The sequence below is a fragment of the Crassostrea angulata genome, chromosome 9, assembly GCF_025612915.1.
Source record: "Crassostrea angulata isolate pt1a10 chromosome 9, ASM2561291v2, whole genome shotgun sequence".
Lineage (NCBI taxonomy): Eukaryota > Metazoa > Mollusca > Bivalvia > Ostreida > Ostreidae > Magallana > Magallana angulata.
The window spans coordinates 30,770,614-30,907,076 of NC_069119.1; the positions used below are offsets into that span (position 1 = coordinate 30,770,614).

Here is a 136,463-nt window from a genome sequence, read left to right on the forward strand (position 1 = left end):
AATAAATAAATTATAACAAATCTTATAAACTATGAATAATGAAAATTTACTGAAAAATAGGTATGTTTTATTTTTTGGCATTCAAATTTTACGTTGTTAATTTTATTTTATTAATTTATTATAATTCATTGTTTGATCACATGCTGTGCTCGCCCCAACGGTCGCACCGTAAAACATATTATGACGTTTTAACAATTTTTATATTATTAACCTCAGTATCACTAGTAAAACAGACTGCATCTATGTAAAGGATATAACCAGTTTCAATCATTTTAGTGCGGCATCGTTAGAAGTGTTCGATTAGATTTGAGTCTCGTGATCTAAATGTGTAAATAGTAGGGTAGAAGGGTCGCTCTATAGTAAAGTGTAAAAAGAATTGACTTAAGTGATTACGACCCAAATGAAAAAACAAATAAATACATATTAAAACGAAATCAACTCAGTGTTCCTCCAGAAAATGAAATTGATTGATTAAAACTTCTTTGCTGAAGGAAGAATAAACTTTTGTGTTTATATTACAATATAATGAATATTATTTAATTAAAATTGCAGCTAATCATTAAGACCTGTATGTGAAATTTGAAATTGATAAGTAGTTGTTTACAATTGTTAGTATATCAGGGAGAGATTAAAGTCTATTTTTATTAACAATCAGGAAGATAAATACAGCTCTCGTTCAAATCTCTCTTACACACTTTGGCATAGACCTGCCATTTGTCCATTCTAGAGATATACCGGTATTAACGTGTGGATTATTTCACTTAAAAATACCGTAAGTATAATAAATAATCTTTTTATTTTCAAACAGAACAAATATTCTTAACTAAGGATAATACTAGATTTTGGTGATATTTTGATATCCGTCCACCGTTATTAATTTTCTGCTCCATGGTACTAAAAGATCGTATGTTATGTCAAAATCGAAAACTAATGAAAATTTAGTAAACCTTTGATGCATTTCAGCGATAACAAACACATTTTAATGAATTGGGTCAACGGATAAGGACAATATTTTTTTTCAGTATTATCAGGTGATCGTGGCGTGATTTTGATATAACTTGATCATGCACCTACCGTTATGAACACTTCAGAAGCACTATTAGTTATATTCATTATAAGTTTCAGCAACTCTACAATAAATCATTAAAGTACACTGTATTTGCATTTAAAGGTTATGGTTAAACAAACCTCACTTAGGTCTGAACAATCTACTTTTGATACAGGTGACTAAAAAGGACATGTATTCGTCATTGATAAAATTGTTGTACTTTACGTTAGAGATTTGATTTGTACTGTTACCACAAAGATGCTGAAAAAAGTGCATTAAGAACTACCAAAATGAATAAAACATAAAAAAGAAAATCAATAACTTCTTCCATTTATCAGAAACCACTGAACTGCTTAAATATAATAGCTTATAAGGTTTTAAAAGTAGTTCAAAAACAAAGAGATTTTTTTTCATAATACCTGTACATGTATATGTATATGATGATATAAAAAGTTTTTGTACGTCTTCTATCCATGAGCCCTGGGAAATTCTTTTATTGAGATTCCTTTATTGAATGCTTTACCAAACGTACATGTATATGTAAATCCAGATATTCTGTCTAAAAAGCTATTCAGAATACTGAGTAATCAGAATGCACCAAACACAGGGCACAAAACAGACAAAACCAACATGAAAAAGAAAAGTCAATTCCGAATTTCATATTGCATCCCCCTTAATTTAATTTCATATTGAGTATTTTTGACAAGAAACTGTAAATGATTCAAATAAAAACATTGTATATATAAATATCTCTTAGAATTGTTTGCACAAATTCGGTTTCCAGTGTTTGCTATATATTTAACTTTAACAGGTCACAAAACATGTCTACAGTCAACCAAATGACACAAAATCATTACCTTTTCTCTAAGCAGAGTTCTAAAGAGTCAGGCACATAGCATCAGGAGCCCCCCCCCCCTCCCAATTTTTCTCAAAGCAACTAAGTTTTTAAAATGAACATATAAAAAATAGAATTATCATGGAGTTGCCCCTCCCCCCCCCCCAATTTTATGGGAGTATGTAAAAAATTGGAATGAAAATATGAAATTGAAGAAATAGATATGCTATGCCAGCCCCCCCCCCCCCTCCCTGATAAGGATTTTGAAGATTTTGGAAAGTTGCTTTTATTTTTACTTGTGAAGATTAGTCTGCCCCCCTTTCACTACGTGCCTGAGAGTTGCAAACTATCCAGGTATGTCTTTTTCTAAACAGATCGAGACTGTAGTCGTGAACTTGTTTGGACTTGTTCGGAACACTGGAGGTTAAGTAGTGGTCTAGGGGACAATGACATAGTAACAACGGCCACGGATTCTCAAATGTAGTATTCCGGAATACTACATCCTAATTATATTTTTGATCCAAAAAATCTTAACACTTTTTTCAATAGTAATGCGAAAACATTTATATTATATTGGTACCACATATTGCTGCAAACCTGCTAAAATATAACTTTTAATTTCTTTTTATTTCGTTGGTATTGAACACTTTTTCGGAGAGTCTTATGGTAAAATAAAAAATTCGAATGTTACAGAAACATGTTCAAAAAGTCATTTTTAATAATTTGGATTTGCATTTACAAGTTGGTAGGAAGGAAAATCAGCAATGTAACTCTTAATAGCACAAGTGCCAAAGTGAACAAAATACCAATCAGCTTCAAAGAAGGTTCCGCTATACAAATACGCCACCCAAAGAACAATACTGTATCTTGTTAATAAAATATTTAAAAAGTTTTTGCTCGAGAATGAATGTAGCAGCAAAAGTATAATTTTGAATGTAAAACATACGAAATGAATATTTGTGTTAGGTTAAAAAAAATCCACATGTAAACTCAAATAAATGAGCATACATTCATAAACATATCAATTATCCAATAAAGACTACTGAAACTGTGTCAACAAGCAAACATGAGAATCCGAATCTCAGTAGTTCGATTATGATTAAGTTTCAAATTATGCCTGCGAAAAATTGAAAGTATACATGACTCCTTTTTATCACTTGCTACATGTATTTAAATTTGATTGACTGAGCATAATATTTTCAAAAGAGTCAAATAATTTCATTAAAACCTCACATATTAAAAATCATTACTTATAGATGGAACTTTCGGAATCACAAATACCCGACACAGCCGAGCACTTTTTGATGTGTGGCATCGAAGACTGTGGGAGGTACTGCCACTTCTACCGCAATCCTTGTCACCAACCTATGTGTGAACACTGCAGGGATGAACATCAGAAGAGTCCAGAAACCAAGAACCATGAAGTAGTCCCTTACCGAGAACGCAAACGACAGCTTCCAGTTGAGAAATGCAGAGATCACCCCACTAAGGATATAGACATTCTCTGTGATGAATGCAATGCGTCTTTATGCTCCAAGTGCTCTACAATGTCTGTCCACAAGGGGCATTCCTTTACCGACTTGGAGACAATTTATACGGAAAAATCTGCAGCATATCGTCAGGAATTCCAAAGAATTCAAGCGTACTTCATCCCCATGGCAAAAGATTTGCGTAATGAAATAAAAATAGATGCCACAAAAATAAAGACAATCATGGATGACATCAGATCATCCATGAGGGATGAAGCCAAATTTCTCAAAAAACTGGTGGATGAAGTGACATCAGATAATATAGAACAAGTCAACAAAATGGAAGAGTCACTAAAGGAGATGCTTCAGAGTCAAGACAAAACACACCAAGATTACATCTCTTATCTTGAGGACCTTGTCACAAAGTTCCATGGCTACCTGTCCTCTACTCAACTTCAAAATAATCCCATCATTTTCCCACTTTCTGAACACTTTACAATCCGACCCATACCAGAGACCATCAAACCAGTCCCTCCAGAATTTACAGCTGGTCAATATAGCAAGGAGGATGTTGCCAAACTGCTGGGTAGAATAGCAATTCCTGACACTAAACCAGAGATCAGAAAAATCAAACCCATGGAGACTGCCTCTACACAGTTGAAACCTACAAGCAAACAGACGAAACAGGAGAGAAGAAAATCTGGCGTGAAACAAACACTGTCTCTGTCTTCCTCTGTCACAAAAGTCAGGGAGTACACAGTACCAGGTTTTGATGAAGTATATCATATATCACTTGGTAAATCTGGCAGACTCTGGGTCAGTGATGGTAGTGGTAACCTTGTCCAAACAGATCTACAGGGGAATCGGCTACAGAAGATACAAACAAATGATAGAAGTGAAGGCAACCACACAGTCACACAGGACGGGGATCTGATCTATACAGACCATTCCAACAATATCATCAATAGGATAACACCGGACAATACAATCACCAAATTCATTAAAACGGGAGACTGGGTACCAATTAGCATACACTCCTCCCACATCAATGGGGACATTCTGGTGGGATTGATAAAGGAAGGAAAGGGTAGAGTCACCAGGTGCAACAAGATAGGGAAAGATATACGGAACATAGAAAGGGACAACCAAGGACAGAAATTGTATAGTTATCCACACTACATCACAGAAAACATTAATGGTGATATCTGTACATCAGATTCACTCAAAGATGCTGTAGTGGTGGTGAATAAATCAGGACAACACAGATTCTCCTATACAGGTCAGCGGTCAACGTTTTATCCCCAAGGAGTGTGTACTGATCGCCTCGGACACATTCTGGTGTGTGATTATTACAGTGACACAGTTGATCTTTTGGATCAGGACGGTCAGTTCTTGTGTCTACTACTCACAAAACAACAAGGGGTAGAGTATCCCTGCAGTGTGTGTGCGGATGATGAGAACAATCTTATTGTGGGACAAGGTCACTCCAACACTTTTACAGTGTACAAGTATCTTCAGTGATGATACAATGTTACACTAACAGTATCATGAGTTGAACATACTTTTAATCTTCACTTCAATACCTGAAGATGTTTCCAATTTGTTCTAAGAGATTTTTTTGAAAACTAAAAATATAACAATTATTGTTTATCATATTCCTCTTGTAGGGTTTGGCGCATTACTCACAAACTTGAATCCCTTCACCCAAGGATACTTTGTGCTTATTTAGTACAAATGAAATTGACCCAATGGTTCTTTTAAAAAAAGAAGCACAACATGTGAAAAGTTTACAGATTGAGGGACGAAAAGACAGATAGACACCTGGAAAGGGTGTTTTGAAAAGCTCACTTGAGCTTTCAGCTCATGCCTACCCATTTAATTCATCATCAACCTGACATTCATATTAAAATAAAGACATAAGTAACCCTTTTTAAAATATTGTTTAAAATCAAACTATATAGTGTAGGAAAAAGACATGGACTCATAAAATAAAAAAATCTTGAAACACAAAAAATAGTTTTGATTGTTTTAATGATGATATAGTACACATATAATGTAAAAAAAATCAAGCAACAACTGAAAAACAAAATAACAAGTCCAACAACTGTATACGAAATAACAAAATAACAAATTTGTGCACTCTTTCTCATAGAGGGAGCTGTTGTTGTCATACATTGAGCTCTGTGATCAAGCAAAATCAGAGGCACTTGGATGAGTTTTATATAAAACTTAAAATAAATTTGAAAAAATGCTTTTCTGCTCATTGAGTGATCTTCAAGACTAACAATTATTCCAAATGATTTGAAGTTTTTTTTACATTTGAACTTGTTTAACGAAGTAAATTATTTTGAAAGTGATGAATCACTACATTTTATTACTAGTAAATTGTTATTTTCTTTGTAAAACACAGTCCTGACTGCCACAAACTACCGCCACAACCACGATTCCCCCACAAAAAGGGGAGCTGTGGTCATAAAAAAGCCATGGCTATTGAATGGCCAAGTAGATCACAGCTCTCTTTCACTGAGGTCACTGCGGTTGTCATGCGAACTCTGAGGCCCCTGCTGCCACCATCTGCCGCGACAACCACTCGATGCCGTCCTGAAGCCCAAGCCCACTCTTGACATCACACGCCTGGATGTGCCAGCTCCTGTTACAGCACAACTTGAACAGACCGAAGTTCTCCGTGATTGACTCTATGCTGATACAGTTGTCTACATCCTGATTCAAAAGAATAACAGTTTTATTTAGTGAAAATTACCCACTTGCCAAATCGTCCTTGTTTTCAGTATATGAGCCAAAGCTCAAAGGTCAACGTCAAAGGTACCAGGTATTACATCAATTTCATAATGTTCTCTGACCTGTATTTCAAAATTAGTTTCGATATCTTAAGAATTTTGCTTTATCAATGATCCTGCAAAAAAAGAGACAATGAAAATGATATGATACCTGTTTGTTGGCAAAGATGAGCAGCGAGGCTTCCTTGAGCTCCTTCTCCTGGACGAGTTTGGCAAGCTCATTACAAGACTCAGCAAGACGGTCCCTGTTACTGCTGTCCACCACAAATATAACAGCTGTAACAGACAAAATAACTGGTCATAGGAAGATAACATTTTGTGCAAAATAACAAGTGTAACAAACAAAATAACAGGTAAGGAGAAAATTAACAACTGACATAAAAAAAACCTGGTTATAGCAATATATCAACTGTTATGCAAACAAAACCCTAGGTCAGAGCAAAATAACAGGTTGGTCAAAATTACAACTGTATCAGACAAAATAACAGGTAACAAGAGGCCCATGTGCCACATCGCTCACCTGAGAAACAATAGGTTTGATAAATATAACAGCTGTAACAAACAAAATAACTGGTCATAGAAAGATAACATTTTCGGCAAAATAACAAATGCAACAAACAAAACAACAGGTAAAAAGAAAAGTAACAGCTGACTCATACAAAAAGAAAAACAGGTCAGAGCAAAATATCAGGTTGGTCAAAATAACAGCTGTATCAGACAAAATAACAGGTAAAAAGGAATATTAACAGCCATCACATACAAAATAACAGGCCAGGTTGGAACTATTTAACAGCGGTACCAGACATGGTAACTGTCACAGCAAAATAACAGCCAAGATAATGCTTAACAGAGTGACAAAATAAGAGGTCAGAGCAAAATAAAAGCTAAAATAACTGGTTAGAGAAACAGTCAATTTTAATGGGAAATGTTTCATTTTTCAAGCTATCCTGTAATTGCACAGGATGATTTTCATATTCAACTAGACTTAATAGTTCATTTAACTTCATTTCACATAGGAACTTTATTTTGAGGAGAAGTGTACACTACACAATAATGCTTGGCCTGACAAAACAAAGTCTCTGTCTGGCAGTTGTATACTGTAGAATCATTAGAATTTGTGGTGACTCAATTTTTCGTGGTATTCGAGGGAAGCCCTCTGCAACGAATTTACATCCTGGATGGAATAAATTTTGAAACAGTTTGTTTCTTACCAAAACTAAAGACCGATACATCCACGAATTTATATCCCCACGAATAAGCAAAAACCCACAATCCACGAAAATTGGTCCCCCACTAATTTAAATGAATCCACATTGTCAATATTGGAGGAAAGTTGTGTATAGTGAGATAGCTGTAGTACAGTGGTTAAGTGGTTCCACAGTATGTACCTTGAGTATTGAAAAAGTAGTGTTTCCACAGTGGTCGGATTTTCTGCTGTCCGCCGACGTCCCAGATGGTGAACTTGACATTCTTGTATTCTACCGTTTCCACATTGAAGCCTGCAAGACATTTATATTTCATGCAGCTCACAAGTTATTTTTAAAAAATTCATTAAGAGCGCTCGATGGTTGTGGCCATTTTTAGACAGTATTAACCTCTTTAAAAGAAGAGCTCTATGTAAAAATATAGAAGAATAACCAAATTTAAAAAAGTAAAATACCGGTATATGGAATTTTCCTTTACTAAATAGTAGTTTACAGTTATAAAAACCATATCTTAAAATTTCATGTAAATCTGAATGCTAATTTGTTGAATATCCAGCCTCCTTAAATCCACATATTTAAAATTCATGGACAGGATTCTCATTCTAACAACTTAACCAAAACAATGATTTCTGATGACAGCTTCTGCAAATCTCCAGGACATGCTCATTAAAGAAACAACCAAGAACTATTTCTTGGTGAATTGATTGTGTATTTACCTATGGTAGGTATGGTTGTGATAAACTCATTCTCCTTCAACTTGAATAAAATACTGGTTTTTCCTGCTTCGTCCAATCCTAAGATAACCACTCGCATCTCGATTTTTGGTCCAATGTGTACTCTGTTGTCCTGCAAAAAATTAGAATAAAAAAAATTAATTATGAGCATTTTTGATGTGTCCATCACCAACATTTTCAAAATACTCTATTTAGTTCTTAGATAAGTGTGTCACTTGATGGGAAAATAATGACAGACCAGACCAGGATTTGAACCTGTATCCCCTGAATCTCTAGTCAGGTTCTCTACCAACTGAGACATGTGGTCCCAGTTTTGGAACCCATCTTACTGTCATAAGTGCATAAGTTAGAGGTAAGTAATCAGATTTGAGCTGAGATTTCTTGATAAGACAAATTTGTGAAGGCAGGGCCTGAAATTGATCTGAACCTTGATATGTGCTATATCATGCTGTGCACTATTTAGTGGGTTATATATAGCTTCAGTAAAATTTTAATTAGGACTTAAAAGAGATAAACACTCATCATTTAATTTCACTGTTGTAAATTTTTTTTTACATTTTTTGACACTGCAAAAAGTTCAATTCTAAATTGTTTGGCATTTCAAAAAATATTATTCAATATCCTGTTCTATTTGATTTTGTTATATTTGATAATTGTTGATAATCATAAATAATCTAAATCAATAAATTCTAAATATGCCTACCAATTATAGTTCAATGCAAATTTGACATAAAAGGTCAATTTAAGCCTAAAAACTATATGCTGAGTCCCATTTCTCTTAGGCGTTGATGAGTAAGAATCTATTATCTCAATGGCAAGTGGCCCTTGTTGATATTGACCACAAAAATTAGCAAAACAGACTCTGCTGTCACCTACTTCCTCAAGTCAATACTCAGCCTAAGGTCTGAGGTTTGACCTCAAACCTATGCCCTTTTCTGTTAAGGATTTGAGATGACGACCGAGTTCAATGATTCAAAATAATTGGTGACTGCAGAGCCAGGTTATACTGTATTTTGTACTTCCTTATCATATTTTCTATCTATTTAAGAAACAGGATCATATAGATGTATAAAATTTGACCTTGGTAAAGGTGATGGGGATGTTGGGATCTAGAGGAAGCTGGTCGGGTATGTCAGAGAACTGCTGCTGCTGTTTCTGGGTCGTCTCCAGCATCATCTGGACATCATGCTTCGCCATCAGAACTTTTGTGTCATCCTGTACCAAACAAGTATAATAAGACTTTTGTATCATCCTGTACCAAACAAGTATAATAAAACTTTCGTGTCAGCTTGTACCAAACAAGTAAAATAAAACTTTTGTGTCAGTCTGTACTAGATAAGTATGATTAAACTTTTGTGTCATCCTGTACCAAACAAGTGTAATGAAACTTTTGTGTCATCCTGTGAGATACCGTTCTGTATAATTTAACAAGATAAATTTCAAAAAAACTTTTGCATTGCCTAGAAAAAGGTTCACCAGAGGCCTGTTCAGCGAATGTGGCACTCATGAGTAATGCAAACAATTATATTGCAAGGGAAAGAAATAATGGCAATCACTTGTAAAAATTTGTTATGAAAGGAGAGGGATTTTAATAGTGAGCACTTGTAAGCACCCTATCTGCTGAAAAGGCTTTAGTTGTGGACCAACCTGCTGAAGCGTTCCCTCGCACTGATGACACACAGCTGACACCTGTGACAGAAGCGTCGCCATGTCCTCCTGTTGTTGCCTCAGCATACACAACTTCTCTCGGATGTGAGCATCCACCGTCGTCAAGGCAATAACTTCCTGTCGATTCAGTGTTGTGCGTAGCTCGTCGAAATGAGCCTTGATTTTTCCACGGGCAAGTTCTGCTGTTCCCTGAACCTTTGAATAAGAGAGATAGTGTTTAATGCTTTAAAAGATGAAAATAAACAAAAATCCCAAAGTCACCTTACAGTATCTGCAAAAGTTTAGCTTCAGCATTTTGTTCGAATTTTCATTTCTTCATTCAAAAATTAATTAAATTCAATCCCCCCCCCCAAAATTTTTATCTTTAACTTTTTCCAATATTTTCTTTTTAAAAAACCCAGATACAGTGTAAATGAATATGTTTGTGTGACAAAGCTGTGGGATAAATCTGTGGGAACTGTTGTATTAAAAATTAAAGACAAATCAAATTACTGATTTTCAATATCTAGCTTTAAGGTGGAATGTCCCTCTGATAAGAGAGATAACTTCTGTAGAAAATAATATCACTTTGTTTGTGTTAACTCACAATTATTGAGGCATGTAACAACAAGGGAAGTGTTGCAGGGTCCCAATTTATGTTGGAAGGCAATACACTTATTAAATTCAAATATAGAAAAAGAAAATTTGAACGGAACGAACTGAACCCCAGGGCTCTTTTAAAGCAAGGAGCAAAAAAATAAAGAAAAATTTTACAAAATATTACAAGAAATGTATCATAATGATAAAGTATTTATGAAGCAATATCTACATGACTATTCCTCCACCTCTCACCCCTCCCCCCCTCCCAATGGATTAATTCTTGTTTTTAAATATTACTAAATTTTATGTACTTGTTCAGTACATGTACAGTACATATTTGATGTTTTAGGCCAGAGAATATTTTGATGGAATATTTTTATTTCTCTATCTATAGCTCATTCACAGAGCTGAATGAATTATAATTGAGAAAAATGTGACCAAGACAATTACAAATTCTAGACTTGGTTATAATCGTTTAAAACTTATAACATTTCAAATGTTTAAAAATGGAATAAGGCTTTTCTATTCTGAGGGAGCAGATACGGGAAAACAAATTGAAAAAAACACTTAATTAATATCTCATTTGATTCAAGACAATATATCCCTATATATAATATATATATAATTGGTGTGGTTATTAATACATATAGAATTTTGTGCAGTATATTTATAGGACTCCAAAATGATGAGGCTTTAAAGTCTGATGATCGCACCAAAGTCCGATATGAACTCTGATGGTGTCTCACATGATGATTTTGAATTGCTAATAAGACATTACCTATGACGACTTCATGACATAACATCACTAACATTATTAAACCATCACCATTAATTTTTGGCATCTGATTCGTCAGCATTGCCAACAGACCACTGGACTTTGGCGTGACCATTGGACTTCGGAAATTCGTGTAAATAAAGCTCACCCCTTGAACTGCATTGGACCCTTCATCACTCTGAACAACCTGTGCTCCCCCTTCGATCTGCTGAATGGTCTGACCCAGTTTCCTTGCTGACTCAGCAACTTCTTCGCCGAATGAACGAATGTGAAGGACAGCACTGGTGATGGATCGTCTGACATTTTCTGCTTCTGTCTCTAGAAGGGTGTGCTGTAAAACAGAGTGATAGTTTGAGATATTCATGAAATTCCTTCTACCTTCATCTATAATGTCCAAACTGGTTACATATCTGTACTCAATTTCTAGTAGACATATCAATCAGAAGACATAGCTCATTTCACAACTAGCTAGATAAAGAACTTTTTGTGTGAATAATACTCATAATAGTTCACCTCTAAATCTACCAGTAAATCAGATTCTTTCCATCTTTCTCTTCCTATTACTTATCTCTTTCATTCCTTTTTTCTCTCTCTCCTACCCTCTCTCTCTCTCTCTCTCTCTCTCTCTTAAATTTCTCTTTCTTCCCTTTGTTTTGTTCACATTCTCTTTCCATTTCATGCATCTCCTCTCCTATTGCTCCTATCTTTCACTCTTCTTTCTCTCTTTCCTCTTTTATGTCTTCTTTTGTCTATACTCACTCTATCTTTTACCTCCTGCTCTATTACTCATATCTCTAAATCTCCCTCTCCTTTTTTTCTGTAACACTTTATCCTTATTGATTACTTAGTTCTCTAACTCTATCCTCTCAATCTCTCCCCTGAAGTCTCACCCTGTGTTTGACATGCCTCCCGTAGTCTTTACAGATGTAACACATCAGAGGTGAATTCTTACACTCCTCCTCAAGACAGGCAAACTCGACCAGATGCATCGGATGGAAGGAGCACTTTGGGTTCTCCCTGGGCTTTTCCGAGATTGGTACTCGCTTGTGTTTGGTGAGTGTTCTTGTTGAGTGAGTTTGCTCCGAGCACTCCACACACAAGTGGGTGCAACAGACAATGCAGAAAACAATGGCGGTATGGAGTTCATTCTCATCACAGGGAATACCAAACTGAAAGTAGTTGAAAGTTGAAGAAAACAGACTCTTTCATGGTAAATGATCATTCGCAAGACAAATTTGACATACCAGTAGTTTGTTGAAATATCAGTCACTTAACTTGTTTATACTATGTCATTTTATTATCTACCAACAAAAACTTTGTCAAAATTTATAAATCCACCTCGCAGGAGAGCAACACTGCAGTTATCCTGAAGGGGTCTAATTGTAAAGAATAATTACAATTAACTACACAATAAACTATTTAACTTTACTGAGCTTGTCCTATATACAAAAAACTTCCATGCTAGCTACAGAAATAAATAACAAAGAAATAAATTAAGTAAAAGCGCACTTTTGTGTGTGCAAAAAATACAATTTGTTTTCAGTGGATGGCACTGTAGCTCTCTGGTTTTCCATTAAAAAAATTTTCAGACCAGTGAGCATCTTCACAATGACAAGGCCTTTAGTTTCTTGATATTGTGAAGATGACCTGGTCATCTTCACAGACCAGTGAGCTACATATCTAGATCTGCAGCTACCTCCATCAGTTCCATACCTGTCTTTCTTTAGCCAAACTCTCCTCTGTAAAGCTTGTCTTGCTTGTATGACCTGGCACTGGGTACTGGAGTTTCTCCAAAAGTTCAAGGAGAGCGAAGTTTTTCTTCAGCCCCCAGACTCCCGAGTCTCCAATCTGTGTTGGTTGTCGGTCAAATGGACAGTTGAGCATGGTGCCATGGAGGGGAATGCGCGTCAGACACTGGTGGCAAACTGTGTGACCACAGACCAACAGTCCGGGGACCTTGTCGCCTTGGAAACGAAAGACTTCATTGCAAACTCTACATTCCAAGATTGTCTGAAAGGGAGATACATGTAATATTCAGATTAACTTTAAATTAATTAAAATAAACCAATGAGTGTATTTTTTATACAAACAGTTTATAGAAAAAAAAATGAAAAATTGGGTTTAAGAGGAACAATGTTAAAAGTATTTACAATAAACAGTTAATTCTAATATCATTGTTGTTGTTGTTTATAAAATGTAAATTAAATCCGAATTTCCTCAAACATTAAAATGACGATATCACACAATAGTGTATGTCAACGCACAAATCGTTGTGTACCTACAAAACAAATAATTTTCACTAATTACATTATCTGTATAATCATCGCTCGATCTTCCTGCATTCATATAAAACCCAATATTTGGCGACGTTCCACAAGCCATTTGACAACCGGAAGTCTCTCATTTCATTCCATTAAAAATCGCTACCCTGATAACAGGGATCGAGTTTTATTTCTTACTTTATTGATTAAAAATACTTTTTATGTATAAAACTGATAAAAGTATAAGTAAATAGGTATCCAGGTTTTCAAAATCTGATATCAAAATATTTTTATAAAAGTGATTGAAATATCTGTATCTGTTTCGATGATTCCAAAAAGCCAAGGGACTGAATAGTGTGTACACCTTAAAGAGCACAACAAAGCCATGTGTGCCTCCGAGAAAACAGTTGTGATTGACGGTTTTACTGGTAAGTTTTGTGTGTATTTAAATAACATATGGTTTATAATCCTAATTGAATGATATTTAACGACAGATTCAGCAGAAATGCGAATCCTTCTTCTTTAAAAGTGGTTAATCTGTAGAAATTGACCCAGCACTGTTCACATGTATTTGTAGCTGATGTATGTAAATCTTGTGTCACCCATAGTGAATTTGTAAAAGACCTCCTATTTTATACGTACCTAGTACATTGTAGTACCTTTATAATTAAAGAAGACCTTTGAATGAATTTGGATAAAACTATGTCAAGTTATAATTAAATTACATGTAAAGTAGATAGATCTATTAATATATAATCCTCAGAATCAGGATGCATAAAGCACTTTCAAACCTGAAATCATTCTTTGAAAAATTCTTTCTGTCCAATCTCTGTTGAGATTTGGCAATGCATGGGCACGACCCCATGGGCATGATGTTTAAGTTGTTCTCAGCGTCAAGACTTAGAAAATTTTGACTCGCATCTTTTCTCTTTGGAAGAGACTTCAGTAAAAAATTTCAGTCTCAACAAATATCGCTGCATGAGATTAATTTAAACTGAGATTCAATAAAGTTGTCAGTGAATGAGTTAAGCAAAGTCTAAGATAAAATTTGGTTAATATTTAATCCTGAACGCATGATTGGTATATCATTATATATTCTTCATTGACATTATTATTTCAGTCATACAAACAAAGTTTCAAGAGTCTGGCAAAATAGGGCACAGTCTCTATGTTAAGGAGGCACAAAGTAGGGGGAGCAGCCGACCTAAAGATAGGACCCTCTTTGTTGTAAATGTACCTCCATATTGCACACAGGTAAAGTGTATACAAACAATTTCATTCATATATAACACTGGGCCGCAGTGATTTTTCTACAGCCAATTTAGGTCCAAATTTTGACCCTTTACCCTTGCAAATATCACATACTGATTTTTTTACCAATTAAAGCTGTACTTTTTTCCCAATAATTTTGTTGTCGACCCCTAAAAAGGAGTGTTAATTATCTTAAAGAGGAAAAGAGCACACTAAAAATTGATAATTGTACAATGGACAAAAGATGTTGACTTTATCTATATATCTATATAAGGCCAGCATTTTTTTATTTTTAGGTTTACAAACCCGCCGCTCGGTTTTCTGAGTTTTTAGAAAAAAAATAAAATTACAAAAAAGATCTTTTTTTTCTCCCCGACAGCAAATTTTTTCAAGTAGGAAAAGTGTATCGTCATTGTTATCACAGAGGCATAAAATCTGCTCTTTTTGTGTGACGATAGCCTAAAAATTTCTTACGCATCTTTTTCTCGTGCTACATTCTTCAGAGAAGCTTCTACAAACACTCTGCTGTAAGTTTCATACTTTGAAGTTTTACCGACAGTGTTGACCAGTGGCTAGACGAGATAGTCACGCCTCACTAAACATGGCTTCGATAGTTACCTGTGCAGCTGTTTTCAAGTACATCACTGTAAAATGATTCCCTTTCTTTTTGTGTTGAATTGGCATATGTATTCATTGGCTTTTTAAAAAAAAAATTTTACAGAGAGAGAGAGAGAGAGATGTATTAGAGATATTCTGCAGTAACTATTCTCATGAACACATTTTAAAGTGACCTGCCTAGTGAATTAAAAAAAAAATCATATTATTGTTTGTGCATTTTCCGTTATTTTCAATTAAAATTTACCATTACATAATTAATTGCATAGTTGTACTTTGTACATGGAAATTCAACAGGATAAAATACATGCACACATATAGTTGCAGTGATTTTATAGAGTCTGTTCACATTCACAATGTTATGTTTGAGTTTTCTCACATATAAACACCAAAACCAATTTTGTAAAAAAAAAATGTGAGAGATCAATGAAGTTGAATATTTTTTAACTGCAGAAAACATGAAAGTAATAAATATTTTGTATATTAATAATTATATACTAGTATCATACAGGAGAAAACATTATTACTTTATGTACATAAAATTTAGGTTGTTTTTTTTAAAATGAAATGTTGACATGTTCGACAATAGTTTGACTCATGTGACTGGTAACTTTGAATCTTGGGCTAGTAACTTTGTGGCCAAATTTTGTAATTGCACACCCCTGACATTGCTATATGTACATGTAATATCAAAGCTGTATGTCTAATGTTCTATTGTACTATTTCAGAGATATGTTACACAGATGACATACTTTTCACATGCTACACTTGATGCAGTTACACACCACTATCATGAAGTTGTCATTCATTATATTAATATTAGAATAAAGATGATGTCATAAAAGTTTTTTTTTCTCCTACAGAACTTTACAATTTTGTGGTTCGTAAACCTAAAAGTAAAAAAATTGTAGGTCAAAAGAGATTTTTTTTTTTTTTAATTTCCTCCTCCTACGGAACTTTATCATTTTGTGGTTCGTAAACCTAAAAATAAAAAAATGCTGGCCTAATTGTGTGTGTGTGTGTGTGTGTGTGTGTGTGTGTGTGTGTGTGTGTGTGTGTATATATATATATATATATATATATATATATATATTTTTTTTTTTTTTCAATGAGTATATTGGTAAGAAAAAAGACACAGCCTTGTTGTAGCTAGGGCAATACTGTAAATATCCTTTTTGAGCAACCAACTTTATTAAAACAAGATGATATGCAAAAATATGCTGGGGAAAATTGAGATAAAAACTCAATAACAAATTCATGGAGGCTTAACAAAATGAATAAACCATATAATAAACAGTCCTATCTTTCTTCAGTATAATAATTAAAGTTGAAATTGGTTAAGTTAATGAAGGAATCTTAGCATGTTGGTCTACAATATGGCCACCAAAGGGAGGTTACTTCAGCAAAATTGCGTCTATTGAAAACTATCTAACATTGTATATTGTTTTGTGTGGCTTCCTTTGCAGGCTAGTTTAAGCAGTGTGTTTTCCACCTTTGGAGACGTGACAAAGGTTTACCTGTACGATAGGCCCCACAGTGAGGACCCCCAACCATCCCAGTCGACCTACTTCCCAGACAGACCCCAGCCAAAGGTAGGCTGACATAGAACAAGGAGGAATTTCTTCTTTTAGCTCACCTGAGCCAAAGGCATATGTGAGCTAGCTTTCGGATCATGATTTGTCTGTTGTCATTGTTGTTGTTGTCGTCGTATACAATTAATACCAAGGAATAACCTTGCGCATTCATCACAGTGGATTTTTTTATACAGATCATCACACTGGCGAAAGTCGGCCCGGGTTTCCAATATACCAAAAAAAAAACCAGTGTTAAAACTTTTTGTTGTGTAATGTTGATTAGATTGGCCATTGCTCAGGTGAACGATGTGGCTCCTGGACCTCTTGTTACCAATTTACTGGGGGCCATATTTTACGTCATCCTTTAAATCTTTTCCTCCTGAACCAAATAGCCGGATACCAAATTTTTACACCAGCTCTGTTGATATACTCTGGTTTTGAATTTGTTCAGATGATAATCATAATCACAGGCCCCAACAGGTTCAAAGTTCATAAAAGAAATAAGTAGAAAACAACATTTACTGTAAATTCCTTATTAAACGTGAGGAATTAATTTCTGCATAAAATCGCGAGATGCAGTCCTCGCTCCTATTTTTCAGACAGATTTCTGCTATATAAAATCATAACAAAAAGATGGTGCTCACCATTTTATATTCTTGTGATTTGATGCAAAACAGCGGAATTGCGAGATTAAGTACTTGCGTAAAATAAGGAGCTTACAGTAGTCTTCTAAAGAATCAAAAGTGTATTTTTGTTAAAATAGAGTAGAATAAAGCTATGATAACAAATCTAAGTTTATTGCTATTCCTTTAACCTCTTTGAGTTAAAATGAGGCGATTAGGGGTTTAATTATATTATTACATGTACATATATGAGAAGTATTCCTTTGAAACCACCAGCTGTTCTAAGATGGCAGGTGAGGAACCAAGACTTTAAATTTTCGTAAATTAGGTTTGTAATAATGAATTCTCAGTATTATTATTTACTGCAATTAAAAAAGTACAATTCTCAATAAAAACAGTGAAATGGAAAATATCCAAGTTATCTTGGTCAGGACTGTTCAAACTTGTGAATGAACATTGTTCAAATTCTGATATATTTATAAATATCAAGTAATTAAGCTAAATGTGAATTTAGGATGTCTTAATTTTGGGACAGAGAATAACATAAAGATATAGGCCTCTTGTTTCTTTACAAATAAGATTTAACATTTGAGAGACACTTATGTAATTTAAGTAGTAAGAAATGAATGAATAGAATGTTTAAATTATCTGTTTAATTTTTTTTGCTACATGGTATATAAAAATACATTCAATAGGGTCATATAGTTTAACAGTAAATTGATACATGTAAACAGTATCATCATGTTGTTAGTGTAACACTGCATCATCACTGTAGATACTGGTACACTGTCACTGTTTTGGTGTCACTTCGTCCCACGCAAAGATTGTTCTCATCATCCACACACACACTATAGGGATGCTTTTCCCCTTGTTGTTTTGTGAGTAGTAGGGACAAGAACTGGCCGTTCTGATCCAGAAGATGAACTGTGTTACTGAGATATTCACAGACCAGTATGTGTCCCAGGAGATCAGTACACACTCCTTGGGGAGAAAAGTTTGTCCGCTGACCTGTATAGGAGAACCTGTGTTGTCCTGATTTATTCACCACCACTACAGCATATTTCATCCAGTCTGATACACAGACATCACCATTGATGTTTTCTGTGATGTAGTGTGGTCCACTAAACATTGCCTGTCCTTTGTTGTCCCTCTCTATGTTCTGTATTTCTTTCCCTGTCTTGTTGTACCTGGTGACTTTAGCCTCTTTATTTGTTTCCATCCCCACCAGAATGTCCCCATTGATGTGGGAGGAGTGTATGCTGATCGGTGTCCAGTCTCCCGTTTTAATGAATTCAGTGATGGCATTATCCGATGTTAACCTGTTGATGACTTTGTTGACTTTGTCTGTATAGATCAGATCCCCGTCCTGTGTGACTGTGTGGTAGCCTTCATCTTCACCACTGGTTTGTATCTTCTGTAGCTGATTCCCTTGTAGATTTGTTTGGACAAGGTTATGATCTTTATCACTGGCCCACGGTCTGCCTGATCTACCAAGTGATATATGATATACCCGATCCACTCCTGGTACTGTGTACTCCCTGACCTTGGTAACAGACGAAGATAGAGACAGTGTTTGTTTCACGTCAGATTTCCTCTGTTTCCCTAAAGGTTTCAACTGTCTAGAAGCAGCCTCCATGGGTTTTATTTTTCTGTCTGTTGGTTTAGAGTCAGGAAAAATTATTCTACCCAGTAGTTTGACAACATCCTCTTTGCTATATTGACCAGCAGTAAATTCTGGAGGGACTGGTTTTGTGGTTTCTGGTATGGGTCGGATTATTAATTTTTCAGTAAGTGGGAAAATGATGGGATTATTTTGAAGTTGAGTAGAGGATAGGTAGCCATGAAACTTTTTGACAAGGTCCTCAAGATAAGAGATATAATCTTGGTATGTTTTGTCTTGACCTTGAAGCATCTGCCTTAGTGACTCTTCCATTTTGTTGACTTGTTCTATATTATCTGATGTCACTTCATCCACCAGCGTTTTGAGGCATTTGGCTTTCTCTGTCATTGATAATCTTATGCCATCCATGATTGTATTTATTTCTGAGGCATCTATTTTTATTTCTTTCTGCAAATATTTTGCCGTTGGAATAAAGTAAGCTTGAATTTTTTGGATTTCCTGATGACATGCTACACATTTTTCTGTATAAATTGTCTCCAAGTCGGTAAAGGAATGCCCCTTGTGGACAGGCATTGTAGAACACTTGGAGCATAAAGGCACATTGCATTCGTCACAGAGAATGTCTATATTCCTAGTGGGGTGATCCCTGCATTTCTCCACTGGAAGTTGACGCATGCGATCCCGATAAGGAGCAACTTCATGGTTCTTGGTTTCTGGACTCTTCTGATGTTTGTCCCTGCATTGTTCACACATGGGTTGGTGACAAGGATTGCAGTAAAACAGGCAGCTCTTCTCACAGTCTTCGATGCCACACACCAAATAGTGCTGGGCTGTGTCGGGAATTTGTGATTCCGAAAGTTCCATCTAAAAGTAATAATTTTGAATGTGATAAGTTTGAAAGAATTATTTGACTCCTTTGAGAATTACACCCAGCTAAATCGATCATAACATCATTTAAGTATCTATTTACATGTAACAACTGATGTATAGAAATCATGCATATCTTAATTTTTCTCATGCAGGTATAGTTTGATACTGATAATTTTATCATAATCAAGGTACGGTACTGATAGTCAGAATATTAAGGAGGCCTTAAGTTTGATGTTTGGCTATAAAGTATCATTTAATAAAGAAACAATCCAAGTATTATAGATTTAGAATTTTCATACAGAGCTCTTCAACCATAGAAGAACAATATAGTCTAGAAATGGCCAATATCATCCAGCCTTCTCCTATTAAATTCCCTTGTTGACACACAGTTTCAGTTATCTTAAAAATAATGATTGGTATTTATATTTAAGGCAAATATTTACATTGGTTAGAGCGTAGAAATTAATTAAATTATGTTAAATAGCAGTTACATTATAATAGCAGTGCATTTTTGATGGAAATATAAAAAACTGTAGATGATATTTGAATTGTATGCAAGTTCATTCATGTTAGTTGACGTGAATGTTTTTTCAGAACACAAATATACATTTAACAGATTAATAGATATAACCAAGTAATTTTGACTACAGAGTGTTTAATTGTTTGAAATTTTTTGGTTTTTTTTTCTGTTTTATACAAAAAACCATATTTGTTGATTCTACTTACTGTATAACTTTAGTGAAACAATCCACAAGTTGACCTTGATCCTAAATCTAGAATAGCCCAACGGAATGTCAATTCTAAAGCGAGGTTTTCAACGAGAATTGAACGAGAGCTGATATTTACCTTCCTGGTTGTGGATAAAAATAGATTTAAATCTCACCTTGTTGTACCTGTGCTACCTGTCATATCGGGACTAGCACTGAACTATAAACATTATGCAAAAAATTTGTATAAAAACTATGAAATGTTTTTCTGATTAGAAAGTTTTGCATGATGAAACAGGGTACAATTTTAAAAAATGTCCAAAAGTGTTTTATTTTCTGGAGAAAAAAAATCAGTAATTTACATGTATGTGATTTAATTTTGATGTGATGATAATGTAACAAATTGTATAAGATTGTGTCGGATACATGTATCATATATATTGTGTGATTTGTATATTGATAAACTGTTATATTAGCTAGCTAGACTAAGGATATAAATTAAAAAATATCATTCACCATGTTAGAAATAGCACACATCACAATGGCAAAATTTAACACCAATTTTAATTTTGCTGCTACATGTATTACTCTTTGTATGTTTAGAAAAAATTAAAAGTCAGCTGTGACAATGCAAATTGAAAAGGAAATCTTTTCAAAGAAATTAATAAAGTGGTTCTTATAATGATTTGTCACCAGCCCCTGCAGTCACCAACATTTTAGAAATTACTAAATTTAAGGTTGAAAATTTAGAGGACAAAAGTCGATGACAGTTAATTTATGTGCATGACAGATTTATGTGCTTGACAGCAGTGTTAATTAAGAGTTATCCCCCTTCACATAGGAGTAATCCATGTCAAACACTGTGTATAATTATATTGTTTTAACGCCATTTTTTTTTTCTGCAGGGCTTCAAAGTTGCATACATCATCTTTAAGAAGGCAGCTTGCCTGGGAAAGGTTACATCTCATCCATATGACAGAGTGCTGAGGCTTTCTCCCGAGGAAAACCCAATTCTCACCGGAATAAAAAGTATGCTTACCATAGTGATCAAAAAGAGATTGAATTAACACAGACTGAATAAACAGGTGGAGAAGAGAAACACATTCAAGTTCTTGCTTGCAAGTTGTTGCAAACTGCTTAAAACATAAACTTAAATTTATTCAAATAATTTTACATGCAGGAAACCTTAGTAAAATAATTCTTTTTTTTCTCCACAGAATGGCAGATGGAATATCAGCAAAATATCTGCAATCCAAAGGCACTGCAGGCGGAAATTGACAAGTATATGACGCATTATGATGAAGAACAGGAGAGAGAGAAGAGGCTGGCCCTGGAGCAGGAAGGAGTGCCGGATGAAGACGGCTGGGTCACGGTGACGCGACACGGCAAAAACAAGGGGGCGCCTCGAACAGAAACCATGGAGAAAAAGATCACCAGCAAAAACAAGAAGAAACAGGCTGAAAAGGTGAGTCTACCACACTTCATATGTTAATGATAGCTCACTATCAAAAGGAAAGAGGCAGAGAAGGCTAGTCATGGCATAGAAGATAGCAGCATATTTAAGAAGTAACAGTCTGAAAATGTGGTAAGTCCACCTCATGTCTTGTTAATGAGTCCACATACATCTTATTATTAAAAGGTTGAAAAGGTGAGTAACAAAGGTGATGAAAAGGGTAGTCTTTCACAATTCTCATCATTGAAACTTTGACCTCTTGTTTCTTGGATGTTGAATAGTGGTGTCCACCTCATGCCTATAGTTAATGAGACTGAAAAGGTTCGGTCATAAGTTACTTAGATAAAAAAGGTGAGTCAACCTCATGTCAGTTAATAGTTAAAATGTTACTTAGATGTTACCATGCATCTTAAAAGAAAGACGAAAAGGTCTGATCTCTAGTTTAAAAGATGTTGAGAAAGGTTAGTCCATCTTTCATTTTGTACATTAAATGTTTTGATAACTAATTACATGTACTAAATTGATGAAAAGATAAATCCACCTGAATCCATCTTAATCCACTTAAATTTGTTAATAAGTTCGTACTACATGGTTATAGGGATGTGTGGGCCATCAAGTTATATGTATTTTCAAATTTGTTTTTGTTTGTATTGAAAACTGACTTTTAGATTTAATACATTATTTTCTTTTTTGCAGGAACTGAAGAATTTTTATGCTTTCCAAATGAGGGAATCCAAAAGAGATAGTAAGCTCTTTGTATTTTGATTTCATTATCATATTGTATCACTTTTTTGGGAAAAAACTGCATTGTACTGTATCAGATTTATCTAGTATTTTTTTTCTATTTACATCAATTCTTTGTTTCTAGAAATTGCTGAATTGCGTAAGAAGTTTGAAGAGGATAAACAAAGAATTTCCTTAATGAAAGCGTCCAGGAAATTTAGACCTTATTAAAACTGATTTTCTTGATTTTGTTGTATGTAATTTCTCTTGAAATAAATAAAATTAGAAATAAATTAACATGATTAATGTTATTTTAGAATTTTCTAGTAAATGTTCAAGCTTTGTTAAAGTGATTAAGAACAGATCGTAGCCCCCCTATTTATAAACATCTCAAACTTGATGTGAAGATTTATTTCTTGACATCCAAGGATCCTGACAACTGAAAAAAAATATGCTTGTTGTGGTTGGGCCTTAAAATTCAAACTCACTGTATTTTAAGATATACTGTAAATGTTCTGTATACCAAGTTAAACTGTACATAGTAAATATTTTTACTGAGAGAAATTAAAATATATGTTCTACTGTACATGTATAAGAATGATCCTTTAAAAGGAAATCCGAAATGAAATAGAAATGTATGCCGCATCTTCAAACTTCTTAACTAAGAGAAATGACTTACAAAAATATATATTCTGCTGCAAATGTTTTTGAGAACAATTTCCTAAAGATAATAGATATTCATACAGCATCTGCAATCTTTGCAAAAATTGCAATTGTGCATGAATAGTAACTTATTTGTAACTCACATTTATGGAAAATTACATTGACAATCTATAGCAATGGTACTAAAAAGAGACACGAAATCATTTTGATTTGCTATCTTCTCGGGAAAGTTAAAATCTAAACATTGATTTTGTTTTTTTATTCTTAAATTCAGTGCATATTCCTGTCCAAGTTCCGTGCATTTTCAGAGGGCTGGAAGGTCAAGGCCATATCTATACTTTTCATATCTCCTTTAGATGAAGAGCTTTGTATCAAAATGCAGGAAAATATTCAAATCTTAAATCTAAAGTATCTTAATTTTACTTTTATTAAGTGGTGATAAAATATTGCTAAATGTATAATATTCAATATTGCAAGCATGATTTTATGGGAATATAATTTGATGACCATCCTGCCTCCTCAAGGAATGATAAAATATAATTCATCAACTAGCAGTAAAATAATGGAAACATTAGTTTAAGGGTAGTATTTATGGAACGAAAAGTTACGAACACAAAGGTCACAGTGATTTTGAAATAGAGAGCAGTTATCAAGGTCAAACCAATTAATTTAAAGCAGAACTGACATCCGGGGATCCAAAGGTGGGGAGGAGTCCTGATCCCGCTTAAAATTATCAAATTTACTAAATTACCGATGATATCCCTTGGAACCCCCCCCCCCCCCCCCCCCATGAAAATACAATTATTTATTGAACCCCTCTGATATAAAATCAACGTAAATTAAACAGTGTTCCAAAGTTCTCAATGGAAGGAATGAAATCTATCCATATTCCGTGTAAATATATACAATATTTCATGAGTGTGGCAAAACAATGCACAGTATGTATGTGAAGGAGGCACACAGTAGAGGAAGCAGTTGACGCAAAGACAGGGCCCTCTTTATTTTTATTGAGAATGAACCAAAGTTTTGTTATGAAATTAATGTAATTTGTTGTATTATTTGTTTGTTTTAATGAAGAATAGACAGAATTAAACTGACTTTGCTGTGTGCAAAACATATAGTTTTTCCCTGTGCAAGAGTTACATTATTATTTAGTTTCTTACACGTGTTATATATGTGTTTTAATCCATTAATTTGTTAATAAATATGTTTGTTTCATTATTTTTGGATTTCAGTATAATATGGAATTTTTAACTTTTGAGACTTGTCCTGAGTTTATACATGTATTTGGGTAGTGTTTGGCTTGTCTTGAAATTCTATTTTTGGATCAACCTGTTTGGGCAGTAATTCTGGTCAGGTGATTCTGTTGGAGGGACGTTTCTTATGTTGTAGTATTTTTTGTTTAGCCGTTGAAGAAGGAAGGTGGATTTATTTATTGATAAGTAATATTTGTGGAAGTTGGCTGCTCATAGGTTAGTTATTTAAGTACATCTCTTTTAAACCTTAAAGGCTAAACAAGTGTTTAATTTACTTTTAAAATAATTATTAAACTAAGTAAGTATAATCTTGAATTGTGTTAATTAATTGCTCAAGTATTGAGAGGCTTTAAATTATAATTCAACTAAGTAAAGTAATGTTTTATATTAATACATTTAAAATACATGTGTTATACTTTAAAATTATATTGTGTGCAAGATAAGTGTTTGTGTGTGTTTTGTGCATAGAAGAGGGTGTGGTCATCACCATTGAATCGCCATTAGTGCGTGTGTCTCTGTCCCATTCCCGACGCTTAAGGATCTAGGAGGCAAACTCCAGGTATATATATCTATTGAACAAGTATTATTTATGTAATAAGAGCATTTTGACAATTTTTTTGGAAAGTTATATTTTCTATTTATTTAATTGTCTGAACTATGAATTGGGCATTTAATTTATTTGCACCTCTTATAAAGGTAATTCCTGTAAATTTACAAAAATAGAATTACGTGAAATGTATTTATAAAGTGAAATATTCTGAGTTTAATGTATTAAATTCTGAGGAAAAGATTATATGAATTATGTCCCTTTGTATTTTATGTATTTTTGGTATTTGTATGTCAGATACTATTTTAAATATTATTTGTGTGACTGTGATAATATGTGTAAATGTGTTTTATTGAAATTACAGGATTCATAAGATTAAATACATGAGAACCTTACAAGCAGCGTTGTGATTCTTAACAACAAGTGCTACACATGTGCAAATGCATAGGGAATGCATTTATGAAACTCCAGTTTTGAAATATTTCTAAAAGATAATCTATCACAGATCTAATAACTGTGCACATGTAATTTAATTTTAATACTAAGGTTTTTAACGTAAACACCTTGTTGTAAGTGTGAATTCATTACAAGCATGTCGGCTAGAACCATGCCTTACATATGATTTTCGATAGACGTAATTGTGTAGGTGTTAGCTCTCATCGGCAGCCATGTTATAGGGAAAGACTATGAATTTTCCTCTTTGAGCAACCAACTTTACACAAAATACATAGAAATATACAGGGGAAAATCAGAACACCACATAAACAAATTTAAGGAGGCTTAAAATATGAGTTTAGACATCATTAAAAACAGTGCCATATGTGTCAAAATTCCTAGTATAACAAGTCGAAACTGGTAGAATAATATAGAATTCTAAGCATGATGACCTAATATGGCCACTAATGGAAGGTAACTCCTGCAAAATTGCGTCTTAAAAACCATCTAAAATTGTATATTGTTTTGTGTGGATCTTCCTTTTTTAAAGCCAGTAGAAGGAGTGTGTTTTCCGTGTTTGGAGACTTGACAAAGGTTTACCTGTACGATATGCTCTACAGTGAGGACTTCCCGCCCACCCAGTCGACCAACTTTCCGAATTGACTTAAGCCCAAAGTAGGCTGACCCAGAAAAAAAGAGAAATTTCTTCTTTTAGCTCACCTGAGTCAAAAGCTTATGTGAACTAGCTTTTTTATTATCAAAATTTGTCTGTTGTCGTTGTTATCATTGTATACAAATATTAATACCAAGGAATAATTTACCTTGCGCATTCATCACATTGGATTTTTAATCAGATCATCACACTGATAAAGTAAGGGTCGGCCCGGGTTTCCAACATACCAAAAACAGCATTAAAGATTTTTGTGCAAGATCTACAGCTAAACTTAAATGTCAAGATATTTTGAATTTGATAATGTAATGTTGATTTGATAGGCTATTGCTCATGTGAGCGATGTGGCCACTGGGCCTTTTGTTACCAATTTACTGGCGGGCATATTTCACATCATGCTCTAAAAATCTTTTTCTACAGAACCATATAGCTCGCTACCAAATTTTTACATGAGCTTTCTGGTGTTAAATTTATTCGAATTATATAATCATAATCCCAGACCCTATAAGGTTCAAATTTCATAAAAGAAATAAGTAAAAAAACAACACTTACTGTAAATTTCTTATTAAATGCAATGAATTAATTTTCCGCATAAATTCGCGAGATGCAGTCCTCGCTTCTATTTTTCAGAGAGTTTTCTGCTATATGAAATCATAACAAAAAATATGGTGCTTGCGATTTTATATTCTTGTGATTAGATGCAAAACAGCGGAATTGTGGGATTAAGTACTTGCGTGAAACAGTAGTCTTCTAAAGAATCAAATTTAAGTGTATTGTAGAAAACGCCGTGATACCAATTTGTAAGTTTATTGCTATTCCTTTTACCTCTTTGAGTTAAAATGGGGCGATTAGGGGATTAATTATAATATTATACCAGTATATATTAGAAGTATTCCTCTGACACCACTAGCTGTTCAAAGAAGGGATGTTAGGAAACAAGACTTTAAATTTTCGTAAATTAGGTTTGTAATAATGAATTCTCAGGATTATTATTTATTTCAATTAAAAAAGTACTATTGTCAATAAAAACAGTGAAATGGAAAATATCCAAGTTATCTTGGTCAGGACTGTTCAAACTTTTGAATGAACACTGAGGTATTTATAAATATCAAGTAATTAAGCCAAATGTAAATTGAGGATGTCTTAATTGAGACAGAGAATAACATAAAGACATGGGCCTCTTGTTTCTTTATAAATAAGATTTAACATTTGAGAGACACTTTTGTAATGTAAGTAGTAAGAAATGAATGAATAGTAGGTTTAAATTATCTGTTTAATTTTTTTTTTGCTACATGGTACATCGTATATAAAAATACATTGAATAGGGTCATGTAGTTTAACAGTAAATTGATACAAGTAAACAGTATCATCATGTTGTTAGTGTAACATTGCATCATCACTGTAGATACTTGTACACTGTCACTGTGTTAGTGTGATGTTGTCCCACATAAAGATTGTTCTCATCATCCACACACACACTACGGGGATGATTTACCCCTTGTTGTTGTGTGAGTAGTTGATACAAGAACTGACCGTCCTGATCCAGAAGATCAACTGTGTAACTGTTATAATCACACACCATGATGTGACCAAGGAGATCAGTACACACTCCCCGGGGATAAAACTTTGACCCCTGACCTGTGTAGGAGAACCTGTGCTGTCCTGATTTATCCACCACCACTATAGTCGTTTTAATTAAATCTGATGTACAGATATCACCATTGATGTTTTCTGTGATGTAGTGTGGATAACTATACAGTTCTTGTCGTTTGTTGTCCCTTTCTATGTTCTGTATTTCTTTCCCTATCTTGTTATACGTGGTGACTTTGGCCTTTTTACCTTTATTCATCCCCACCAGTATGTCCCCGTTGATGTGGGAGGAGTGTATGCTGATCGGTCTCCAGTCTCCCCTTTTATTAATTTCAGTGATGGTATTATCCGATGTTAACCTGTTAATAACTTTATTGACTTTGTCTGTATAGATCAGATCCCCGTCCTGTGTGACTGTGTGGTAGCCTTCATCTCCACCACTGGTTTGTATCTTCTGTAGCTGATTCCCGTGTAAATCTGTTTGGACAAGGTTACCACTAATATCACTGACCCAGAGTGTACCTGATTTACCTAGTGATATGTGAAATACTCTGTCAACACCTGGTACTGTGTACTTCCTGACCTTGGTGACTGAGGAAGACAGAGACAGTGTTGGTTTCACGTCAGATTTGTTCTGTGTCACTGTAGGTTTCAACTGTGTAGAGGCAGTGTCCATAGGTTTTATTTTTCTGTTCTCTGGTTTAGTGTCGGGAACTGTTATTCTTCCAAGTAGTTTGGCAATGTCCCCCTTGCTGTATCGACCAGCGGTAAAGACTGGAGGGACTGGTTTGGTGGTCTGTGGTATGGGTTGGATTTTTAATTGTTTAGTTAGTGGGAAAATGATGCGATTGTTTTTAAGTTGAGTAGAGGACAGGTATCCATGGAACTTTGTGACAAGGTCCTCAAGATAAGAGATGTAATCTTGGTATGTTTTGTCTTGACTCTGAAGCATCTCCCTTAGTGACTCTTCCATTTTGTTGACTTGTTCCATGTTTTCTGATGTCACTTCGTCCACTAGTGTTTTTAGAGACATGGCTTCATCCCTCATTGATGATCTTATGCCATCCATGATTGTATTTATTTCTGTGGCATCTATTTTTATTTCTTTCCGCAAATCTTTTGCCGTTGAAATGAAGTAAGCTTGAATTCTTTGAACTTCCTGACGACATGTTTCAGATTTTTCTGTATAAATTGTCTCCAGGTCGGTAAAGGAATGCCCCTTGTGGACAGGCATTGTAGAACACTTGGAGCATATAGGCACATTGCATTCGTCACAGAGAATGTCTATATCTTTAGTGGGATGATCCCTGCATTTCTTCACTGGAAGTTGTTGTTTGCGGTACCGATAAGGGACCACTTCATGGTTCTTGGTGTCTGGACTCTTCTCATGTTTGTCCCTGCATTGTTCACACATGGGTTGGTGACAAGGATTGCAGTAAAACAGGCAGTTTTTCTCACAGTCTTTGATGCCACACACCAAATAATGCTGGGCTGTGTCGGGTATTTGTGATTCCGAAAGTCCCATCTAAAAGTGATGATTTTTAATGTGTAAAGTTTGAGTGATTTATTTGATTTCCTTTAAGAAATATACTTAGCTCAGACGATCATAACATCATTAAAAGATATAATTAAATGTATCAACTGATGCATAGAAACATTCATGTCTTTATTTTTTCTCATGCAGGTATAGTTTGATAATATGTAGTTTGTTACTTATACATTGTAATTCAATTATAATTAAGGTATAGTACTGAAAGTCAGAATATTAGGAATCTTAATGGTCTACAAATTACCAGTAAGATCTGGCTAAGATTTTAAATATGATGTTTGGTCATAAAGTATTATTTGATAAATAAACAATCAAAGTATTATAGATTTAAAATTTTCCTTCAGAGCTCTTCAACTAAAGAAGATCAATATAGTCTAAAAATGGCCACTCCAGCCCCCCTAATAAGTTCCTTTAAACAAAATCATTTGCTGATTCTACTTACTGTATAACTTTAGTGAAACAATCCAGAAGTTGACCTTGATATTGTATTTAGAATGGGCAAACAGAATGTCAATTATCGTGAGATTTTAATAGAGAATTGAACGAGAGCGGTAATTTACCTTCCTGGTTGGGGATAAAAATAGATTTAAATCTCACCTTGTTGTACCTGTCCTAACAGGTTGTCAATTTCAAATGTAATGAATCGGTATTTGCACCGAACTGTTAACATAATGTACAAAATTTCTATAAAAAAACTATAAAATGTTTAGCTAATGAGAAAGTTTAACATGATGAAAAAGTGTACAATTTAAGAAATCATATCAAAAAATGTTCTGTTCTCAGGAGAAATGAAATATTGTGGAATTATTATTATTCGTGGGGGGGGGGGGGGGGGGGGGGGGGGGCAATATTGGTGGTTTTTGTGGGGAACACTTGCCCATGAATTGACATCCCCATGAATCTATACACAATTATTTGTTTAGGGTCAAGATCTAGTAAATGATTCCAGAGTGTCGTTTCTAAGCTAGAAACATTATGACGTCATAATTAATTTGAAGAATCTTTTTCCCGTACTTAACGGCTTTAAAGGAATTATGTAAAAAAGTAAACAATTTCTTGGCATTTTTTATGTTAAATCATGGGAAAAGTAATCCCGATACCTATATTCAATTTGACATCCTTTTAATGAGGAGGTCACAAGCAAGTTTGATTCCGTTTTTGGAGAGATTGTAGGCATTCTAGATATATTTTATTAATAAAAAATGAACAAAACTCCAAAATTTGTTCCTCATTTCATTTATATTTCATAGAAAATGACAGTCTTAAACATGATTTTTCATTGTGTTTACCAAATAGTTTAGGCCCGGTACACCCTATCAAACAAAACTATTGTTATGAAGCATTATTAAGAATTTATATCATAAACCTGTAGGCACATTTCATATACTAGATATTGACTTAACATTAATTAAAACTTTTTTGATTATACTACCAACCAAATTACGTCCCCTAGGAAATTTTGGCTACCCACGAATATTGACCCCCTCGAACAAAAATGATTTCAAAGTACAGTAACTTACGGTATGTGATTTAAATATTGAGGTGATGATAATGTAACAAAATGTATCAGATTGTGTCGGATATATGTATCATATATATTGTGTCATTTGTATATTTATCAACTGTTTTATAAGTTAGACTAAGTACTGTAGATTCCTTATTTTACCCGAGTATTTTATTCCGCGATTCAACCGTGTTGCATCAAATCGCGAGAATATAAAAATCGCGAACGCCGAAGTATTATTCTAGTTCCATTTAGTTTACATCTCTCCGAAAATTAAAGCGAGATGTTTGAATCCGAGAGATGCGCTATACGCGATTTTACGCAGATAATAATTCTTCGCATTTAATTTAGAATCTACAGTATATACATTAAACTATAGTATTTGCCATGTTAGAATGCGCGCACGTCACACTGGCAAATCTTCACCCCAAGTTTAATTAAATTTTGCTGCTAGTACTCTTTGTATTTAGAAAACATTGATTAAAAGTCAGCTGTGACAATGCAAATTTAAAAGGAAATTTTTTCAAAGAAATTACAAAAGTGATACTAAACAAATAATGATTTGACGCCAGCCCCTGCTGTCACCAACATTTTAGAAATTACTCAACTCAGTCCTCAATTCAAATTCTGTGAAGAACAGTTTATAACTTTGAGGTAAAAAGTAAGATTTCAGGTTGAAAATTTAGATGAAAAAAGTTGATGACAGTTGATTTTATTTCTTTATAATGTGCATGAAAGCAGTTATTCGCTTTTTAATAAGAATTACCCAGGTCAAACAGTCTGTTACATGTGCAATGTTTTATCACCTTTTTTTACAGGGCTCCAAAGTTGCATACATCATCTTTAAGAAGGCAGCATCACTGGGAAAAGTCAAATCACATCCATACGACAGAGTATTGAATTAAGCTCTCTCTTGAGGAAAATCTAATTACCACTGGAAAAAAAAAGTATGTTTCCCATGATATTTAGAAGGGCTTGACTTTTACATTTCGTTGCAAAACAAAAGGAATATGGGTCATATCGCTCACTTGAATTTCCTAATACATATTAAACTTTAATTGAGAGTTGCTTAAAACACTATCTTAAATTTATTCAAGTCTCCATCCACTCCATGTGAGATTATTCATTGAGCGTCTACATATACATGTATACTGTATACTGTATATACAGGGTTATTTTCGCCCTTTTTTACTTGCAAACGGCTTCGCCTTGTCTTGAATTCAAACCAATTAATTTAAAGCAGAACTGACATCTGCGGATCTATAGGATGGGGAGGAGTTCGGACCCCCCCCCCCCCCCCACACACACACCTGAAATTATTAAATTACCGAAGATGTGCAATGGCTCGATATCCTCTCCCCATGAAAACTCAATTATCTCTTGGACCCCGTCCCTCCCCAACCCCTGAAAAAAAAATTTGGATCGTGAAAATAACATCAAAGTAAATGAAACAATGTTCAAATGTTCCTAATAGAGGGAATGATATTTATACACATGTGCATCCATGGTGATTCATCATTCTCTTTACTTTATAATTGCATTGTAAATGGAAAATAGGCATCAATGACCCTCAGGTTTACCTTAAAGAAATGTGCAAGGTTTGTGACTTTTTTTTCGATATACATATTTTATAATTATAAATAAACCACAATGGGATAGAAAACACTGCACAGCGTGGTGTATTTCACGAACTCAGGAAATGATACGTCTAAAAAAAAAATCTCCACTTAGCATTATAATTTTTGACTATCGTCCGCAGCATGTTATCAAATAAACAGGCACGTAACATAAGGGGGGCTGGGCTGCCCCCCCCCCCGCCCCTTTTTTTGCACAGCAAAGATTTTTCTTAAATAATTTTAAAAATTGAATTGAATCGAAAGTAAGGAAATAAACAGTGAAATTGAAGTTAAAGGTATACTTGCCCCCCCCCCCCCCTCCCCCGGAATAGAATTTTGTTGAATAAGCATTTTTTCATTTCTCTTTCTTTCTTTCGTTTTTTTTTTCTTTTTTTTTTTTGCTTGTCAAGATTTGTCTGATGAGTCTGCCCCCCCCCCCTCACTTTTAAAAACGATTCTACGTGCCTTATAAATGCAGTGGTATGGCCACATTTTGTAAAATTGTGTGGCTTGCAATTCTTTTTCTCTCAAAAAGCCTGTACAACAAGCAAACAGACAAAAACAAACTTTCCACACATCTACTGTGATTCAGACACATAATAAATATGTCTCTGCTGTGATATTAAAACGCTCAGAAAAAAGTATAGCTAGGATACCCCTCCCTCCTCCTCCCTACCCCCCCCCCCCCCCCCGGTTGCTCTGAAAGTTACATGTACCAATCAAATTATGTACAAAATGATGCAATTTCAATAGTCATAATTTAAATAAGAAAAGGATTAATAACATACAAACTTCTTTTTGAGGCATTTTCAGTTGGTGCGCCAAAACTTCGGAAAAAATATTTCCGTCCTATTCATTTTTTAAATTTTAGTGCGAAGGAAGTTTCCAGTGTCAATCGGCAAAAAAGAATATGTTTTGTTCAGAGTGAAAATAAACCCATGTGAGTAAAATACAATAAAGTTATTGTTAAAATTTGGAAGAATTACACTTGTGTATGTTGTAATCATATTTCTACAGCTTGACCATGTTGTAATTTTATGGTAAGTAGCGGTAGCCTGGGTGGGGGGGGGGGGGGGGGGGGGGGCTATCATGTCTGTGTAGCGTTTTTAGATGAACTTATATTCTGATCCAAGTAATTGTTTCCATCAATTTTTGCTTTAATATCTAGATATTCATAAATACCTCTGTCAATTACAAGAATATAAAATTTCCCACATTTGTTTTGAATCGACTCCCTCTATTGGTTTGTATTTCATCTATAACAGCTGTTTTAAAAGTAAAAACAAGTATTCCTTTAGAAGGAATGATCAGAATGTATTATATCATTGGCCAGCTCTCTATGTGTAATGCGAAAGCACTATGGTTCATGCATTAAACAACAATAATAGCCTTAAAAGGATATATCCACTCCTATACATGTATTATAGGCAAATATTGTACCTCCAGTTAATATTCTTAATATGCATGTAAAGAAAAACATGATTTTTATCATCATGTAAAGATGTAAATGTTTTACTGTAGGCAAACACATTAGAAAACTCTTTTTTTAAAGAAGTTTACAAATAGTTAAAGATTTTTTTGAAGCTGTCACTTCATAGTAAATAATGTAGTACAATGCGCAAACGCATGCACAGGTACCGGTAGTTTAATTTGCCGGATGCCTCATGTGGACACAAATCTGATCAGTCAAAGCCGATCACAATTAGTCTAAAGCTTATGGGGATTTTCCATTGCATTCAACAAAAAAAGTAATTGGATAAAAATGTTGAAAAATTGTATGGTTTTTCAAGGACTTTAAAATGGATGAAAGATGTCAGATTTTCTCATAATACTGTTGTTTTACCGCTAACAAATCAGTATGCGGTTTCATTGTGCATGCTATTATTACATATCAACAAACTTTTGGTGAAGATTTTAAATTGTTTAAAAGACATAGGCACTTTGTTATGGATAATCAGAGAATTTTTGAGTTGCCCTCTCATGTATTGTACTTTTTTTTCAACCACAGAATAATGTCCAAAATCCTCAAGAAGCTGAGTTATCTTGATTTCCCAGAGAATTCTCGACAAGCTCTGCAGTATGTAGCGTCTTGTTACTCTGATGGGTCGACCCACCATGGCCTCTCTATTCCTGGTCTGGAATCTGCCTCAGAGAACTGGGCTTATGAAGTCTGCCACGAGTATATCTACTTCCATTCATCATCTCGCCGAGCTGCACAGGTGAAAAAGAATTTTTAAAATTGCTGAACATAGCTTATAGTTGCTAAGTTTTTTTACTGCACAGTAAAAGTTTTATAGTTATTTTGTCAATTTAATTCAATGATTACTAGTAAGGAGATGACAGTTTGAATGTGAAGAGGTTTTAGCGGGTCCAAAAATTATAATTTTAATCGGAATCATTACTTATAAAATCATTATATTTATACTGATGTGTATTGTATTCGGTCTACTGTAAAAATGGTTATTTACTCTGGTGGTAAAGTACACATTTTCTGAAGTCAAGCAATACGCATTGGTATTAAATCGGCAGGTGCATGATTTACCACACTCAAGTTTGAATTTTTTTCCATACCCGCAGGGGTATTCTAGGCGGTTTTAAGCTTACTGTGTAAATAGTGCAAATTTCCCGCATGGGTACATAACCACGTTTACAGTATTCCATGTAATGCAGAGATAAACTGTAAAATGAATATGCGTCATTTGACATAAAACAATTTTGATTTTAGAAACTGAATGCAGTTCAAGAGTTGCAGTTACTGGAGATGTTAAGCAGCTGTCTGAGTGAGGCCAACGAGGGGTCACGATACAGTATATTTAACGCCATCTTTGGAGGCTCCCCAGAGGGGTACAAAATCATATTACTGACAAAACTGGTGTCCATGGCTCTGTCCCTGGGGGTAGGACCAGTACTGGACTGTGCTGCTTTGTGGATGCAGGTAAATCCGATCTCCATTGTTAGGAGTTGAGAAAGTTTACCGCTTTTTCCCCTCTGTAGAAACAGTTACCAGTATGTTTAGTTTTTCAGACTTTGATATTTAAAACAGGAAATCATGCCAGGTAAAGCAATTAACTAATTATTTGATTCCCTGATAATAAAAACCCCAAATAATACTTACTGTAGTTTCACAGGCCAAAAATTGCAGAACATAGGGAAGGCAGGCATTTTATATTTTTTGCAATATTTACAAAGGGTAAAAATACATGAAATAATCTATGTTCTCTTTTTAACTTAAAATTGAAAGAATTAAACCCTAATTTTCCCCCTTTCAATTTGGCAAAAGAATTAAAAAATACTCCAGCATATAACTCAGTGCACGAGAAACAAAATACGACAGTAGAACTAATTTATCGTGAAATGCTAGAGACAAGTTATTTCAAATTGTATAACCATAATTTATTATATCAGAATCTGATACCATTTTAAGAAGACTGGATGGCCCTGGCCATTTTAAGACTGTATTGATCTCCTTTAGAAGAAAAGCTCTACATATTAAACATATACATGTAGCAAATTACACAAATTTAAATGGTGAAATATATTGATGTTTTCTTTACTAAATAATGGTTAAAGTTTATAGCGTAATTAACAAATCATACCTTAAAATTGTATGCAGATCTGATGGTTAATTTGTTAATCATCCAGCTTCTTAAGATTAGTGAAATGAAGCTGAATTTGATAAAAGTGTCTGTACTGAATATTTTTTCATTTTGCCTAAGTATGATTTTTTTTGTCTAAATAAGTTTTTTTTTCCATCTAAATATGATTAATATGTAATGTTTTGTCTGTACATGCATTAGCTTGGCCATTACAGTAAGACATCCTGTAATCTAACTCGATCACAGCCTAAATATGATTTTTTCAGCTTTTTTCTCTATAAATAATTTTTCTTTTGTCCTAAATGTTATTTCATTTCTAATTTGATTTTATTAATTTTTTATCTGTGTGCAGGAGCATGGCTGTCACAGTAAGGCGTCCTGCGACCTCGCCCACAGCCTGGTGGAGGACTACTGCCTGCTCTTCCCAGAGGTCAGCACGACCTTCCAGGGCCTGCCCAGAATCTCACCTCTCTTCACCTGTAACTTCATCACAGCCGTCGCCACCATCTATCCGTTTGACGGAAATGGTAAGAAGGGTATCATATTTTAATAAAAAGGGAATCGGTTAGATTATTGACCTTTTATAGATTTTTGGGGGGGATAGGGAAGATGAAAGGTGTTAGATAAAACTGTAATTAACACAATAATGTATTATTATTTATTAAAATGTTGCATGGAATGGATGATACATTGTGATCGATTTATCGGAAATAATAATTAAAGTATTGAAAGTACTGAATTGCACATATAAATACGAATAAAGTTAAGTTTTGATGACATTTTATGGTAAAACTGAATCTCAATTCTGCATATATTAGGTTATTAATGATAAAAGAAGACTGTTTATTATTGGATTATATTTTGGATTTCATGTTGGTTCAACAAACTTTACTACAAATTCGTATAAAATATTATGAAAATCAGTAAACAGTTACATTGTCAAATGTATTGTTGAATCAAAGTACTTCTCACTTTCATATGTTTTACGGTGCGACCGTTGGGGCAAGCGCAGCATGTGATCAAATAATGAATTATGATAAATCAATAAAAATAAAAGTATCAACGTAACGTAAATGAATTTGAATGCAAAATAAAATATAAACATGCCTATTTTTTCTAGTAAATTTTCATTATTCATAATTTATAAGATTGTTTATCTCAGATACAATGTTGTTGAATAATAAAGATTTTAACATTATGTTTATTGCAGTTTATTTCCTCTTTTCTTGCAGCAGACATTTTTCTTTAACCTACATATGAAAAATTGACTTATCATAGAGCCCCCCCCCCCTCCCCCCCCGGTTTAAAAAAAAATATAATTTACGTATAAAAAAAAAATTTGCTGATCATATAAGAAAAGCGGTTTGGCCCCCCCCCCCCCCCCCCCCCCCCCGGGAGGATGTAATAAATGTGAAAATTAAGATACCATTGAGCAGTTAAAGAGCTAAATGCATACTACGCACTCACCATTCCTCACCCGGATTAGAATTTCCCTGATTTTGAGAATTTCTTTTTCATTTTGCTCGTAAATATATTTTGAATGATGCTGCCGCGCCCCCTTTTAAAAAAAAACGTTCCTGGAAATTACTGTAAATATATAGTGAATAAAATAAATGTGCGCATTCATCCAAATTAGAGCAGGTTACAACTGTTTCCTATTAAAAAAAAAAGATGTCCCCATTCGTTAGCTTTGCAAGATTTTGAGAAGATTTTGGTATTTATATTTCAGCAGATTTACAATAACTACTTAGAGTAATTTCCCCTTATTGTGACGTCAAAGTTCACGTCGGTCAAGTGTCGTCTGTCTCTTAAAAAAAAAACTACGTGAAATATACTGTTTTGTTTACTTAAAAAGCATGATATTCTTGAAATTACACAATTTATCTGTTTCTCAAAAGTTTTACTTTGATTCTCGCGAGAAGGAATCAACTCTAGTGAGATCGTCCGACATTGATAAATTGCATTGTGGGTCGAAATTTACTGACGCCGAAAAATTCTGTGGGATCAATGTGCAAGAAATCCATTGTGACGTCACTCGAAGGAACGACAACTCTGTTAGTCTTATGTAATGGAATTATTTTATTTACAATGCATGATGTACATAGTCTTTATATTGTTCTCGTGAGAGTGTGAAATGGGAAACCATAATTACAGGGAATTACTGGGACGATTAAAACAAGGCATTACTGGTCCGATTTACTGACGCCAAAAAAATCCGTTGAATGAATGTGCAACTAGTCCGAATTTTCTTTTCACGCATGCCTTGCCGGTAGAGCTCGCTTCGCACCGGCGCTGTGCGCCGGCGTGCTGTGCTCGCTATAAAACGTAAACTGCTCCAGATTGTATTATATATCTTATAAAATAGGTGAAAAAATCAAATTCTTTGCTTTAAATTTATACATTGTATCTCTACTTCTAGCCTTCCAGAAACCCCCTCCATTATCATTGCTCCGATACATCACTACCTGGGTCTCCTCGGACCCCTGCCTGTGTTCCGAATCGGTGCGTCTCTCACGGATACAAGCAAACTTCTCCTGCCCCTTCATGGGCCTCGTCCAATGGTGCATTCTGGGACATTTATACACCCATTGTAAGGTGACAAATGAGGCTGAGAAGACAGAGATTCTTGGACTTCTTTCTAAACTCCATTTTGGAATTCTCCAGAGTCTGTTGGCCTATAAAAGCATGGAGCTGAACCAGGCTTTGTTTTACATGCCCCACTTTGTGTCCCTATCTCAGGCACTCATGCAGTTAAATAGTCAAGGCTGTAAAAGCGAGGACACCTTACACCTGTTGATTGAGAAAATAGGTCAAGTGATTCAGGTTGCCATGGTGACAGGAAGCCTGAAAGAGGAAAAAGGTAAAGACTTGAATAGCTTTATATCCAGTTGTTTTGCTTGGTCTATTAATCTTTGTTTTTTTAAATCATTTTCACATTGCAAATAGTACATTGCAGAAATGTCTAAAATTGCATGCTTTTTTAGTATTAGAATGGTTTTTTTTTAAGTCACTAAATGACTTGCACCATCTAAAAAATATTAAAGATCTGACCCATTCTTGCAACACTGATTTTTATGCCAATGGCTGTTTAATGATCCTCTAGGGCTAAAATATGCAGCGTTTGCTTTTGAATAGTATTCTTACTTTCTGACACCTTATAATTAGCCTTGTTACTATGTTTTTGTTCCTGTGATCCAGTTGACTGAAAACATTGTGAAATAAGTTTGTTGGGTATGAAAGTTAATGATCTCCAATCCTCAGCCATGTTCGATAACTCTGAATTATCCTGACTTTTTTTTATTCGTAATATAAATCCCTCTTTTATATAGACAAATTTAATAAGTCTTTTAATGTTAATATTATGATCAGTTATTTAATGAAATGCTCGGCATAGTGGCTCCACGGAGATCTACCAGGTATAGGTAAAGGTTTCGAGCCAGCGAGGCACCAGTACAGCCTTTGTTTTAATTTGATCTCAACTTGTATATTTATCCCATTATATCTATCGTGGGCAAATTTGCATAACTTTGTAAAATGCATGGATACGTACCATCAGTAAATTTCTTTTTATTTCATTCATTTATAAATTTTGAAGGACATATAACATTTTTATGATGAAAAAAATACTTCGAGGCCTAGAGTCGGATAACCTTAATTCAGGGTACATGTATGTCAGATTCTAATAATATTGTTAAAGGTTATATTTGTTTTTTTTAATTGTATTTCAGGATACTTTGGCTTAAAACAAATTTGCAGCATATTACCTCAAAACAGGTTTGTATTCATAAAACACTGCATTAAAAAATAACATCAAAGTTTAAATTATAGATTTAAAATTAAAGTGATAAATGAAATTGAATAAAATCATAATAAGGAATTTTAATCAAAGTTATAGAATTAGACATATGTATAACATATCATAAACATTGGTTTTAGATTTTTAATTAAAGTAATTTGATAATTAGTGGGTCATTTCATCTTTGCTAATAACAATTCCACTTAACAGGTTACTTGAAATAATTCAGCAACATCAGCTTCCTCAGAGTATGGATACATCCTAGTAATGGATACATCCTAGTAATGGATACATCCTAGTAATGGATACACCCTAGTAATGGATACAGCCTAGTAATGGATACAGCCTAGAAATGGATACAGCCTAGTAATTGATACTGCCTAGAAATGGATAGATCTGACATGGAAATGGATAGATTCTATTAATTGATACAGCCTAGTATTTGATATATTAAACAGAGTATTGGGTAGATCCAACCAAGTTATGGATACATACTTGTAATGGATACACCCTTGTAACACTAAATGTGGATACATCCTGGATACATCCTTGTAACATTAAATGTGGATACATCCTTGTAACATTAAATGTTGAACATCCATGTAACATTAAATGTTGATACATCCTTGTAACATTAAATGTTGATACATCCTTGTAACATTAAATGTTGATACATCCTTGTAACATTAACTTTGGATACATTCTTGTAACTTTAACTGCGTGTCCTCCTGGTGAGGGATACTGGAATATCCCAGATACTTTCTGGAAAGATTCTTGGAAAAGATTTCAATCTTAGTGCTATATGGTAAATTGCATTCTAGTATGTACATTGGTAAGTAATTCACATATACTGGTGGTGCACACATATATACCAGTATGTAATGTGTAAATTTTGAGTTCATTTAAAATATGGATGCATCCTTTCCTGACACTTTAAGTACATGTATCACCATAGTAATCAAACATTTTTGTAAAATATGCTTTCTTCAGATACATGTATCAACTTTTAGGTACTGTACCCGCATAAGTGTATAATTGTAGAAGATACTTTTTATGGCAATTTATATCCTTGTAAAGGACACTTTCTTGTGACACATTCATATGATTCATTGATATCTTTATAAAGGATACTTTCTAAGTGTACATATATCCCAAATGGTAGCTTCACTTCTAGAGATGATAAACATTAAAGTGCCAATGTTGCACGTGCTCATGTACATTAGAAACATACCATGTGCTAGAAGTATTGTCACGATTTGTATGAACATGTTTCGATAAAATGAAATAAAGTAATTCAGGTTTTGGTACATGTATATATATCTCTATACTTTAAAATTATCCCATATAAAGTAATCATTAAGCCAAATAAGTTTTGTAAATTTTATTTGCGGCAACAAGGTCTCTTCAATCGCCCCTATAACTAACAGTTCTAGTTATGTTGTTTCAGTCAATTTAAAAAATTTTTTTTTTACTTACCAACTTGTCCAAAGTCACTTTCCTCTCCTTTCATTGAACAGGAAGCAAAACGGAAAATTAGACATCAAGATAATATTTCTTTAATTATTATTCATATTGAACATCGTTTAGAGATCTAGAATGTGTATTGTTATATTGATCAACGTTATGATAAATCTCTCTTGCCTTTTGTACTGCATTTGCTTTGCTAAACAGGAACGTTACATAGTCGCATTGATATTTAACAGGGCTGGTCAGACCTACCGCGAATCCTAACAAGCAAAAGAAAAGAAAGCCAAGAAAATTAAAAAAAAAAAAAATCCAACCACACAAACACCTCCCCCCTTCTAACCCCCCCCCAAAAAAAACCAAAAAAAAACCCAAGAAAACATCACCAAACTGCGAATCTTCAAAATCTTTAGTGGGGGGTAGTAATATAGCCCCCCCCCACCCCTTGATGCTACGCCCTTGCTTGATTATGCGCGGAATGACAAAATAAAATGTACATACCATTACATTGCGGTAAACTAATGTGTACAAATTGACAAATTTTATTAAGTCACATTATGATATACGAATAGTCAATAATTAATAAAACAGACGTGTAGATAAGAAACAATACAGATTTCTACACGGACAAACGATACTAAACGGTTTATTTTAGGAATAAGTGTTGGTTACAAGCTTTTGTTAACAGATACATAAAAACCACGTATTTAATTTCATTGAGAAGGCAGATCTAAACCACGTTATACAAAATAACCAAAAAACCATCAAGCTAAGGGTTTTGCTGCATTCTCTTTAGAATAAGCGGACATCATTATGCAACCATTGCCAGAGGTCATACATTAAACATACATTACACCCCGTACCCCCGTCATCGCATCACGCAGACTAACAAAAGCTTTTATACGCCATATGATATTTTTTTTTAAAATGTTGCAGAATAAGACGATAGATATATTTAAAATCCAGGCAGAGGTTACTATAACCCCCCATGCAATTAATCAATCGGCCATGAATTAAATAAATCAATTGGCAATATGAAACCGGAATAAAATGGTTTTATTTTTTATTTTGCTGCGCCTTTTTAAAGCGCTACGCATAGCCCAGCGCTTTATTGTCGTTAGACTATTACTTCCGGTGCATAGAATAACCGTCCCCTATGAGCAGAAGTATACATCATTTAACTGATTAAGGAACCAGTTTCCGGGGTTTATGCACATAACTGCACGCGCCTTTTTCACTGTTGAGGTCGGTCATATTTCTGGTTGCTGGCACTTTACCAAGCTTATCGGCTATCTAGGTTGAGGTCAAATTTTATATATAACCAATTTTGCATTAACTCCTGACTTTATCTAGTTTGGTTTGTTGGATTGTTGTAAAGCAAAAATTCAAAGCGGGAGAATCTACAATCATATGACAAAAAATGGGAACTTTTGTGTTTTTCTCCCTGATATTTGCTACTGGACAAGCTGTTGTTCTTGAAGATGAAACGCTAAGAAACACACTGAATGAATTAAACACCTTAAAATGATTGTTGCTGAACAGCAATCAAAAATTCAATTACTGGAGAAGAAACTGGAATCGGTTTCCGAACAGAACCGGAAGACAGAGTTTAATTTCAACACAGATCCGGAAGTACTCAGAGAAAAGATGAACCCGTCACAGACAAATGTTCCGGAGACTTTTAACAAGGTAGGTAGTGTGTTTATTTCACAGTTTACCCTTAGGTTAATTAAGTACTGGACGAAAATAATTTTTTAAGTATCTGTTCTTTTATAACTTAAGGAGGATGTCCGGTTATGTTGTACATTTGAGGATAAAAAATGTAAACATTTCTTGAACTAGCTTGTTTATGCCAAGAACCACGTGTACTGCTATTAAAAGAAAAAAGTAATTGCGTGCTTTGTATGCAAATTGTAAACACCAATAAAAAAACAATGTTTTACAATGTTTTTGAATCACTTAAAACTCCGCAGCTGTTGACTTCAACTGAAGATTTTTAAAATCTTGTTAATGTAAAACCTTATATCTATTGATTTTGTTTAAATGTTATTACATCAATAATTATATAAGAAGATGAATAGGGCGTGTAAACTGCCCAAATGAGGATAGATAAGTTACTATATAATTAAAACAGTAACAAATCTCATAATTTCTCTCTAAATTACTGAAAACAATGTATATTTTCCATAACATCGATTTATAACTTTTAAATATGTTAAACATTTGGAATAGGTTGATTTAAACTGGAGTAAGTGTGTCAAAACCTCCTAATAGTGCCATTTTAAGAACTTCAATGCCTTTTCTTTTGTAGGATGGGTCTGGGCTCCATGTATTTGTCATAGTCTATATAAGGTTTAAAGGGAATCAAACCGATTTCAATCAACAAAAACGTGGAGAGATGACCCACTATACTTTAAAAATGTCATTTGTCATTTTACAATTGAACATTTTAGCGAAATACTACAAGTCCGTAAATTCGTGGTTGAAGTTGCATTTAGCTTTTAACAATGAAGTTTATTGTGACTGAAATGGCTCAGTGGTTAGAGCCCCAGGCATTAGGTAACATTATAGTGCTAGGGTTTTTAGGTTGTGGGTTCGATACCACCAAAACTTTCGAATTTTTAATTTTTTTCTTATCGTTTGTTAAAGTATTTAAAACTGAATATAGTTAGAAATTGTGCTTTTGTTAACTTGTAATATAACATCATATAGTATATTTACTTAGAAAAAAATTAATTTGATTTTTTTACGACAAATCAAAATGGGCATTTGCGCTATCTTGTTCCCCCATCTTCAAATCTTGTCAGTTTGGCAAACAAAGTGAGTTTAAAATATGTTTACAGTTTTGGTCCACATGTGTACAATATACTCAGTAACCAGGTATCTCCCGTATAAAGGATAGTTGAAGTTCTTGTCTAGGTAGGGTCATGTATATATCTTTGTGTTTCTGTATTCGACCTGCCCCGTAAAACATGATGAATGCGTATAAAAAGTGTAGATAAGGTAGAGTAATGTATAAATGACTTAAATAAATCATTTTTACTTTCATTTCAAGGTAACTTATTGTATTCTGAAATCGCGTTGGTTCAAAGCTTAGAATTTTGCCATATTATTAGTTGGAAAACCACGTCAAGTTTCAGCTTAAAGGCTTACTGACCTTCGGCCAGCTCATTGTATTTTTTTGTTCTCATGAATAAATCATGCTCTTTTCCGATTGACTACTTCCCACTTTCTTGTGTTTTGTTTTTACAGACTAATGCAATCTCAAATAGACATTTTGGAGGAAGAAGAAATGCTAGATTACGTAAGTTCAAGCATATTTTGCTGTCTGTTTCTTATAGCTTTATATTTGTAACGATAAATTGCATGGTTATAATCGCTCCTGATTTCGTCTTAAATGTGCATGTATAATGACATCGTCAAGTGAAACCCCCTCCCTCTCTCTTTCTCTCACTCTCTCTACAATGGCTGTATGTGCATACGTTCGCTTACTTACTCTATTTAACTCAAATTGTATACTATTACAGTTTCCTCATCTCCGTCAACGCAAAACATCGGATTCACGGCATCACGACAAGATGGTTCTACCGTTCACGAAAACGGAATTATCGTATTCGAAACAACAATAACGAATGCGGGATCGGCATACAACCCAACGACAGGGATCTTCCAGGCGCCTGTCAGTGGTTTGTACGTTTTTTTCTATGACATCGAGTGCTCGAAAACTAATGGAAACACATACGTAGAACTTGTCAGAGACGGAGCTCGAACAGGGGTCCAGGCGTATTGTCACGGACTCGGGGATTTCGATAACAGCGCCACCTTGGGAGTTTTGCATCTGGGTGCTGGAGACACGGTCTGGCTTAGATTGTACGATGTGGACAATAGAACATTTGGAGGAAAAACGCTCTTTTCTGGATTTTTACTTTGACGCTAGAATTCTAATAATGAATCGTTCGGATGATAAAAATTTATATTTAGTTCTGCTAAAAAATTTGCTGTCAGATTCGGGTTTTTTGGCTTTTAAAAATCTGACAGCAAATCACAAAATGGGGTGGGGTGTTTTTATTTGGTTTGTAACTTTGAGGATAGAATTCTGACAAGGCGTCGTTTGGACAAAAAACATTATATTTTGATTTCTTGCTTAGAAAATGTGATATATACTTAAAATGTGATTGCAATAAACGAATTGTCTCAATGAAAGTACGTTTGATCTTCTTCGTTTGATTAGAGATAAGGTACTGGTAGAGTTTTGTAAATCTGGAGTCCTGAAATGAAAGATCTGCAAAGAAATGCAGGTAACATACTTGAAAAAAAAATACATAAACGATTTAGAAAATCAGATTTTAATTTGCACCAGGGTCGTTATGTCTGATTATCTGACAACAGGACATCTGTACAGTTCTGAAAAAGAATGATTTAGAGGACAACACGAGTATTTTATGACTTCCATTCATAAATTATGATAAGCGAAATTATGTCAATGAATTACTTGGAGGAAAACACCCCCGGTATAAATTTTTTGGCTTCTTGAATTCAAAACACGAAATGACAGGAAATATTTGGAGGAAAACGGATTTTTTTTGTGTATCTGACTTTTAATCGCAAGCCTTTGACAGCAAATTATTCGGAGGATCTAATACCTATCTTTTATATTTTTTAGTTTCCTTACTTTGAAAGAGAACAACAGAAGTATGCGGCATATGTAGAAAGTGTGATATTATAATAAACGTAATTAACATTAATATTAATGGTATTGGAAATGGATGTACATTTGATCAATTTGTTTGATATCGATACCACACCAGAACTTTCACGTAAAGCAAGAATGTGGTAATAAGAGACATTCAAAGCAAATGTTTGCTTAAAGAAAACGAAACAACAAGAATACAAAGAATATCAGTTTTTATTTGCATTAAGATCGTTTGATCTGATTTTCTGTATAGTGTTAAGATTACTGGTTGTATCGATTATCAATTAGCAGAGTTCTTTAATGATATAATAAAGTGTATATTTTAAATTAGAATGCATTAATTGATTCAGAACTTATGGGAAAATATAAAAGTAGAGATACTTAGTAATAAAAATGATAAATTCTTCAATGTTTGAAAGATATCGCATGTTCAATAAGAAGCATAAGAATGACATTCTCCTTTGAAAATGAAAGGATACAGCTTATTCACACTTTGAGTTTTGTAGGCAAAATAATATATTTTCACATGCATACTCACAATAACGTTCTTGCATTGTCTGCTTCTATGGCTCTAAGAAATTAGTGTAATAGCGTCAATTATTGTTCAACTTGATGACAAACATTTTATCTAGGAGAAATTCAAGGAATATTAAGAGCTTCCAAAATTTCATTAAGTATGATTAGATCGACCGATGAGTATTGATGGAAACTAGAGTTAAAAAGAAGTGCACATATAGACAAAAATCCTATCGGAAATCTCAGACTACAAAAAAAAAAACATGTCCGCATCTTTTATAAAGGTATGATCAAATTCAACATTTTTTTTTCATTGCTCGCCAAGCTGTGGACGGTGCTCGAAGAGAAAAGAATCATTTAACACATTTTTTTTTAATTCTTTTGAATGAATAACAGTAGCAGGTCTACATCACTTGAAATGAACTTGAAATTATCAGCTTGAAATTTCACCCGCTATGTTATTTTTACAACCTCGTATCTTACAAACGTATCTAATGTAATTGGTATTATTCTAAGCATGACGTATAGACCAAGATAAAATTAAATAGCTTAAAATTAAAAGTAGTGGAACTATGTGTAAATATATTGATCAATTTTAAACAAAAGTCATTCTTAGATACAAGGAAACCATTGTATTTTTTTGTTAAATCCGCACTGGCGGGACATGAAATAACAAAACTACTAATAGATCTAATTTACTAATCTGTTGGAAGTTTACTACTTATAGACATAAAAAACATTATTGAGTAGATCCCTTCTGCCTTTGCCATTTTTTTTTAGAGAGAGAGATCATTTCACACGCTGCGAGCGTAAACATCAATAATCGCTCAAAAATCTTTTTAAAATACTGAGTATGTCTTAGTGTGATTTTTACAACAAATGACCTCTATTTTTCATCAAGAACATACTCTGCAAGTTTTTGTTTTCGATTTGATTATAAATAATGCAGACAATAACAACAAATTAAAATCCGGGTTTTTAATATGTCCCGACCCGGCTTTGCCGACCCATTTTACCAACATTTCTCAGGCGTAGTTTCTACTTTCGTTTTAAGAACTTGATTATGGCCGACTCATCTCCGTCGGAGAAAAACCTTGAGACAGACATAACAACGACATGTCCGATCTGCTTCGAATCTTTCAAGACGCCAAGGATTCTGCCATGCATGCACACGTTTTGTCACAACTGTTTGTCGTCATATATTCTATCCACGTGCAAGACTAAGGACAGTCCGGTGGGATTTCCCTGCCCACTCTGCAGACGTTTTGTCCCCGCTCCGTCTTTTTCAGTCGAGGTTGAAAAATGGACGGAACTTATTCCTGTCAACAAAATAATTCATACTTTGAGTGAGAAAGGAGATAAATTGTGCGACGCCTGTACGCGAGCAGACGAGGAGATAGAGGCCACTGAGTGGTGTGAATCTTGCTCTGAATTGCTCTGTGATTCGTGTGTTAAATATCACAAAAGCGCAGTTTCTAAAAATCATAGTCTCATTCCTATTGTAACGTTCAAACATGTGTCGGAACAAAACAAAAAAATTGAATCCCCGTATGCCCTCTGTCAGGAACACAACGATCGAGTAAAATATCTCTGTGTTGATCACGAGGAGTTATGCTGCACTAAGTGTGTGTGCACCAAGCACAGGAAATGCACACAGATTGATGGAATCGAAGAAGCTGCAGAAAACCTACGAAAGTCAGGGAAATTTGCAACTTTATCAAAGGAAATATCTAAATATGAAGATACACTCGTGAAAACTAAGTCTGAGGGAGAGGACACCATTAGATACATTGATGATACATCAGACCAAATAAGAAAAGAGTCAACAGAGTTCAGAGATAAAATAGTGAATCATGTTGATGCTTTATTAGAAGACCATTTATCAGAGCTGGCTCAAAATATCAAACAAAACAAGGACAGGGTTGCAAAAACTGTTGCTGCTGTATCCGACCGCCATCTTCTGATGGCTCAGTACTTACAAACTCTAAGAAATATCGATCAAACACCTCTGTCAATTCTTGTTCAAGACTACCTTAAGATAAGAAGACAGTTTGAACACGTTACAAGATCGAGTCCGTCCAAATTAAGATTGAACTTGCACTCACATTTTTCTGAAGACTTACCAAGAATCCTGCAGGTCACAAAGTTTTCAGATATAAAGGCAGAGATAGAGTATATTCCACTAAGGGGCATTGATTTTAGTTGTGCCTGCATGAAAATGATTTGTGATCTAACTGGCTCAAAAGGTGATATAACTGGTGGATGCTTTTTACAAAATGGGGACATAGTTCTAGCTTCTAATAGTTCTAAGGAATTATTACATTACAGGAATTATGAGCTAGTACGAAAAGTTACCACTGGCATGCAACCACGAGATGTAGTTCAACAAACCCCTCTTTCCATTCTAGTTTCGGAACATCAGGGTTTAAATGGAAATGTTGGAAAATTTGACTTCAATGCATTTAAAAATGTGGAAGAGATACTTCTTAGAGACAACATTGTGTACAGTTTGGCGGTATCTTCAGGATTTGTGTATGCTGCTTGTTTATATTCAATATTGAAACTTGATTCAAAAGGAAACGTTGTTCAACAATATAAGGTTGATGAATGCACATATTCTGTGGCAATAAATCACAAGAATGAAGTAATCAGCTCTAGCTGTGACAAACACAATGTCACAGTCATGGATAATTCTGGAAAGAAAATGTACTTGTATACTCATGAAAAACTAAAATATCCATATGGGCTGGATGTTAATTTTTCTGGGGAAATATTTGTAGCAGGCAAACACAGCAATACTATTCACGTGTCAACACCTACAGCTGAATTACTGAAGATTTACGAAATTGAGTCACCAAGGTGCATCAAATTTAAAGAAAATTCAAACATATGTTTTGTTGGGTCTAGGAAAACAAAAGTGTATGAATTTAGAGAAGATCTGCAATAGAAAATCGTTCTGTTCAGCTCATAGAATGTTAAAAATTCCAACATGTCCAAGTGAAATTCACTTATCTTGAAAAAAAATTTAAATGCAAGAAAATTATTGTATTTTTCAGATATAAATGTTTTTGTTGGTGTAATGTTAATTTGACATCATATACTAGATTAAACAAAATTTAGTGTATTTGGCTGCTCTTTTGCGAAGAATGTGAACCATATTAGAATTAAACGCCTTTCTAAAGTTATATTATCCGGAGTATGTAGTATGTACAACATTTTGAGAGGAACCATTACCAATATTCTATAAAATTTATTTTAAAAAAACAAAACAATTCATGTTTGTTTCCATATCTCTATTTTTAGTTTTAATTTCTTACGGTTTTGCTTTACTAACCAACTCAATCTTAATAAAATAACACCTTCAAGGTCTGTTTTCTCTTTTGGTCATTTTGATTTTATTGATTTTAGTTTAAAATTTGTTGCACTTATATGTACAATTTTGCAATTTAATAAATAGTTTTTTTTCTGGCTGGTTCATGTGGGTATGAAGGTAGCGACTGCTGAAAAAAAACCCAATCATTGGCAGCGTAACACAACGTGTTATACTTTTTCATGCAATGATTGGTAACACCTACGTTGAACTTGTCAGGAACGGGACTCAAACAGTGGTCCAGGCGTATTGTCACGGACTCGGGGCTTTTGATAGCAGCGCCACCTTAGGAGTTTTGCATCTAGGTGCTGGAAACACGGTCTGCTTAAATAGATTGTACGAAAATGACAGAATATTTGTAAGAAAAACAATTTTCTGGGTTCTTACTTTAAGGCTAGACTTATGACAGCCAGTTTTCTTACTGAGAAAAAATGATTATAATTACTTGGATATGTACGTTTAAAAAACGAATTTAACAACGAACCATAAGGGGGAGGGGGTTAACGTGGGAACCTGTTTGGCTTCTAAATAAAAGACTAGAATTCTGAAAACGAATCATTTGGAGATAACCTTTGTTTTTGGTTTCTTACTTTGAAGGTGTGATATTCGTTGACAGTGATCGTAATAAGCGTAATTTACAAAATGAATGTTTATAATGTTTATTTGATGAACTTCTTTGATAGAGATAATTTACCACTAGTTTCTTATAATGTCATGCGAAATTTTGAAATGAAATATGTCCAAAGAAATACCGATTACATACATAATTCAAAGTACTGAAGTACTGACGGGAGTTGATTTTATCGATTATTTTCAAGAACTAAGTGTTGTCAGCGGTATCATTGATTTGTGCTTAGGTCCAAACACTGTTTCACTTTCCTTTTGCCCGAGTAAGTGCATAGGAGAGTTGATTAAAATCAACTCTCAAAAAGAGCAGAAACGAACGTTTGGTGTCTTTTTTTAAGGGGGGGGGGGGGTACAATTCTGAAGACGAACTATTTGAACAACGACTTCCTATGTTAAACTGTTATAAACACTATTATTTCTATAAAATCTTTTGGTACCACACTGTTCGGACAAACTGTATCCTACCGGGTATTGATAGGATTCCAGGCATATTATAGCGCGTTACTCAATTTGTATGCACACACCGCTGCAGTTATGAGAGTGTATACTTCAAAAAATCATGATTCAATGCTTATGTTTACATTTTTTAACTTCTTGCCTTGTCTGCAAATATGATTCATACCTTAAAATTCCTCTCTTATCCTAAGGGTAAGTTAATATTAAAGGAAGAGCCACAGTAACAGACAGAAGCGTGAACTTTGATTTTCGCTTGTGACGTTGCAGTTTACAGCGTTCAACGTTTGTGACGTCATAATAAATTTGACCTTTGACTACTTGTTGCATTTAGAGGCATTTGAAGATCACAGAATTTAATGGAAAAACACAGTAGAATGTAAATATTGTTTAATGTATGTCCTGAAAATTGCAGTCCTAAGTAAACTAAAGCAATTTTTTCTGTAGAGATAAGGAAATGATTCTAATAATACCTTTAATTGGAATTTTTCTTTTCTTTTTTTATTTGCATTGGTGTTATGTATATTAAATTTATCAATTTATTGACTATGATTATTTTTAAGGATTCTCATAACAGAGAGTGTATTTTAGATCAAAATACATTAAATTTTATTGAACTTGAAGGGAAATTTAAATGTTCACATACTTTATGGAGAGAATGAAACACACTTTCAGGATTTGAAACATGAAATGTCAGAGATCAGCTCGCATATCCCATAAGAAACATCTTATTATCGAGCTATAAGAAGGACATTTACCTTTCAGAGAAATTGAAAGAACATAACTAATTAACATTTTGAATTTTTTTAGGCAAAAAATGTATTTTCACTTTTATACACACTATAACTTATCAGCATTGTGTGCTTATACGGCTCACAGAAATGGGTATAATAGCCTCATAAATAACTGTTCCACTTGGTGACAAAAAATCTATATAGCAAGAATTATGAATTATTAAAAGCTTCTTAAACCCATATAAGTATGATTAGGTTTACTAATGAATATTGATTAAAACCAGAGTTAAAAAGAATCGCACACAAAGACTAAAATCTAATCGGAGATCTGAGATTAAAATATATTTGGCAGCCTCTCTATAAAAGGAATTGTACTCAGATCAACTTGATTAATTTCAAACATTGCGAGCTACACTGTGCACAGTGATCGAGAAAAAAAAACATGTTTAAGAAAATTTAAAATCTTCATAATGAATGACAGTAGCGGGTCTCCATTACTTCCGGGTGATTACAGTTTATGACTTTTCCAATTCGTTCGGGAAGCTCCCGAAATAGCATTCACAAGCGTTATAATTCTAACAATAGCGGCCCTAGTTGGGACCTTCGAAAACCTTCTGATTCTGGTGTCCGTCTGTCATACTATTAAGGTTCCTCGACACACCAAAATTTTATTTTATGGATCGATAGAGAATCTTTTTTGAAACATGATTCCACAAAACAGAGATCAATATCGGCTTTCAGTTATTTTATACGAATTTTTTTGTATTTTTTCAGTGAAATAGGAAAAATTGTTTTGCAGACAAACAGAATATATTAGAGCTTAAAACTTGTTGTCAATTAATGTGTAATATAACTATAAATAAATTCATGCCAAAGATCGTTTGGTCAAGTGTATTTTTTAATTAAAAAAATATTTCTGAAAATCAAAATTGTAATTCTTTAATATCTTTTTAATCTATGGATAAAATTTTAAAAATAACATATAGTCACATAAACTATTTACTAAACAATGATATTTTACAAAGAAATTGAAATGAAAATGCGAAATTTTGGAAAAATTGCTATTTATCAAATTTGAACCGATCCCAATTGAAAAAAAATGATCCCGATCAGAATTATTTTAAAATTGAAATTTTACAAATAAACTGCAGTTTTTTTTCTAAGTAATTGATATGAATTATAAAGTTAGTAAATGACAAAACCATTTTACAGCTAAACAACCTGAAATTTTTGCAAAATTCTGATTCATTCTAACTTTATGTGATTTCGTTCGGGATCAGTTTAATTACAATCGGGATCGGTTCGATTTTAAAATTTTCCATTTATACTTTAATTTCACTATTTGGTTTCAATTTCTTGTTGAAATATGATTGTACAGCAATTGTTAAATGCGAGTAACAGTTTATCTGCAGTTTGTATCCATAGATTTAAAAAATATCTACAATCCTTTTTTTTCATTTTCATAAATATTTTTTTACAAAAATATTTCAAAGTTTATCTGGCCGTTTTTGATATGTATTTAAAGATAATTGTATTGTGCATTAATTGATAACAAATTTTTAGCTCTAATATATCTTGTTCACAGCTAAAACGATGTTTCCGGTTTCTATAAAAAGAATACAAAAAAATTCATATAAAATAATCAGAGGCCGATATAGGTGTCATTTTTGAATAATCATTTCTCAAAGAGAATTCTTCATTGATCCATCAAATAATGCATTGGTGTGTCGAGCCACCTTAAGAGAAACACTGATTTTTATGCCAATGGCTGTTTAATGATCCTCTAGGGCTAAAATATGCAGCGTTTGCTTTTGAATAGTATTTTTACTTTCTGACACCTTATAATTCGCCTTGTTACTATGTTTTTGTAAAAGATTAGTTTCTGTGATCCAGTTGAAAAATTGTGAAATAAGTTTGTTGAGTATGAAAGTTAACGATCTCCGATCCTCAGCCATGTTCGATAACTCTAAATTATAATGACTTTTTTTATTCGTAATATATATCTGTCTTTTATATAGACAAATTTAATTAGTCTTTTAGTGTTAATATTATGATAAGTTATTCAATGAAATGCTCTCGGCATAGTGGCTCCACGGAGATCTACTAGGTGCATGTATAGGTAAAGGTTTTCAGCCAGCGATGCACCAGTACAGCCTTTGTTTTAATTTGATCTCAATTTGTATATTTATCCCATTATATCTATCAAGGGCAAATTTGTAATAACTTTGTAAAATTTATGGATACCATCAGTAAATTTCTTTTTATTTCATTCATTTATAAAGTTTGAAGGACATATAACATTTTTATGATGAAAAAAATACTTCGAGGCCGAGAGTCGGATAACCTTAATTCAGGGTACATGTATGTCAGATTCTAATAATATTGTTAAAGGTTATATTTGTGTTTTTTAATTGTATTTCAGGATACTTTGGCTTAAAACAAATTTGCAGCATATTACCTCAAAACAGGTTTGTGTTCATAAAACACTGCATTAAAAAATAACATCAAAGTTTGAATTATAGAATTAAAATGAAAGTGATAAATGAAATTGAATAAAATCATAATAAGGAATTTTAATCAAAGTTATAGAAATAGATATATGTATTACATATCATAAACATTGGTTTTAGATTTTTAATTAAAGTAATTTAATAATTAGTGGGTCTTTTCATCTTTGCTAATAACAATTCCACTTAACAGGTTACTTGAAATAATTCAGCAACATCAGCTTCCTCAGAGTATGGATACATCCTAGTAATGGACACAGCCTAGTAATGGATACAGCCTAGTATTGAATACAGCCTAGAAATGGATACAGCTTAGAAATGGATACAGCCTAGTAATTAATACAGCCTAGAAATTGATAGATCTGACATGGAAATGGATAGATTCTATTAATTAATACAGCCTAGTATTTGATATATTCAACAGAGTATTGGGTAGATCCAACCAAGTTATGGATACATACTTGTAATGGATACACCCTTGTAACACCAAATGTGGATACATCCTGGATACATCCTTGTAAAATTAAATGTTGATACATCCTTGTAACATTAAATGTTGATACATCTTTGTAACATTAAATGTTGATATATTCTTGTAACATTAAATGTTTATACATCCTTGTAACATTAAATGTTTATACATCCTTGTAACATTAAATGTTTAAACATCCTTGTAACATTAAATGTTTATACATCCTTGTAACCTTAACAGCGTGTCCTCCTGGTGAGAGATACTGGAATATCTCAGATACTTTCTGGAAAGATTCTTGGAAAAGATATTCATCTAAGTGCTTTATGGTAAATTGCATTCTAGTAAGTACATTGGTAAGTAATACACATATACTGGTGGTATGTAATGTGTAAATGTTGTGATCATTTAAAATATGGATACACTGTACATCCTTTCAGTTTAAGTACATGTATAATTATGTTAGCATCATAGTAATCAAACATTTTTGTAAAATATGCTTTCTTCAGATACATGTATCAACTTTTAGGTACTGTACCTGCATAAGTGTATAATTGTAGAAGATACTTTTTATGGCACTATTATATGCTTGTAAAGGACACTTTCTTGTGACACATGCATATGATTCATTGATATCTTTATAAAGGATACTTTCTAAGTGTACATATATCCCACTTCACTTCTGAAGATAATAAACATTAAAGTGCCAATGTTGCACATGCTCATGTACATTAGAAACATACCATTTGCTATGAGTATTGTCAAGATTTGTATGAACATGTTTCGATAAAATGAAATAAAGTAATTCAGGTTTTGGTTGGTACATGTATATATACCTCTATAATTTAAAATTATCCCATATAAAGTAATCATTAAGCCAAATAAGTTTTGTAAATTTTATTTGCGGCAACAAGGTCTCTTCAATCGCTCCTATAACTAACAGTTCTAGTTAATTTTTAATAAACATTTTTTTAACCTACCAACTTGTCCAAAGTCGCTTTCCTCTCCTTTCATTGAACAGGAAGCAAAACGGAAAATTAGACATCAAGATAATATTTCTTTAATTATTATTCACATTTAACATCATTTAGAGAATGTGTATTGTTATATTGATCAACGTTATGACAAATCTTTCTTGCCTTTTGTACTGCAGTTGCTTTGCTAAACAGGTACGTTACATAGTCGCATTGATATTTTAAAGGGCTGGTCAGACCTACCGCGAATCCTGACGAGCAAAAGAAAAGAAAACCAAGAAAATTTAAAAAAAAATCCAACCACACAAACACCTCCCCCCTCCTACACCCCCCCCCAAAAAAAAACAACAAGAAAACATCACCAAACCGCGAATCTTCAAAATCTTTAGGGGGGGGGGGTTAGTAATATAACCCCCCCCCCCGCCCCTTGATGCTACGCCCTTGCTTAATTATGCGCGGAATTACAAAAATAAAATGTACATACTATTACATTGCGATAAACTAATGTGTACAAATTGACAAATTTTATTAAGTCACATTATGATATACGAATAGTCAATACAGACGTGTAGATAAGAAACAATACAGAGTTCTACACGGACAAACGATACTAAACGTTTTATTTTAGGACTAAGTGTTGGTTACAAGCTTTTGTTAACAGATACATTAAAACGTCGTATTTAATTTCATTGAGAAGGCAGATCTAAACCACGTTATACAAAATAACCAGAAACCATCAAGGGTTAAGGGTTTTGCTGCATTCTCTTTAGAATAAGCGGACAACATTATGCAACCATTGCCAGATGTCATACATTACACATACTTTACACCCCGTACCCCCGTCATCGCATCACGCAGACTAACAAAGCTTTTGTACGCCATATGATATTTTTTTTAAATGTTGCAGAATAAGACGATAGATATATTTAAAATCCAAGCAGAGGTTACTTTAAACCCCCTTGCAATTAATCAATCGGCCATGAATTGAATAAATCAACTGGCAATATAAAAACTGTATAAAATGGTTTTATTTTTTATTTTGCTGCGCCTTTTTAAAGCGCTACGCATAGCCCAGCGCTTTATTGTCGTTAGACTATCACTTCCGGTGCATAGAATAACCGTCCCCTATGAGCAGAAGTATACATCATTTAACTGGTTAGGGAACCAGTTTCCGGGGTTTATGCACATAACTGCACGCGCCTTTTTCACTGTTGAGGTCGGTCATATTTCTGGTTGCTGGCACTTTACCAAGCTTATCGGCTATCTAGGTTGAGGTCAAATTTTATATATAACCAATTTTGAATTAACTCCTGCCTTTATCTAGTTTGGTTTGTTGGATTGTTGTAAAGCAAAAATTCAAAGCGTGACAATCTACAATCATATGACAAAAAATGAGAACTTTTGTGTTTTTCTCCCTGATATTTGCTACTGGACTAGCTGTTGTTCTTGAAGATGAAACGCTTAGAAACATACTGAATGAATTAAACACCTTAAAAACGATTGTTGCTGAACAGCAATCAAAAATTCAATTACTGGAGAAGAAACTGGAATCGGTTTCCGAACAGAACCGGAAGACAGAGTTTAATTTCAACACAGATCCGGAAGTACTCAGAGAAAAGATGAACCCGTCACAGACAAATGTGTTCCGGAGACTTTTAAAAAGGTAGGTAGTGTGTTTATTTCACAGTTTACCCTTAGGTTAATTAAGTACTGGACGAAAATAATTTTTTAAGTATCTGTTCTTTTATAACTTAAGGAGGATGTCCGGTTATGTTGTACATTTGAGGATAAAAAATGTAAACATTTCTTGAACTGGCTTGTTTATGCCAAGAGCCACGTGTACTGCTATTAAAAGAAAAATGTCATTTGTCATTTTACAATTGAACATTTTAGCGAAATACTACAAGTCCGTAAATTCGTGGTTGAAGTTGCATTTAGCTTTTAACAATGAAGTTTTATGTGACTGAAATGGCTCAGTGGTTAGAGCCCCAGGCATTAGGTAACATTATAGTGCTAGGGTTTTTAGGTTGTGGGTTCGATACCATCAAAACTTTCGAATTTTTAATTTTTTTCTTATCGTTTGTTGAAGTATTTAGAACTGAATATAGTTAGAAATTGTGCTTTTGTTAACTTGTAATATAACATCATATAGTATATTTACTTAGAAAAAAATTAATTTGATTTTTTTTACGACAAATCAAAATGGGCATTTGCGCTATCTTGTTCCCCCATCTTCAAATCTGGTCAGTTTGGCAAACAAAGTGAGTTTAAAAAATGTTTACAGTTTTGGTCCACATGTGTACAATATACTCAGTAACCAGGTATCTCCCGTATAAAGGGTAGTTGAAGTTCTTGTCTAGGTAGGGTCATGTAAATATCTTTGTGTTTCTGTATTCGACCTGCCCCGTAAAACATGATGAATGCGTATAAAAAGTGTAGATAAGGTAGAGTAATGTATAAATGACTTAAATAAATCATTTTTACTTTCATTTCAAGGTAACTTATTGTATTCTGAAATCGAGTTGGTTCAAAGCTTAGAATTTTGCCATATTATTAGTTGGAAAACCACGTCAAGTTTCGGCTTAAAGGCTTACTGACCTTCGGCCAGCTCATTGTATTTTTTTGTTCTCATGAATAAATCATGCTCTTTTCCGATTGACTACTTCCCACTTTCTTGTGTTTTGTTTTTACAGACTAATGCAATCTCAAATAGACATTTTGGAGAAAGAAGAAATGCTAGATTACGTAAGTTCAAGCATATTTTTCTGTCTGTTTCTTATAGCTTTATATTTGTAACGATAAATTGCATGGTTATAATTGCTCCTGATTTCGTCTTAAATGTGCATGTATAATGACATCGTCAAGTGAAACCCCCTCCCCCTCTCTCTCCCTCTCTCTCTCCCTCTCTCTCTCCCTCTCTCTACAATGGCTGTATGTGCATACGTTCGCTTACTTACTCTATTTAACTCAACTTGTATATTATTACAGTTTCCTCATCTCCGTCAACGCAAAACGTCGGATTTACGGCATCACGACAAGATGGTTCTACCGTTCACGAAAACGGAATTATCGTATTCGAAACAACAATAACGAATGCGGGATCGGCATACAACCCAACGACAGGGATCTTCCAGGCGCCTGTCAGTGGTTTGTACGTTTTTTTCTATGACATCGAGTGCTCCAAAACTAATGGAAACACATACGTAGAACTTGTCAGAGACGGGGCTCGAACAGGGGTCCAAGCGTATTGTCACGGACTCGGGGATTTCGATAACAGCGCCACCTTGGGAGTTTTGCATCTGGGTGCTGGAGACACGGTCTGGCTTAGATTGTACGATGTGGACAATAGAACATTTGGAGGAAAAACGCTCTTTTCTGGCTTTTTACTTTGAAGCTAGAATTCTAATAATGAATCGTTCGGATGATAAAAACGTATATTTGGTTCTCACCTTGAAAACCCAAATTTGATAGCAAATCACAAAATGGGGTGGGGGGATCTTTATTTAGTTTCTTACGTTTGGAGAAAAATAATTATATTTTGATTTCTTAGTTAGAAAATGTGATATATAGTAAAAATGAGATTGCAATAAACGAATTGCCCTAATTAGATTAGAGATAATTAAGGTACTGGTAGATTTTTGTAAATCAGGGATCCTGATATGATAGATCTGCAAAGAAATGCAGGTAGCATACTTGAAAAAATACATAAACGATTTAGAAAATCAGATTTTAATTTCCACTAAGGTCGTTATGTCTGATTATCTGACAACAGAACATCTGGAAGATAACCAGACTAAGCACTAGCTGCTCTTGCTTTTTTACTTTGAGGCTACAATTCTGAAACGAATGATTTAGAAGACAACACGAGTATTTTATGGCTTTCATTTCATAAATTATAATAAGCGCAATTATGTCAATGAATTACTTAGAGGAAAACACCCACGGTACAAAATTTTTTTGGCTCCTTAAATTCAAAACACAAAATGACAGGAAAGATTCGGAGGAAAACGGATTTTTTTGTATATCTGACTTTTAATCTCAAGACTTTGACAGCAAATTATTCGGAGGATCAAAAACTATCTTTCATATTTTCTAGTTTCTCACTTTGAAAGAAACAACTACAGAAAGACGCGGCAATTGTAGAAAGTCTGATTATGATAAAGTAATTAACATATTAATGGTATTGGAAACGAATGTACATTTGATCAATTTGTTTGATATCGATAACATACCAGAAATTTCACGTAAACCGGGAATGTGGAAATAAGAGACACTCAAAGCAAATGCTTGCTTAAAGAAAATGAAACAACTAGAATACAAAGAATATCAGTTTTTATTTGCATTAAGATCGTTTGATCTGATTTTCTGTATAGTGTTTAGATTACTGGTTGTATCGATTATCAATAAACAGAATTGTTTAATGATATAATAAAGTTTATATTTTAAATTGGAATGCATTGATTGATTCAGAACTTATGGGAAAATATAAAGGTAGATATACTTAGTGTTAAAAATGATAAATTCTTCAAGGTTTAAAATTTCTCGCATGTTCAATTAGAAGCATAAGAATGACATTCTCCTTTGAAAATGAAAGGATACAGCTTATTCACATTTTGAGTTTTGTAGGCAAAACAATATATTTTCACATGCATACCCACAATAACGTTTTTGCATTGTGTGCTTATATAGCTCTAAGAAATTAGTGTAATAGCGTCGATTATTGTTCAACTTGGTGACAAACATTTTATGTAGGAGAAATTCAAAGAATATTTAGAGCTTCCAAAACTCATATAAGTTTGATTAGATCGACCGATGAATATTGATGGAAATTAGAGTTAAAAAGAAGTGCACATATAGACGAAAATCCTATTGGAAATCTCAGACTACAAGAAAAAAACATGTCCGCGTCTTTTATAAAGGTATGATCAAATTCACCATTTTTTTAATCATTGCTCGCGCAAAGCTGTGGACGATGCTCGAAGAGAAAAGAATCATTTAACACAATTTATTCTTTGGAATGAATAACAGTAGCAGGTCTCCATCACTTGAAATGAACTTGAAATTATCAGCTTGAAATTTCACCCGGTATGTTATTTTTACAACCTCGTATTTTACAAACGTATTTAATGTATAGTCTGTCCCAAGATTTCTTGGATGCAGATTTTGCACGATTACTCGATATTTATACATATCACTGAGTTAAAAAGATATCCATTCAATAATATGAAAAATTTCCAAGACATCTGCTATATTCATAGTTTTTCAAAGTCTAACAGTTAACCTACACAGCCAAAAATTCGATCCTTACGGGAATTTAACATTGGAGAAAATGGCTACCACTTCGGCAGGGGCCTGTCATTATTCACATAAGTTCGTGTCTATACGTAATTTTACGTTTGTGACGTATGTAACGTCGCGCACGTTGATCGCGTTCACGCTTACGTTCGGAAAGTTTCTGTACTTGCCGTTTAATTTAACACATCTGCTCCGAGAATAACCAAAAATATAGGCCTAATATAGTCTGCTTTTGACTTAAAAAAAAACCTTAAAAACAAGAAGAAGAAGAAGAAAAAAGATGCCTATGATTAAGGGTGGGAAGACAGTCAAGTGTATGGAGATAAATTTTTTTCTTGCAACTCGAGTTTTTCCGATTTGATTGCAAAAAGGACTTCATTGTTTCTATTTATTCTACAGTATACACGTTAATGATATCAACGTAGCGTAATTTGAAACCGTTTAACGGTAAAATCTTCCATCCAAATGTTTTATTTCTCCATTATTTCCATTATGAGATTAATACAGTATTTTGAAAACACATAGGCCTACCTTGAAATCATCGTTGAAACTATTCCTTATCCTCAGAAGAACAACACAATTATCATATTTTAAACGTCCATAGCAATCCAAAAGCAAGACCATATATCACCACCTGGACATAACACTGCAAGATTTGAATTTCAAGTTACATCCTCAACGTTTTTTTTTGCTGTCTGCTTTGTATGATGTCACGAAAATTTGACCATGACCTTTGTATAAATACCAACAGGTACCATGTCATTTTAGACCCCAATTAATTAAATCCGTATACATAAAGAATACAGTGAAGTCATTTTTGTAAATCTGATATATCATGAGCCATTCACAACTTTCAATAACATGGAAATATTTTGGATTTCTTAAAAAAGGTGTATGGGGGTGTAAAATACAAGTTGTGAATGGACAAAGTTATATTCATATTACATGCATTGTTCTTGAAAATCACTTCAAATGTTTTAACAATATGAGCTATTCACAACTTATAATGATCAAAATTATGCTACATTAAGTTGTGAATGGACAAACAATTTAAATGCACAGGCGCCTGAGGTTTTTTTTTTTTTTTTTTACATTTTTATAATAAAATAATTCCATGTACTTGTCCATGTTCTATAATTAATATAATTACATGTATTATGTTCATGGAATTATTTTGTTTAATATAGTACCAGTACACGGACTTATTTTCTTGGAAAAAATATTCAAAAAAAAATATCAGGTACCTGTGTATAAATGCTATATATACATCTTGATCTTGATATATATAATTACATTAATGTGCAAAAAGCATTCTTTAATCAGATCAGTTAATTTGCATAAACAAACTGCAAGGGAAATAACAGCTTTAAAATTTTATTTCAATGAAGGGTTTGAAATTTAAAAACATATTAAAAATGAGCAATCATTGAATAATATTCATCATAAATCAAAATTTTCACATATTAGAAAAATTGCAAGTGCCAACATCTGTTTTCCATGAAAAATACTTTAAAACAGTAAAGGGAAAAAAAGAAAAACTGATATTCTTTGGTTTTTGAGTGTATATTCAGGTGTACTATCATATAGAGAGTCAGACTGAATATATTTTCAACAAACATAAGATACTTGTCCTGCAAAATTTAATTTGTAATGAATAGAATAAACTGGAATACTATAAACAGGTATACACCATGGAGCATTTTTCTCAAAATGAACAATGCAATTTGACATATTTTAAAATAAATTTAAAATAAAGATACCCCTCCCCCCACACATTTTTGGGGACAGTTTAAAAAAAAGTAAGCTTAACCTATAGAACAAAATTTTAAAAAGGTTAAATTGGCAAGGATTTTTATTTTCACTTTCAAGGTCTGGGGTGCCAACCAAGTTCCTAGTATCACTGTAAACTTTTTAACATAGCTGTTTATTACTTACCGGTATATCTATGTTTGAAAAAGGCAAATTGATCCGATTCAGATATATGAAGATAACAGTGTGTTTAATGTTAAAATCATGCAATCTTAAAGCGTGTGCAGTAATGAATTTGACATCATTAAAATGCTCAATAGAATTCGATGTTTTTTGCTTTTCTGTAGGTTAATTTTATACATGATTAGGTATTGAATCAAATGAATACAGTGGCGTCGGAAGCAAATTGAAAGTGGGGGGGGGGGCTAGACTAATCATCAGAAATCTGACAAGCAAAAAAAAAAACCTAATTCCCAAAGTCATGAAAATTCTAATCCGTTTGGGAGGGGTATAACTATTACTCCAAAAAAGAATCTTACCTACCAAAAATTTTTTTTCTCCAGAATCATGAAAAATTCCTAATCCGTGGGTCCAATTTTCAATATCACTTTTGATATTTTATTTTATATTTAAATTTATGAACAATTATGCTTGCTGCGAGAAGAAGTGGGGGTGGGGGGGGGGGGTTGGCCCCTCCCTGAATGGGGGGGTGGCCCCTCCCTGATGCTATATGCCTAATGGTTAGGACTAACTTTGCAAAAGCCCCCAGCCCCCTGCTTCCAACACCTATGCAATGATTCTAGTGTTCTTAATCTAAAACATGCATGTTCTTTTCTACAGCCTACAGATCTTTTAAAGAAGATATTTGAGCATTTTACCATGGAATGCAAGCAGGGGAGGGTGAAGAATATCAAAAACCCTTTGAAAAGACTCTCACTCGCAACTGGTAAAAATAAGTCTTTGTAAATAGAAAACTCATTAAATTCCTTTCAAAAATCGATATCCTTTTTGATACTTTGGATGCATTTTTTCCTAAAACAAATGATGAAAATTAAATTCAACATTGGCACAAAGCACCATGGATGACAACTTACATTCACAGATAGCAAGCCAGTAGGTTCTCTGAGTGACTTAGCTTAGAGACCTAAATTTATAAAATTGTTAGCATGAATTTGTATTAATCCATGCAACACAAATGTTTTGTTTACATGGTACATGTACTAGTAAATACATATTTAATAAAATCTGTTTTTACATCTATAGGAATATCTGAGAATACTCTAAAGAGAAAAGTTATGCAAGACCCAGTTGATATGGTGGTGGAGGATTTGCAAGTCCCTGCTCCAAAGAAGAAACCTGGACCCGATAGGAAGCTGGATGACTTCGATGCAGACCTGGTGAAGAGGACCATCCATGACATGCAGTTGAAGGGCCAGTACGTTTCATTGCGCCAACTGTCGGATGTTCTGGTAGAAAAGGGAGTCAGGCTCTTCAAGTCTTCATTGGGGAGACTCGTGAAGGATCTTGGGTTCAGGTAAGCACATTAAGACAAATTACTTTGTCATGACGTAAAACTGAAGAGTCATATGCACTGTAGATCTGAAAAAATAAAAATAACAGGTAGACTTTACTAAAGCATATCATGGCCAATTAAACATGCCTCACAGGTCATGACGGTCCTGGAATACCATAGCCCATAGATGGACCTGTCAGTGAGTGTCATGGTTGCATTTAAAGCTTCATTATTGGTGTCTACATCCTAACATGGCAAATTGACAATATATCTTGTACTTAAGATGATGTTAAAAATGTAAAATTTTAACAGACTATGATGGACAAAGACCAATGACAATAAAACATTCAAACCAAAATAAAATTATGTGATGAAAAATGATAGGTGCATAACAACATGATATCCATTTTTTCAGGTTCTACAAAGCAGGTTCCAACCAACGCTACATTGGAGATCGGAATGACATCGTAAGTATGCGACATACTTACCTGAGGTCCATTAGGAAGTTTAGAGAGGAGGGTCGTCCTATTGTGTATTTGGATGAGACTTGGTTGAACACCAATCATGTAGCAAGGGGAGATTGGGTGGACTGTCCAAGGACATCTACCTCTGCCTTTGAGTCACATCGTGGAGGTCATGGGCGTTTTGTCCCATCTGGGAAAGGCTCTCGTCTGATAATTGTGGATGCAGGTTCTTCGGCTGTGGGCATGATCCCGGGATCTGCTCTCATTTTCGAGTCGAAAACAGGCAACCAGGATTATCATGATGAGATGAACTCGGAAAACTTTACGAAGTGGTTCACTGAGCAGTTGCTCCCTAACCTACCGGCTAATTCAGTCATAGTGATGGATGATGCTTCCTATCACAGTCATCTGGATCCTGAGTCTAAGTGTCCGACTTCGTCGACACCGAAGGCCGAGATCCAGTCTTGGCTTGATAGAAAGGGTATCCATTACGCCCCGGGAATGATCAAGGCTGAATTGATCACATTGGTGAAGCAACATAAGCCTCGTCCTAAATATGTTATAGACGATTTGGCTTCAAAGGCAGGTCACACAGTTTTGCGTCTACCTCCCTATCACTGTGAGCTTAATCCTATTGAGTTGGTCTGGGCTGAATTAAAAAGTTTCGTCGCCAGGAGCAATTCCACATTTAAGAAAGATAAAGTGAAGGAACTCTTTAATCAGGCTAGATCAACTTATGGGGTTGAGAAGTGGCGTAAGGTAGAGAGTCACGTGATAAGAGAGGTCGAAGAAAAACTGTGGAAACTCGACGGAGTCCAGGATGAGGAGGTTGCTCCTGTGGTCATAGACTTGACGGACTCGGAAGACAGTACATGGACACAGATTCTGGTGATGACGAAAATGACTCTGACTCTGACGAATCCATGGGCTTCGTTGAGGAGTCTGACAATGAAGTCACTTGTTGCATATGTGGTGATTACAATGCTCCTGGAAAGTCTCGAAAGATTGTTTGAGTTGAGTGTGAGGTGTGTAAGAGGTGGAGTCACCGCATATGTACCAATCCCTCTCTAAAGTCAGGTAAGTGTGTCCAATGTTGGAACGCTTTGTATGGACTGAATCCAGCTCCTTCATGAGCCTTCCCATGGTCTCTGGAGAACTGCTCCCTTTTAAAGGTAAAAGAAAGAAAATTAATCACTGATTTACACCTAATTTCATAATTAATTTTCAATTTTCAAAAGTGGCGTACCAGTATTCTTTACATGTAGTCCCACATAATTTGGGGGAAAACATATTTGAAAACATCTAAAAGAATATTTTACGTACCGGTAATGTAGCTTATCTTTTGTTATTCTGACAGAAACACAACATTCCAAATATTTTAAAATGTTGTGTCTTTAAGGTCAGACGCGACCTACCTTCAATTATTTTGTAAAAACAATTTCTCATATCCGCAGTTTTCGTGGATTGCCTAAATTTCACAGGTTCATGGGGACATAATTTCGTGTATTCTCTTAAACCTACGAAGGAAATATGACTTTATTACCCTTATATATTCATTCGTGGAAGATGTTGATTCGTGGATGAGAGGTACCCACGAATTCAACGAAAATTGAGCCACCACGAAATCTAATGATTCCACAGTATACAATGTATGTATTATTTATTAACGAACTGGTAATTTAAACTTTTTTGGAAATTTTGTATCAGTGATTAGTTTCATTTCTTTATTTATGGGACTGCTATTTATAACTAAGCATCTTTAATTAGTTTTTTTACAGGTAAATATGATAATTGACAAGTATATTTTACCTCTCTTTGAACAATGAGGATTAAATAATATACTGAATACTGTTTGAAATAATTTTTAAAAACTTAAATCCTTCTCTTCAACAAATATTTATTCTTCAAGTTTGTCTCGACTTTCATAATATTTAAAACAGTAAAGTTGTCCATCCAGCACCCAGAGTACTAGTATTGCTCACATAAATAAATATTTTGTATACTTTTTGGTACGAGACAAAATATCATTTGATAAATCATAATTGATGCATCTGAGACCTATTAATATATTTGAATTTTCAAAGGGGTATGGGCCCCTACCTTCTAGATCTGTCTTGTAGCATGATGACTACAAATGAATGATGAATTCAATGTGTTAATAATGCATGCTTGTTTAGGGTGATCAAACATAATACAACTCCCAAATTAATCTACAAATGATTTCTACTTGTACAAATGATCTTTTCCATCCATTGTTAATCTTTTTCATTGATTTCAATGACTATATATATATGAAGATGGTAAGTTATAAAAGCAGTCCCAATACTGAACTAGTATACCTGACTTTTGAGAAGTGAAACTTCAACTATTCTTCTTCTGCATGTTATGAATGGCTTCGTCAGCAGATCTTCATCTATAGTATCAATCTTCCTATAGCGATCAGCTCTCTCTTTGTAACAGGGACTTCCATTATAATACCTGTATATATGTTATTCAAGTTCAATCACAATTATGTATTACCAGTAGCTTCCTCCCCACACGTTTTGTAAATTTTGTGATTAATATGAATTTATAAATTAAATTGATTTAATTACATGTAATGACTGTGATGTTGCATATCTGTGATTTGTTGCTTACTTTACAAATACAAGTAATCTCTTTTTGCTTCTTTGTTGTTGAATTTGAAATTGTAAATTTCAATAATAATTATTACATGTAATGGCTGTGATATTTCATATCTGTGATTTGGTTGCTTACTTTATAAACAAAAGTAACCTCATTTTGCTGCTTTATTGTTGATGAATTTGAAATTGTAAATTTCAATTATATTTATCACATGTAATGGCTGTGATATTTCATATCTGTGATTGTTTGCTTACTTTAAAAATACAAGTAACCTCATTTTGCTGCTTTAATTGTTGTTGAATTTGTAAATATCAATTATATTTATCACATGTAATGACTGTGATATCGCATATCTGTGATTGGTTGCTTATTTTATAAAAACAAGTAACCTCATTTTGCTGCTTTAATTGTTGTTGAATTTGCAATTATAAATTTCAATTATAATAATTACATGTAATGACTGTGATATTGCACATCTTTGATTAGTTGCTTAGTTTACAAATACAAGTAACTTCATTCTGCCGATTTGTTGTTGAATTTGAAATTGATAATTTCCATTATTAATATCACATGTAAAGACTGTGATGCTGCACATCTGTGATAATATAATATCAAACATCTAATTTTAACTTCACATCTATCATTATAAAACATATTGTTAATGATTATCTTTCATGTTATAATGAAAACAAAAGGTTTGATCATGAATGACCTCTGTACAAAATAAACATTATAAAATTATACGAGGGTCAATCAAAAAATACGAAGACTTTTGTCATAGCTATGTTACTTAACGTCATATCATTACTAAATTTGGTAGACATAATTTAGCAATATTTTCAGACAATTTGCAAGAAAAAAAGTTAATAAATTTCTTTATTTCTAAGAATTATTTAGAATTTAATCCTGCAAAAATGAGGTCACGGCGCACGGTCAAGATGTGTGTTATGTCAACAATAAACCATATAATGTTGAAAGTATTATCTCTATAAATTTGGCTTAAAACCAAATTATATTGAAACTTCAAATTTAGTATAGTCATGATATTCTTTGTACCAAATAATGATGGGATATATTGTCTTCGTATTTTTTGATTGACCAAATATTTACAGATATTCTACTCTCTTTCGGACTGTTTTATATTCAAAATACAATGACCACCACCCTCATAAAATTTATTACAGTTAAACATAAACTAGCAAATAATTGTTGACTTATTTTTCGCACCATTGAGCATTTTCACAGCTTGCATCGGCTTTTTTCTGAGTTAAATCCATTTTATTTGTACCTCTCGTTGCGCCGTGACGTCAGGCGACGTCGATGTTTTTAGTCAATTCTAAAGAGGACTATCTGACTTTAGTTGCTAATATCTGTTCGACAAAACAATATATCCCATCATTATTTGGTACAAAGAATATCATGACTATACTAAATTTGAAGTTTCAATATAATTTGGTTTTAAGCCAAATTTATAGAGATAATACTTTCAACATTATATGGTTTATTGTTGACATAACACACATCTTGACCGTGCGCCGTGACCTCATTTTTGCAGGATTAAATTCTAAATAATTCTTAGAAATAAAGAAATTTATTAACTTTTTTTCTTGCAAATTGTCTGAAAATATTGCTAAATTATGTCTACCAAATTTAGTAATGATATGACGTTAAGTAACATAGCTATGACGCATTGTCTTCGTATTTTTTGATTGACCCTCGTAATTACATTTCTCCTTGTTGTTGTTTTTTTTTAAAAAACTATGTTTAATACTATAATGTAGATGCTGAATGGGATTAATATGGATATTAGCTGTAAATTGCAAGTTGCTAAAAATTTTAATAACAATTTCTGCTTTGTATACAGGTACTTGTAGTTCAGCAATATTTTGTCCTATTGATGACTTCTTGAACTAATTTCAATTGATGAATATTCTTGCTGTTCAAAATTTTAAAACAGCTGGCATATTAATATTGATTTAAATTGTTCAGCTTGCTCGAATTAGATGACCTCTGATGTTTTTAATTGGATCTTGCATAAGGCCAAAGTAAAATTATTGTTTGTTTGGAATTGCCTTACACCTCATTGAAATTCCCCTCCCCCATGATGAAATTTTATTTGCGAAAAAGAAGTTTTTATATGGAGATTTTTCTTTTTATCAAAATTTGATAAGATAAATTTCAAATTTGAAAAAAAAATCCCCACTCTCCTGGGTCTAGAAACCTCCATGCGGCAATTCTAAACAAACTTTTTTAAGAATGGCATAAAAAAATATATAATTCTATAACATATTAAAACAAACTATTTCATTAATGAAATTATATTATCATTTAAAGCCATAAATGGAACAGGAAACAAAATACTGCAGATATCAGATAATTCTTTGGCTTATGGTTGGTAATTTACATGAAACGAATTATCTTACATATCTTGGCCTGGTTATTATAACCATTAATAACAGTATAAAATTAAAATAAATAAATACAATTCTATTTTTAAATTTCAAAAGTAAGGTAAAATACATGTTTAGAAATTGAACTAATTAATCAATAAACAATTAAAATTTTAAGCTGTGGGTTAGAGAAAAGCAATGAACAAAATTTCAAGAAGAATGCTCTTTTATAATGCTGATTCTTTGAATGTTTTCCACCCCTACTTTCATTCACATGATATAATCATTGGCCCACAGATTTACAAGTGTGCCAACATCAAATTAACAGTAGGTTATTGTCAAGTTTGTGAGGATTTCAATCTATTCCTGTTTAATATATCAAGTGATTAATTTAACGGTATGTGTTCAACAAAAACTCACAGGGGTACCCTACTTTCGCTTTCGCACTGCAGATTCATTTATAAACAAGTTACAACTGAAGTATTATGATTGCTCTTATTATCAAACCATTTACGATACATAGAATAAAATATTAACATACCTTTGTAAAAAGCTTTCCAGTTGCGCTGTCATTGAAACGTTCACAGTCCCAACAGTCACTTATCATGCTTAAAATATCAGCGCATCGTAACTTATACGTATCGATATATAGGTCATCATTAGTTGTACTGCATCACACTCGGATTTATGTTTTCCTGACTTAGAATTTACAAAAGGATAACTAACAGTCTCGCTAAATAGCTAAATTATCATTTATATTTGCACAGATTAAATAAAACATTATGTTTTATTTTTTTTTCGATTTATTTTAAAGCGCATGAAAAATAATAACTACTCCCTCGTACGCTTGGCAGCAATGGCCGAAATTAACATTGTAAAGTCCCGTAGACTTTGAAAATCGGCTCATACATAACTAATGGAACATTTATGCGGTCAGTTACCTGTTATTTTGTTTGGAAATTTTTGTTAGCGTTTAATTTTATTCATTTTACTAAAAAATTCTCTGACATTTATTAAAAAGTGTCAAAATATCCCGGAACCGAGAACCTGGGACAGACTATAATTGGTATTATTCTAAGCATGACGTATAGACCAAGATAAAATTAAATAGCTTAAAATTAAAAGTAATGGAACTATATGTAAATATAGTGATCAATTTTAAATAAAAGTCTTATTAGATACAAAGAAACCATTGTATTTTGTTGGTTAAATCCGCACTGCGGGATATGAAATAACAAAACCACTAATAGATCTAATTTACTAATCTGTTGGTAGTTTACTACTTATAGACATAAAAACATTGTTGAGTATATCCCTTCTGCCTTTGCTATTTTTTTTTTAGAGAGATATCATTTCACACGCTGCGAGCGTAAACATCAATAATCACTCAAAAATCTTTTTAAAATACTGAGTATGTCTGAGTGTGATTTTTACAACAAATGACCTCTATTTTTTTTATCAAGAACATACTCTGCAAGTTTTTGTTTTCGATTTGATTATAATTAATGCAGACAGTAACAGCAAATTAAAATCCGGGTTTTTAATGTGTCCCGACCCGGGTTTGCCGACCCATTTTACCAACGTTTTTCAGGCGTAGTTTCTACTTTCGTTTTAAGAACTTGATTATGGCCGACTACTCTCCGTCGGAGAAAAACCTTGAGACAGACATAACAACGACATGTCCGATCTGCTTCGAATCTTTCAAGACTCCAAGGATTCTACCATGTCTGCATACGCTTTGTCACAACTGTTTGTCGTCATACATTCTTTCCACGTGCAAGACCAAGGAGAGTCCTGTGGGATTTCCCTGTCCACTCTGTAGATGTTTTGTCCCCGCACCTTCATTTTCAGTCGAGGTTGAAAAATGGACGGAACATATTCCTGTCAACAAAATAATTCATACTTTGAGTGAGAAAGGAGATAAATTGTGCGACGCCTGTAAGCGAGCAGACGAGGAGATAGAGGCCACTGATTGGTGTGAATCTTGCTCTGAATTGCTCTGTGATTTGTGTGTTAAATATCACAAAAGAAATGCAGTTTCTAAAAATCATAGTCTTATTCCTATTGTAACGTTCAATAATGTGTCCGAACAAAACAAAAAAATTGAATCCCCGTATGCCCTCTGTCACGATCATAACAATCGGGTAGAATATCTATGTGTTGACCACGAGGAGTTATGCTGCACTAAGTGTGTGTGTGCACCAAGCACAGGAAATGCACACAGATTGATGGAATCGAAGAAGCTGCAGAAAATCTACGAAAGTCAGAGAAATTTGCAACTTTAACAAAGGAAATATCTGAATATGAAGATACACTGGTGAAAACTAAATCAGAGGGAGAGGGCACTATTAGATACATTGATGATACATCAGACCAAATAAGAAAAGAGTCCACAGAATTGAGGGATAAAGTAATTAATCATGTAGATGCATTATTAGAAGACCATTTATCAGAGCTGGCTCAAAATGTCAAACAAAACAAGGACAGTGTTGCAGAAATTGTTGCTGCTGTGTCCGACCGCCATCTTCTCATGGCTCAGTATTTACAAACGTTAAGATATACTGAGCTCACACCTCCGTCAATTCTTGTTCAAGACTACCTTAAGATAAGAAGACAGTTTGAACACGTTACGAGATCGAGTCCGTCCAAATTGAGATTGAAATTGTACTCACGTTTTTCTGAAGACTTACCAAGAATCCTGCAGGTCACAAAGTTTTCAGACATAAAGACAGAGATGGAGTCAATCCCACTAAGGGTCATTGATTTAAGTGGTGCCAGCATGGAGCTGATTTGTGAATTAAATGGCTCTGATGGAGATGTTACGGGTGGATGCTTTTTAGAAAATGGGGATATAGTTCTAGCTAATCGCGGTTCTAAGGAATTATTACATTACAGGAATTATGAGCTAGTACGAAAAGTTACCATTGGCATGCAACCACGAGATGTAGTTCAACAAACTCCCCTTTTCATTCTAGTTTCAGAACATCAGAACAGAAAAGGAAATGTTGGACAATATGACCTCAATGCATTTAAAAATGTGGAGAAGATACTTCAAAGAGACAATAATGTGTACAGTTTGGCGGTATCTTCAGGATTTGTGTATGCTGCTTGTTCTGATTTAATATTAAAATTTGATTCAAAAGGAAACGTTGTTCAACAATATAAGGTTGATGAATGCACATTTTCTGTAGCAATAAGCAATAAAAATGGATAATTCTGGAAAGAAAATGTACTTGTATACTCATGAAAAACTAATTTATCCATATGGACTGGATGTTAATTTTTCTTGGGAAATATTTGTAGCAGGCAACAGCAGCAATAATATTCACGTGTTAACACCTACAGCTGAATTACTGAAGATTTACGAAGTTGAGTCACCAAGGTGCATCAAATTTAAAGAAAATTCAAACATATGTTTTGTTGGGTCTAAGGAAACAAAAGTGTATGAATTTAGAGAAGATCTGCAATAGAAAATCATTCTGTTCAGCTCATAGAATGTTAAAAATTCCAACATGTCGAAGTGAAAATCACTTATCTTGAAAAAAATTTAAATGCAATAAAATTATTGTAGTTTTCAGATATAAATGTTAATACTTAGTGTAATGTTAATTTGACATCATAATAATTTGACAATAAGTGGAAAAAAGAAACTCCGAACGATATCAATGAACGTCAAAATGTTGAACGACACATTTCGGCAAGAGGGACGTTAGACAACAAGTAATACAGGGCAAGTTTGGAGCCGACAGATCGTTTGTACTTAGAAAATATTAAAAAAAAAAAAAAAAAAAAAAAAAAACTAGAAATTTATGTTGAATGTGCACTTAGCGTACATGTTCAAAGATAATATTTTTTCTAAGACATTTTCGGAAATAAAACGTAAATGTTATCGTAAAGGATGTGGAGGGTTTAGCAACAACGTAAAGCTGGAGATTTTCGACGTCGCACATTGCGCCGCCTGACAAAACCTGTTGTTACTAGTTATTCATTTTCTCGATAAATTAATAAAGTACAGATTTGAACTTTTCAGCATTGTTTGCCAAAGGGTCATTGAAGAAAACATAGAAGTCTAATGAAATTGCAGTGAACAGATTTTAAGTTATGTGTCCTGTCTACATTATTTTGGGACAACCCTCGTACTACATGTAGATTAAACAGGATTTAGTGTATTTGGCTGCTCTTTTGCAAAGACAGAATGTGAACCATATTAGAATTAAACGCCTTTCTAAAGTTATATTATAAGTAGTATGTAGTATGTACAACATTTTGAGAGGAACCATTACCAATATTTTATAAAATTTATTTAAAAAAAGAAACAATTCATGTTTGTTTCCAAATCTCTATTTTCAGTTTTAACTTCTTACGGTTTTGCTTTACTAACCAACTCAATCTTAATAAATTAACACCTTCAAGGTCTGTTTTCTACGAAAGCCGAGAAGGATCATTCGAGATTCGAGAATCAAAATACGAGATTCGACATACGAGATTCAAGATTCGAAATTTGAGATTCAATATCTAAATTAACCAATCAAATCATTGATCTGAAACCTGTATCCTAGCAACATCAAACTGTTCTTAATATAGATCACTCGTACATGCTCTTTCCTACAAATAAATCTCTTAATAGGTCTTATATAGTGGTTATAAAATAATTAAATTAAACTTGATAAATTAACCCAACACAGTATAAACAATTAAATTAGTGATAACACTGGGGGCTTTGCGAATCTATGTGATTTTGTTTGTCCTGTATGTATCCCCCCCCCCAACCATTTTAACCCGTTGTGTATTCGCCCCAACTGTGTAAAAATCGGCTCGCGAAGAAAGATCTGTTTAATCTAAATAATTAAAACTGAGTATGGTTTTAGCTATAGAACGAAATTCAATGAAATAATCGACATGTCAAAATATAGGTTATGATAAAGTTTTAAACCATAGAAGATATAATAATTTACAACCTCAAAGACAACAATCCGAATAGGAATAGTGTATTGTACGGTATCAATGCCATTGTCGATATAAGAGAGAGAGAGAGAGAAAGAGAGAAAGAGAAAGGTGAAAAGTAGTTTGAAGTGTCAAATTCAATTTTGATTTAGAATTTGAAATTGATTTGATTTGATACAAGCATATATAGACAATGATTAAGCCTCTTAAAGGAGAAAAGAGAGGAGGTAGCTAGGGTAGCTAGGGCAGACAAACTAGCAAGCTTTAATTTTAACGGTGTTAGCGCACCTGTGACTTACATCGACTCTCTCTCTCTCTCTCTCTCTCTCTCTCTCTCTCTCTCTCTCTCTCTCTCTCTCTCTCTCTCTCTCTCTCTCTCTCATCACCTAGTATTTCATTTTCCGTGAGGGGGTCTGGGCTTTTTGTGATGTCTTACATTAGCTAGCGAAAATGATAAAAATAAAATGAAATTTTCTTTAAATTGTGTGCGGATGTTGTACTCAACAACCTGTTTTTTAGTATATAAATTTCGGGGGGGGGGGGGGGGAGGGGGGGTGGCTATAGTCCTATATATTTTCTCTTCGTTTTCCAGGCTTTTTTTTTTTATTTGGCTCGGCAAATTAATTTCAAACTTTCTGTGTAGCTCCATAACGATGCACTACAAATAAATTATAAGTAGTTTTACTTTTGATAAACAGGTATTTATCCGTATCTGATTTTAAATTTGACTCTTATAATCGGATTTAATGTTCCAAAAAATATAGGGTAAGAAAGAGTGGACGGGAGTTTTTTTGCACATATCCTACTGTACCATTCATTCAACACAGATATTAGCACTCATAACTTTCGACTTGCTTTCCTTTCTTTATCCAATGGTTTTAAAGCTATTGATTTGTGAAAATATTTCGAATTTATGGCCTGATTATATATAAACAAGCATTCGGAGAGTATTGCATAAGCAATACACGTCCCCTACTGTTATGCAGAATATCGAACCCGAACATTAAAAAATTGGAATAAAAAAAATTAATATTCTCGAAAATATGTCAACCAGACGCTACAAAAGTGTAAACTTGATCTGTAGTTTAACAGTTTGAAGCTGTTCAGCAAATTCCATATTATTCCTCAAACGCAAAAAGAAAAAAAAAGTGTGGAAAACTGAAGTGGGACAGACAGACGGACGGACGGACGGACTGACGGACGCAGAGGAAAGCTATATTCTCGCATTATCACCGGTGTGAGATCGGTTTGTCCGGTGTGAGACAGCAGTGTGAGATTTTTCTGTCTTACACTGTGTATTACTACGCCGTTTTAAAACGTAAACAAACGTTGTCTGCTGTAGGGAAATGCAAAATAGTGCATTGAGATTATCCATTAAGTAATTGTGTTGCATAATGAATTACAATTTTTCATATTTTAATTGAAAAAACTGTCGTATGCTTTCATTTAACTTGCACTATTTGAAGCACGCGGAGGGATAAACCGAAAGTAATCTTTTGAACGTCATAACAGAAAGTTGTCAAACATCATTTTTTAAGCTCAAATAATGCAAGAAAAATAATCATTCATTATATACTCGTGTGGGATAGTGAAAATCCACCTCGGGGCCAAGATTCACGGTCTAGGACTCGGCAAAGCCTCGTCCTAGACAGTCCCCTCGGTGGAATTTCACTATCAAACACTCGTAATAATGAATGATTCTATTAGTCCCCTCCGGTGAAAACCGGTAAGGGACTAATTAGAGCTGCGCTGATGCATCTATTTACCCAAATGGACCAAAATATAACCAAATAAATCTAAAAAAATTTTTTTACAAAATTAGTTTTAAACGACTCATTTTTCAATTCTAATCGGGTTTGTCCTTTAGAAAAATCTTGAACCACACACATGTAGAGAGTTACTTACATACAAAGTAAACATTTGTATGATTTAATAAATATAATTATTGTCAATTTTGGTGCGGGGGGGGGGGGGAACTACAGAGAAACTAAACTTAGCTGTGGTACATATGCCTGTCTATACCTTCTATTTTTTTTCTTGTTGATATAACAATGAATGAATTATAAAAAAAAAATACAACAATGAATTTTTAAAAATTCATGCACAATCAAATTTAAAAAAAAATAATTATGTTCTATGCACAAGAAATCGGCAATGTAAACAAATTGGCACCCTATCATCCCTACCTTTAATTGTAGAGAGTACCTATCCTTCTATATTGAAAACAATGCCAAAATAAAGATTCATAAAAAGTTGTTGACTCAAGAAAAGGAAAGAAAAATTGTATTAATTAATAATTCCGTATGATGTGATAATATCTCAATGATTAGTTTATAATCATAGTACTAGTGTATGCTTGTATACATACATTAAAACTATAGGTTATGCTTATATTTATTGGTGAAACCGAACTGATTAATTATATTTAGATTATTTAGATACTAATCTTCATGCGCGGATCTAGAAAGGAGGGGGGCAGGGGGTCTGGACCCCCCCCCCCCCCTTGGGAAAATTGGACCTTATTAAATTTACATAGTAAAATTATTTAAAATTGGCCTAGGACCCCCTACCGAAAAATTAGCTCCGCTTATGAAGTTCTCTAGCATTACTGCATTTTTACACAAAAGGGGTGAATAAATCCGGGGTGTAAACTATTATTGGTGGTGAAATACCCCAGGGTTCAAACGCATCAGGTGGAAATGCACCAGGGCAGACAATATCACTTAGATCCGCGAAGCACACTGTATTATTACTAGTCTACTTAAATATTCTGTGTAAAAAAAAATACAAATAATTATTAAGTTAGCTAGGGAGAAGTGAATATAGCATTTATTTCAATTTGTATATAAGAGCATGTACGGATGATCTTTATTTAGAACAGTTTGATGTCGCTAGGATACATATTTTCAGATCCTTGATTTGATTGGTTAATTTAGATATTGAATCTCGAATCTCGTATTTCGAATCTCGTATTTCGAATCTCGTATTTTGAATCTCGAATCTCGAATGATCCTTCTCGGCTTTCGTAGTTTTCTCGTTTGGTCATTTTGATTTTATTGATTTTAGTTTAAAATTTGTTGCACTTATATCTACAATTTTGCAATTTAATAAATAGGTTTTTTTCTGGCTGGTTCATGTGGGTATGAAGGTAGCGACTACTGAAAAAAACACATTGGCAGCGGAACACAACGTGTTATACTTTTTTCATGCAGTGATCACTACCTCTATTGGTAACACCTACGTTGAACTTGTCAGGGACGGGGCTTAAACAGTGGTCCAGGCGTATTGTCACGGACTCGGGGGTTATGATAACAGCGCCACCTAAGGAGTTTTGCATCTAGGTGCTGGAGACACGGTCTGCTTAAATAGATTGTACGAAAATGACAGAACAATTGTAAGAAAAACAATTTTCTTGGTTCTTACTTTAAGGCTAGACTTAAAACAGCCAGTTTTCTTACTGAAAAAAAATGATTACAATTAGTTGGATACGTACGTTGATTAAACGAATTTGACAACAAATCATAAGGGGGAGGGGTTAACGTGGGAACCTTTTTGGCTTCTTACTAGAAGGCTAGAATTCTTGAAACGAATCATTAGGAGATATTATGTAATTTTTTTTGGTTTCTTACTTTGAAGGTGTGATTTTCGTTGAAAGTGATCGTAATAAGCGTAATTTACAAAATGAATGTTTATAATGTTTATTTGGTGAACGTCTTTGATAGAGATAATCTACCGCTAGTTTCTTAAAGATGCCATGTGAAACTTTGAAATGAAAGATGTCCAAAGAAATACCGATTGCAAACATAAAAAAGATCAAAAACGATCTTTTTATGTCTTTTCTTTCTTTTTTTTTGGGGGGGGGGCTACAATTCTTAAGACGAACTATTTGAACAACGACTTCCTACGTTAAACTGTTATAAACACTATTAGTACAACGAATCATTTGAAGGAAAAAGATGAGAAATAATAGAATCCGACAGGATCCATTTGGAGGACAAGCGAACGTTGTTGTTGCTGACTTCAAAACTCACTATTTTGTCAACAAATTATTCGAAGCTAGAATCGAATAACTATCTTTAATAGTTTATAGTTCTCTAACTTTGGAACAAAACTACTAAAGGATGTGATATCCTTGTGTAGAAATCATGATTATAATCAAAGTAATTAAGCTATTATATGCAGTGGAAATGAATATATATTTGATCCGTTTGTTTGATATCAATGAGATACCAGCTTGTTTATTGTAAACCGTGACTATTGAAATGAGAGGCATGCATATTTTATTGAATTCCAATCTACTGATTTTCCCAAAAATTGACTGACATTGCTTGAAATTTACTGAAAATCCACTGTAATCCACTGTTTCCGCCGACTTCAGCTGTGTCCCCCAAAACCCACTGTTTCCACAGTTTTCAATGAATTCGATAAAATCTTTTGGTACCACACTGTACGGAAAAACTGTATCCTACCGTCGCTGTATTGATAGGATTCCAGGCATGTAGTTTAATGTATGTACTGCAAATTGCAGTCCCAAGTAAACTCAAGCAAATTTTTCTTTAGAGATAAGGACACGATTCTAATAATACCTTTAATGGAAAAAAAATATTGGTTTTTTATTTGCATTGGTGTTATGATTATTGAATTTATCAATATATATATATTATTAATCAATATAATTATTTTGAAGGATACTCATAACAGAGAATGTATTTCAAATCAGAATGCATTAAATTTTATTGAACTTGAAGGGAAATTTAAATGTTCATATACTAAATGGTGAGACTGAAACACACTTTCAGGATTTGAAACATGAAAAAGAAAAAGAAAAATGAAACATGTCAAAGATCAGCGTGCATATCCCGTAAGAAACATCTTACGAGATATACGAAGGATACTTTCCTTTCAAAGAAATTGAAAGGACATAACTTATTAACATTTTGATTTTTTTTAAGCAAAAAATGTATTTTCACTTGCATACACACTATAACTTATCAGCATTGTGTGCTTATACGGCTCACAGAAATGGGTATAATAGCCCCCATTGATAACTGTTTCACTTGATAACAAAAAATCTAAATAGCGAAAAATATGAATTATTAAAAATTTCCAAAACCCATATAAGTATGATTAGGTTGACTAATGAATATTGATTAAAACCAGAGTTTGAAAGAATCGCACACAAAGACTAAAATCTCATCGGAGATCTGAGATTAGAAATATACCTGGCAGCCTCTCTATAAAAGGAACTTACTCAGATCAACTTGATCAATTTCAAACATTGCAAACTACACTTTGCACAGTGATCGAGAAAAAAAGAACACGTTTTTAAGAAAATTTAAAATCTTCATAATGAATGACAGTAGCGGGTCTCCATTACTTTCGGGCGATAACAGTTTTGGACGTTTCCAATTTGTTCGGGAAGCTCCCGAAATAGCCTTCACAAGCGTCATAATTCTAACAATGGCGGCCCTAGTTGGGACCTTCGGAAACCTTCTGATCATGGTGTCCGTCTGTCATACTATTAAGAGAAAGTCCTTGGAATTTATTTTTATGGGAAACTTAGCAGTGTCGGATACATTCGTCACTCTTATTGTTGACCCTATCAACATATTAGGTAATTACATGATATTACTGTTTTCAGAAGAAGTTTGAAAATCGTTAATTTTCTTCATATTTTTATTTCCTTACTATTCCTCTATTTAACATTTTGAATTAACATGATTTAGCTTTCAACTGTTTCCTTAAACTATGCTTTTTAAGCATTTTAAAATATTTAAAATTGAACCTGAAATTATCAGCATAATAAAGTGTATTTCATCAAGTATGTTATAAAGTTGGGTGGTCAACAAATGCTTTAAAATTGCATGTATGAAATCATTGTTAAGTATAAATTCCCCAAATATTTCAGGTTTAAAATCTGAACATTTTACCATAAAGTCATCTTTATGCAGAGCTGTTGGCCAAATGGAAGCAAACATTGCATAAATAACCATGACCCTCACGCTATTAAAAAGTAACAGTATATTTAGTCTCTTTAATGCATTTATACAGTGTACGTGGTTATAGAGAATTAAGCTCCAAGAGTTTATGATGAATAAAATAATTTTGTAATATGACTCCATAAAAAACTTATATTAAATTGCGAGAATACATCGTCATTATGTTGTAACTATTGTCGGGACCCCGGAGATAGGTATATCTTAATAACGTTTAATTGACGATTTTTATAGGTACATTGATTTTTAGTTGCAGAATGTTAATCACTTTTGCCCCCATGGGTCATGTCGAATAGTCATCCAACCTCATCTATTTTCAAAGAATTTAATATCATTTCCAAGGTCGCTACTATGTATTCAAAGGTATTTTGCTTTATACACACACGCTATTCATTTTGAGCTAACCTAAGCTGAAAACTCAAGTGAGTTTTTCTGATTACAGTTTGTCCGTCGTCCGTCTGTCCGTCCGTCCATCCGTCTGTCCGTCTGTAAACTTTTCTGATTTTAAACTTCTTCTCTAAAACCATTTGGCCAATTTCAACCAAATTTGGTACAAAGCATCCCTATCGAAAGGTGATTATAAATTGCAGCAATAGAAGACTGATCTTTTTTTAAAACGGAGAAAACTTTGAAACTGTAGAAAAAGGGAGAGTGCAATTTTAAAAATCTTCTTCCCAAGAACTACTGAGTCAAAATTAACGTATTTTAGCATAAATAATCCCTATGGAAAGGAAAATATAAATTGCAAAAATTATGGGCTAATTCTGTTTCAAATTTGAGTAATTTCCGAAAAAAAATAATAGAGAAAGAATGGCGGCCAATCAGTTTAACTTCGGGCTCGATATTTCATTTATCGAAAAACAGGTTAGAGACAGAAAGACCAGTCAAGTTCTTTGTTAGGAGCAGCCATATTGAACGCAGGATAAACGGGTCAAACTGACAAAGATGAAATTGCTTGTTGTGCAACATTTTTTCGTGCAGAGGGAATATTTAAATCATACCAAATATATATGTGCCGATTCTGTGAAGTAAATTGAGGTTAAATATTTCAATGCGTTGACATTTTCACTTGTGACGGTGGTCTTAGCTTGTTTTGATTTTTTTTTTTTTTTACTTATCAAATCAAACATAGACTTCGGTAAATCAGAGAGCTGAATGTTTAACTGCGCAAATGAGGAAAGTCTGATGCACTAACAACATGTAAAGTACTATTCATTTTATTGGTAATTCGATATCATCTTTATGCAATGGTTGATTAATGCAACGCGTTTTGTTAAGATGCTCAGCATTTTCTAAACTTTCAGTTTAAACTAAGATTGTTAACTCTGCTAGAAATATATAGGTATACTAGTATATACCGGTATGATGAAAAATAAATTGTGCTATTTCTTTGTTTTTAAAAGTGCATGTTTCTTCTGTTTTAATTGTTTACAATTTTCTATTTACTCACCATATTTGAGTGTAAAGCTTCGAATTATAAGGAAGATACAGAGCTTTGTTCACAATTCTCTGTTTGCACACAGAGCTGAGGGCATGCTTTTGTTCATTTACATTTTAAATGCTGAATAGAAAATACCAAGTTTAAAAATCTTAAGTTGAATGTAAGAAACTCTTGTGAGCAAAAAAAATTGACTCAAACCTAGCAGACATGTGAGCGCTGTATCTTGCTTATAATTCTACGATGGACGCTGAAATTTTGGTTGATCACAAGAAATGTCTTGCTAAACGTTAAAATACTTGTACAGAAAAATTAAAAGGATGATATGACATTGATTTAAATAAAAGATAAAAAAAAAAAAAGAAAAAAGATGACATGCTGTAACTACTTTCTAGGGCCCCCTCCTTATACGATGAATTATATTATATGAAAAAATATAAAAATTTGATTGTTTTTCAGACGCAAGTAAATAAAAACGACTTCTTTAAAACATGTACAGTTTCCAAAGTTCTGACACATTACTGTTACGGAGATAAATGTATTGTCGCTATTCTTGAGAAAATATTACAGCGGAAAATCATCTTGGTATGTAGCTATTTGTTGTTTTTGAATATAGATGAAAATAATGGATGGGTCCTAGTAAAATAGAGTGATATGCCTGTCAATACATTGCAGTGGCGTCGGGAGCAAATTGAAAGTGGGGAGGGGGGGGGGCTAGACCTTATCAGAAATCTTGACTAGGAAAAAAAAATGGATTTCGAGTACGGCTATGTCCAACTTTGCAAAAACAATTTGAGTACGTCTATGTCTAACTTTGCAAAAAAAAAAGTTAGGGTGGTTTCGACACCTATGCATTAATCATGATAGCTCACATATCACATTACAACATTTTTCATTCGATTGTATTAATCGATCAAGTGAGTAAGGTTATAAAACGTCACACGAGTTCACAACATAATTTATAATGCGTAATACGTCACAACATAGTTTATAATGCGGAAGACCAATTCAATCTTTAAATGTTTTTGATTTGAACGCATTGAGGTACAATTTTCTTTTTCACAGATAGGATTTATTTTTAAATAAAATACAATAACTAGTTAGTAGTTGAAGAAGAAAATGTACCTAAATGCTCTCATATGTTTTGGTGGCTTTATAAAGTGGGAGGGGGGGGGGGGCAGAACTAAAATTAAGGGAATTTGAAGTTTACAGTGTACCCCTACCAGTGTACCTATATCTTGCATAGGATCTTGTAAAAATGGTATTTCGTAAAGATTAAGTGTATGAATTTGTATACTTTATGATATTTTTTTGTTATTCTACCGAGGGACAATATGGCACATTATCCGTTGAACACCCATATAAAGCCATTGTTACTCAGGTGAGCGATGTGGCCCCATGGGCCTCTTGTTTTGACACGGACTTGGTATGGTGAAAGTTCAAAAAATGAACAACGCGCTCAAAAAGTATTTATCAAAGAGCTTTGTTCTATTATTATTTTATTAACTCAACTTTCAACTTAAAGTTTTTAGTTTACTTGTCTGAAAATAATACAAGTAAGTGGTCAAACACGCGTCTTTTGTTAAATTCAAAACTTTGATTCTTTTATAAAATATTTTCTTTTCAACAGGAAAGTTGGAGGGTGAGAGAATATTTCACTATATACCAGGTTTCTGTCGTGCAATAGCTTGTATGTGTACAATATCCTGCGTCAATTCCCTGGGCTCCATCGTATTGATGAGTTCAAGCCGTTATATATCCATCTGCCACCACAACCTGTACAAAAGAATCTTCAAAAGAAGCACCTGCCTTGTGATGTGTGTAAGCCTTTATTTGATTGGTCTACTGTTAATTCTTTTGAATTTGGCGGGAATTGGAGATCACTCGTTTAACCGGAAGAGTTTGGAGTGCATCTGGGATCGCATGACAACGTACTATTACACGGTTTCTTTCACTGTCATCTTTGTCTGGGTTCCTTTAATTGTCACTGGAATATTTTATTGCCTGATTTTTATTAAATTTCGAGCTAGCACAAAGAGAATCTCGCATTCGACGAGCACAGGACATAACAAAAAGCCCATGTATCTCGCAAAGTCCTTATTCTTGATCTATGCGGCCTTCGCCATTTGTTGGATTCCCTACGCTATACTCATGGTTGCCGACCGTAATGACTCATTTCCGTATGAGATTCACGTGCTCATTACGACATTGGCGCACCTGCACCCTTCTTTTAACTGGCTGGTTTTGTACTACACAAACACACTATTTCGCAACGCTTTCAACAAATTGGTTAAATTTGACAAGTGTTTCAAAAAGTTTTCGAAGAAAACCCGTCAAGTAGGGAACGAAACCGTTGTATCTACTGTAATGATTTCTCACAATACTAAATAGGTTGAATTTTGTCACTAATTTTTTTTTTTAACGTACACATATTTTTGACCTGAATTTTGGCACGACCTTCTATAAGATAATAAATGTTATTTGCACTTTACCCCAAAACTTAGCATAAACGGGCATTTAACACATCAATCGTTTGTAATGCCTTGTATTTAAAATCAATGATTACAATAATTTGGAATACTTTAACACTCATGTCCCACGAGCTGCAAATTACGGATGCTCCTGTATATTGTACTCTATCTACACTGCAAATTGAAGAATTGCGATTCACTAGACTAGAAGTATTTGTTGTAGCTTCAGAAAACATACGGATAATTATTGTAACATAATATGGTATTCTAAACATGATATGAGACCATGCATGATAAAGTAAAGTTTCACTCTGTGAACTAGATTTGCTGAAGTCTTTATGTTGCTTTAATGTTTTTACATTTCCTGCAAGTTTTATTTTGTTTCAGTAATTTCAATTTTAATTTTTGCTCTCTACCGTATTTCTATGATATCAAACATAGAGACCTGTAAACCATGCACAAGGTTTATAAGCCTCGTAATTAAATCTGTCAACATCCATCACCCTAAGGAAGGTTTAATGATATTTTCATTAATATTATTGTTACACTTCTAGTGTTTCCGTTCTTTCGCCCTTTTACTTAAAATGGTGAATTCACATGGCTATTCTATTAAAAAAAAATTGTGTTCTTTCAAATATACAAGAAGAAAGAAATTTATTTGCTTATTGAGTGGAAAGAAAACTGAGGACAGTAATTTACCCCCAAAAATATTGCACAGTTCAGCAAATATGTTTGGCATCATTTAAAATTTTAAGATAGATCACTTATTAATAAACATAGAGATTCTAGCAATTTTTATGGGAATGTACATGTTTATTTTGAATAAAAATCATTATGATGAATAAAATACACTTAATGAAAATGGAACTTGATAAACACATAATGTACACACCTCTTTGCGATGCATTTTATTTTTTCGAAGTGAAATAAACACAAACAAAAAGTTTTTCCTTAGTGTATACAAGTTTTTTCCGACAGGTATAAATAATTCAAAATATCTAACAAAAGATTGCATGTGGTTTACGAAATACAAGATTTAATGTCAATTTTAAAGACTGTGCTGAATAATTATGCCAATGCCAAGAGATATTTAATTTTAAAAATTAATATCCCATTGGAAAGTAATAAATTTCATGGAGAATTAATTTTCCTACAGGAAATATTAAAAATTCAATAGGATTTTTAAAAAAAAATTATCCTGCATGAAAAACAGTAAGTATTTCATGCAGGAATTTGATTCAGACAGGTAGTTTTCAATGGGAAATTAAGATTTCCTATCGGATTTGAAAACTCTGTGGGAGTTTTGTCCAAATCCTATTGGAATTTAAATTCCTATAGGAAGTTCTTTTATTCCAGTAGGAAATGACAAATATCCTATGGGAAAATTGTTTTTCCTATGAGGAATTTATTGACCTGTAGGATTTTATTTTAAGAAGGTAAATATCTCACTTGATAGGTGAGATACATTATCAACAAAAATGGCTATAAACAATTTACTACACTGTACCTATTTTTTGAACTCTACTGTATCCGCTGTACCACCTTGTACGTATTCATTTACTTCTTCTGTATCCCACTGTACCAAACTGTACGTATTAACCGACATCTACAGTATCCTACTCTACCACACTGTACGTATTCATTGACTTCTACTGTATCCCACTGTACGTATTCATTGACTTCTACTGTATCCCACTGTACCACGCTTTACGTATCTCCTGACCTCTACTGTATCCTACTGTACCACACTGTACATATTCACTGATTCTACTGTGTATTACTGTACCACTGTGTATATATTCACCGACTTCTACTCTATCTTACTGTACCACTGTGTACATATTCACCGACTTCTACTCTATCCTACTGTACCACTGTGTACATATTCACCGACTTCTACTCTATCCTACTATACCACTATGTACATAATCACTGACTTCTACTCTATCCTACCGTACCACTGTGTACATATTCACCGACTTCTACTATGTTCTACTGTACCCACAGTAGGTGTCCGACGATCTCTCCAGTATCCCAGTGTACATCACTGTATATTTCACTGACTTCTACTGAATCCCACTGTATGTATCTACCAACTTTAACTGTATCCCACTGTACCTCACTGTACATACCACTTATATCCTACTGTGCCAGTATCGATACGATGCTATGCAGGAATCTGAATGTCATTCCTGACAATTGAAATACCAAACAAATTAAGGCAAATTTTTCCATAAGGAAAATGAAACGATTAGAATAAAACGTTTTATGGGGAAAAATACAGATATAGGTTTTATTATTTGCATTGAGATCATTTTGTCTGATTTATCTTTGGCGTAATGATTATTGGATGTATTGATCATCAATCAATAGAATTTTTTCAAGGAATCTTATAAAAAATGTCGCTGTCCAAAATCGGAATATATTCGGAAAATATTCAGGAAAATATAAAGGTAAATATACTTAGTGTTAAGAATTATACACTCTTTCAATATTTGAAACATGAAATGTCAAAGATCTGTCCACATTAGAAACATTTTATATCTATACTACTATATTAAAATAATAGACTCAAATTTTTGGTCTTTAATACCGAGAAATCGGAAGAATACTGTCCTTTGTTTTGTTTATTCTTAACATCATTGGTACTTGAAGATGACCAATTTGTTTTTTATTTTTTCTCAGTTAAGCCTCGCTAATTACTAAGCAACGAAAATTCCTTAAAAAAATCCCGGAAATCACCTGGATTTTTTGGATTAGACAATCTTGCGCTTGCGCAATACATTCACGCTAACGGGATCTTTAGTTTATGTTTCCACAATATCACGTCTGCTTGAATAAACTCAGAAATGATAATACAAATACGGGTAAATTTTTATTGGACTTTTGCTTTGCATTCTGTTCATATATATATTAATGATTTCTTATGAGAGAAAGTAAAAAATAACAAATATACATATCAGCTAAGTACTTACTTTTGTCTTCGTAATGATAAAAAATATTTGAGTACATGCAAAAAAGTTACATAATATTTGTTAGGAGAATGAAGATAGGATATTTTATTGTAAAAATGAATAGTGTCCAACGGACCCAGTTTTACAAAGGAATTATGTGTACGTTGGTGAAAATGTGTTGAATTCTTCCATTCTATGGATTAAAAGTTTTAGTTGAAAGGTATTTGCAGTCTCAAAAAGGTCTGTTGTGGTGAATTTGACTGTTATTTTCAAGGCAATTTCATTAACTTTCTCCAAAATCGTTCCGAAGAGATTCTGCAACGGGTATAAGGAAGGCATTCTAACTGTGGTGAGGGCCTTTCCCGAGACACAGTTAGATTATTCAAACTAAGGAAAGTGTAGTGAAATTAATAGCATTATTTTAAGCTTATAGCTTTGTTATGTAAATGTCAATAATAAGGTGTGTCAATATACCTATTTCGTAAATGTCCGATATGCAATGTCATATGTGCACGCACGGGTCAAAGTTTAGTTTGAAATAAAACAACAACATTTTGCCTTCAAACAAAAAGGAAAAAACTTAGTAACATTTCCAATTTTGTAGGCAAAGCATATATTTTCATTTGCATACACACTATGACGTACTGTGTGCGTATACGTCTCACAGAAATGGGTATAATAGCCTCATCAACAATTGTTCGTTCCACCTGATGATAAAAATTGTATATAGGGGAAATTCATAGAATTTTGAACGCTTTCAAAACTCATATTAGTATGATTAAGTCAACTAATGAATATTGATTAAAAGCAAATTTTAAAAAAGCGACCATAAAGACGAAAATCCCATCGGATATTTCAGATTACAAAAGAAAAATATGGCCGCCTTTTTATAAACGGAACATTAAATTCATCATTTTCAAGCATTGCTAACCTATAGCTACTGTTGATTGTGCTCGGAGAGAAAAAATACTTCAACAAAATTTCAAAATCTTTGGAATGAATAACAGAAGCGGGTCTCCATTACTCCCGGAGGAAAACACATTTGGACGTTTCCAGTTCGTTTGGGAAGCCCCTGGAATAGCTTTGACAAGCGTCCTGATTCTTGCAATCGCGGCACTAGTTGGGACCGCCGGAAACCTTCTGATTCTAGTGTCCGTCTGTCATACTATCAAAAGAAAATCCCTGGAGTTTATTTTCGTGGGGAACTTAGCAGTGTCGGATTTATTCGTTACACTCATTGTCGACCCTATCAACATATTAGGTAAATACATGTATAGGGTATACTGTTTTCATAAAATTCTGTAAAAAAGTATGAAAATGATTAGTTTTCCTTATTTCCTTATTATTCCTGTATTTTACGTTTAGAATTAAAATGTTTTATTTAGTCATTTAAAAAGATTTGAAAAGGAACTTTTTTAAATATTTCACCCACTATGTTATTTTTATATTAAGGAGGCTGCGTGGTCAACAATGCCTTACAGGTTCATATATGAAATATTGGGTCAATCATTGTTTAGTAGAAAAATCAAAATATTTCATCTTTAAAATTTGAACATTTTGCCCTAATACAGAGCTATTGGTCTAAGGGAAGCAAACAGAGCCTAAAAATGGCCACTATTTTCAAGCTCTTAAAGAGAACACGTATATTTAGTCTCTTAAATGCAATCAATCATACAATGCACGTAATTATAGAGTGTTCAGTTCCAAAATTTTGTGATGAAAGCCTTTATTTTTTCACGTATGTGTTCTTTCAAAGAAATTAATTTTGTAATATGACACCATATTATACCTCGTGTTAAATTTCCAGATATGACATCGTTATATTGTAACCATTGTCTGCATCCCGGAGAGAGATTTTAGTATAATTATCTTAATAACGTTTAATTGTTGAATGTTTTAGTTAAGAATTGATTATTTGCTGCAAAATGTTTATCATAATTGTCCCATGGGTCATATCGAATAGTCAATCATAATAAATAATCTTGATCGAATAATCTTGTTAAATCAGAAAAAGACGAGTGCTCCTTGCAATATTTCATACTCTGATTAGGATCTAAAACTAATATTTACAAACACATCGTTTTGGTTTACTTGTATGAAAATAGTACAAAAAAGCCGTCAAACACTAAAGCCTTTAGTTACAATTATCATCAGTACTTTGATTTTTGATAAAATATTTTCTACTTCAACAGGAAAGCTGGAAGGTGAGAGAATATTCCACTATGTACCAGGTTTCTGTCGTGCACTAGCTTGTATGTGTACAATATCCTGCGTCAATTCCCTGGGCTCCATCGTACTCATGAGTTCAAGCCGTTATGTATCCATCTGCCACCATAACCTGTACAAAAGAATTTTCAAAAGAAGCACCTGCTTTCTGATGTGTTTAAGCCTTAATTTGATTGGTCTACTGTTAATTCTTTTGAATTTGGCGGGAATCGGAGATCACTCGTTTGACCCGAAGAGTTTGGAGTGCATCTGGGATCGCATGACAACGTACTACTACACGGTTTCTTTCACGGTCATCTTTGTCTGGGTTCCTGTAATCGTCACTGGAATATTTTATTGCCTGATTTTCATTAAATTTCGAGGTAGTAACAAAAGAATCTCGCATTCGACGAGTACAGGGCATAACAAAAAGCCCATGTATCTCGCAAAGTCGTTATTCTTGATCTATGCGGCCTTCACCATTTGTTGGATTCCCTACGCAGTACTCACGGTTGCCGACCGTAATGACTTCTTTCCGTATGAGATTCACGTGCTCATTACGACATTGGCGCACCTGCATCCTTCTTTTAACTGGCTGGTTTTGTACTACACAAACACACTATTTCGCAACGCTTTCAACAAATTGGTTAAATTTGACAAGTGTTTTAAAAAATTCTCGAACGAAACCAGTCAAGTAAGGAACGAAACCGTTGTATCTACTGTTATGACTTCTCACAATTCTAAATAGATTGAATTTTGTCACTCAATTTTCTTTTAACGTACACATATTTTTGACACGACATTCTTATTAAATAAAAGAAAGGTATCTACAATACACGATACAATATATTAGCAGAAACGAACATTTGACCCATGATTCGTTTGCATTGCCTTATATTAAAAAAATTGATGATTGCGATAATTTGGAAAGTATTAACAAATCACGGATGTTCCTGTATATTGTACTTTATCTTCAAAGCAAATTGAAGAATTGTGATTCACTAGATTTTAGTATTTGTTGTAGCTTCAAAAAACATCTATTTGATGTAAAATAATTATTGTAACATAATATCGTATTCTAAACATGATATGAGACCATAATAAAGTAACGTAGCACTATGTAAACTAGATTTGCTTAAGTCCCTATATTGTTTTAATGTTTTAATTTTTTTTACAATTGTCAAAATAGACTGTAGTAAGGCTTTTATAATGGTTGGCAAACAAACTGACGTTTTTCATACTAATTGTTAGACAATTATTAAACACTTAATTGTCTAAGCATTTTTCCGTTTTTCAAATTACGACTAAGATCACACGGCGGTTTTTTAGTATTCTGCTTTCTTCTATTCTTCAATTTTATCAAACATAAAGAGGCGTAAGCCCTGCACAGGGCTTATCAGCCTATTAATAAAATCTGCCAATATACGTCACCTTAATTAGAAAGGTATAACGACCTTTTCATCAATATTATTGTTTTATTGTAGCTGTTACACTCCTAGTATTTCCATTTTTTCCCATTTTTTTCTTAAAATTGTGAATTCACATGGCTATTCTACTCAAAAATTATAATTTTTCTGTTTTATCAAATATACAACAATAAAAAAGAAATTTATCTGCTTATTGAGGAAAACAAAACTGAGGACAGCAATTTACCAACAACAAAAAATTTCAAACATCAGCAAGTATGTTTACAAATGTAACATCATTAAAATTTATAAGGTTATGTTTATAAGCATATGTTTTATTTTAAATAATAATCATTATGATGGGGAAATTACAAGTAATGAAAATTGAACTTGACAAACTCATAATGTAGACCTCTTTGCAATGTATTTTTTTCAAAGTGAAATAAAAACAAACAAAACATATTTCCTTAGTGTTTACAAAGTTGTTTTTTTTCCAGGAAGGTAAAAGGAATTCAAAATATCTAACAATTTTTTCCGTGTCGTTTACGAGATACAAAGAAGATGGGTGAATAAGACGTGTAAAATGCCCATATGAGGAATGATTAGATGCTGCAAAATTAAAATATTAAATCTGATACTTTTTTAAAAAAATAATTAAAAACAATGTATATTTAACGTAACATCAGTTTGTAGCCCTTAAATATTTTTAATACATGCAATATGTTGATTTAAACTAGCGTATGCGTTTCAAAACCTCCAAATGGTGTAATTTCTATAACTTCAATGCCTTTCTTTCATAGAGTAGGTGTGAGCTCCATATTTTTGTCATAGTCTAAATACGGTTTAATGGAATTTAAACCGATTTTAATCAACAAAAATGTGGAGAGATGACCCACTATACTTTAAAAATGTCATTTTGTAGCCCAACAACGTTTTAGAAAAATAATACAAGTCCGTAAATTCGTGGCCAATGCCTCATATAGCATTTAAACATCTCACTTTGTTGTGAATGAAATGGCTCAGTGGTGAGAGCACCAGACAATCGGTAACTTAATAGAACTTGGGTGTTTAGTTTGTGGGTTCGATACCACCAAAACTTATGGATTTATTATTTTTTTCTTATCCTTTTTTGAAATATTTTAAACTGAATATAGTCGGAAATTACTTTTTTGTAAACTTGTATTATAACATACCAAATAAATTTAACTAAAAAAAATGTTAAATTTGAAATTTTATTCTACGACTAAAATAAATGGGCAGTTGCGCCATCTTATTCCCCCATCTTCTTTCAAAATTCAATTTTAGTGTAACCTAAACAAAGTGATTCAGCAAACGTTGACTGATTCCGGTGCATCAGCACATAACTACTACAGGGATATTTTGATCTTGATTGCAACTTCATTTCAGTTCAAAATCTCATATATATATATATATATATATATATATATATATATATATATATATATATATATATATATATATAATGTTTTCATTACGATATAGTGTTTTGCTTTCTAACTTTAAGATGAAATATGGAGATAAAGTTTTGTCATGTACAATAAATCGTCATTGAGTGTTTGGAGTATTTGGACTGCAGACTTCTGCTTTTGAAATACATGTAATTGTTCATATCGTTATGTAGGACAAGACTGAGATAGATATTTTGACAATGCAAATCCTCAGAACATACATGTTAATAAAAATCTAGTATAGTACAATCATTATAGCAAACATATAATTTTTACAAACATATACATTTTTTGGTTAAAAACATTCATTATTTATAAAAACATGTTACTATATAAAACTCCAGTTGAAATTCTTGAATTGTTTTATTGTTTTTCAATATTTAATGACTTCTTAAAACAGGCATGCCAAGACAGCAACGTTATACTGATAAGCTATGTACGGGAAAAACATAACATATAATCAAAACTCGCTACGAATTTGGTTGTTGTTATATTTATGCAAGAGTTTCCAATATCTCATTATAATTTGAGAAGAACAATGATATTTTTCTTCAGATCTCCTTATAATGTAATACATTTTTTGTTGTTATTTTCTTCAACCCAGCATAACACAAGAATGAATTTCCTTTTCTGATGCACATTGATGACTCAATATCAACATTCACAAGCTATATCTGTTCAAACGTGAATATGTTATTGCTAATTAAAGTTAGTTAGTTAGTTAGTTACACTTGCTGTTCCCAAAAAGTTCATATTTCCTTCTCCAGTCCATACTGATTATTAAATTTTCCATGAGAATACGAATACCATTTTTCTATCACAACACATGTTTCACAACTGGATATAGTTATTTCTGTTCTGTTGTTTATTGCTCTGGAAAAGGTTCAATTACATGTATTCACCTTATATTAGTAAAGCAGCGTTATCCTGATGAATTAAACTTCATAATGAACTCTGAATAAGCGGCATATCGAATTTCTGAATATACCGTTAAATATTAAGCACAGTGGTTTGTTCGAAACAGTATTTGACAATCTAAGCAAAAGAGATTGTCAATTCTCCCGGCCGGTCATATTTTTAGTTGATAGAAAAGATATATTGAACATATTGATAAGATTGCTTAGGAGGCAGGTAAGATTATGATGACAAACAAAGGTGTGTTACTGTATACCTGTGTACTTATGGACAAATTCTAAATATCCAGATAAAAAAGTTTTATTTTAAATCAAACTTAATCATACAGAACAGGAAATATACACAAATCCCGAATATGAAGCATAAGGGTAAACCAAATGGTTTGTTTGAAAATTTGTTTAAAAAATTTCTTATAGACATTTAAGTACCCACAAAATTAAAAAATGAGAAGGAAAGCATTTTGTTGAATATTTTGTGGTTGCATTTTCGTTGTAGAATTTTGTACTTGGTTATTATCCGTACAATCAATGATTGTTAAGAGCAGTAATTAACTAGCTAGAACCATGATTCTATTTTTCTATTTCTGCAATGGATAATTTCTAAATGGATCGACTGATAGACAAACAGAGTAATTCACAAATAGCTTTCAAATAACTTCTCGAAACTCATACACCTTTGACGTGCCGTTCTTAGATCCCACAAAACAAACGTTGGAGTTTTCTTTAAATTTAATGCACCTCGGTGACTCAACTTCAAACATCTTCAATAATTCAGCTTTAGGTGTCAAAAGTGAATGTTTTTGCTTTCCTGGCCCACAACAAATATGTTCCCAGAGAAGTTAACATCAAGTCCATATGGACTCTTAAGTTTTGCGTGAGAATACGAATGCAACTTCTCTCCAGAATTATCCATGACAGTAACCTTGTGTGTACTACAGCTAGAGCTGATTATTTCATTTGATTTGTTTATTGCTACAGAGAAAGTGCAATTATCAACTGTGAACGTTTTGACAGTGTTTTCCTCAGAACTTAACCTCACAATACAATTTGAACAGGCAACGTATACAAATTCTGGTGAAATTGCCGAACTATACACAGTACTGGTATCAAATAATTATCTTCTTTTGTAAATTCAAACATGTCCAGGTCAAACTTTACGGCGTATCCCTTGGTGAAGAAAGCGTAGTATTTAGAAATAAGAAGTACAGAAGGACTCAGACAGGCCATATCTATTGGTTTCCATTCTTTTTTCTCCCGTGTAAGCTTGGAATTGGTAAATTGTAATATTCGACTGGAACTTTTGTGAGCTAAAACTATGTCTCCATTTTCTAGAAAGCAACCACCGGTAACATCACCCTTTAAGCCGTTCTGTACACATATCAGTTCCATAGTGGCATAAGCTAAATCAATGCCACACAAAGGAACCAAATGAAGCTTTGTCTGGATTTCTGAAAACTTTTGAACTTTTGAACAAGCTATATCTGTTCACAAGTGAATATGTTATTGTTAAGTACAGTTACACTTGCTGTTCTCAAAAAGTTCATATTTCCGAAATTCTCCAGTCCATACTGATTATTAAATTTTCCATGAGAATACGAATACCATTTTTCTATCACAATACATGTTTCACAACTAAATATAGCCATTTCGATTGTGTTGTTAATTGCTCCAGAAAAAGGTACAATTAAATGTAATCACCTTATATTAGAAAAGAAGCGTTATCGTGTTGAATCAAACTTCATTATGAAATCTGAATAAGCGGCATATCGAATTTCTGAATATACCGTTAAATATTAAGCACAATGGTTTGTTCGAAACAGTATTTGACAATCTGAGCAAAAGAGATTGTCAATTCTCCCGGCCGGTCATATTTTTAGTTGATAGAAAAGATATATTGAACATATTGATAAGATTGCTTAGGAGGCAGGTAAGATTATGATGACAAAACAAAGGTGTGTTACTGTATACCTGTGTACTTATGGACAAATTCTAAATATCCAGATTAAAAAGTTTTATTCTAAATCAAACTTTATCACACAGAACAGGAAACATACACAAATCCCGAATATGAAGCATAAGGGTAAACCAATTGGTTTGTTTGAAAATTTGTTTAAAAAATTTCTTACAGACATTCAAGTACCCACAAAATTAAAAAATGAGAAGGAAAGCATTTTGTTGAATATTTTGTGGTTGCATTTTCGTTGTAGAAATTGTTAAGAGCAGTAATTAACTAGCTAGAACCATGATTCTATTTTTCTATTTCTGCAATGGATAATTTCTAAATGGATCGACTGATAGACAAACAGAGTAATTCACAAATAGCTTTCAAATATCTTCTCGAAACTCATACACCTTTGTCGTGCCGTTCTTAGATCCCACAAAACAAACGTTGGAGTTTTCTTTAAATTTAATGCACCTCGGTGACTCAACTTCAAACATCTTCAATAATTCAGCTTTAGGTGTCAAAACGTGAATGTTTTTGCTTTCCTGGCCCACAACAAATATGTTCCCAGAGAAGTTAACATCAAGTCCATATGGACTCTTAAGTTTTGCGTGAGAATACGAATGCAACTTCTCTCCAGAATCATCCATGACAGTAACCTTGTGTGTACTACAGCTAGAGCTGATTATTTCATTTGACTTGTTTATTGCTACAGAGAACGTGCAATTATCAACTGTGAACGTTTTGACAGTGTTTTCCTCAGAACCTAACCTCACAATACAATTTGAACAGGCAACATATACAAATTCTGGTGAAATTGCCAAACTATACACACTATTGGTATCAAAAAAATTATCTTCTTTTGTAAATTCAAACATGTCCAGGTCAAACTTTACTGCATATCCCTTGGTGAATGAACCGTCGTATTTAGAAATAAGAAGTACAGAAGGACTCAGACAAGCCACATCTATTGGCTTCCATTCTATTTTCTCCCGTGTAAGCTTGGAATTGGTAAATTGTGATATTCGACTGGAACTTTGTTGAGCTAAAACTATGTCTCCATTTTCTAGAAAGCAACCACCGGTAACATCACCCTTTGAGCCGTTCAGTTCACGAATCAGTTCCATAGTGGCATTAGCAAAATCAATGCCACACAAAGGAACCAAACGAATTTTTGTCTGGATTTCTGAAAACTTTTGAACTTGAAGAATTCTTGTTAAATTTTGGGAAACATCGGAGTCTAAATGTATTCTTAGTTTTGACGGGTTGGATCTCTTAATGTGTTTTAATTGTCGTTTTATCTTGACGTAATCACGTACAAGAATTGACGGAGGCGATTGTTCTGTATCTTTTAAAGTTTGTAAGTACTGAGTCATCAGAAAATGGCGGTCGGAGACATCATCAACAAACTTTCCAACCTTGTCCTTGTTTAGCTTGACACTATGAGCTAGCTCTGATAAATGATCCTCTACCAATGTATCAATATGGTTCACAATCTTGTCCCTCAACTCTGAAGACTCTTGCTTGATTTTATCTGACGTATCATCTAACGGTGTCCTGTCCCTCAGAGTTCGCTTTGACAAGTGTGACATCATATTGAGATATTTCTTTTGATAAACTTTGTAGTTTCGCAGACTTTCGCAAATTTTCTGCAGCCTCCGCAATATCGTCAATCTGTGTGCATTTCCTGTGTTTTTTGCATACGCACTTTGTGCAGCATAACTCCTCGTGGTCAACACATAGATATTCTACTTTGTTACTGTGATCCTGACAAAAGACCTCGGCAGATCTAAGAATTTTGTCAAGACTTTCTGTATTGATAGTTGCAATAGGATTTAATCTATGATTTTTAGAAGCTGCATTTCTTATATGAGATTTCGCACATATAGCACAGAGAGATTCACAGCAAGATTCACACCAATCACTTGCCGCTATCTCCTCGTCTGCTCGTAAACAGGCATCGCAAAATTTCTCTCCTTTCTCACTCAAAGTCTCAAATATATAATTGGTGGGAATAAGTTCCGTCCATTTCTCGATCTCGCCAGAAAAAGATGGGGCGGGAACAAAACGTCTGCAAAGAGGACAAGGAAATCCTACCGGGCTCTCCTTGAACTTGCACGTGGATAGAATATATGAGGATAAACAGTTGTGACAAAACGTATGCAGACATGGCAGAATCCTTGGAGTCTTGAAAGATTCGAAGCAGATCGGACATGTCGTTGTTATATCTGTTTGAAGGTTTTTCTCTGGCAACGAAGAGCTGGCCATGACAAAGTTCTAAACCGAAAGTAGAAACTTCCCCTGTAGAGTGTTGGTAAAATAAGTGCCAAGACACATCCGGGCTGGGGCAAACTAAATGGTCGGATTCGTAAGGTATTTTAATTATCTGTATTAATATTGTAATTGATTTGAAATATGTATCATGCATTTTAAAAAATTGATGAGCATTCGATTTAAACATTGCACTGAAATAATTCAGTATAATTGTGGATTTTATCATGTTTATTAGCGATTGTTGATACAATGTACATGTATAATAGGAAAGGAAATGCCGGATAGGGGAGGAAGGAGAGGAAAATTCTGCGTCTTACATTCCATTATCCAAAAATATTTCTTAATTCTTTTTATAGGTGTAAGCTAAACTCTGAAAAGTGTCAATTTTGTAAGTTTAAACGAAAAAAAAACACCCATAGCACTGTTTTTTCTGTTCACTTAATTGACAAGTAAGCAACACCAATATCTCATTTTAAGTTGGAAAAAGCATTTTTTCTTTACACAAACTTTAAGGATTTAAATAAAGTGCCGTAAATACACACTGATCTAAGTGATATTCTGAGTATGGAGAGAGTGGATGCTGTGATAAATAACACATTATTTTCAATAAAGTGATTGTCAACCAAAACAAAGAATGTATAGACATGCTTGGAGACAGACACTTTATTCATGGATGTAGAGAGGATTTAAGAAGAAAGCCTAATTTTATAAACCTTTTCTGGGAATGGTTAGATTCCGGCAGATGATAGATGGATTACAAAGGCGTCGGAACCGGGGGCGGAGGAGGGGGGGGGCTTAGCACCCCCCCCCCTTTTTTTTGCAAAGTTAAACCTAACCAACAGGCACATAGCATCAGGGAGGGACCAGCCCCCTCCACTTTTTCTTGTAGCAAACATAATTGTTCCTAAATTTACAGTATCAGGAATCTGCCCCCCCCCCCCATTTTCAATAGAATGTAAGGAATTGAAATGAAAACAAGGAAATTTAATAGTGATATTGAAAATTGAAGCTACAGGTATACTACCCCCCACCCCCCGCCACGGATTAGGAATTTTGATATTTTGGGGGGATTTTTTGGTAGGAAGATTTTTTTTTTAGTTAAAGGTATACAACCACAACCCCCCTTAACTTTGGAATAAGTGAAAAGTGTAAGTTTGTTTTAGTTTAATGTGGTGATAACGAATAGTGTTCAAAATCAAAAGTCCAAAGGAAAAATACAAAACAGTGCAAATACAGACCTTTACAAAAATAAGAGTTACGATCAGGTGCCATGGGGGAGTGAGCACCCTGTTCTGATCGGTCACACCCGCCATGTGCTGGATGATAAAGTTTAAAGTCTCAATCTACGTTCTGATGTAATTTGTAAATCAACAAAACCATCCGATCTGCCTTAACATTGTAGATATTTGTTTTTAGACACAACTACTATTCAGTACAGACAGTTTCCCAATATTAAATCTCCAAGATTTAAATAGTTTCAAAGATCTACGACCATCCAGGACTGTGATTTACAAAAGAACTTACGACTTACGACCAAAGTAATGAATGCTAATTAATCACAAACTAATCAATGTTTTATTCTATTGGCTGTAAAATATTATGGACATCAGAGTAGTTGTATCAATGTAGTTCTGTCTGAGTTTTGTTCTTTAAATATCATTCCATGAGACTAAAAATATTTGCGACTCTGTCGTAAGTTCTTTTGTAACACGGCGACGATTGATGGCTAAATCAACTGTATTTCTTGTGTCTTCGTTATACAATATTGACAGTATTTTGATGCATTACTGTACATATGGTCACGTGGTCATACATATATATTACGACATGTATTTAAGCCCCAAAGACATATTATAAGCTGGTATTAATTCAGCCTTGTCAGTAGGGCAGTGAATACTATTATAATAGCATAGGTACATATAAGTAAATATTTTATTGTAAAGATGAGTGTGTATGAAAAAACACTAAACAGTTTAACAGAATTCCATATTAATTGCACTTAACCTATAAATCTATTGGACCTATATACATGTATCACTGTATTAAAATTTCAATACAGGAAATTATAATATATGTCTACATGCATATATTTACTGCCAACACTTACAACTTGACACTTTTTGACGTACAATTAGAATTATGCATTCATATAATTTATTAAAAATGTTCCTTTTAAATCATGTTTTCACTGTACAATCTGGACAACAAGCATACACAATCCTTTTAAACACTGCTAAACAATAAACCAAGTTGTTTGTTGAAAACATAATTTCAATTTTTTTTTATTTAAAATGTAATATAGTACATACAATTTTAAAATATTGAAGGTGAAAAAGAGGGATTTTGACGTATTACATGTACATCTCATGGTTGCAAGTCCAGTTGCAATTGTTCAGTATAGCTTATCCTTCGTATAATGTTTATGGATGCAATAAGCTAGAACTATAATGATATCATTTTCTTAAAACTGATCTGGTTAAACTCTTGTTTACAGATGGGTGGACGTACAAAAGGACAGACATCGGGACAGCCGGATGGGGGTGAGGAGTATTCTAAAAACTGTCACATATCTTCTAAAAACTCGTACACCTTTGTTGTACTCTTCTCAGATCCCACAAAACAAATGTTAGAGTTTTCTTTAAATTTAATACATCTAGGTGAAGCAATATCAAAAATCTTCAATAATTCAGCCTTAGGTGTTAGCACATGAATGTTATTGCTGTCTCTGCCAGCAACAAATATGTTCCCAGAAAAGTTCACATCAAGTCCATACGGATACTTCAATTTTTCGTGAAAATACAAATACAATTTTTCTCCAGCATTATTCATGATAGTAACATTGTTTGTGTCACAGCAAGAGCTTATTATTTCATCTGACTTACTAATTGCTATAGACATGGTACGTCTTATAACTTCGTATCTTTTGAGAATAATTCCCTTTGAATCACACTTCACTATGAAATCTGAGCAAGCAGCATATAGAAATCCTGACGACATGGCCAAACTGAACACACGTCCAGTCCCAACAAAATCGTCTTTAAAATCGAAACTGTCCAGATCAAACAATTTAACACATCCTTCAGTGTATGAATTGTTGTGATTGGAAATAAGAAGTAAAGTAGGGCTTTGAGAAACAATATCTCTTGGTTTGCAGTTCAAACTAATCTCCCTTTTAAGCTTGAAATGGTTGAATTGTAATATTCGGTTGGAGCTTTGGTGAGCCAAAACTATGTCTCCATTTTCTAGAAAGCACCCACCAGTAACATCACCCTCTGAATCATACAGTTCAGCAACCAATTTTATACTGGCATTAGCAAAATCAATGCCACACAGTGGAACCAACTGTAGCTCTGTCTGCATACATGTATCTGAAAACTTTTTCAATTCCAAGATTCTTACCAAATCTTCAGAAACATTTGAGTTCAATTTTACTTGCATTTGGGAAAGACCACAAGATTCAAAGTCTCCAACCTGACTTTTGATCTTGATATAATCACGAATAAGAACTTGTGGTGGCTTTTTGTCAGTACTTTTCAAAGCGTGTAAATATTGTGTCAGTAACTGTTGCCGGTCGGAAACTCCATCTACAAAAGTTGTTACCCTATCCTTATGGTGTTTTATATTTTTAGTGACATCTGATAGATGATTCTCTAACAAAACATCAACGTGGTGCACAATTTTATCTCGTAGCGTTGTAGAGTCTTCTCTTATTTTATCTGATGTATCGTCAATGTAAGTAATGGTGTCCTCTCCCTGGGATTTAGCTTTCATAAGAGTACCTTCAACTTGAGATAATTTTTGGTATAAAGTTTCTAGTTTCTCTGACTTTCGAAGATTTTCTGCAGCTTCTTCAATATCCCCAATCTGATTGCATTTCCTATGATTAGTGCAAACACACTTAGTGCAGCATAGTTCCTCGTGGTCAGCACAGAAATATTTTACTCGTTTGCCATGGTCATGACAAACCACTGGGGCAGATTCAAGACCTCTTCTTCCCTCAGACTCACTTTTGAAAGTTACAATTGAAATAAGTTCATGATTTTTAGAAACTGCACTTCTTTTGTGATATTTAACACACGAAGCACAGAGCAATTCAGAACAAGATTCACACCAATCACTGGCCTCTATCTCCTCGTCTGCTCGCTTACAGGCCTCGCACAATTTATCTCCTTTCTCACTCAAAGTATGAATTATCTTGTTGATAGGAATATGTTCAGTCCACTTCTCGATCTCAGCAGAAAATGAAGGGGCGGGAACAAAACATCTGCAAAGTGGACAGGGAAATCCCACAGGACTCTCCTTGGTCTTGCACGTGGAAAGAATGTATGACGACAAACAGTTGTGACAAAACGTATGCAGACATGGCAGAATCCTTGGAGTCTTGAAAGATTCGAAGCAGATCGGACACGTCGTTGTTAAAATATCTGTTTCAATGTTTTTCTGTGAAGAGTCGGCCATGACAACATGTACGTTCTAAATCGAAAGTACAACCTCATTTCGAAATGTGTAGTTAAAACCAAATCCAGTCGGGGTCAAATTAAAAATCCGGCTTTGTTATCAGTATTCGATTATCTACATATTATGTTTTCGATGAGTTAATGAGCATTCGCTGTAGTTAGAATCGTAAAGCAAAATATTTCACCCGGCACGATAATGAATTTCCCATACAATTTTTTAATCATCACACCATACGACAAACATAATCATTTACAAATAATTTTTGCGTGCAGTTGATAAATGTAAAAAGCTTAAAGCCCCAAGTTCGGGGGAATTTAATGCAGCCACTGTATGACATACACTCACAGGGGCCAAGCCCGTTTTAACATTAATTTCAATATAACCATAATTTATGGTTACATTGAAATTAATGTTAAAACGGGCTTGGTCCCTGTGCATACATTGTTTGTTTTAAACGCAATTTAACTGGTTTGTTATCAGAATCTGTCACCATGCATTAGATTGAACAGCTGAGTTACAGAGCCGTCAGCACAGCATTGCTGGCATATATCACTGTGTATTATTGTCAAGAAAATATAGTAAACCCCAATTGCTAACTCTTTTATGTAAAATTTCTTAAATTAATTAATTATACTCAAATTATATTAATTAATACAATTAATTAACAGCATAAATTATTTATCACAGCGAATAAACCACATCTACATAATATTCAGTCATCATCATCACTCTCAGAGTCCGAGTCTAAACTATATTCCACATCTTCAATATCTTGAAGGTTTTGCGGACAAGGGTGTTCTGCATATCTGCTGAATTCTGCCCACAACACGTCAACAAAATCAAATGTTTTTGGTTTCAATACTCGCACTGCAGATTTGCGTCTTGGATTGCTAGCACATTCCACATTTTTCACTGATGATGCCCGAGTGTGTTTTAAAATTAGTAAGATCAAGGTATCCAAACCCACACAGTGTTCCTTACCTTGGACACAAGTGGAAATAAATTTCAACACACCTTCTACACGTGTTCTTGTTATTTCATTCAGTGATGCTGTAGCTTTTTACGCATAGCATCACTGCAGAGTCATAAATCCTTTTGTTGACAGCAGACCCTGATAAAAAAAATTTTACCCGCCGCATGGGACGGGGGACAAATTAAGATAAGATTTTGTTTGTAAATGGGGGTGGACGGTGGAATGGGGCAAATATTTTTTTTTTTTTTGGGGGGGGGCATTACAATTTGAATTTGATCCAGACCCCCTCCACCCCCACCCGACCCCACCCATTTGCGTCGGCTTTGCGTCGGCACAGAACTCATGATATTTTACTTGTAAAGAGAAGAAAAAATTGTACACCGTAAAAGTTGTCTCTCTTCCCGTATTATTCTGTCAAAGATGTGAACGAGGCTTCATAATTATAGATAAGATATAAACACCACGTACAAATGTATTGTCTTTAACTTTTACTTTTGTACAACATGTTTACATTTTTGCTCTTACTTGTTATACATATATATGTTTTTAATTTTGTATAAGGTATATTGTAAGAACGATCGTAAAACGCTTCGGGGTTTATTGGATTTGAACATCCCCAACCGTATCTCATCACCTCATAAACTCAAAGAATGATTCCTTATTCCTAAAATAAGGTATTGTAAATCCTATAATATATATTTACTTTTAATTAAGGTTTTCCGTTTCCAACGGAAGACCTTTCTATTATTGTGCGGGAAAGATTATTTTTCTTTTTTTTTTTTTCTTCCTAGACGCGAACTTTGAGGCTTCATATCTTGCTTATTTCTGAACGATTTTTGCTCAAATTTTCAGGGCTAATGTACTTTACAAAACACTATCTGAAGCAATTCATAAAATTTAGAATTCCCTTTCCGTTAAAGAGTTATTCCCCTTTTAAAATTTTTTAGGGCCTTTTGTTTCCAGACAAAGGCTCCGAGACTATGATAGCAGGGAATGGGAATCCAACGAATTTGAATAACAGAAACATTGTAGTTGTGCACATCTGTTTTTGTTTTTAGATTACGTTTTTTATTTAGGAAAAGGTAGGGGATCAAAAAACAGGATTCAAAAAAGTGCGAAAATTTAGACATATTTAGGGTCTTCCGTTTCCAACGGAAGACCCTCTTGTTATTCTACGGTTTCTTTTTCTTTATTCTTATTATTCTTTTTTTTCTTTTTCTGACTTTTTTGGAGCGTCATTTCTCAAAAACTACCCAACCGATTTGCACGAAATTTTCAGGAGTGATAGAACAACGTCGTCGCTACATATTGTTAAATTTTCAAATGATGACGTCACTTCCGGTTTCAGATATAGACGATTTTGTAAATTTTTAAGGGTCATTTTGTCCACGCATCTCCTCCGAAACTAATCAAGGTAGAAGCTTGAAATTTTCAGGGATTGTAGATGAATGTCTGTAGATGTACCTCCATGCTTCCAATTATGAAAATTGCTCATGGCCTTGAAGCTCGCCTGAACCTGAAAATTAGCACCAAATTTTTTCACGAAATTTTTCCACATTTTCTGTAATACCTTTCGATGTGTACATATTTTGTTAAAACATGTAATGCAAAAGTTGTTTTAATTTACAAGTGCTTTCATTTGATATCGAGAAAAAGGGGCTGACCCCTCAAATTAGGGGCCAAGAGGGCTGTAAAGTCTTCTTACAATAACTCTTTACTGAACAATAATTTGTTATTAGTTATAGAAGCAAAAATGTTCATTGTACAGCTGTTTATCTATACAGTACCATATTTAAGCCATATGTATCGTAATTAGGAGCTTCAAGGGGCCAGAAGTTCAAAACTTTGGTCATTAATATCTGAAAAAGGAGAAATATTTTTAAACGCAATGTAGAACAAAAGTTGCTCAAAATAATGTTCTGTACAATATGCAACCTTAAATGTTTTTGTTTATGACCCCATTTAGGAGTTAAAGGGTCGGCCCCTAAAACACATTTGTACAGATATCTCAAGAAACGTTAACATTTCGTGAACACTTGTGAAACAAAATATGTTTATATTTACGAGACCCTTCTTTTGATATCAAGAAAAAGGGGCTGGCCCCTCACATTAGGGGCCAAGAGGGCTCTAATGTCTTCTTACAATAACACTTTACTGAACAATAATTTGTTATTAATTATAGAAGCAAAAATGTTCATTGTGCAGCTGTTTATCTATACAGTACCATACTTAAGTCATATATTACGTAATTAGGGGTTTCAAGGGGCCAGAATTCAAAACTTGATCATTAATATCTGAAAAAGGGTAATTAGTTTGAAAAGTAATGTAGAACAAAAATTGTTCAAAATAATGTTCTTCACAATATGATACCAAACATTTTGTTGTTAGTGGCCCCGGTAAGGGGTTAAAGGGTCCGCTCCTAAAACACAGTTGTTTAAATATCTCGAGAACGGTCTACAATTCGTGAACACTTGTAGAACAAAATATGTTTATATTAACGAGAACTTTTATTTGATTTAAAGAAAAAGGGGCTGGCCCCTCAAATTAGGGGTCATGAGGGCTACTAAGTCTTTTTTTAATAACTCTTTTCTGACCAATAATTTGATATTAATCATGGAGCAGCAAAGAAGCTTTTTTAAGCTTAATTTAAAACTGAAATCCGTTTTAAAATCGGACGGTGTACTACAGAGAAATAGGGGTTTAAAAATTGAGTTTTCCGGAAATTTTGATTCCGTGTCCTTGGTTTAAAAAATAGCGTAATGTTCAAAGTAAAATTAACTCGTACCAAAAATAATTGCTAAGTCGTACTTGATCACATTCGGATTTTTTTTGTTAATTCGTTCTTGAAATTGGAAAGGTTTTTGTTAAGTCGTACTTAAAATCATTCGTATTTTGTGAAGTCGTACCAGGAATAATTCGATTTTTTTCATCTTTTTATTTTAATTACTCTTGTTATTGGTTTAAGAGCTCTGCTTCTTACAGGAACTTCCAGCTTTACTTCCGACAATAACGGAAGACCCACTCGTTGCTTTGCAACGAGCTTTGCTCTAGTTTCCTTTATATCTTTTAAACGAAAAATATTTTGTTAAGACATGTAGAATAAAAGTTGTGCAAAATATAGAGGGCTTTCATTTGACACCAATAAAAAAGTACTGGCCCCTTAAATTAAGGGCCAATGGCCCCTAAAAAAATTTGCTTAATAACTCAAAAACGGTTAGGATTTTGATATGGCTGTCGCTGGAAAAGTTGTTTGTTGGGATCTCATAAAGGTCGTTACAATGTTATTTTGTATGTGATTTGTGTAGTATGAGTGTAAAAAGCTTTACATGTTAACATGTACCTGTTTTCATTTGACAAGTTAACGAAAGTCTTTGCGCGTACAACACGCATAAAGTCACCGCAGAAAGTATGCTGGTTTATACAAACGGCATTAATTCATAAGAATTTTTTTTTTAGAATACGTGCTTTTTTTAGGAGTTTAAGTCATTGTTGTTAAGTGGTTAAGTTCTTATAATGCTCAACCCTTAAAAACGGGATTTGGAAAACAAATCATTGTTTTTCTTTTCTAGTAAACCACAAAATATGGAATTAAAAAAAATCTATGCATTACATTTTAGTTATTAATCCATACATTTAAAATCTACCTTGAATCAGAGCTGGTGTGTACCATTACGTAAGCTCTCCCTCGCCCGCGGCCGAGAAAATCGGTCACCATGGTCGCGGCTGGACTACCTAGCGGTCAGGGGTTATCTAATACACGATAGTTGCGTCTCTCATATATGAGTTTATTTATCCGCAAACCCAAGAATTTTTTTCGTTTTGATTACATATGTTTTTTTATGGATTAAACGATTGGGTGTCAATTAAGAAATCGTTCAGTTAATTAATAACAGCAATGTCATTCTCAATCTAAAGCAATAATAGATATAGATAAATTGTGGGTTTTAAGTTTAAAATAAATAACTTCTATTTGATAGGGTAAGGTCATTATACTGCAATTTTCAGAGCTTACTGGGTTCTGAGCTGTGTGGGTCTGTGCGTTGTACCTTTACGTAATCTATCGTTCGCCCACGGCCGAGGATCTCAGCCACGGCTGCACTACATAGCGGTTATTTATACACAAGATTCGCACACCGAGACGCACACTTCCATGCATATGAACGTGTTTGAGTTAATATAGTCGTAAATACAAGAACTGTTTTAATTTTATGTTATAAAAGTTTGTCCATTTTGTATTTATTTAATTAAATTTGAGTGTAAATGAATATTAATGAACGATATTACTCCAAATCGGAAACATCGTCAGACATAAATTAATGGTTGGTTTGTTTATATAAAATAGTTTATAAACTGTACAAATAATGTTTTAAATCAACAACAACAACAACCCCCCCCCCCCTAAATATTAAACATTTAAATGATGATCATCCATCGCCCATGGCTGAGGAGATCCGGCACGATTGGACAAGTGATCCGCGGTCGGTTCGTGATCTTGTACCTTATCACGCGTTCATGTTTCATATTTTGGCATTTTGCACGGAACCAACTATATTTTATTATGTTTTCAACTATTATTTTGGTTTAAGATGAAAAGATAAATTTATTTTACTTGTACAGTTGATTAAGCATTGGTGTATACGATAGCATACAAGGTAGTTTAAAATCAAATCAAATTATAATCAAAGTTCCATGTTACGTGTTTGCGGTAGGTGCTAGCACGATAAAAGAATGTCCTGAGTTGAGGCATTCGATGATTATTTAAAAGAATATTCACATGAGTTTTAAACAACTTTAGATTAGATTCTATCGGTCACATATTAATCACTTCTGTAGTTTTTCTACATGTTCGTTTCATTATGGAAGCGAACTCATTGCTGCCCCCCCCCTCCCCGCCCCCTCCTCCCGCCCCGCTGACAGGAGCTCGCGCTGTATTTTTTTTTTTGGCGAAACGATATCAAGATCTGTCGAAAATAATTTTTGGTGGCTTCTTCTTGTTTCACTTTCCCAACCGTTTGTTTATTCGGTCAGTCTGTGTTAAATCAATCGCCACGTGCGACCGAGAATCTAGTGTCGCTTCAGCGCACACAGCTCAGAACATATATAGCCCCGGGTCATCAATTGTTATGCAATTGAGTAACAGTTGGAATGGTGCTTTCACTACATAAAATATAAATAAAAAATCATCCAGAAAAAATGTTACCGTAACTCAATAGTCAATACCAAAAATAAAAATCCGTATGATTACAAACTGAAATCGGTTTTTCAGTATTCGGCGGGATTTGATTTTTCTTTTAACATTAGTATTTTTATTGGTTTCAGAGAATACGATGTAAAAATACAAACAGGAAATTAATCTAATATTATTTACATTGATAATGTTGAAAAATATTTAAAATTAAATTAGTCACATTCGTTAGAAAACAATGTTATACAAACATCCGATAATTTTTTTTCCTATGTCGTATCATTCGCGTAAATAAATATGTTCTGTACATATCCATGTACCTCAGAAAAAATTCAAATGATTAAACAAAAAAGAAAGTTGTAATTACTATTTCGGATTTTTTTCAAAGTAATTTAACATTGTATTGAAAGAACAAGAAATAAAAATGATTTAAATTTTTGACTCAATCTTCGTATATATTACCGGCGCTCCTTACATGTATAACGGCGTACAGTGTATATAGATTATCATGATCTATTTGAATTAAGTTCCATTCGTAAAGATTCCCATAATAATTAATTGCATGAATGTGTACATTGTAGGCAAATCCCTGTGCGTTAATTACGTCTTGTTTTCCGTTAACAGTGGTTTAAGTAATTAAAATAATTACTTGTAAAAATATCTATAATCGGGATTCCAAAGAACTTACTTACCGCAATTCATAGAAATGATCAGTATGTTTTCTTTCTATGTTTACATTTAATTCTGTTCAAATAATTAATAAATTTTCTATCATTTAAATTGTGTGCTTCATCAAATACTGATTCCAATTACCTTGAAGTCATTAATTTTTCCATTGGCTATTGACAAAAAAAGAGACACTTGAACATCCAATGAAAACAAATACACAGAGTTTGATTGACAGGTTCAGCCAGGTGCAGGTCTCACCCGATGTCCGAGGTTATGTGTGCCGCGAGTGGTCTCAATAAGAGTTATCGATGTAAATAAATTAAAAAAGATACATGCTTATCAAACATGCTCGTGTAAGTTAAAGTTGATTAAGGCTTGTTCCAACAGAAATCATGTTTTGCTAACTGTATTTAATATTTTTTTATGTATAGCGAATTTTAATATTGTACAGTCATTTTACCGGTAACGAATCAGTATGCGGTGTCTCGTGTATGCAACTATTATTATCGGAATTCCAAATGTTTTTATTTTTTGTTTAAATCGCGTTTCTTTGTCCTTCTAAACTGTATCAAACTTCCGAAAATATAAAGGATGAATTACGGAGACAGTAATTTCAACACCCCCTCCAGTTTCCTAGTTTTGAATTCGTTTCTCAGTATCGAATTAAGCGCCCTTTATCTCTTCTGACCGAATATTTTGAGGCAAATTAATTTCAAAAATATACTAGAGGTACATGTTAATGGACTTATAAATGAACAAGGAAAAACAATTGTGGGAATATGTCATTTAAACAAATTATATGATCGTTATTTTTATCATACCGTTTTCCGGTCAAATTGAAACTGGACTTGAACATTTTTCATTTCCGTTACTTTATAATATTGAATTTTCATAAAAACACTTTATAGTAGTAATTGATGATAAGTAGTTGCCATTTTCCTTTGTTTTTCCCGTATATCTATCAATTTTTGCAGCCAAATAATACTTCTGTCGCAATGAACCGTAACTAGGAAAACTACACGTGGTTCTATTTGAAGTCGTAATTTCATTCAAAGCTCCATTATTATTTGATATGATGTATTATCTTTTTAAATGAATTATATTTACTAATTATTCACTAAATAGGGATCAATAACAAACTTATTTTCATAGTTAGGCTTTCGTTTTTTCTGCTTTGAACATCCGGCAGCTCATATCTGGGGCACATTTTTAATTTGTAAACAATTCGGTAAATAATCGTGCAAATGGCAAACAACTTCACGCACTGATATAATATTTATTTCTGTTTTATAATCACCTAGCTAGAAATTTTTTTAAACCTCAACTTTGTCTTCCACCAATAATTTTTCTAAAAATTATTCGATACTGGCAAATATTCGTTACCGGTAAAACTGTACAAGTACTGAAACATCGTATAAAAACGTTATATATACATGTACTCTGTAACTAGTCGTCTTTTAATACATATACCTTTCTTTTGTTTGTTAAAAATAAATTCAGTTTTGTAAAAAGATAAGTATATCATTTCTTCTAGATTTTTTTTCTTCATGAAAATACCTACAAGAGAGTTTTGCCAATCACAAACAGTTTAAAGTACATGTAATGTAAAACACGGGCTCCATTTTGAAACAAATTGTCAGAGAGTTCCGAATGAAATCTGATAAACGTTTCACATGGTTCACGCACGCTTTGCTCGAAACGATTTAAACGCATTGTCCGAAATTCTGCACGCTTTGTCCGAAACGCTAAACGGTTTACACGAAACGCTTCATGATTCACACGAAACGCTAAACGGTTAATACGAAACGTTTTTCGCACGTAAGTCGCACGCTTTTTTTGTTGTAGTAGTACGTTTCAGGGTCTGTAAATTTTGTCAGCACGCAACAATTCTAAATTGCACATTGTCTTCAAAAATTTACAAATATTTAAATAAAGAAGTTATCTTAGAGAAAAGGTTACGTGTTTTGTAAACGGGCTCGGTTAAAAAAAAAACACCACAATTCCTGACATGACACATGAGTACATACTGTTTATTACAATGCTTGCTACCCTCTGAAAATTTAACTCGCCATTAAATATCTCATTTTTTTAAATAATGTTTGTTACGATTACATAAACTGTGTGCGACAAATAGTTTTCCTAAAACATTTTCTTATTAAACCCCCCCCCCCCCAAACAAAGTTTGGGGGGGGGGTATATAGGAATCACCTTGTCCGTCCGTCTGTCTGTGTCAACCATAAACGTTTATGTGGCGAAAGATTTGTCCAGGACATACTTAAGAGTTTTTCAAAATTATGAGCTTAGCTCCTAACCTTCAAACTAAAATACGTTATTTAGTTGCTTCTGAGTTTAGTAACAGATTTAGCTTCATTTAAAATTAACCACATTATCAGAGGACTCGCTTTTTTCGGACTCCGTCGGACGCTTTTTGAAGTTGTCTCCCTTAGCACATGAAACGCAATGTGTACACCAGGTCACGTGATCCTCACATCAGTGATGACGCGACCTCTAAATATAGAATGCATGAAACGTTTTGTAAACTCTCAAGCATATTTCTGACAAAGACAAACATCCGGTTATTTTGGCGCTAATCGGAAGGATTCAAGGATATACTATTCTGTACAGGTAAGTTTTTTTCTTTGTATTTAATCAAAGCACATGTTATATATATCATCGCAAATTATTAGAATTTTTTATCGGGTTTTAAATCCATTTTGTAGGCAGTAGGATGGAATAGATATTTGTGAAAACGTGTATCTTTCGACGGGGTTAATGAAGATTAAGTAAAATTTATTCATTCCCAGATAGAACATTTTACAATATATTTTCTTACTTTTTTCATGAGCATTTTAATAAATAGAAGTTCCATATGTGTTGTCAGTTTGTCGTGGTGTCAAGTGTATTCATCTGTGATGACAAACGAGATGTAAACGAAAACCAAACACCGTTAAAATTAGGACCCAGTTGATTTTAGGACCGTCTACCATACATTGCATAAAATTTGAGGCACCATCAATGCTGTATAATGCACTGTTAATCCATGAATAAGCTTTTAATATCGGAACTTGCCTAGACTTTGAAAAATACGGAAGCTTTCGCGGACAATACATATTCCAGCTAAATTTAACAAATATTTCAAAAAAGAAATAAAATATTTAAAAATAAGAAGTATATATGAAAGCAATATTTATTCAGGTACTGTTCATTATCTTTTGAAAGAGAAATTGCAAAATATTGAATGAATGATTCTATGTTTGATAACATGTGTACACTCAGTCACATTTATTGTCGCTGGAGGCTTCTGTGAGAAATTTGCTGAATAGAAATTGTTTAGCACAGGGTTTTTATAGAAAAAAATAGAATTGTCACAATTTTGAGCATACGGTATATGCTGAGGCACCTGAAGTTATATCTTTTTCTCATAATAAACAAAAAGTATCCTATACCTAATAATACACAAGGGAGGATGGAAATTGACATATTTGGGTCATACTTTGGGATATCCCTTTTCTGATTGGTATTCTATTGGCAACTCTTAATAGATAGACATTAAAAGCTCATAACTCACAGACACAATCATAAAGTGTCTTGCTCACAACTCATAATCATTAGACATTAAAAGCACACAAGTCACGGACACATTTGGCAAATTGAAGAGTATCAAATTTTAAAAGTGCGTTGTTGAATGTTCACAACTCATAGTCGATAGACATTAAAAGCACACAACTCAAAGACACTATCATTTATCAAAGTTCAGAATAAAATTGGAAAGTGTCTTGCTCCAAACTCATAATCAATAGACATTAAAAGCACACAACTCATGGACACAATTATTAAACAAATTGAAGAATGCAATTTAGAAGTGCCTTATTCACAACTTGTAATAGGTAGAAATTATAAGCACATAACTCCTAGACATATTTTTTAAACAAATTGAAAATACAATACAATTTTACAAGCGTCTTTTTCAAAACTCATTAACTATAGACACTAAAAGCCCATAATTCATGAACACAATTATATAGCAAATGTACAATACAATATTTAAATGTCCTATTGGCAACTCGTAATTGGTAGACAAAAAAATCACACAACGCACGGACAAGATCATTTATCAAAGTGAAGAATACAATTTTAAAGTGTCTTGTTCACAACTCATAATCGATAGACATTAAAAGCACACAACTCACGGACACAGTTATTTAAGAAAGTGAAGAGTGCAATTTAAATGTGTCTCGTTCACAACTCATAATCAAAAGACATTAACAGCCCATAACTTATGGACACAATCATTTATTTAAGTGAAGAATACAATTGGAAAGTGTCTTGCTCCAAACTGATAATCATTAGACCACATAACTCATGGACACAATTTTTTAACAATGTGAAGAATGCCATTTTAAAGTGTCTTGTTCACAACTCATAATCAATAGACACTAAAAGCACATAACTCATAGACATAGTTTTTTAAACAAATTGAAAAGCGTCTTATTTAAAACTTGTTAACGTTAGACACTAAAAGCCCATAATTCATGAACACAATTATTTAGCAAAATGTACCATACAATATTAAAATGTCCTATTGGCAAATCGCAATTGATAAATAAAAACACATAAATCACAGACATGATCATTTATCAAATTGAAGAAAACAATTTAAAAGTGTCTTGTTCACAATTCATAATTGATAGACATTAAAAGCACACAACTCACGGACACAGTTATTTACGAAAATGAAGAATGCAATTTAAAAGTGTCTCGTTCACAACTCATAATCAAAAGACATTAAAAGCCCATAACTCACAGACATGATCATTTATCAAATTGAAAAGTTTCTTGCTCACAACTCATAATCATTAGACCACACAGCTCATGGACACAATTATTTAACAAAGTGAAGAATGCAATTTAAAAGTAATTGATAGTCTATAGAAAATAAAAGCACACAACTCATGCAAACAATCATTTATCAAAATTAAGAATGAAATTTAAAAGTGTCTTGTTCACAACTCATAATCAATAGACACTAAAAGCACATAATTCAAAGACATAGTTTTTTAAACAAATTGAAAAACGTCTTATTTAAAACTTGTTAACGTTAGACACTAAAAGCCCATAATTCATGAACACAATTATATAGCAAATGTACCATACAATATTAAATTATCCTGTTGGCAGCTCGTAATTAATAGACAGTAAAAGCACATAACCCACGGACATGATCATTTATTAAAATGAAGAATTCAATTTAAAAGTGTCTTGTTCACAACTCATAATCAATAGACAATAAAAGTGTCTCAATTTTTGTTAAATGTTCACAACTCATCATAGGTAGACATTAAAAGCACATAACTCGTGAACAATTTCTAAAACGAGGCAATCTACTGTCAATCAAGTTGATGAAACAAGATTATCAACAGTCGCGATTGAAGTCATCATTTCGTAATTAAGTTCTATTGTCAATACAAAGACTTTGTCAGCAAATACAATATTCCGCTAAATTAAATGCTTACTTATGTTTTTCATACATATTGCTAGGTCATTATTTATTTACCGATTTGACTTTTCATTTTACCGATCATGATGACAAAGAGCACACGGCAGGTGTGACCGGTCAGCAGAGGATGCTTACTCCTCCATGGCACCTGATCCTACCTATAATTTTTTTAGAGGTCCGTGTTTGCTCTGCTCTTGATTTGTAATTTTCATTTTGGACTACGAGTTCAATTGTTGTTCTTTATTGTTGCTTTTCATGGTAGTGTCCCATTCAGAACTCACAAACAATAGACACTAAAAGCCCATAACACATGAACAGCAACAGACACAATTGTATTCAACAAAATGTAGAATTATGAATACATTGATAGTTTTCTTTTGTATAGAAATTTTTTTCATATCATACTTTGTAGACAAAAATTGCTATAAAAAGACACATGGACCCAGTCGTTTACAAATGCGTGTGTAATGAAGTAAATTTTAAAGCCTATACATTTGCAAGTTATAATTTACATTTAAAATGAAATGGATTAAAATGGATAAAATACTGCACAGATGATGTGTAAAGTCCATTGATTGTGGGGTCAACAGGAAGTGTTAAGTTACACATGGCAAAAATGGATGGAGAAACTCCTGCTGGATTTATTCTTTTTTATTCTGCATATGATTATTCCCAGGCTTGCTCATTTTGCTCAGATTTTGATATTGATGTTCTAGAGATCTTCATCAATGGTTTTTGCTGTTTAACATTTTTTTGTCTCCCAGAATTTCATGCATGTAGAGCATTTTGTGTCCTTTCTGGCTTTGCAGTAGAAAAATTCTTAAAGCTTTAATAATTATTATGAAGGTAAGTTATATTAAATAGAATAATAAACAATTATATATTTTTATGTATTATTATAGATTTACTTATTGTGTTACAAGTTTAGCATATATGTCATGAAGCATCAGCTTTAAGATTAGAAGACAGTAAGTTGTTGTGTTCATTCTTTTGATGGAATAATGTCTGTGTATAAAGTGATATTTGGTAACCCATGACTGAAAGGAAAGGGGTAGCCATTTTGTTAGAGACAAAAATTTTAGGATGGAGAGACGAGAAGTTTTTGTTATAGGATTGTATGTTGTTTTAAGCTTAGCATTAAGAGTTCTTGTGGTTTTTTTCAATAGCAATTCAAAATTTAGTCAGTTTGGTGTACATTTAATTTTGGGAGTTTCTTTTGTAATTGATCTGATATTCTTCATAATTGCTCTGGTGTATTTCTCCATCTGGCCAAAAAGAATTTAAGGTATGTAAAACCTCATAAGATTGTCAATCATGTCATTTAAATGAGTTTCATTAACCATATGAGGTTATAAAAGCAGGTAATGCAATATTTCAACATACTGTGAACCAACTGTTTATAAATTATAGTGAGGTTGGTAACTCAGAATTTTGTAATTGTGTTGAATATATTATATAACGTGGAATTTCTCTTTTTAAAAATTACATATTTGAATCTAAGTAATTTCAGTTAAATTCCCATTTTTTTGTGAGGGAGAATTGAAGTCTCCCTTGAATTTTGCTCTAAGTTGTCCCTGCCACATAAATAAACGGACTGCTATTAAATCTTAGTCCTAAAAATGTTTGAATAAGCTGCACAATATTTCTTAATAGTAAAGTATTGAAAAGAGTTATTCATTACTCATTGAGAGCATGTTGCCAAAAATGGAGGACATAACAAATTTTCTTTGGTCTGAGGTTGCATTGTTGAGTATGATATTGTTGGTGATGATTTTCATTGTGGTGATCGGTGCAATGATTTTGAGAACTGTCAGAAAATGGAACAGAATTTTTTATTCTTGGAATGAAAGACTAATGCAGTAGACATACATTTTTTTGCATTGAACATTTAATTTCCATCTGTGGTTTGCTTTAAATATTGTCACTAAAACTGCAACAGGTATGTATGAGTCATTAAAAATTTGACATGTTGAAGATTTGTTTAATTAAAATAGAATGTGAAAAAATCCTTCTCATTAAAAATTCAAATAAATATTTAAAAAATATAATTAGGCAATTTATTAGGATAAATCAGAGAGAGGAGATCAAGAGAAGTAGTTAGTACATTTTACCCAAGATAAACACATAGATTGGTTGTTTCATTGTTTTGTTTGAAAATAAAAAACTATGCTTTTGGTTTATAGGTTGCAATGGGAAGGAGGAAAAGGAAACTGGCATCGGGAGATTCATGTACTGCAACTGCAAAGAAGTTAATCAAAACATGTAGTACTACTGAAACTGCAAAGAAGTTAATCAAAACTGGTGATTTTGTTTGGGCAAAACTGCCTTCAACTTCCTACCTCTGGCCTGTAAAAATAGAAAAAGTGGATATTTCAGATGATCATGAAGAATATCATGTGTATTGTAAGGCAGATACTGTAATGTAAGTTAATTAATTTTATATAATGTTTTTATTGTAAAAGAATTTATAAATATTGTCATCTTTCTTAAATTATAGTTGGTGTAAACAAGTGTCAGAATGATAAAGCATTATATATATATTCAAATAAGGATTTGCATTAAATAACTAAATAACATTCATATTTTTGAATTTTTTTTATAAAAACAATATTTCAGCCTCCTTTTAAGGTTCTCCAATCCTCAGCCTCAAAGTATATGTTTTTCATCTTAAAAATGTTATTTATCCTTCAAACTTTATAAATGAAATAAAAAGAAATTTTTAGGTGGTATCCATGCATTTTACAAAGTTATTGCAAATTTGCCCATGATGGATATAATGAAATAAATATACAATTTGAGGGGGGGGGGGGAAAGGTTGTACCAGTACATCGGTGGCTCGAACCCCTTTACCTATATTTAGTAGATCTCCATTGATCCACTAAGCCAAACATTTCGTTGAATGACTGATTGTAATACTAACACTAGAAGACTAATTAAATTTTTCTATATAAAAGGCAGATTTATGGTGCGAATTAAAAAAAAAATGGATAATTTAGAGTTATCGAACATGGCTGAGGATCGGAGATCGTTAAGGTAGTTTTGTAAAATTGAGCTAGTTTCTTTTTTGTAAAATTTCTTAGATACAAGACCAGACAGGTAGAAATATTTCTTGAAAACATGGAGATATGGAAAGCAAAAGGAGAATGTAATGAGTTAAACATACATTTAAAATGAATTGAAATTGTTGTTTGTTTCGGTTTTTTTTTTTCAATTTGGTCATCTGAGACTGACCTATTGCTATGTTTATAAGTTCATGTCGTGCATCAATCATATTATATAGCTTAAAAATTCATATGTGTAAGCTGCTTCTTATAATCTACAAAGCAAATATTATCATATTCATGATATTGATGTGTTACATCTTTTGACAATACTTATAGAAAACTTTATTCCTTAAATTTATGATCCATAGGCACCAAAATTTTATGTGAAAACTTTTGATTGAATGCAGGTTTTGAATTTGTATTGGCTTCTTGCTGATTTTTAGCAGACAAACTACTGTGGTTCATCAATTTTTGTTGCATCATCAATTTCCTGGATTTTGTAAAATTAGGTTTACAAATTGCAGGTCATCGTACCTTTATGCCAATTTTATCATAATCCTCGAGTAGTACTAGTTGTAAATGTTAAAATACAAAATAATAATAATAAAAAACTCAAATTACTAGTAAAGAAACATGTCATATTTCTATATGACATGTCTATATTTCTATCTTTCTATCAAATTTGCATCTGATCCATTCGACTCTGATCCAGATTTGGCAGGAAAGCTGATGACCCTAGTGTAAATCAATATCATCCAAAAATTTCAGCTAATCTATCGGTTCAAATTATCAAAAGGCAAATTTAGACAATTATCATTATGTCTCAATAAAAGAAATTGTTTTTTATCGCAAACCTTTCATGATAACAATCAAAATGGGATGCAAATAACCAATTAGCAATTTTGTAATGGATTGTCATCCCTACTTAATGGCAGATTTATATTGTGTTTATGAAGCAAAGGCATTTAGTTTTGCATTAAAAACACAATAAGAAAGTTAATTCATTGCTTTGACAATTGTATGAAAATAAAAAGCTGAGCTAGGATATATATGCAAGTGATTTCAGACTACATAAATTCCTTTTTATTTAATCTGAAAATACGGTATTATACTCAGGTGACTGTTCATCATTCTTTTGTTGATTTCATATGATATTGTTGATGTGTTGGTACTAATCATTTAACATTTTAACTTACATGTCATGATCTTAAGGTAGTCCATCCATAACTATCATATTTCATATCTAATAGATTGCAAGTTTGATCACTAAAATCTTAGTGTGATTTTAAGGAGTTTATTAAATAACAAAGATTCACCTTTGAAATATTAAAAAAAAATTAATATTAATAACTTTATCATATGTTGAAGTTAACATTGAAGTCTATGGGAAAAATGCATTTTTAAATATATTTCTTTAGTACAAGTAATTTTCTCACATTTCTCTTGGTAAAAAGTTGCAAAAGTTTTTCCTTTCTTCGAATATGCTAAAAACTTTCATAGTTAACCATACATATTTTAAAAATGCATTTTTTAAAAATTTCCCAAAGGGCAGACAACTCTTTTAAAAAGTTTTAAGTGCAAAAAGTTCATTTAATTGACTACATACATACAACCGAGTTTGGTTTATGTCAGCCTCATAATAGCTTTGAAATACGTTTTTGATGTAGTTTAGATCAATCAAAAGCGTTAAATTTGTCTTAGTTATGGATGGACTACCTTAAGGCTCAACTAAGCTTTTTTGATTAAAATCAGTCTGTTGTATGTTGTCATCATTTGCATAACAATCGTCATATACTTTTATACATCATCTTCTTCAGAACCACAGAGCCAGTTTCAAATAAACTTGGCACAAAGCATCCTTGGGACCGGGTTGAAATTTATGTTAAAGTATTCTCTGGTAGTAAACGTTTTTAAAAAAGCCGGGAAATTAGAAAAAATTTGGACTGAAAAAACAAGCTTTTGTTTTCCATTTTAAGTAGGATGTTGACCTCTATTAATGCTATTAATCTGAAGAAAAAAAAATAATGGATATTGAGCTTCAAATAATTGGCTATTTAAGGAATGAACTCTCCAAAACTTTTCAGATGAGTCTTCTTCAAAATGCTTACCACATGCATGAAAGGATTCAATTGAACTTTCAATTTCAGATATTTTGCGGAAAAAAAATGCAACATTGCAAGCATTTCAAAACGATGTCAAGTGGGCCTTGGAATCTATAGAAGCACAACCAGGTGAGAATTCTGACTATGCTAACTAGGGCAATAGTTGTCGGAAATTGATATCTGATGAAGATGACTCGGTTTATATTTTCTTCTGTAGGTGATCACCCTCATCAGTTAGATGTAGTAGAGTTTAATGGCAGAGAGTCATATAAAGGATCTGGTTCTGTTGATGCAGTGATTGAGTCTGTCCTTGAAGATGCATATGCAGGTGAGATATCTGACTATGCTAACTGAGGCAATAGTTGTTGGATATTGATATCTGATGAAGATGACTCGGTTTATATCTTCTTCTGTAGGTGACCACCCTCATCAGTTAGATGTAGTAGAGTTTAATGGCAGAGAGTCATATAAAAGATCTGGTTCTGTTGATGCAGTGATTGAGTCTGTCCTTGAAGATGCACATGCAGGTGAGATATGTGACTATGCTAACTGAAGCAATAGTTGTTGGATATTGATATCTGATGAAGATGACTCGGTTTATATTTTCTTCTGTAGGCGATCACCCTCATCAGTTAGATGTAGTAGAGTTTAATGGCAGAGAGTCATATAAAGGATCTGGTTCTGTTGATGCAGTGATTGAGTCTGTCCTTGAAGATGCACATGCAGGTGAGATATCTTACTATGCTAACTGAAGCAATAGTTGTTGGATATTGATATCTGATGGAGATGACTCGGTTTATATCTTCTTCTGTAGGTGACCACCCTCATCAGTTAGATGTAGTAGAGTTTAATGGCAGAGAGTCATATAAAGGATCTGGTTCTGTTGATGCAGTGATTGAGTCTGTCCTTGAAGATGCATATGCAGGTGAGATATCTGACTATGCTAACTGAGGCAATAGTTGTTGGATATTGATATCTGATGAAGATGACTCGGTTTATATCTTCTTCTGTAGGTGACCACCCTCATCAGTCAGATGTAGAGTTTAATGATGGAGAGTTGGATGAAGGATTGGGTTCTGTTGATGCAGTGATTGAGTCTGTCCTTGAAGATGCACATGCAGGTGAGATATCTTACTTTGCTAACTGAGGCAATAGCTGTTGGAAATTGATATCTGATGAAGATGACTCTGTTTATATCTTCTTCTGTAGGTGACCACCCTCATCAGTCAGATGTAGAGTTTAATGATGGAGAGTCGGATGAAGGATTGGGTTCTGTTGATGCAGTGATTGAGTCTGTCCTTGAAGATGCACATGCAGGTGAGATATCTTACTTTGCTAACTGAGGCAATAGCTGTTGGAAATTGATATCTGATGAAGATGACTCTGTTTATATCTTCTTCTGTAGGTGCCCAATCTCATCAGTCAGCTGTAGAGTTAAATGGTGGAGAGTCAGATAAAGGATCCATTTCTGTTGATGCAGTGATTGAGTCTCTTCTTGAAGATGCACAAAATGAAGAGTCAGATAAAGGATCACATGCAGGTGAGATTTCTGACTATGCCAACTAGTGCAATAGTTGATAGAATTTGATATCTGATGAAGATGACTATTTATATTTTCTTCTGTAGGTGACCACCCTCATCAGTCAGATGTAGAGTTTAATGATGGAGAGTCGGATGAAGGATTGGGTTCTGTTGATGCAGTGATTGAGTCTGTCCTTGAAGATGCACATGCAGGTGAGATATCTTACTATGCTAACTGAAGCAATAGTTGTTGCCTTGTTGGATATTGATATCTGATGAAGATGACTCGGTTTATATCTTCTTCTGTAGGTGACCACCCTCATCAGTCAGATGTAGTAGAGTTTAATGGCAGAGAGTCATATAAAGGATCTGGTTCTGTTGATGCAGTGATTGAGTCTGTCCTTGAAGATGAACATGCAGGTGAGATATCTTACTATGCTAACTAGGGCAATAATTGTTGGATATTGATATCTGATGAAGATGACTGTGTTTATATCTTCTTCTGTAGGTGACCACCCTCATCAGTCAGATGTAGTAGAGTTTAATGGCAGAGAGTCATATAAAGGATCTGGTTCTGTTGATGCAGTGATTGAGTCTGTCCTTGAAGATGCATATGCAGGTGAGATATCTGACTATGCTAACTGAAGCAATAGTTGTTGGAAATTGATATCTGATGAAGATGACTCTGTTTATATCTTCTTCTGTAGGTGACCACCCTCATCAGTCAGATGTAGAGTTTAATGATGGAGAGTCGGATGAAGGATTGGGTTCTGTTGATGCAGTGATTGAGTCTGTCCTTGAAGATGCACATGCAGGTGAGATATCTTACTATGCTAACTGAAGCAATAGTTGTTGCCTTGTTGGATATTGATATCTGATGAAGATGACTCGGTTTATATCTTCTTCTGTAGGTGACCACCCTCATCAGTCAGATGTAGTAGAGTTTAATGGCAGAGAGTCATATAAAGGATCTGGTTCTGTCGATGCAGTGATTGAGTCTGTCCTTGAAGATGAACATGCAGGTGAGATATCTTACTTTGCTAACTAGGGCAATAATTGTTGGATATTGATATCTGATGAAGATGACTGTGTTTATATCTTCTTCTGTAGGTGACCACCCTCATCAGTCAGATGTAGTAGAGTTTAATGGCAGAGAGTCATATAAAGGATCTGGTTCTGTTGATGCAGTGATTGAGTCTGTCCTTGAAGATGCATATGCAGGTGAGATATCTGACTATGCTAACTGAAGCAATAGTTGTTGGAAATTGATATCTGATGAAGATGACTCTGTTTATATCTTCTTCTGTAGGTGACCATCCTCATCAGTCAGATGTAGAGTTTAATGATGGAGAGTCGGATGAAGGATTGGGTTCTGTTGATGCAGTGATTGAGTCTCTTCTTGAAGATGCACATGCAGGTGAGATATCTTACTTTGCTAACTGAGGCAATAGCTGTTGGAAATTGATATCTGATGAAGATGACTCTGTTTATATCTTCTTCTGTAGGTGCCCAATCTCATCAGTCACCTGTAGAGTTAAATGGCGGAGAGTCAGATAAAGGATCCAGTTCTGTTGATGCAGTGATTGAGTCTCTTCTTGAAGATGCACAAAATGAAGAGTCAGATAAAGGATCACATGCAGGTGAGAATTCTGACTGCCAACTAATGCAATAGTTGACAGAATTTGATATCTGATGAAGATGACTCGGTTTATATTTTCTTCTGTAGGTGACCACCCTCATCAGTCAGATGTAGAGTTTAATGATGGAGAGTCGGATGAAGGATCTGGTTCTGTTGATGCAGTGATTGAGTCTGTCCTTGAAGATGAACATGCAGGTGAGATATCTTACTATGCTAACTGAGGCAATAGTTGTTTGAAATTAATATCTGATGAAGATGACTCTGTTTATATCTTCTTCTGTAGGTGACCACCCTCATCAGTCAGATGTAGAGTTTAATTTTGGAGAGGCAGATAAAGGATCCAGTTGTGTTGATGCAGTGATTGAGTCTCTTCTTGAAGATGAACATGCAGGTGAGATATCTGACTATGCTAACTGAGGCAATAGTTGTTTGAAATTGATATCTGATGAAGATGACTATTTATATCTTCTTCTGTAGGCGATCACCCTCATCAGTCGGATGTAGAGTTTATTGACGCAGAATCAGATAAAGGATCTGGTTCTGTTGATGCAGTGATTGAGTCTTACCTTGGAGATGCATATGCAGGTGAGATATCTGACTATGCTAACTGAGGCAATAGTTGTTGGATATTGATATCTGATGAAGATGACTCTGTTTGTATCTTCTTCTGTAGGTGACCACCCTCATCAATCGGATGTAGAGTTTATTGACGCAGAATCAGATAAAGGATCTGCTTCTGTTGATGCAGTGATTGCGTCTTACCTTGGAGATGCACATGCAGGTGAGATATCTGACTATGCTAACTGAGGCAATAGTTGTTTGAAATTGATATCTGATGAAGATGACTCGGTTTATATTTTCTTCTGTAGGTGACCACCCTCATCAGTCGGATGTAGAGTTTAATGATGGAGAGTCAGATAAAGAATTGGGTTCTGTTGATGCAGTGATTGAGTCTCTTCTTGAAGATGCATATGCAGGTGAGATATCTGACTATGTTAATTAGGATGATTGTTGTTTGAAATTGATATCTGATGAAGATGACTCTGTTTATATCTTCTTCTGTAGGTGACCACCCTCATCAGTCGGATGTAGAGTTTAATGATGGAGAGTCAGATAAAGGATCCAGTTCTGTTGATGCAGTGATTGAGTCTCTCCATGAAAATGCACATGCAGGTGAGATATCTGACTATGTTAATTAGGATGATTGTTGTTTGAAATTGATATCTGATGAAGATGACTCGGTTTATATCTTCTTCTGTAGGTGACCACCCTCATCAGTCAGCTGTAGAGTTTAATGATGGAGAGTCAGAGTCTGATATGGATGATTCTGATGAATCTTGGATTGATTCAGATAGTGATCCTGATAACTCATCGAGTAAAAGCGATTCTGATAACGCATCAAGTGAAAGTGAAAACGATGAAAACCTTCCAGATGTTGACAAAAGTGTTCCTAAAAAGGGCAATCATCAAGTTCTAAAGAGTATTGAAAATATGAATTCTCCTCAAAAAAGAAAAAAAACAAGTCTTGAAAATATGAATTCTCCTCTAAAAAGAAAAAAAACTCTGTCACGTGAAGAATGTGACTTCGACATAGAGTATCCGAACATTTTTATCAAAAAGTTCCAAAAAGGAAATAATGAAAGATCAAAAACCGGAAGAACATACGACCTTGTTCATTCATGTATGTTTTGTCATGACCTTTATTCAAACATCCAAACTCACATTGAGAATAAACATGCCAACAAAAAAGAGGTACAAGAAATTAAAACCATGAAACAGAAAAAAGAGTTCTGCAACACAGAAGAGAAAACTGACCTTATGAAGGAAATCAATAGAAAAGTTACCCTGATTCGCAATAAGGGAGACAATATCCACAATATGTCTGTTCTTCAAAAAGGTGAGGGCGAAATACTACTTTCAAGAAGAACCCAGAATAAATTCAGTCTGAAACAATATGGGCCTTGTCCGGAATGTTTTGAATGGATTCAGCTTGAGAAATCAGTTGCAACTCATAGGACCTCTTGTCCAGCGTTTAAGACAGGTTCATATTTCCAGAGCAAAGGGTCTGTTATCATTCAGGCTAAAGTTATGGCAGGAAAAATCATTCCAGAAAGTTCAAAAATTCTTCAAAAAGAAGTTCTTCCAGCGATGAGAAGAGACAGCATTACAGACTGTGTTTTGGAGGACCACATTATTCTGATGCTTGGAGATATATGGCTCAGTAAAAACATAGATAATAAAAGAAAACGAAAACATTATGCGAGTTACCACATGCGACTTGCTGGACGCCTCCTTCTCCTTGTTCGAGAAACAACAAACCTATCTCTTAGTATGTCGGATTTTCTGGTACCAAAATATTTTGATGTTTTTGTGTCTTGTGCACTTAAGGCTTGTGATGGTGTTGACAAGGAGGAATCTGATGAATATGACTTGGACCACCCAAGCACGGCTTTAAAAATTGGGTTTGACCTTTGTCGTTTAGCGTCTGTGAAACTTGGAAACAGTATAAAATCTGGAGAGGAACAAGGGCGTTTAGATGCTTCAAACTTTCTAAACCTGATGAAGTTAGAATGGACTGTTAAAGTAACAAAAATTGCAAAATCAACCCTGAATGAGCGTCATTTTAATGCTCAAAAGAGTCTACCAGATCCTGAAGACATTGCAAAATTAGCAAAGCACATCACAAATGAACTTACCAATTTTGATGTGGAAAATATGACTCCAGATAATTATAGAAAAGGAGTTATACTCTCCGAAAGTCGACTTCTATTGTACAACCGTCGAAGACCTGGGGAACTTGAGGCTTTAAGGTAATAACAATTTTGCCTATATGGCTTGTTTCAGATATAGTTTAAGAAAAGTATGACATGACAGCAAAATTTTAATGAAGAACAAAATGACGCTCATTTTGAGCAATTGTTTTCTTTATTAATACAAAATATTAAATGACAGTTATTGTCCATAAATATTTGTTAATCCTTTATTTTCTAACAAATCAATTAAAAACTCTGTAATAAATAGTTGAATTGGATTTAAAAATATCACTTATGTGACGTCCATATTATAGACAATCAACATAGGGAAGTCGGCTATTTTTTCTCTTTTTGTTAAGAACGTATTTCATATTATTTATAATGATGAATTGATTGTCACCGACGATCGATTATCTGTCGTTCTGAGACCCACGATTCTACTTGGGCCTAAAAAAAAATAGGTTTGTTTCCGCTTTCAGGCTGAAAAAAATTAGATGTATCAAATACATCAAAAAAATATATGTTAGTCAATATTGAATTAAATTTCTGCAATGTCCTCCAAACCGGATGTTGTCTAATTCAGCGAAACTTTTCAGAACCAACCCAAGTCGGATTAGATAAGTTTTACTGTATAAATGAAGAAACAAACAATTTAATGGGTATCAGTTTCTTCATAACTTGTTTAATACTTTTTAGCAGCCACCGTTTTGTGGCGGACATTATTTTTACACTACATCTGAAAGTGGCCCTATAGTATACTTACATGAATTTTTATGGTTACAGTTTTAACTATAATTTGATACAAAAAAAGTAAGGGTGAAGCTTTGTTTATTTAAAGACTTAATAGACAAAAAAAATTTATTTTGCTTCCTTCTCTTAATGTTTTTTGAGATATAGATTTTAAGAGACCCGAGTTCAGCGAATCTATTAAAAAAAATTGTTTCACTGCAGTTTGAAATGCTACGAAAACAGATCAAAAGAAATGTCTGCTGTGGACAAATCTTTACGCCTGGATTTGACGGATTTAGAAAAACAAATGTTGGACACCCAGCATGTTATTGAAGTTCGCGGAAAGGTATTGCAATTGTTTATATTTACCTGGTATAAGATAACCACTCAAGTGACCTTTTTCTATCTGTTTTTGTCCGTCATGCAGTAACATTTGAACTCTGAAACTACTTGGAGTATCATGACGTTATATAGTGTTGCATATATAGCAGGAGGGGAAGATAAATTGGGAAATTAGACATTTAGCATGCAAACTATATGGTTATGTTAAGCAAGGAAGCTTCTATAAAAATTATCATGTATGATTTTCTTCTGTCTTGAGATTTCTTGTACCTAAACCATGATGTATGATTTTTTTGTTGCATCAGTTATTAGTAAGGGTATCATATGGCACCTCCTTACAATGCAAAACTGTTCAAATGTCAAATCTGGTATCTCTTTCATGTATGTAGACCATGACCCAAATGGTAGGCCTTTCAACTACTTTTTCAATTTTCACATATGCTTAAAAATGCATTTAGAGCTAAACTAAAAATATATCTGTTTAATGTTCTGGTACTGACCCATCAAAATTGCTTCTACCTAATTATTTTTTTCAGCATATTCATTTTTGAATTTGATTTTTATTTTATTTTTTTGATTGCAAAGAAATACAAACTGTCAAAGTCATGTTCAAAACTCATTTAGATTGATAAATGATCTTTAATAAATGAAAGTGTTTAACTGTCTTAAAAAAAAATAAAACATGCATGTATATGTACTCTGTGATTTATAGCAAGATTATTATATACAATTGAAAAAAAAAGAACTACATGAAAATTGTGGGTCTGAGTACATCAAACAAATAAATAAATATTAATGTTTTTTATTTTGGACAAATAACTTCCTTATAAATATAATGACCAAATGTAGCAGTATTTCAAGAGTTGTATGACATAAAACTTTTTTTAGTTGGTTTTTAATAAAATTCTGACCCTTGTGATTTAAAAGGCCAAAGCAATAGCCTATTGTGAAGAAGGCTATATATTCAAGTCTGACAATTGTTAAATAATAAACATGTTGCATCGTAATTTTCTCTGTGTGCTTTTTTGTGCATCATTTATATTAGGATCTGTTTAAACTATAACGTTCAACAGACATACCTTTCTTAACTGCAAACTCTAGCGACAGTTGAAAGGCTTACATGTGGGGAATTCCAATCTTAAGGTGGGCCCTTCTTTGTATGGTAGACTTTATACTTGCCTTAATTTACTTAAGTTAATTGTGGGTGGGTGGGTGTGCTGTAAAGAAATTTGTTAAATTATCAAATTGTTGCAACTTACAATATTAGATACCCTATTGCACGAGATTGGATGGTTTCTTTGCAGGAACATGCAACATATACTTTCTACAATTTAAGTTTACTTGTCTTAATTGAGTGATAACATTGGAGGAAGATATTTTCTCTCTTTATCTCTCTTTTTGATAATTTTAAGAACAAGTATAGCTTTTTAAAAAAGCTTACCATCTTGAGCACAAACTAAAGCAATTAGTTATCAAAGAACATTAATTCTATTTTACATAAATATCACCTTCCTCTATGTGTCATGGCATGTGGTCCATTGTAATATACATGTATCAAATCTGCAATTTGTTTTTACTGATATTAGCCTTACCATATCAAATTTTACGGTATTTACATGAAGATAAAAAAGGAACAGAACAAATATCCAATGAATATTATAGAATATTGCTTTAAAATTCAATAAAATGAAAGCCTGAACTTCATTCTTAGCTATTTTATAACTTTATTTGTTTTCTCTCTTTTTAAGATTGAAAATCTATGAAATTCTTAATTTGTACATAAATTAGAGTATCGGAAAATTATCTCCCTTGTGCCGAACAGCATTAGACCAATGAAATAAATGTAAATTTTCACATCATGTATTTTCTACCAATCACAGAGGAGAAGTGCACAACCCGAAGACTGTAAATTATTTCAACTTTGTATACCGTCTGGTACATGTAGACTATAAATGGTGGTGCTTTTTTAAAATCATTCAGTAGTTTGTGCAATCTAAAATGGTCATATATATTAAAACTGTGTTTCATGTTTATATTTAATTAAAATTTCTGTAGACTGGAAAACAAGTGCCAGTTATTTGCCCTAAAGAAGTCCTGCCAATATTACAATATTTGGCCAATCCTACTGCCAGAAGAAAGGGTGGAGTTAAACCAGGAAATCCTTACTTGTTTGCAAATACTGGTAAGCGACATTAAAACATACATGTTGCAATACAAAGAACTACCCATGTATATGGCTCTATTTTATTAAGAGTTAAATATTGTCAATGCATGTAATCATGCATTACCAATAGTAAAAAATTGTTTGATACAGCTATTAAAACGTTGTTATCATTGCTCAGTGCTGGAGATATTGACAGGCAATTGGCACAATGAAATCTTTTCAAACATTTATGACCATTTGTATCAAGGTGGTAGTTTTTCTTTAAAATTGACTATAAATAAGTGAAGATGCAACAGCAGTGGGCAGTGCTTATTCTACAGCAAAACTACGTGTAACCAATCTAAAGTTCTTCCAGTGAATAAAATCCACAGAGCTAAGAAGTTGGACAAATAATTTGATAATAATATGTTTAATTTGACATATTGTGATGTACTGCCATAAAAATTACAGGTCATGAATTCTGGAGGACCCTTAAATATTGATGCAAAACATTGCATCAAATTTAAATATGAAAGTTTCTTCTTCATATAGTATTTTTACAGAATATTTGTTATTCCCCTTAAATAAAAAAGATTCAAACTGCATCCATCTTAGTTGCAGACAATGTTTTTCTCACAAATAAAGCAGCAGTTATTGAAGCAAAGAATTGGTAATATAACTCAAAGTGCTAGGAACTTCACAACCACATTCATGCTGGATAGGGGGAGGAATCCATTGATCCAAACACTTAGTCAAGGCCTAAACATATTCTTCCTAACTTTTAATTAAGGCTTGGATTTCAATGTTGTTAACAATGTTAACAAATCTTACTCCTTTCGGGTTTAACAAAGTAAGATAAATTGATAGACCACGCACCCTGCTAAATTGTTCTCATTTGTAGTTGATTTATATCAATTTCATTACACACTGGTGCGGCAGAGAGTCAACTTGCTACATTGTTTTTAAAAGAAAGTTTACATCAGCCAGGTTTAGGGTCTGACTCTCAAACTCTAGATTCATATCATTTTAAGTGTCCACTTTTATTGACTGCCAACAAAACAATGCAAAATTTGCATGGCACAGCAGGAAATATTTTAATCGTATGACTTGAACTTTTATCTCATTGGAGTTCAGTTGTTTAATTTAATAAAGAATAATTATTAGAAAATATTGTGTCCAAATGTAAACTTTTTGAGTAAACTATGATACAAAACAGTTTTTAAATATCTATTTCGTGTATCCATAGTTAAATTGGTAAAAGCCAATATAAATTCACACTCGTACTTTGCATGTGTCACTGCCCTTTGCTGATGTAACTTAGGATACACCTAAAGATATTTTGATTTTGAGGAGAAGGTGTGTACTACACTGCATATCATTCCAAATAGCCTAAAGATTATAGAGGCAAGTAATATTATGTTAAAGTAATTTCATTAACTCCTTATTCCTAGAGGATATATATTACCACTACTCTTTGGTGTGTCCAAACTTAAGCTAAAAACAAAATTCATGTTGCGAGGGGATGCTTCGCTTTGTGGTGCTCTTGCTTTCTGCTCACTAGCTTGTTACAGAGGGGAATTAGCATCGCTTGTGCATGTCCACACCTCAAAGGCTAAGTAGAAATTATACTTTAAATGATAACACTTCACAAGCTTATGCTCTGTTTACAGAGCTCTTGTTCTCTTTTATTCAATAATAACTTTTTTGTAGCAAATGGTGTTGTGAAGGCGGGTGAGGCCCTAGATGACATCAAAGAAAAAGCTAATTTGAGATCTCCACATCTTATCTACTGCACTAACTTGAGAAAACACTGTGCGACCATCGCTCAGGTAAATGTGCATTGTAGTGCAAACAAAAAATGTGTTGTATATATACAGAATAGCATATAAACTTTTGCATATCTGAGTGGTTCTTCCCTCAATTTAAGATTCAACATTTCTCAAAGTCTTGTGAAATAACATTTACTTGTTATTTGGTATTATATCTTTGATTTTCAAATCTGTAGTTTGAGGTTAGAGCAACATCCAGTTTACATTCAATTTAAAAGGTTTTACTCAATATAATTTTTATTGAAAATATTTTATTGTTTACAATGCTTTCATAAGGCATTTAAAGTGATCAATCTTTCATCTATTCAGCACTCAAATTAAATCAAATGAGCTGAATTTTTTTTTATATACATTGAATTGTGAGCTCTGTGTTGCTTATATATCAATGACTGACACTCAAATTTTGGATGATGATTAGATGTGTCTTAAAGCAATCTGAAAATCAGTTTTTGACCATGCCCACTTTAAGTAACAAGTCTCTCTTATTTTTGTAAAGATTATATTTTTTTACTTTATAGGTGATTGGCCTTCAAGATCATGAAATGAAGTGGCTTTGTCAGCATTTAGGGCATACGCAAAAAGTCCATGCAATTCATTACAGAGCCACATCTGGAATGATAGAAAGAATTGAAATATCAAAACTCATGCTGATGCAAGAGACTAACAGTGTTTCCAAATTTGCTGGAAAAAATTTAAGGGACATACAGTTTGAAGGTAAATTTTATTTTGTTGAGATGTGCTGTAGGAATGATCAAGTGCATTAATATGTTAAATTGTAGTGTTGTAAATGACTAAATGTGTACTAGGTTAACCATGCAGTTACTCACCAAACAATGTGAGTATCTAATAGTAAACCTGCTATTCAGTTACGGAGATAAAAATGTATTTTACATAGTAAGCTGTAAAGGACTTTGAAAAACCCAGTATATAAATCCTTTGATTTAAGTACAACTGACTGCAGTCCTAAACCTCATGTCTGACATGCTATATTCATTTGTTGCTGTAATGTTTGCACAATTCTTTTTGGTTTAACGTGCATATTCTTTATAAACTTATTGCATTGACTTTTATTTCTGATGTTTTTAATCTTCCATTGCACAGTCATATACAGTACCGTCAACGCGGATCCCGTATTTTCCGCGCACCCCTGCGGTCCAAATTTCAATGTGGTTTAAAGCAGGTATCTCAGGTAAAACTGCATACCCCCGCGGTTAGGTAGCTCATCGAAACAACACTGCCGTACATTTAATTTAATGCATACATCTCGAATTATATTTTAAAAAATCAAATGCAAACTTATTGATGTATACATTTCCTCTTTTGTGTATATTATAAATCGCGATCATTTCTTGTGTTTTGTGATTGACAAACCTCATCCATGCGTACAACTTCAAAATGTTTCAATTTTGTGGACACTTGAAAAGTATCGCTTTTCTTAAAAACTAATTTCCCCAACAAATTTGAACTTGATGAATGAGATACCAAACTGGACAGTCTACAATAATACACTTTAAATCTTCGTCTTCTGGCTTATTGTAAGAAAAAGTGGAAGACCCTCAAAAGGAACAGTGTTGTACAGGCCGTTGATCGAAGGTAAATTAAAATCGTGTAGCACGTGCCGTCGAGGGATAGGCTAAAGCTGACTTGAGCATTGAGAAATTGTGCCTAAAACATGCCCCGAGTTGATAACACAATTTTAATTCTTACAAATCAAATCATTCTGATAAAGTAATCAAAAAAGAACGTACTTATTATTAAAACAGTTTTATATACATGTATCAAGTTTGTTAAGATATAACTCGTGTAAAAAGAAAAATAAACAGATATAACTTTCTTTTTTAAACATCAATAGTTATAACTATTGAAAATTGCAACAGGGTGATTTTATTTTTTTATCTTTTATCATTTTAATTAAAATACTGACAATACCGGGACCGATCTTTACTAACAGCAGGCTGTTATACTGTCTTGCAGCACACAGGTAAAAATTATTTAACGGAAGGTCACACCGCCGCGGTTTGAAATGGCTGCAGTGAGAACCGCAAGGAATTAACTGCGATGGTGTAACACGGAAAGGATTAACTAACCGCAGGGGGGGGGGGGGGGTAAATACGGGATCCGCGTTGACGGTACTGTGCCTGCGTTTATCTGATAATTTTATCAAATCTAATTAACAATGGTAAACAATACAAGATGTATGTCCAAAATCCCTGTGGAGATTCGGCTCGGCTAGATATTTGGACTGACGCCATCACCCAATTTATGTATGGAAATTCGCCTATACCTTAGGTCTAGTGTCGCTGTAAAAATCGAGATATTCATGCAGCTTGCCTGCTTCAGTTTTGCACACAAAACATTCTTCTTTTCAAATATCTAAATCAATTGATTTGAAAGGTTTATTCCAACAATTTCTCGATCCAGCTTATTTGCTTCCATTCAATCTATCATTTTTGTACCTTTTTCAAACTAAAGAGTTCAATTAAAGTCATTTGACAACTTGCATCAATGTGTACTACTGAGCATCAGCTTCAAGCCTCCCGATGATGAAGAGCATAATAGAGATTCAAAACAAATTAGCCAGCTGTGTAAATTAGGGAAAAATCACTGTTAGGATAGAAATAAAAATTTTATAGAATAAGGTTCAAAATGTAACACTGAAGCAGTAATCACTGCAGGAATACCACAAAAGAATCTTGATTTTAATTAACTGTGACAATTGATCTAAGGTAGGGCTGAATTTCCAGACGTACATGTAAATATTGAAGGACTGTCCCGAGATTCGGTGTATCATTCCAAGCCGAATCTCCACAGAGATTAGTACGTCAATGCAGGCGAGACCTACACAGCAAACTAAAGTGTTTAGTAGTCAACTTCTCATATAAATGTTAAGGGAGAGCGGCGCGCATCGAGAACTATGGCATATGTAATATATGAGTCATGTTCAGCTTTAGGTCTTAAAGTCTCTTCTTTGTGTTTTCTCATAAAAGGACTTGATTGATCACATGACCAAATCATTGAAGCCATTTGTGTTAAAAGATCATTCCAAATTACAAACTTGCTTGCAAAGTTTACAGCATCATGATGATTTTATGACGCACGAAAACAAGAAACAGAGAAATTATTTTTTCTCTTTTATAGCAGTTCTTGTAAGAAAGGGTGTAAATTTTGATGAATTCTTTTTAGATATCCTTGGTGATTCAGACACCACTAATGACAGCAATGATCTAGTAGATACCAATGATGAAAGCAATGATCATGTAGATGCGTTAGATGCAACATCAGGTAACAAATTGAAATTGTCAAGATGTATGATTTTATTGTCAATGTCCTTTTATTTTATATATCGATTTTTTTCTCTTTCAGAAAATCCTATTGTTTCAGTTTTAGACAATGACTTTGGCCGAAGGTCCACGAATAAAGGTATAATGATTTTTTGTAATTAAGGGTTTTTCCAGGAAAAAAATAATGAGAGGATGAATATATAGATCCTTAACTGGGCTGTATATTTTACTTAGTAAATAAATATTGCTTCACTTAAAATGTTTTGTAGAAGAAATTATCAAACTGTTTTCAAATTTCTATTTTTAGTTACTCGTGTTCAGTGGTCAAAAGATGAAGAACAGGAATTGCGGGAATATCTTTCAGAATACATTGGAAAGAAATGCCCTGGAATGAAGGCCTGTAAATACGCTATTGAACAAAGTAAAAAAAATGGAGGAAAAATTCAGTACAGAAAGTGGGACACAATTAAGAAAAAAGTTGTTAGAATGAATCCTCTATAGTTATACATTCAGAAAGAATGTTTTAGTGTGTGGACATTTTCAAAAAGGTACTTGTTATGTACATGTTCAGTTTTGATATTTTGAAAGCTATTGTTAGGAATGAATCTTAAATGGAAGAAAGGTACAGTACTTATATGTACAATTTGTTAGTTGAAGGTTTCAAAAGAAAGTTTGTGTAACAGTAGCATTGTTACTTGACAATTTCAAGTTGCATTTTGCTTGATCTTAAGAGACAAAGGTTTATTGGTCTTTGCTAATATTTTAAACTATCAAAGACAAGAAAACATTACATTTTATTAATTGCATACCTATGGTTAACGTGTTTATTTTTATGCAAATGTTGGCACAAGAAAATTTATGTAATTTTCTTTTTGTTTTGTCTTAATTTGTTTATTGCATTCTGGATTGAATTATTGGTATTTTTTCGGGAATTAACAAATATATTCTTGACTAGTAAGAGTTCATGCTTGTTCATGCTTGCATATTTTTTTATTCATGTGTCATGACCATTTAGAGTATTACTTAGAAAGTGCCATGTGAGATAATTCTTGTGTTTGTGCAACGTGACACATTTCACTACCTGTATCTCTTGCTGGTTCTAATTATGCTCAGATAAGAGGAACAGATTTTGACTATTATTTTAAAGTTAATTGTTGCAATTTTAACAAGGAATGTCTCAAGTCAGAAAAGAATTTTGCCTCTTGATTGACCTCTTTTATTTCACCCAGGGCAGATGCTTTGATGTAATGTTCGAACTAGTTTTGTTCATGCAATAAAATGATTGTTTTTTATATTTCTTTTTTGTTATATATGCGTAATGTCCCTGTTTATTATGGATTATAATCGGACCTGTCAAGTGTGCAGAGTTGAAACATATTGATTGAACAACAGGATTGGGCAACAGGCAGTTGATGATGCCTCTTGAACTTAGAAAAAAAATGAGAAATTCTCAGTTTCTGCTCTCCAACATTTAAAGGGATGAATGTATAAAGCTGATATTTCATATGTAGGTTATTTACAAGAAAATACAGGTTGGGTTTGAATTTGGTGTCGGTCTGTTGATTGAGTTTTGCCTCTTCAACATAGGAAAGTATGGGAAATTCTAAGTTTCCACTCTCTAACTTTTGAAATGATGCATATATAAAGTTGATATTTCATATAAGGTTATTTTATTAGAAAATACAGGTCAACTAATTTGGTTCCAGTTCGATGATTTTTGACAGAGTTATGTCTCTTGAACTTGAAAGAAAATGAGTAATTTTCAGGGATTTATAACTTCTTCTGTAATCAAAGCAATGTTATTCTAAAGAACTATATATGATAAGAGTTAAATTTGGCCCCCTTATTTCGCCATTTTTTAAGTGTTTCGGGTACAATAAAATGTTAACTAATTTTTTAGAAGAGTTGATATAGAATATATTTTCATCTATTTATTTGATTTATTCGCACTCACTGTCAGTATATGACGTCAGAAGTGACGCCATTTCTATAATTCAATCAAAATCAGCCAAAAATTGACATTTTTCTTATCTATTTACGAATGAAAAATATAGAGCGCATGCTAGAACAATGATAAATTTTTTGTCACTTATAGGCCTTGGCTAGATACACCTCTGATTAAAATATTTTATTTGTTCAAGAATGCGCTCTATGTTTTCGAAAGGAAAAACTGCTTGAAAACAAGCTGTTTTACGCAAAAAATGCTAAAATGGGGGGAAAAGGTTGTCTTTACAATGTCATATTTCTAGATTGTGGGTACTTGAACCAAAATGAATATTATGTAAACACATCACATACATATCTGTACTAAAAAAACAAAGAATGATAGTAAAATGATGTTGTTCATTTTAGGGGGCCATTTTAGGCACTTATCATATATAGTCCTTTGGCATTTGAAGTTTTTGCCACCA

The 136,463-nt window shown here is 33.5% G+C and overlaps 12 protein-coding genes, 1 long non-coding RNA gene and 2 pseudogenes across 16 annotated transcripts; 11 read left to right on the top strand and 4 right to left on the bottom strand.

The window, feature by feature from the left end:
* The first annotated feature begins 658 nt into the window (after nt 1-658).
* LOC128162771 (uncharacterized) lies at nt 659-5,296 on the top strand. The gene is made up of 2 exons (XM_052826149.1): nt 659-772; nt 3,140-5,296. Exon 2 carries the CDS (start codon nt 3,140-3,142, stop codon nt 4,871-4,873), a length of 1,734 nt encoding a protein of 577 aa, XP_052682109.1. The 5' UTR covers nt 659-772; the 3' UTR covers nt 4,874-5,296.
* Nucleotides 5,297-5,364: 68 nt separating this feature from the next.
* LOC128162774 (E3 ubiquitin-protein ligase TRIM23-like) lies at nt 5,365-13,534 on the bottom strand. The gene is made up of 10 exons (XM_052826151.1): nt 13,419-13,534; nt 12,825-13,121; nt 12,002-12,280; nt 11,260-11,442; nt 9,737-9,952; nt 9,170-9,304; nt 8,072-8,201; nt 7,539-7,649; nt 6,302-6,426; nt 5,365-6,073 (listed from the first exon to the last, which is right to left on the bottom strand). The coding sequence occupies exons 1-10, from the start codon at nt 13,491-13,493 to the stop codon at nt 5,894-5,896; spliced, it is 1,731 nt and encodes a 576-aa protein (XP_052682111.1). The 5' UTR covers nt 13,494-13,534; the 3' UTR covers nt 5,365-5,893.
* Nucleotides 13,535-13,660: 126 nt separating this feature from the next.
* Nucleotides 13,661-23,106, top strand: LOC128162788 (ribosomal RNA-processing protein 7 homolog A-like). Its single transcript, XM_052826174.1, has 7 exons — nt 13,661-13,800; nt 14,493-14,626; nt 16,705-16,830; nt 21,539-21,662; nt 21,851-22,098; nt 22,783-22,831; nt 22,955-23,106. The coding sequence occupies exons 1-7, from the start codon at nt 13,758-13,760 to the stop codon at nt 23,038-23,040; spliced, it is 810 nt and encodes a 269-aa protein (XP_052682134.1). The 5' UTR covers nt 13,661-13,757; the 3' UTR covers nt 23,041-23,106.
* On the bottom strand, nt 17,834-30,023 carry LOC128162791 (E3 ubiquitin-protein ligase TRIM71-like; annotated as a pseudogene).
* Nucleotides 30,024-33,519: 3,496 nt separating this feature from the next.
* LOC128162783 (integrator complex subunit 15-like) lies at nt 33,520-40,907 on the top strand. The gene is made up of 7 exons (XM_052826168.1): nt 33,520-33,579; nt 34,648-34,858; nt 35,365-35,574; nt 36,588-36,762; nt 38,655-39,095; nt 39,964-40,009; nt 40,242-40,907. Exons 2-7 carry the CDS (start codon nt 34,652-34,654, stop codon nt 40,294-40,296), a joined length of 1,134 nt encoding a protein of 377 aa, XP_052682128.1. The 5' UTR covers nt 33,520-33,579; nt 34,648-34,651; the 3' UTR covers nt 40,297-40,907.
* A 2,112-nt stretch (nt 40,908-43,019) lies between these two features.
* On the top strand, nt 43,020-45,426 carry LOC128162268 (complement C1q subcomponent subunit C-like). Its single transcript, XM_052825431.1, has 3 exons — nt 43,020-43,184; nt 44,748-44,799; nt 45,023-45,426. Exons 1-3 carry the CDS (start codon nt 43,020-43,022, stop codon nt 45,424-45,426), a joined length of 621 nt encoding a protein of 206 aa, XP_052681391.1.
* A 2,319-nt stretch (nt 45,427-47,745) lies between these two features.
* LOC128162767 (RING finger protein 207-like) lies at nt 47,746-49,696 on the top strand. Its single transcript, XM_052826145.1, has one exon. It carries the CDS (start codon nt 47,768-47,770, stop codon nt 49,649-49,651), a length of 1,884 nt encoding a protein of 627 aa, XP_052682105.1. The 5' UTR covers nt 47,746-47,767; the 3' UTR covers nt 49,652-49,696.
* Nucleotides 49,697-57,158: 7,462 nt separating this feature from the next.
* On the top strand, nt 57,159-59,303 carry LOC128162793 (collagen alpha-1(X) chain-like; annotated as a pseudogene).
* A 4,441-nt stretch (nt 59,304-63,744) lies between these two features.
* LOC128162780 (uncharacterized) lies at nt 63,745-65,930 on the top strand. 2 transcript variants are annotated; one of them, XM_052826158.1, is made up of 3 exons: nt 63,745-63,828; nt 64,146-64,416; nt 64,811-65,930. In XM_052826158.1, the coding sequence occupies exons 1-3, from the start codon at nt 63,762-63,764 to the stop codon at nt 65,928-65,930; spliced, it is 1,458 nt and encodes a 485-aa protein (XP_052682118.1). In that variant the 5' UTR covers nt 63,745-63,761. The 2 variants fall into 2 exon arrangements, with proteins under 2 accessions (XP_052682118.1, XP_052682117.1); XM_052826157.1 differs by lacking the exon at nt 63,745-63,828 and having other exon boundaries at nt 64,067-64,416.
* LOC128162794 (uncharacterized) lies at nt 65,905-70,855 on the bottom strand. The gene is made up of 3 exons (XR_008240705.1): nt 70,416-70,855; nt 67,199-67,337; nt 65,905-66,022 (listed from the first exon to the last, which is right to left on the bottom strand). It is a non-coding gene; the product is annotated as an uncharacterized LOC128162794 (long non-coding RNA).
* Nucleotides 70,856-71,499: 644 nt separating this feature from the next.
* Nucleotides 71,500-73,389, top strand: LOC128162768 (protein PML-like). Its single transcript, XM_052826146.1, is given in 3 exon segments — nt 71,500-72,063; nt 72,066-73,081; nt 73,083-73,389. Coding segments are annotated over 3 exon segments (1,842 nt in total). The 3' UTR covers nt 73,345-73,389.
* A 6,778-nt stretch (nt 73,390-80,167) lies between these two features.
* On the top strand, nt 80,168-84,675 carry LOC128162785 (melatonin receptor type 1B-A-like). Its single transcript, XM_052826171.1, has 2 exons — nt 80,168-80,432; nt 83,883-84,675. Exons 1-2 carry the CDS (start codon nt 80,168-80,170, stop codon nt 84,641-84,643), a joined length of 1,026 nt encoding a protein of 341 aa, XP_052682131.1. The 3' UTR covers nt 84,644-84,675.
* Nucleotides 84,676-88,620: 3,945 nt separating this feature from the next.
* Nucleotides 88,621-91,598, top strand: LOC128162784 (melatonin receptor type 1B-A-like). The gene is made up of 2 exons (XM_052826169.1): nt 88,621-88,938; nt 89,870-91,598. The coding sequence occupies exons 1-2, from the start codon at nt 88,674-88,676 to the stop codon at nt 90,628-90,630; spliced, it is 1,026 nt and encodes a 341-aa protein (XP_052682129.1). The 5' UTR covers nt 88,621-88,673; the 3' UTR covers nt 90,631-91,598.
* A 4,320-nt stretch (nt 91,599-95,918) lies between these two features.
* On the bottom strand, nt 95,919-102,401 carry LOC128162766 (uncharacterized). Its single transcript, XM_052826144.1, has 2 exons — nt 101,609-102,401; nt 95,919-97,152 (listed from the first exon to the last, which is right to left on the bottom strand). Exons 1-2 carry the CDS (start codon nt 102,343-102,345, stop codon nt 95,997-95,999), a joined length of 1,893 nt encoding a protein of 630 aa, XP_052682104.1. The 5' UTR covers nt 102,346-102,401; the 3' UTR covers nt 95,919-95,996.
* A 14,221-nt stretch (nt 102,402-116,622) lies between these two features.
* Nucleotides 116,623-135,344, top strand: LOC128162759 (uncharacterized). Of its 3 annotated transcripts, XM_052826125.1 has the most exons (15): nt 122,846-122,976; nt 123,063-123,170; nt 123,259-123,366; nt 123,453-123,560; nt 123,649-123,756; nt 123,845-123,952; nt 124,041-124,148; nt 124,237-125,785; nt 126,680-126,803; nt 128,855-128,981; nt 130,653-130,771; nt 131,290-131,485; nt 133,955-134,053; nt 134,135-134,191; nt 134,360-135,344. In XM_052826125.1, exons 8-15 carry the CDS (start codon nt 124,293-124,295, stop codon nt 134,551-134,553), a joined length of 2,409 nt encoding a protein of 802 aa, XP_052682085.1. In that variant the 5' UTR covers nt 122,846-122,976; nt 123,063-123,170; nt 123,259-123,366; nt 123,453-123,560; nt 123,649-123,756; nt 123,845-123,952; nt 124,041-124,148; nt 124,237-124,292; the 3' UTR covers nt 134,554-135,344. The 3 variants fall into 3 exon arrangements, with proteins under 3 accessions (XP_052682086.1, XP_052682085.1, XP_052682087.1); XM_052826126.1 differs by lacking the exons at nt 122,846-122,976; nt 123,063-123,170; nt 123,259-123,366; nt 123,453-123,560; nt 123,649-123,756 and adding exons at nt 116,623-117,091; nt 119,861-119,944; XM_052826127.1 differs by lacking the exons at nt 123,063-123,170; nt 123,259-123,366; nt 123,453-123,560; nt 123,649-123,756 and having other exon boundaries at nt 122,848-122,976.
* The last annotated feature ends 1,119 nt before the right edge of the window (nt 135,345-136,463 follow it).

Coding starts and splice junctions, on each gene's coding strand:
- LOC128162771 (XM_052826149.1), top strand. CDS start 3,140: ATGGAACTTTCGGAATCACAAATACCCGACACAGCCGAGCACTTTTTG.
- LOC128162774 (XM_052826151.1), bottom strand. CDS start 13,493: ATGGCTTGTGGAACGTCGCCAAATATTGGGTTTTATATGAATGCAGGA. Junction 12,281..12,824: donor GTTTGGCTAAAGAAAGACAG/GTATGGAACTGA, acceptor AACTACTTTCAG/TTTGGTATTCCCTGTGATGA. Junction 6,427..7,538: donor CTACTTTTTCAATACTCAAG/GTACATACTGTG, acceptor TGTCTGTTACAG/CTGTTATATTTGTGGTGGAC.
- LOC128162788 (XM_052826174.1), top strand. CDS start 13,758: ATGTGTGCCTCCGAGAAAACAGTTGTGATTGACGGTTTTACTG. Junction 13,801..14,492: donor TGTGATTGACGGTTTTACTG/GTAAGTTTTGTG, acceptor TTATTATTTCAG/TCATACAAACAAAGTTTCAA. Junction 16,831..21,538: donor CAGACAGACCCCAGCCAAAG/GTAGGCTGACAT, acceptor TTTTTTCTGCAG/GGCTTCAAAGTTGCATACAT.
- LOC128162783 (XM_052826168.1), top strand. CDS start 34,652: ATGTCCAAAATCCTCAAGAAGCTGAGTTATCTTGATTTCCCAGAGAAT. Junction 36,763..38,654: donor CTATCCGTTTGACGGAAATG/GTAAGAAGGGTA, acceptor CTCTACTTCTAG/CCTTCCAGAAACCCCCTCCA. Junction 40,010..40,241: donor AGCATATTACCTCAAAACAG/GTTTGTATTCAT, acceptor TCCACTTAACAG/GTTACTTGAAATAATTCAGC.
- LOC128162268 (XM_052825431.1), top strand. CDS start 43,020: ATGATTGTTGCTGAACAGCAATCAAAAATTCAATTACTGGAGAAGAAA. Junction 43,185..44,747: donor TTCCGGAGACTTTTAACAAG/GTAGGTAGTGTG, acceptor TTGTTTTTACAG/ACTAATGCAATCTCAAATAG. Junction 44,800..45,022: donor AAGAAGAAATGCTAGATTAC/GTAAGTTCAAGC, acceptor ATACTATTACAG/TTTCCTCATCTCCGTCAACG.
- LOC128162767 (XM_052826145.1), top strand. CDS start 47,768: ATGGCCGACTCATCTCCGTCGGAGAAAAACCTTGAGACAGACATAACA.
- LOC128162780 (XM_052826157.1), top strand. CDS start 64,067: ATGCAACACAAATGTTTTGTTTACATGGTACATGTACTAGTAAATACA. Junction 64,417..64,810: donor GTGAAGGATCTTGGGTTCAG/GTAAGCACATTA, acceptor CCATTTTTTCAG/GTTCTACAAAGCAGGTTCCA.
- LOC128162785 (XM_052826171.1), top strand. CDS start 80,168: ATGAATGACAGTAGCGGGTCTCCATTACTTTCGGGCGATAACAGTTTT. Junction 80,433..83,882: donor TGACCCTATCAACATATTAG/GTAATTACATGA, acceptor TCTTTTCAACAG/GAAAGTTGGAGGGTGAGAGA.
- LOC128162784 (XM_052826169.1), top strand. CDS start 88,674: ATGAATAACAGAAGCGGGTCTCCATTACTCCCGGAGGAAAACACATTT. Junction 88,939..89,869: donor CGACCCTATCAACATATTAG/GTAAATACATGT, acceptor CTACTTCAACAG/GAAAGCTGGAAGGTGAGAGA.
- LOC128162766 (XM_052826144.1), bottom strand. CDS start 102,345: ATGGCCGACTCTTCACAGAAAAACATTGAAACAGATATTTTAACAACG. Junction 97,153..101,608: donor ATTACTTACATTGACGATAC/ATCAGATAAAAT, acceptor GTTAGATGATAC/GTCAGATAAAATCAAGCAAG.
- LOC128162759 (XM_052826126.1), top strand. CDS start 124,293: ATGGATGATTCTGATGAATCTTGGATTGATTCAGATAGTGATCCTGAT. Junction 126,804..128,854: donor TTATTGAAGTTCGCGGAAAG/GTATTGCAATTG, acceptor AAATTTCTGTAG/ACTGGAAAACAAGTGCCAGT. Junction 134,192..134,359: donor CCGAAGGTCCACGAATAAAG/GTATAATGATTT, acceptor TTCTATTTTTAG/TTACTCGTGTTCAGTGGTCA.